Genomic DNA, 126,423 nt, shown 5'->3' with positions numbered 1-126,423 from the left:
ACCTCCATTATTTGGTAATAATGGAGCCAATCTCGCTGTACTGAGAGAATTCTCCTCAATTTGATTCAGTGTTGGACTCAGCAAACCACACAGCTTTTAAAAGTGAACTATCAATTTCACATTTCCAGCTTTGGAATCTGTTGCACTCCTGATGACATAATGAGGATTGCGACAGCATGTGAATGCCTAACCCCCCCCCCAGCCCACCAACACGTGCATGTTTTCTTCACATTTACCTGGCAGCAGCTGGAGTAGTGGAATGTCAGGAATGGTAGGGCCTAAGGTCCAAGCATCCTTGGAAGTTTAATTTTCCCAGGGCATCTGAGTATTTAGGAAGCTTGGGGGAGAAGAGGGAGGTGCGCTGGTTCAAATCATTATGAAATCCAAAGTAGAACTCGCAGGACATACCGTGCTTGCTTTGTAATGTTCCTGAGAGCATTATGTGCTAGCCAAACTCATGTTCAAAGGCCTGCATCTATGAACTTCAGCAATATCGCTAATGGAAGCAAGATGGCTCTGTGTACAACAATGTTGTAATTTATGAAGTGCAGTGTTTGCTGTTCTTTCAAATCCTGTACAGTGGTGCCCCGCAAGACGAATGCCTCGCAAGACGGAAAACTCGCTAGACGAAAGAGTTTTCCGTTTTGGAGGTACTTCGCAAAACGAATCTCCTATGGGCTTGCTTTGCAAGACGAAAATGTCTTGCGAGTTCCTGCGGGGGGCTTTTCATTCCCCCCCTTTTTCTAAGCCGCTAAGCCGCTTATCAGCTGATCCGATAAGCCGCTAAAAGCCGCTAATAGCGCTAATCCGCTAATCCGTCAATGGGCTTGCTTCGCAAGACGAAAAAACCGCTAGACGAGGAGAATCACAGAACAGATTCTTTTCGTCTTGCGAGGCACCACTGTATTTGGGGAGAAGATCTAAGAAGGGGCAAACTCTCTTGTTTCACTTTTAGGGTGGAGGGCCCCCCTGCAGATTTTAGAGGGGCGCTGAACAGAGTTCTTCAAGTTTTCTTGTTATGACAGTCACCATTTTAGATTTTGAAGAAAGCCCCATTCTGAAGGGATTTTGGTGGTGATGGGGAACAGTGCTCCTTTTATTACAGCAGTCAGTCCCCTCCCATGCGCTTCCAAACAGCTTCTGTTGCTGTTCTGTTGCCACTGTCAACAGAACAGAGCATTAAGCACTCTGGTGTGGGTTAAACCACAGAGCCTAGGGCTTGCCGATCAGAAGGTTGGTGGTTCGCATCCCCGCAATGGGGTGAGCTCCCGTTGCTTGGTCCCTGCTCCTGCCAACCTAGCAGTTTGAAAGCATGTCAAAGTGCAAGTAGATAAATAGGTACCACTCCGGCGGGAAGGTAAACAGCGTTTCTGTGCACTGCTCTGGTTTGCCAGAAGCGGCTTAGTCATGCTGGCCACATGACCCGGAAGCTGTACGCCGGCTCCCTCGGCCAGTAAAGCGAGATGAGCGCCGCAACCCTAGAGTCGGCCACGACTGGACCTAATGGTCAGGGGTCCCTTTACCTTTAAGGAGGCTGGGACTTTCAGCCTCAGCAACTGATCCATGGGGCAAGACCTACTGGGCATGAGCTGCTGAGCTCGTTAGGCCTGACATTCCGCCAATTCTGTACAAATTGTACTCTTGCTAATAAAGAGTTAACTCCGGCTTGCACAGTGTGATTTACTGCCAGTTCTTTCCTCAAAGGAGGTAATGCTACCAGTGACCAGGAAGCTGTACGCCGGCTCCCTCGGCCAATAAAGTGAGATGAGCGCCGCAACCCCAGAGTCGGCCGCGACTGGACCTAACAGTCAGAGGTCCCTTTACCTTTACCTTTAAATTTCAGCAGCCCCCTGAAATTTGCCCCCAGCTCCCCATTTACCCTTTCCATGTTTTACGAATAGGACTACGAACAGAGGGGAGGGCATTCTTGCTTGCCAGCAAATTTGGGGTGAAGAAAGTGTTGCAATTATCTATCCCAACATGTTTGGATTTTGATTCATCATTAGCTAGAGGCCAGCTACGCACATGAGTCACGCTTCTCAAAGCCTCATACTTGATTCCATGCAGTATCGTCCGCACACCAAGGGCTGTTTAATTTAAGTTAATTAACTGTAATTTTATCCTACTTTCCAGACAAATAGTGTCTCCTACAGCGGCTCACATCAATGCAAAAAATGAGAGACAGGCCCTGCCTTCGGGTTAACAAGTAGAAAAAAAGGACAAGTTATATCCAGGTATTATCATGCAGCTGGGGCACGGCTGATCTTTGCTGGGATAAAGGTGCTGCAACTGACCCAGTGTTCAAAACACTGGTAGCATTACCTCCTGTTAGGAAAGAACTGGCAGGAAATCACACTGTGCAAGTTGGAGTTAACTCTTTATTAGCAAGAGTACGATTTGTACAGAATTGGCGGAATGTCAGGCCTAAGGAGCTCAGCAGCTCATGTCCAGTAGGTCTTGCCCCATGGATCAGTTGCTGAGACTGAAAGTCCCAGCCTCCTTAAAGGTAAAGGGACCCCTGACCATTAGGTCCAGTCGTGACCGACTCTGGGGTTGCGGCGCTCATCTCGCTTTACTGGCCGAGGGAGCCGGCGTACAGCTTCCGGGTCATGTGGCCAGCATGACTAAGCCGCTTCTGGCGAATCAGAGCAGCGCACGGAAACGCCGTTTACCTTCCTGCCGGAGTGGTACCTATTTATCTACTTGTACTTTGACGTGCTTTTGAACTGCTAGGTTGGGAGGAGCAGGGACCGAGCAACGGGAGCTCACCCCGTCGCGGGGATTTGAACCGCTGACCTTTTGATCGGCAAGTTCTAGGCTCTGTGGTTTAACCCGCAGCGCCACCCGCGTCCATCCCAGCCTCCTTACAGCCGTCTTAAGTACCCTGCTCCCCAGGTTTCCCCTAGCAATCAGAGACTATACCTGCGTGAAGCTAACTTCTCTGCCCTGTTCGCTCTGTAGTGTATTGTTTTGTTTGTGATTCCCCTTGCGTACTTACAAGAATATGTCATTACTGTGCCTCAGTATTTCTTTGGGCCATGCTGTCCCTAGCACCCAAAATATTTTTATTCTTCTAGTAAAAATATTTAGCAACAACCATTATAAAAACGGCTTAGACAACTTGCTGAGCCAGAATACCAACCGTGCCCAAACATGCACTGGCAGCTTCAGAGCTCCTTAGCTTGTACGTCTATCCATGCAGCCTCTATAAAGATCAGCATAGTAAGGGTGGGGCTTGCCACAGCACGCTCGTTTTGCCCAGTGGTAGCATCGTACATGTTCTACGGGAAGCCAGCACAACTAAAGATCTCGTGGGCTAGAAGTGAATGTACGCTTGGGAATGAGCATCCAAAACACTTCAGTAAACACGGCTTCTTTCTCAATAATACAAAGAGACCCAGCTGAATGGAGTGTTCATATGTACACCTTTAAAGCCCATTCAAAGCCCATTCTTTCCCTCAAAGAATTCTGGGGACTGTTGTTTTCCCTCTCACAGAGTTACAGTTCCCAGCAAGCCTTAAGCCACTGTGCCCAGACCTCTCTGAGGGTGTACAAAGCCCAAGTTTTGTATGAAAAGAAGAATTAACGAACAATTCCACTGCCAAATACTACTTCCAGTGAGCTAAGTCCTTTGTGCCTGAGGTGTATAAAGGTTTTTTGTTAGATTGTCTCATATATACCATCCAACGTTCCTCAGATGAAAACAGGGATGTCCTATTCCCTTCTTCTTCTTCTTCTTCTTCTTCTTCTTCTTCTTCTTCTTCTTCTTCTTCTTCTCCTTCACTCTTCTGATTGGGTTGCTCCAGCCACTCTGGGTGGCTTCCAACCTATGTAAAAACATAATAAAACATTAAACATTAACAAACTTCCCTATACAGGGCTGCCTTCAGATCTCCCAAACACATCATTGAGACTGGAGGCAAGTCTCCCTTCAGTAGAAGTACGGACTTGGCAAAGAACTCTTAACTTCTGGCACCACCTAAACTCAAATCCCCCTGGTTTACTATCCCTAGTACTTCAAGACTCCCATAACAGTGCCTGGCTTAAATCCGTCTATCAAAAACTTCACTCTTGTGGCCTATCCCCACAACACCTACTCACTATGGGCCCTACTAAAGCAAATAGTCTAATTGGTCAACATCTAAAAGATATTGAGCATCAGAACAACCTGGCCACTATAAGGAAATTCTGGATGAAGGTGATAGACTATATGGGACTAGCAGAAATGACTGGCAGAATCGAGACCGGGGAAAAGAGACGGCGGAAGAAGATTGGAAGAAATTTAAGAACTACCTTAAGAAATACTGTAAAATTTATGAATTTTAGAATAATGTGGCTTTTAAAATTAAATGGAGTACAGATGTAAAGATTAAGTGAAAGGAAAGTAAGGATGATAATTAGATAAAATCAAGGGTGAGGACTTGCTGAATTAAATTTTTGAAATGGGAATGCAGAAAGGGGAGGTATGAGGAGGTCGGTGAAATAAGTTTTAAGAAAATAAGGTATTGAAATTATACTTGTTCTTTTTTATGTTACTTTTGTTTGTGTGTGTGTGTATTGTTATGTTTGTTATAATTTGTAAAATCTTAATAAATATTTATAAAAAAATAAATATATAAGGAAATTCTGCCCTTGGTATGTTCATTTTCCACCTCTCTATTTTGATTCTCTGGCCCCATATCTGCACAAACTTATTATCCCAAAAACAGACGTGCTTTTACACTTGAAAGACTGGATGTTTTGCCATCTGCGGTACTTGAGGGTCGATTCCAAAAGATCCCACCTGAGAAACGTCTTTGCCCCTGTGGAGATGGTAGCCACGAAACACGTCCTCCTGTCATGTACTCTCTACAAAGACCTGAGGAACGAGATCGTCACCCCACTCGTACCAACTATCCCAGGGCGCTCAACCACTGCCACAATGTCCTTTCTTCTATCAGATCAAAATGAGCAGATAACAGCAAAGGTTGCTAGGTTCATAGCAGGGGCAATCAGAATAAGGGCCACTAACTGACGGCTGATTCAGGACTTAAAATTGTGCTCTTATATCAAATTTCCTTTTTTGCATATGCTGTAATGTTTTACTGCTGCTATGGCAATTGGCTAATGTGAATAAAGTTTTATCTTATTTTGTTGTTTAGTCGTTTAGTCGTGTCCGACTCTTCGTGACCCCATGGACCAGAGCACGCCAGGTACTCCTGTTTTCCAATGCCTCGTGAGAGATTTTACTTTCTTGGGCTCCATGATCACTGCAGATGGTGACAGTAGCCGCGAAATTAAAAGATGTCTGCTTTTTGGGAGAAAAGCAATGACAAACCTAGACAGCATCTTAAAAAGCAGAGACATCACCTTGCCAACAAAAGTCCGTATAGTTAAAGCTATGGTTTTCCCAGTAGTGATGTATGGAAGTGAGAGCTGGACCATAAAGAAGGCTGATCGCCGAATAATTGATGCTTTTGAATTGTGGTGCTGGAGGAGACTCTTGAGAGTCCCATGGACTGCAAGAAGATCAAACCTATCCATTCTGGAGGAAATCAGCCCTGAGTGCTCACTGGAAGGACAGATCGTGAAGCTGAGACTCCCTGGAAAAGACCCTGATGTTGGGAAAGATGGAGGGCGCAAGGAGAAGGGGACGACAGAGGACAAGATGGTTGGATCTTATTTTATCAGATGTCTAAAGATTGTCTAGTTACTTATCTCCTTGGCTCGGGGGTCGCATAACTGTACCCTCCAACATTTCTCCAGTGAAAATAGGGATGTCCTACCATGCTCTCCAACATACCTTCTGGGCTGAAATCAGGGCTGGTGCTGGTGCTACTTCCCCACTGCTGGCAGCCTCGCCTAGGTGCTGCCTATCACCAAGCCACAGCCGTTCCCCTCTTGCCCCATTGGATGGGTGGTACTGCATGTTGTCACTGCGCTCCCCGCTGCTCCTGCCCATCCCAGAAAAGGAGGTGGGTCAAACATTGTACCCACCCATATCCACAAAATAGGAGATAGGTAGCCATGTTGGTCTGCCATAGTCAAAATAAAAAAATTCCTTCCAGTAGCACCTTAAAGACCAACGCTCGGGGGTTCAACATACCTTCTGGGCTGAAATCAGGGCTGGTGCTGGTGCTACTTCCCCACTGCTGGCAGCCTCGCCTAGGTGCTGCCTATCACCAAGCCACAGCCGTTCCCCTCTTGCCCCATTGGATGGGTGGTACTGCATGTTGTCACTGCGCTCCCCGCTGCTCCTGCCCATCCCAGAAAAGGAGATCCAGGTATCTTAGTTGAGCCACAAAATAGGAGAGTGACATAGTACCCCATTCCAGATTAAGGCAGAAGACTGGGGCTGCATACACACCACAAATGTAAAGCACATTTAAAGCACATTCCCTAATGGGAACTGTAGTTTGTTATATCAACCAATCCTTTATTAGGCATAGCAAAGCACACATTATAAAACAAACACCGTATACAAATTGTGGAAAATATGAATTCAGCATAACAATTTGCATAAATAATACAGTATAACACTACAACATCACCGACCAATCAAGAACCACTAAATCTCTCTATAATGGCTCAGTCTTTCCACATGGACAGCACTCAAAAATTTAGCCACTATTAAAGTAATTTGTTAAGGGTGTTGGGAATTTTATTTATGGATTTTTAAAATTTAACTTAGATACCAGATCACGGGGCAGTTTACAGCATAAAAATACAAAATGGGAACACAAAATACATAACAACCCCCCCAAAAAAACCCAATAACTCCCCTGTATAGCTCTGTGAGGGGTAAACTACCGTTCTCAAGATTCTTGTGTTTGCATGTGTGTACTCACACTTCAAATGACGCCAGAAACCACTATAGGCCTATTTGATATTGACATGTAAAATAACTTTGCAAGTCCGCAATAGTTACAAAGCTGTGTAAATGTTCAATAGTCCACCCGACCCTACACATATTCATGTTGTAGAACAGCAACAGTGGGCAGGGCGGGGTGGAGAAGGCAAAGCACTGCCCTAAACGATTTCTTCCCTCCTCCTCCTCCTCCTTCACGTGTTTCTCCCTCCTTTTCCTAGACTCCCAAGTGGAGCCAGCCTGGAGCAGAAGGAGTGTTAGCCAGCCCCCCACACTGATTTAAATGACAGTTCAAAAGGGTGGTGAGGAGAAAACCAATTTGTCCTCTTTACAAAGCATTCCCGGCTTTTGAGCATCTGGATCATAACACTGATCTCCAGCTGCTGTGTGCTTTCAAAGCAAAAACACACACAAACATATATAAAGTAACAACCCAAAGTACCCAGCTAGGCATATTATCTATGCTCTTGTGCTCATGTTCTGCTTACTAGTTTCCCACAGGCATCTGGCTGGCCACTGTAGATGGGCCCTTGGCCTGATCCAGCGGGGCTCTTCGTACGTTCCTATATTCTTGTGTGTGTGTTGGGATGTAGTCCTCAACATTCATTTTTTGAGCCACTACATGGATGTGCCACAGCAGGAATTTTATTTGCTTTGAAGATTGCAAACATCTGCTGTTTTGCTGAGAACTTCCCCTTCTTTTAAAGAGACTGTCTTCCTCCAAAACTCATAAGGACAGGTAATTAACTAGCTCAGCTGGAAGAAACCACCTTTGACCCTCAACTTGTTACTTGTCAATATATATCCTTTAAAGAATATATATGACCCTTTATAGAATCATATGGCAACGTACCTTGAAGATTACAAAGGTTCCAGGAGCTTACCCAGGGCTCGTGTTTCCTTTTGGAAATGAGGTGCTTTAGGATATATGGTTTATTTACACACATATAACCTGAGCCTATGATGGAAGGGTTCACAGTATTAACCCCCCAAGAGTCTTCTTTCTCCCATAGCCACAGCATTGGATTCAAGCACACATCAAACACCATACTCAGACTCTTTGCTTCTAGTTTACATCGTACACACTCTTTCTACTCTGGCTTTTTCTGTTGAGGGCCCCCCACCCATTTGCTATCTTACACCAAGCTCCTTAATCCCCCCTAATGGCTTAACACCCAGGCTATCACCTCACAGGAAGCTAGATTGTAGCACATGCTGGATCCAGGGATTGAATAATAATCATAATAATTTTATTTATACCCCACCCATCTGGCTGGGTTTCCTCAGCCACCCTGGGCAGCTTACAGCACATAAAAAATAGTAAAACATTAGACATTAAAAATTTCCCAATACAGAGTTGCCTTCAGATGTCTTCTAAAAGTCAGATAGTTCTTTATTTCCTTAACATCTGATGGGAGGGTGTTCCAAAGGGTGGGCACCACTACCAAGAAGGCCCTCTGCCTGGTTCCCTGTAAGCTCACTTCTCGCAGTCAGGGAACTGTCAGAAGGCCCTCTGCACTGGACCTCAATGTCCAGGCTGAACAATGGGGGTGGAGATGCTCCTTCAGGTATACTGGACCGAGGTTGTTTAGGGCTTTAAAGGTCAGCACCAACACTTTGAATTGTGCTCGGAACATACTGGGAGCCAATGTAGGTCTTTCAAGACCGGTGTTATGTGGCCTCGGTGGCCGCTCCCAGTCACCAGTCTGGCTGCCGCGTTCTGGATTAGTTGTAGTTTCCGGGTCACCTTCAAAGGTAGCCCCACACAGAGCGCATTACAGTAGTCCAAGCGTGAGATAACTAGAGCATGCACCACTCTGGCGAGACAGTTTGCGGGCAGGTAGGGTCTCAGCCTGCGTACCAGGTGGAGCTGGTAAACAGCTGCCCTGGACACGGCATATATATATATATATAGAGAGAGAGAGAGAGAGAGAGAGACTCTATATATATAGAGAGAGACTATATATATAAATAGTCTCTAAGACGCTACTGGAAAAATATACACACACACACACACACACACACATATATATATATATATACACATATACACATATATACATACATATATACATATATAGGCAGAAAGGGAGACAGAGAGAAGACATGAAACACAGGACAAAACTGTATCAATACAGGAAGAAATATTTTACATGGAAAAACAGGACCACCCTGTATTATACAGGACAGGCGGCAACCCTAGACTGACAACTCAGAGATTCCCCAGCGCAGCGCTTCTCGTGCGCAGACACCAACTCGCGCGGAAAGGCGCACGGCGATGACGCACGAGCCGCTACCCGGAAACCCAAACCTCGGCGCAAGCGCAGAGGGTGAGCTAAAGCAAAACATTCCCCCCCTATTCCCTGTTGGTGTTCAGAGCTCGTTCCGGCCGCGGCCGAGGGCGTCTGCGCTTGCGCGGCAGCGACGCGGCGTCGGGGGCGGGTCCAGCCCTGACGGCAAGCCTGAGGGCGGGCGGCGCAGGAGCGAGCCGGGTCGGGCCGTGGCGCTGGCCTGCGGGTCTCGCGAGAGCTGCTGCTCCTCCGCCTCCCCCCCCCCGCTCCCACCTCCGCCACTTCCACCGCGACGGCTCCAGAAGGTGACCGGCTGCGAGACGGCGCGGGCGGGCCGGCGGCAGAGCGGTGGCGCGGGCGACCATGGAGCCTCCGCCGCCTCCTCTGGCTACCGCTGCCGCGGAGGTGAAGGGCGGCGGGTGCGAGGGGGACCCCGAAGGGCTGGCCAGGGTGTGCGACCTGCTTCTCCTCAGCGGCGAGGCGCCGCCGCCGCCGCCGCCTCCTCACGGGCAGCAGCCGCCTCAGCCGCCGCCGGCCAAGCGGAGCTGGACCCGGCGTCGTCGGAGGCAGCAGCCGCAACCGCCGGGCGGGGAAAGCGGCGTCGGCGGCCACAGCAGCAGCAGCGAGAGCAGCGAGGAAGAGGAGGACGACGACGACGAGGAGGAGGAGGAGGAGGAAGATGAGGAGGAGGAAGAGGAAGACGACGAGGACGACGACGAGGAAGAGGAGGACGAGGAGGAAGTGTCTGAGGTGGGTCGGGTGGGGGGGATAGCCGGGGGGGTCACCTCTGCCTCTTGTCCCCCCCCCCGAATAGGTCTCCGGGGCGGGGAGAGGGGAGCCTCTCCAAACCAACCAACCGCCCCCCCCCCCCGCCTCTGATCTGGTTTCATAACCTTGTTGTTTTTTTTTGCCCGGGTGGAAGGAGAGCGCAGCCAGGCGGAGGCATCTGCCCCGTTGGGCTTCTTCAGCCCTGCTGCCTGCCTGCCTCCCTCCCTGAGGAGGATCGTGGAATTGTGAAGTTGGAAGGGGCTCCCCCAGGGTCATCTAGCCCAACCCCCTGCAATGCAGGAGTCTTTTTGCTCAGTGTAGGGACCGAAGCCGCCAGTCTACTTGACAGTCAGGAAGTTCATGTTGCCTGTGGGGGGGGGAGAGTGAGAGAGCATGAGTGGGGGTCCCATCTGGACTCTGGGGGTGAAATGGGGCCCGGGCGGCCTGGATCCGCTCTGCACCCCAAAGCTGGCAGCAGGGCTTGGAGCCGCCGCCGCCGCCACTCTCCCCAAAACAAATGTCCCGGCAGAAGCTGCGCTGCGCTGTGGCAAGCTTCAAACCACAGCTGTCATCACCCCCGGTGGGAGTCTTTCAGGCTGCAGTGATCTTGGAAGTGCTTCTTCAGGACAAGGCCCTGCTGGGATCTGTTGGGTTTTTGCTCCATGGGAATGGTTGCAGCCACTTGCACATGTCTCTTGCTTTCTCCTGGAGTGGGTCAGTAAATTGAGCGGCCTCTGCTATGGGCTGGGGGAAAGGAAAAGGGGTCTTTGAGCTAGAAACATGCATAAGGCTCTTGGAGGCAACGTGAGAGAGGCCTGCTTGCTTGGTGTGTTAGATGTTTTCTCTATCAGTTTTTATTTCGAAAGCTAGTTTCTTATCTGCTGCCTTCTAAATTAAGGCAGTTTCTGCATGTGCTGTAGAGGGAAGCAAGGGGCAGATGGGGCTCTTCAACTCATCTAGGAGAAGGAAAATTCTTATCCTAAAGCTCTGCTGCCTGGAGGAATATCTTCAGAAGAAGAAAAGGCTAAGGAGTAAACCGTACACAAATCCAGAGTGGAGACCCTAAGACAGTTGGATGGTGCCTTGTACGCTCCCTGTCAGCAACTCCAGCAACCAAGCTGGTGCCAAACGTATTGCTCCGCTTTCCTTTGGACCACATCAATGAGAACGAGAGGGTGGGTCATCTGGCTAGCCCAGGACACACTGCTCAGGCATGCACCCTGGGGAGCTGCTAAAGCAACATTTAACATCACCCCTGGTGGTGCACTCCATTGTCTGAGACTGATGGGTGCCAACAAAGACATAGGCGTCTCAGACTATTCTCAAGCGCTGTCTTTTGTATTTGCGTGGCATGCGCTTCTGTGTCAACTACAACTCCCATCATCCCTGACTGCTGTCTGTGATGCCTGGGGCTGATGTGAGTTGTAGCTCAACAACATCTGAAGAGTCACCGGTTCCTATCCCTGCCTTAGGTGCTGGTTGTTCAGCCCCTGTTGCCTTCTGTCTTAAGCTTGGCGGTTTGCTTTTTTATGAGATTAATTTCCTAGTATGAATCCATATAGTTCCAGGCTTACAGCATGATTCTAGCCCAGTTGGTTCAGATTGCAGATAATTCCAGGTAAGTGTGGTTGCAATGGCTCCATATTTTAAAACTCAAATGGAGGTAATTCTTATCTGTAGGCATTTCCTCTGTTTTGACCAATTGATGCGTGCTTGATTGGTGTGCTACAAAACCCATAACTGCTTAATATACTTAAAAGTTTGATGTCTCTGAAGTTGTGAGTCTCCCACCAATTTGATTTTTATATGTGCAATTGACTCTTGAGCAATATAAAGAAGTGCATAAAAACATACATATAATTTAAATATATGAAAGCAGCATGCTGGTGGGAATATATTGTGTTGAGCATCATTAGATTTTTTAAAACCAAGGTGTGGCTATTTATATAATAGAAACAGGCCATGTATAATTTAGCATAGATTTGTTCATATGATTCATGCACAGTTAATACAATGAAGTTCTTCCCTCACTGGCTAGCTCATTCCCTGAAGAAGAAAGCCTTTAAAGCATATCCCACTTAAATCAGTGAGCGTGAAGAATATACCATATTCTATATGTGGATGATACTTGGCTCCTTTCCATAGAATAGCAAGGAAACCAGAGTTCCTATGTATATTAATGGATGTGGACAGGTACAGTTGACTCGCATCTTGCACACATATAACTTGCGTGATCACAGCTTTACACTTGGCGGCCAGCTGGTTGTGACTGCACAAATTAAACACCGAGAGCTTAAAAGCACTTTCCCGGCACTGAAAGCACCTTTAAGCTCTCTGCCTTGCTTACCGGGCTCTGGAAAGGTTCTGTGTGGACCCTGTGAGGTTCCCAGAGCCCATCGTTGGGGGTGATGCCAGCTTGGCACACCAACTCCAAAATGGTGGGGATGGTTGTGCAGGGGCAGTTCTAGGATTATTCTGGCTAAACGTAATTTTGACTTTACACACAATCCCTGGAACCTCACCCCCAACGCTGGTTATGAAATAAATATTGAGATTAGACTAAAAAAGGCAGGAAAGGGAACATAGGTTAAGATTTAAGATTGATTACAGGGCAGTATTGTCAGCTTCCAAGGAAATCAATTTCCTAACCTATCAGAATCTTGCTGACATGGATTTGACGGAATTGTAGATTTTGGTGGATAGGACAGAGGAATGTGGGCCACCGTTTAATTTTTGTGTGAAGAGTGCAGTCAAGAAAGCTAATTCCCAATGGGAATTGTGGGAAGAAGACAGTATCTATGATATGGAAAGCCCACGCTTCTTAGGGATATACTGTATAGTTCAGTACTGACCCGTTTCTGTCTGACATAAACAATAGTTTTCCAACCACTCACATCTGCGGAAGCATTCATGGCCTAAAAGAAAAACAGACCAGCTTTAGCAGAGTTTCCCTGCTTGGTCACCTGGAAGCAATTCTTACTCTCCCCAATGGCTAGGTGAGAGGCTGCTACAAGGTTGGTAGTGATATTTTGTGCAATAATCCACCATCAAGTGGTTCTACAGTACATCATAGGAGGTAGGCTGCTTTGTTCTACATCCAATGCAGTTTTAAAGAAGTTTTTGGGCAGCCACATTAATTCTTTTCATACATGTGCATCTCAGTTTTCCTCCATGTAACTTGGAGCAGCATTTCAGTCTCTTGACAGGTTGTGAAGTAGGTTTGAGTGAGAGAGTGCTCATGGTCAACTCAGTGCCATTGGCAGAGAAGCTATAATGTATTCCCAAGTCAGTATACCTGTGTGATGAATGAGACGGCATGATGTCAGCTGCATGTTTTTGTCCTCAACCCCATTGAAATTTGCACTTGGTGAATACTTCAGTATTCAGCTGCTGGGAAGGCCACAATATATCTATGCTGTATTGCTTTGTTAGAATTTTAAGGTAGGAAGCATTTGGCATTAATGCATGGTTTTCTTAAATCTGTGCAACTGTAGCGTTTGTATTGAAAAAAACATTCTGTATGGCCTTAAAATAGCTCTGTTTGTTTTAGCTAGGTTTCTTTTGCTCTTGATTCCCTTTTAGAAACTTGAGAGGAGAAAAATCCTACCCTGTAGGTGTTTGTTTTAAGCACAGGACACCTACTGCGGTGTACTATTCATCTATTTTGCAAATAAGTTCTACAGGATAGATACGAGTTCTGTGGACTAAACTTAAAACCAGGTGCTATTAAATGTTCTGAAACATTATTAAAACTGGTAGTAATTTATCTCCAGCATCTTCCAAAACCAAAGAGAAACAGTTTACATTTCTATCAAGCTATTGCTGGCAGTAGTTCCAAATGAAAACACAGTTAAAACTATTTTGTTACACTGTGAGTATCAGTCTATACAGAATGATCTAAATCTTCTGTCGTATTCATTTCACATGGATGGTATATTTATCATCTCCCAGTCAGGCTCCTGGGAGATTTTCATCTATGAGAATCTTAAGTGTGCAGGAGCTTCCTTCCTAGTGTGATGACTTATATTAGATGCACAGCACTTCTGATGTGGCCTTGGACGACTGCATCAACAAACCTATGATTTCTCTGGTGTTCATATACAATGGTGTCTCACAGAAGTCGTTCAGGCTCCTCTCCTCCTCCAACTTTTCTGCATTTATCCTGCATTCTTTTACAAGGTGCATCCAAATGCAAAGGAAAAATTGATGTTTATGGAATCACTATTATAATGCTTGTGGTCATGACGGCCCATATTTTGATCACTGGTTGCAGTTGAGGTGTTGCTCCATGTGGCCACCATTGCTGCAATTCTGGAATTTTTTGAGGGTGGCAATTGAAATGCCAAGAAATCTTCACTGCAGGTTGAGGGAAGAACCACTAGGATATTTTGATTATTGTCTTTTTAGTTTCTTTTCTTTGCTTAGACTCTCTTACGTTTTCCACTGCCTGAACTGTACTTATAGCCAAACGTGGCAGTTTGGGACATGCATATATTATTCTTACAAATAATATATACTTTAGACACTCTTCATCTTGGGATCTACTATCATTTTTTTTCTGTGGAGCCTAGAGACCAGGAGCCTAACTTGTTTACTCACATTTTCTATGGTCTGTAAACCTTACCAGCAGCACTGACTCTTATTGTTCCTGTGATCTAATTGTTCCTGATTATTATGCTGCCTGTTTCTCCCTCCTGCTGCCAGTTAGCTGTCATACTCTGTTGGCTCCTGCCTGTGCACAGGAAATGCCATCAGGATGCAAGGGTCTTGGGACTTGTCGTTCTTGAGAGAGCATGTGACATAGGGTAGCATACTACTCTCTTTCTCACTTTCACAAATAACACGTTCTGAAGTGACAAGTTTTTGTCGCAATATCTGCTCTAGACCTATGTCAAAATATAGATTGATCATTCCGTTGTGTGAGGACTAGACTACCTAATTCCTTTTGACATTTTTTTTGGAGGAAGGTCAACCACAGTGTAGAAGTGACAGCTGCCTGGTGGAAACTGGGAAAATCCAGCATATTTGTTTAACTGTAATTTTATTGCTTACCTAAAATTTCTTAACTACTCTTCATTGGAAAGATTTCAGGGTGGCATATAAAAGTGTTAAAACAATACAGTGGTACCTCGGGTTACAGACGCTTTAGGTTACAGACTCCGCTAACCCAGAAATAGTACCTTGGGTTAAGAACTTCGCTTCAGGATGAGAACAGAAATCGTGCTGCGGCGGCGTGGCAGCAGCAGGAGGCCCCATTAGCTAAAGTGGTGCTTCAAGTTAAGAACAGTTTCAGGTTAAGAACGGACCTCCGGAACAAATTAAGTACTTAACCCGAGGTACCACTGTATGTACAACAGAAATGCAGGATTGTGGAAAAACCAAATCAAAAGGCAACCTAGCAATCACTAGTACAAGTAAGAAAGTATTAATTTGGTGTCAGAAAGGTGGTAATGTCAACACATGATGTGTCTCCTTAGGGAGGGCAGTTTGGAGATGGGCAGCACAGAGCAAGCTATTACTAAAGCAGCTACTCCAGCTGTGTTGCTCCTCCCTCCAAGTGTATTTTCATGGAAAAATTATTTTCTGCTTCTTGGTAGTTTAAATATTCTAGGGGGCAAACCACCCATCCAGAACAGAGCTCAGATTGCAGCAAAGATGGGCCTTGTTTAACAGCCCTCTTTATCCCTCATCCCAAAATGAATCTGCTGTTCAGCTGCATGCATAAGCTTTGCGCACCATGGTTTTGCAAGCACCCTTAGGAAGTGGTACATCCAAGTCAACCAAGAAGCTGGACAGAGTACTGGACTTGTGTCTTTTATAAATCTGCCATTTCTTTGGTTTAATAACTGCTTCTTGTTAGATTTTCTGGCACCAATCATATCTAGACATCTCTTTATAGATAAAGGAAAATACATTTGCGTGAACTTCCCTCAAGCCGATGTGGCTATTATTAGCCACATTTTCCCTCCCCATGAAAATTGTTCTTATATATACTATCGAAATAATAATACAGTTGTACCTCTGCTTATGTATCCCTCGGGATATGTAAACTTTGGGATGCGAACTTGGCAAACCTGGAAGTATTTTTCCGGGTTTCACCGCATGTGCATGCACAGAAGTGCTCTACACGCCATACACAGAAGTGGTCCTCCAGTTGCAAATTCCTCGGGATGCGGCCAGACCTCTGGAACGGAACCCATTCACAACCGGAGGTACCACTGTACATCATGTCCAAGGCATCTTACAGCAATAAATATACAAACCAATAAATACTATACTTTATATGTAGATAGTATCAGAAACAAAGCAGATAAAAGAAGCAATTGAACAACAAAGCAGCTAAAAAACCCTGAAAGATATAATCTATCACTCAGCATTGGAAGGCACATTAACTTAGGTGAACAGCTTATTTGAACAAAGAAGGTTTTACATGCTGACAGAATTACCTCAAAGAAGGGGTCAGATGGGCCTCTAAAGGAAGGAAGCAGTATTAGAAACTCAGATATATGAGCTAGATGCCAAATGGCACCTTAAACCTAGGTTTCAGTCACCACAATGGAATATCTATTCACCATGGGGTTGGACTAGATGAAACTCAGGTCCCTTCCAACGCTACATTTCTACAATCCTATGATTCTATGACCTCAACTACATTGCTTGACTGTAGCTTGCTTTTACAACAGTTCACTTGTCCCATTATTCAAGAAGGAGAAACACACACAGTGGAAAGGGAAATGGTATTAACTGTTGACTAAGGCAGAGGTTTTTAAACTGTGGTCTGTGAATTCCATTTGGGTGGCTTGTGGAAAGGCTGCAGCACGGTCAAATGTATCTGTAGTCAGCCCTGCACTTACTTTCCTTGATATGATGTTGGAGGACTGAATTATCAAAAGGTTAACAAGGCCCTAGACCCCACGGTTTTCATAATGCAGTGCTGGTTATGATGATGATGGGGAAAACATGTTTTATTTTTCAAATATTTGTACAAGATGGGATTTTCATCACTTGCTGCCCTCAAAAGCAAAACTGTGATGACTGCTGGACCCAATCCAAGGCTAAAGAGACACTTTTGCTGTGCCCAAGTCAGCTGACTCGTCAGAGATGTCAGTCGCATTTGGACCTTCGGCAGTAGCAACACGCGCCGGTGGAATTTCAAACACTGGAAGGAAGTGTGTTATAGACCTTGGGTGTATGTAGCTATCAATAAAGTCCCCCCTCCCCCCTATATCCCTGTGAGATATGTCCTACTAACTGGTTTGGATTAGCAGTTGATCAGTAGTGTTATGGACCAGCTGAAGTTTCCAAATGATTTTCAAGAGCAGTTCCATGTAGTATGTTGTCATAACGCTGTCAAGATGTAACTAAGGTTGATTGTCAGCTTAGCCTCAAGGAATGGGCACAGTGCATGCATCAGCATAAGCTGTGCAAACCTACCCCTGGCCATCACTGACATCTGTGCATCTAGGCTCGCCTGTGGGTCCAAGAGTATACCCACAATACAATGGGAATTTTACGCTATCTAGCAAGGTTGAATCCTATCCCCTGCTTTAAATTTTACTGCCCTGGAGCACCTCTGTCTTGTGGAACACAGAACTTTACTATTTCTTGCCGTTATATTGCAGGAACAGCTGGATCTGACCTTTGAACCGCAAGTTGCAACTTGTCAATGATATACCTTCAGGTTTCAGACTAACTCTGTCCACCCATGTTGGCCATTGGATTATTGCTGGGCGTCAAAGAGGACTTCCTTTTTCAGTTGAGTCTTGCCGGAGCAGCAAGGTCTTCCTGAGTTTTAGTGTTTTCCTAGTTATTGGTCAGTCCTGATTTTATGCAAGAATCTCAACTAAAGCATCCATGACAGATGGCTATCCAACCTCTGTTTAAAAATCTCCAAGGAAGGAGAGTCCATCACCTTCCAAGGGAGTCTGTTCTGCTATCAGATCTTGCCATCAGAATGTTTTTCCTGATGTTTAGTTCAAATCTCCTTTCTTATTGGTTTGGGTCCTAACCTCCAGAGCAGGAGAATCTCCTTTCTTATTGGTTTGGGTCCTAACCTCCAGAGCAGGAGAAAACAAGCCTGCTCCATCTTCCATGTGATAGCTCTTGAAGATGCTTATCATATCTCCTCTCAGTCTCCTCTTTTTCAGGCTAAACATGCCCAGCTCCCTCAACCATTCGTCATAAGGCTTGGCTTCCAGATCCTTGATCATCAGCTTGTCAATATCCTTCTTAAATTGTGGTGTGCAGAACTGGACACAGGACTCCAGGTGTGATCTGACCAAGGCAGAATACATTGGGACTATTAAGACACTATACTTCTCTTGATGCAGCCTAGAATAGCATTATCTTCTTCTGCTGCTGCTGCATCACACTGCTAACTCTTTTTAAGCTTGTTGTCTTTTCACATGTACCAGTGGCAAGCCGGATGTTCCCTATCTTATATTGGTGCTGCTGGTTCTTTCTCCCTAAGTATCAAACATTATATTTGTCTCTATTGAAAATGATTTTGTTAGTTTTGGTCAAGTTCTCCAATCTGTTATGGTCAACTTGAATCCTGATTCCTTCTGGTAGCGATAGCTGCCCCTCCCACTTTGGTGTCACCTGCAGATTCAGTGAGCATCTCCTCAATTCCCTCGTCCAAGTTATTTACAAAGACGTTGAGCAACAATGAGCCCAGGACATAACCCTGCAGCACCCCATCTGACCCCTTTTCCCAGGATGATGAAGAACCATTAGTGAGCACTTGTTGAGTTTGGTCAGTCAACACAATGCATTGCTCTTCATGGTTCCTATTGTTATTCAAACTGGGTTCTAGTGTGGTTCCCCTCCAAAGGAAAAGGAGAATGGATCAAACTACCCTATGTATAATCTATGCTGTGCCTCTTATTTAGGTTAATAAGTTATAAGCCTTGTGTAGCTTTATCTCTCAAACTGGAATAAATTCAGTCTGAAAAAGTTTCAAGGGGTAGGATCACATTTATAGTTTAAGGCACTTGCAATGTTTTGTAGCCAAGGGAACAGGATTTTCTTGGTTCTCTCTGTTAGACCTAATGCACACTATTTTAGTAATTCACTGGGCAAACGAACTATTAATGAAACATAAAAGCACAGTTATTTGCATGTTCCAAAGTCTTCATGACCAAATACCACATGTACTGCCTGTCAGAAGTTCTAAATAATTTTCTCACTTTCTTAGAGGTGACATTGCCACCTACTTGCCCCATCCTCTTACACTCCTATTGAATAACAAAGTTTCCTTTGACCTTAGCCTGAGATAATTTCAGTAGTGATATTGATGCTGCTTTTTTATTTTAGAGATCTTAGTTTGTTTTGCTTTAATATCCTCCTTACTCCATTATGTGGGAAATATCACACTGAATATCTGTCTCTAGCATGACCAGTTATTTCTTATTGTCTGTCATCCATATACTATATTTCACCGTGTATAAGGACGGGATGCGGGTGGCACTGTGGTCTAAACCACAGAGCCTAGGGCTTGCCGATCAGAAGGTCGGCGGTTCAAATCTGCGCAACGGGGTGAGCTCCCGTTGTTCAGTCCCAGCTCCTGCCCACCTAGCAGTTCGAAAGCACATCAAAGTGGAAGTAGATAAATAGGTACCGCTCCGGCGGGAAGGTAAATGGCGTTTCCGTGCGCTGCTCTGGTTCGCCAGAAGCGGCGTAGTCATGCTAGCCACATGACCTGGAAGCTGTCTGTGGACAAACAGCGGCTCCCACGGCCAGTAAAGCGAGATGAGCGTGCAACCCCAGAGTCGTCTGCGACTGGACCTAATGGTCAGGGATACCTTTACCTTTACCTTATCGTGTATAAGATGATGCTTTTTAATTTTTTAAAAAAAATGTTAAAAATTGTGGGTTGTCTTATACACGGATATTGCAGAGGGTGGACGGGCGATTGGTTGCACCTGCGAATAGGAGATTGTCAGCAGTGATTTGATGGGTGATTGGTGACTGCTGGCGAATGGCTGCTGCGGCAATTGGGGGTGGGCGTTTGGTTGCTGCGATAAGGCGGGTGAGCGGCACCCCCCCCAACCTTGGCAATCTCTCCCCCATTTTTACATGTTATACATGGAAAAATACGGTATATATATTTTTTTAAACCACTGCTTGATAGCATTAACTTTTGTGTTCTTTGTTTCACAATTATTTATAGAAGAATTTAGGCAGCAATCTTATTCATACTTACTTCCAGCTAAGACCTATTTACCTCATTGGGTACAAGTATAGCATTACCCTGTTAATCACTTTTATTTTTCTGCATCACACTACGAAAAACCTTCATTTGGGACCAATAGGCATGGGATAACACTGATTTAAAACTTGAAAGTATGAAACTTGCAGAGCAGTTCTGTACTAATATCACGCAGGGGAGGGGAGAGATTTATCACTCATCTCTTCCCCCACACCGCCATCGTCCCATTCTGAAGCCAGCTGAAGTGAGATCACACTAGTTATCTTCCATACCCTAGCAACAAAGAGATAAAATATGTGATGAAGCCATGGCCTTCATTGATCAGTATCCTGAATGGAAGAGATTTTGAAAGGTAAATAAATGTGCATAGGGTTGCTGACTGGCCACCCCAGCAACCCTTTTGTGCTTGAGACAGTGGTTTGGCAGCAGAGTAGGTTTTCCCAGTAGTGATGTATGGAAGTGAGAGCTGGACCATAAAGAAGGCTGATCACCGAAGAATTGATGCTTTTGAATTATGGTGCTGGAGGAGACTCTGGAGAGTCCCATGGACTGCAGGAAGATCAAACCTCTCCATTCTGAAGGAAATCAGCCCTGAGGGCTCACTGGAAGGACAGATCCTGAAGCTGAGGCTCCAAGACTTTGGCCACCTCATGAGAAGAGAAGACTCCCTGGAAAAGACCCTGATGCTGGGAAAGATGGAGGGCACAAGGAGAAGGGGACGACAGAAGACGAGATGGTTGGACAGTGTTCTCGAAGCTACCAGCATGAGTTTGACCAAGCTGCGAGAGGCAGTGGAAGACGGGAGTGCCTGGCGTGCTCTGGTCCATGGGGTCACGAAGAGTCGGACACAACTAAACAACAACAACATAGTAGGTGTAGTTTTCCTGATTGCACCAGCTTCATGGCAGCAACACTTACCTGTCATGGAGCTTGCAAGGGTACAGACAACTGCCCTGAAGGAAGTAGGTTACTAATCCCATAAAGAAACAGCCAGGAGAATCCTGGTCCTTGCTGTTGGTTGGACAGTTCAATCAACACACCATTGTTCACTTACAGCAAACAAGGTGGGGGAAACAAGACAGTCCCAGCAGTTAAATTTTGCAATGTGTCTTTTCCTCTTGCTTACCTGTGTTGGGTGCCTTCTCCAGGTACTCATAGTTGTGGGAATGGAGTTTGGTGTTGGGTGTGTGCCTGGGGTCCTGAGGCGTGTATCCAGTGGGGTTCTCAGCTCAGGAACATTAGCCATGTGGGCTATGGAAACCTTCTGTTTTGTGCACAACGCCCTTTCCTCATAGTTTTACATCGCCAAAGTTCCCACTTGTAAACTCGAAGTGTGAACTACATGAGGCCAGGGAATTAAAACCCATTCCGTAAACTCTTATCATCTGAGTTGTGGTCTTCCTTTTTGAGGTTTATATATTGATGGTGATGTGTTTTGATTGGGTGCTGAATTGCACTACATCCTATGCTCTGTTGTGGCAACTATTGATGCGAGCGGCTGTTTTAATTCTCCCCTTTCATTTAAGTTGATGGCAGCAACTTATTGGTGCCAGGTTCTGGTGTAAAGTTGCACTGTTTACAGGAACATGGTGTGATTGAAGGGGCATAGGGAATGATGTAACTGTACTTCTCTGTTGCCCATGAGTGCAACTCTTCCGCTGGCATATCTTTGCTGGGGAATTGTTCTGCAGATGTAAGATCCTACATTTTTCGTTGCAGTGGCGTCTCTGGCACTCTGTGACTGTAAAGGAGGCGTTCAGCAAATCCTGTTGCTTCTCAGCTGACATATATTCAGCATAAGATTGCGCCTTTTTCTTCCATGTAATATTTCAGATAAGTTCCAAATAAAGACTTGCTGGTGGTCTTCTGGCAAAGCTACTTATTGGCAAAGGCTGTAAATAAAGAAAAAACAATATATGTCAATCATAATATCTTTGCTAACCAAATCAAACTCTAGATAAAGCAGTCAAATAAAATACCAAAGTGTTATATGTTCTTCTAGGGTCAGATTCTTCTACTACCTGAGTGTTGTTGTTATCTTAAAGAACTAAAAGTTCATTTTTGTTTACTTAAAGACTGCTTACTCTTCACTTACTGTATGATATCTAGAGTTGTAAAATTTCCAGAAATTTTGAAACCATGGGAATCCCCATCCTCCCATTCTATGGGTAAAGATGGATTTTGGGGAAAATATTTTAAAAGTGCAGATTTTTTTAAAAAAGTATTTTACATATCAACAGCTACTTTTTTTACTTTAGGAGCATAAGATGTATTATGTTTACCACAGGTATAATGTCTGGCATATTAAAAGTACAGGTTATTCAGACAACAATTACAGGCTGCTGAACTTTAAGGAATCTAGCAACTATTTGCTTGTGGCCGTGAATAAGGAGTAGGCAAAAAAAATAAAATAAAAATAGAAACCACGAATATTGTAAAACCATTTATTTTTTTATTCTGAAAATTATTATGTCTTCTCTAATCCCCCACAGTGTCAAGCAGACATAAAAGGAGATGAGAAAAAGAGGGGAAATAAGTTTCAGTGAACACAACATGAAATTTAATCAGTCTCTTTTTCTACACTATCATTATCTGTTTCTGTTTCTTTGTATTTGCTATCATGTTTATCATGGCCTTCTAAAGTCTGAAGGTTTGCCCAAACTGAAACAAGCTTCTACCATTTCATATGTCAGCCCCCCCCCCCCCAATTGGGTGTCTTTCTACACACACACAAAATCGCTGTGAAAAATACATTGAATTTTGCATAGCTCGCTGTTGCCATCTAGTGTCATGTTTACAACACATTTAAGACGTTTTATTTGCAGCTGTGCCACTGAGTACAGAGGCTATGTTGTGCAGAGGTTTTGCCATCATTTTGCAGGAGGGATATCCTTGGTAGAATTCCAGACTGCATTCCTTGGCTGAATACCTGAAGATGTTCTTCTGTTCTCTGCAACGTATGAAAATACCTTTCGAACACCAAACCCTAACTGTGCTTCTTGGTTTGTAATCCATTCAAATGCAGAAGCAGTGCTATGCTCATTTACGTTTCTGCATTTGAAACTTGGATCCACCACCTTTGCAGCAGCAAAGATTGGCTGGCAACAAAATTATGTTGCTCTGTCCTTTTACCCCACTTTCCGTCAAGATGACAGAAAACTCTGTAGTGGACGCTTGGTTGCGAATGTGATCCATGCGGGAGGCACGTTTGCAACCTGCAGTGGCGCGTCTGCGCACGGGTGGGTCTTATGTGCAGAGTGCGATTTAGTGTTTCTGCGCATGCGCAAGCGCCGAAACGCGGAAGTAACCCATTCCGGTACTTCAGGGTTTGGTGTGGTGGGCAACCCGAAAACGTGCAACCTGAAGCATCTGTAACCCGAGGTATGACTGTATTTGTAACTATTGAGGTTCAGCTTATTGGGCTGGATTCCAGTTCATAATCAGTCATGAAGCTCCTTTAGTTGCTCAATGCCATCTGCTGTCTTTAAGCCTTTCCTACCTTTCACTGGACGCGGGTCTAAACCACTGTGCCTAGGGCTTGCCAATCGGAAGGTTGGCGGTTCGAATCCCCATGACGGGGTGAGCTCCCGTTGCTCAGTCCCTGCTCCTGCCAACCTAGCAGTTCGAAAGCACATCAAAGTTAAAGTAGATAAATAGGTACCGCTCCGGCAGGAAGGTAAATGGCGTTTCCGTGCGCTGCTCTGGTTCGCCAGAAGCGGCTTAGTCATGCTGGCCACATGACCCAGAAAAACTGTCTGCGAACAAACGTCGGCTCCTTTGGCCAGTAAAGCGAGATGAGCGCCGCAACCCCAAAGTCGTTCGCGACTGGACTCAACTGTCAGGGGTCCTTTACCTTTATCTTTTTACCTTTCACTGGTATGGGAGGATAAAAGCAGGGGGGGCGTTGTGGGGGAGAGCCAATGAGTATCACTCAGAGCTTCTTGGAGGTAGGATGTTGTAAATAATGTTGTAAATAAATAGTTCCCTTTATTCCGTTTGGCTTGTCAGCATTCTGTGCCCATTGAACATGAACATTTACTCTTTAAACTTTTGTCCTTGGCAAACCTCAGTTCATAGAATCATAGAATCATAGAGTTGGAAGAGACCACAAGGGCCATCGAGTCCAACCCCCTGCCAAGCAGGAAACACCATCAGAGCACTCCTGACATATGGTTGTCAAGCCTCTGCTTAAAGACCTCCAAAGAAGGAGACTCCACCACACTCCTTGGCAGCAAATTCCACTGTCGAACAGCTCTTACTGTCAGGAAGTTCTTCCTAATGTTTAGGTGGAATCTTCTTTCTTGTAGTTTGGATCCATTGCTCTGTGTCCACTTCTCTGGAGCAACAGAAAATAACCTTTCTCCCTCCTCTATGTGACATCCTTTTATATATTTGAACATGGCAGTTCCTACCGCTCCTCTCAAAGCATGCTGATATATTCCTCCAGTTACACAACCTTTCTCCTTCTTGAGGCCCCAAATGTTGTTGGACTACAATGACCATCATTTCCAACCATTGACCATGCTGGCTGGAGCTGATGGGAGTTGTAGTCCAACATCATCTGTGGACCCAAGATTCGGAAAACTTGCTGTAGTAACATGGTGCTGGCATTTTGGCCATATAAGTAAAGGCATCTGAAGATGTGATATCATTTTTAGTATACATGCTGATGATGACATCATTGTATAGAGAAAATATTTAGGAAGTCCCCCCAGCTTTTCTCCCTGACCCCACCCCTGTACTTTCTTTAAAGAGTTAATAAGAGAGAGCCAAGACTGCTTTGATTGGAGTAATAAATAGCATCTATTTATTTAGTGAATGAAGTCAATATATTCCATTGCTTTGGAGCTAGAGAAATAAAAATAGCAAATGCGATTCTTAGTTTGGTTCCATGCTGACCTTGAACCACAGGCATAGGCAAACTCGGCCCTCCAGATGTTTTGAGACCACAACTCCCATCATTCCTGACCACTGGTTTGTTAGCTAGGGATGATGGGAGTTGTAGTCCCCAAACATCTGGAGGGGCGAGTTTGCCTATGCCTGTTGTATTAATAATTTCAGCACTAATAATTTCACAAGTGCTGTTGAACCCCATATGATGCTCAAGCTTGACAAAATACAGTGGTACCTTGGGTTACGTTAGCTTCGGGTAATGTAATTTTGGGTTGCGAACACGGCAAACCCAGAAGTATATACTTCCAGGTTCGCCCCATGAGCATGCGCAGAAGTGCTCTTCGTGCATGCGCAGAAGCGTTCTATTGCGTGTGCGCAGAAGTGGCACCTCTGGATACGGACTTTTCGGGGTAAGTACGAACCCCCGGATTGAATTAAGTTTGTATCTGGAGGCTCCACTGTAAAGTAAAAGGTAAAAATGACACTTATGTCTTGAGTAAAAAAATAATGGTTCACCCGGCTTTGTTGGTCTTTCACAGAAACACTGAAACCATGGATAAAATTGCTTTCTCTTCCGGAATGGTTACAACTTCAGGTTTTATTCTCAAAACAAACATGTAAATAAAGCATTTAACTAAAATAGTGGAGGGAAGCTGACATCAGAAGTGACATGTTTCTGCCAATCCTTTGCCATGCTGTTCTCCCGTTTTATTTTATTTTTAATTTAAAATTACACATTAAGATTTGGGGTGAATGCCTTGGTCCATTCAGTTCAACTCCCTGTCCTAAGATGGAAGCCTTTCCTTGTCCTACAGTGAAGGTTTCCTTGCCATTCTAGGCAGTTAGTAGCTATTGAATTCCTCCTGTAGTTAATAAATCAATGTGTTCTTCCTTTTAGTGGAGATTTATACGGAAAGGGAAAGAGGAAAGAGCCCCCTGATCCTTAAAATATCTGAGTAGATAATGTATAGCGACCATAGTGCTGCCAAGGGGTGGGGGCAGTGGCACAGCTGCAAGACTGGGGTAGTGTAATAGTAGCTGTAGTGAGAAGAATGCGGTGAGAACCAACTTTCATTGCCAAGCAATTTGTAATACTAAGATAGCTGACATCTTGGATGTGTAGCAAATAGTTGCTGGAAACTGCAGGAGGGGAGAAGGCCCTGGTGCTCATCTCCTGCTTGCAAGTTTCCCATCAGGATGGCCATTGTGAGAACAGAACGCTGGACTGGGCCATTTGCCTGGCCCAGAATTCTTAAGGGATGAAGTCCCATGATGCATTTTGCTTTAAACATAATTGATGTGGGGTTGGGTATGGGGAGAGAGAGATGTGTGTAGTTGCTGGTTTTGGCATCCACACTGGCTTTAATGTAGTTGCCATTTTCTTTTGCACACAGTACAGTCATACCTCGGGTTGAATATGCTTCAGGTTGAGCGCTTTCAAGTTACACTCCGCGGTGACCCGGAAGTAACGGAACATGTTACTTTCAGCTTTCGCTGCTCGCACATGTGCAGATGCTCAAAATGACGTCATGCGCAGAAGCGGCAAAACGCGACCCGTGCAGATGCGCAGTCGTGTGTTACATTCTACTCAGGATGCGAACGGGGCTCCGGAACGGATCCCGTTTGTATCCACAGGTACCACTGTATGTACAAAGTATGTTGGATTTAATATCTGACAGACTTCAGGGTTCTCTGTATCGTTTGTTGGAAGCATGTAATTACCTGGCTCCAGTTATGACCTGGAAAAAACTCCAACAACGTTGTGTTGAACTCCCCCATCCCACCCCCAATTTCCAGCATAACCTGCAGTCTATAGTAATTTTGAAACTGTTTGCAGCAGCGACGGAAGGAACATAGTAGAAAAGCTTACAACTCATTCTTAATCATAATCATTTTATTTATTTTATTTAAAGTATTGTTATCCCACAATTCAGCCAAAACAAAGAGAAGATTTCAGAGGTCATCTATAACAGCCTCTGTTCTCAGGTTTGCAGTCTAAAAAAATGAATGGAATGGAATATTTTCAAGGAGAGGGAGGGGCGCCAACTTGCGCCCAAGACTGGGAGGCGATGGCACATGTCACGCATGTGTGACATTATGTATGCTGCGTCATGTGTGTGTGTAACGTCATGTGCGTGTAGCACACAGCATCATATAATCAGGAGGAGGCTGAGCGCAGAGCCCAGCGTGGTGCGGCTTCAGTGGCCAGCGGCTCCTCTTTCGCGTTTATGTGGAGCCAGTCACTGAACCTGTATCGCTCTTGGCTCCATGCTCAGCCTCCTTTGCCCACCTCAGCCCCATAGGGTTGGTGCACCTGAGGAGAGGAAGCAGCCCCCTACAGTTGGGGACTAGAGTCAGTAAAGTCTTCCTGTTTGTCCTGTATATGCTTCAGTTGCACAAGGAACAGGCATAAGAATATTTTGTACATGTATGGTGGACCTGTGAAAAAATCAAAAGCTTCTGGAACATAGTATATGACGAGCTTAAAAAAATGTTTAAGTATAGCTTTATAAAAAATACAGAAACTTTTCTACTAGGGATAACGGATGCAGGTATAGCAAGAGAAGATCAGAAAATATTCCTCTATGCTACAGGAGCGGCAAGGATCCTAATTGCTAAAAACTGGAAAAAAGAGATTGTGCCAACAAAAATGGAATGGCAAGACAAACTGTTAGAGTATATTGAACTGGCTAGATTAACAGAGGCAATTAGAGATCACACTAGACAAGAGTTTCAAAAAGCACGGGGGGAAATGCAGAGAATGCTTCACAAAACAGTGCCGTAAAATTCATACCTGGACTTGTTTCGATTAATGTCTGCAGGAGACTTTGTGGATATTTAAGTTATAATTAGAAAAGAAGAATGGAAGAAATTTAAAATCTATCTTAAGGACTATTATAAACTTGATGAATGTTAAAACGCCGAGGTTTTGAGAAAGAAAGGGTTACAGCGATATAAGATTAGATTGAAGGAAAGATTAGGAAGATATATCTTTGATAGAATTATTTAGAAGTTGCTGAAAAACTTTGGACATTGGGATGCAGAAAGGGGAGGTATGGGGGAGTCAGAGAAACAAGGTTTATGAAAAAAAGGTCATGAAACTATACGTGTTTGTATGTCTTTTTATATGTTTGTATTGTTTTAAAAATTCTGTAAAACCAATAAAAAAATTATAAAAAAAAGAAAAAAAGAAAAATCTTAATAATTATTCATAAAGGAAACAGCTTATAAAAAGTAAATAAGGATGCCAGAAACAGGATAAAGGAAGTCTTTTATTTGGTTGTTTGTATTGTTGTAAATTATGCTTGTTGTTTGTTATGTTTGTGTCTGATGGGGTGGATTTCTGTGTTGGGGGGTGGGGGGTTTGTGTTATGTTGTAAATAAAATTTCCAATAAAAAAATATTTTTTGAAAAAAAGAATATTTCGTTCTGAGATGGAAAAGCCAGGCAGTCCATTCTGCTTTCTTCTTCTTCTCTTGCTTTGTTCTGGTGCTATGTGAGCTTCTTCTAGCATGAGAGCTTTGCACTCTTAGATGTACAGTGAGAATGTAGCAAGGGAAGGTAGGTCTCATTACTTAATGACTCCCTGTGTCTTTATGTCCATGCAGCCTCGTAACAGCTGGCTTGTTTGGTCTTGCAAGGTGGTGCCTGAGGCCCACTGGTTACATCACCCTATCTTGTTCTGCCTATTCCAGTCTGGTATGGTGTCTGTTGCATCCTTTTTGCATAAATTTATGTAAGATTTGCTGGGTTTATATGTGCTACTTGGTCTCGTCTTCTTAGGGCCATTTTGTACAATATGTAGCAGTAAACCCAGGTTTCCCTGCAGAATGTACACCTAAAATAGCAAACCATGGTTTCAGGGCTGTGCCTCAGGTCTGCACTCTTCAGGTGCTCTCCTTTCCTTTCCAGGTTGGGTAAATGACAGTTCGCCATTTACATTTGTTTTCACAAACCACAGTTGGCCTGCAATGCAGAACTGGAAGCCATAGCTTTATGGCTTCTAGTTCAGTGTTAGAGACCAACTATGGTTTGTTCAAACCAAGAGGGTGAGGGAGGGAATAAAGAATATGTAAGCCTGAGCCATGCTCCTGATGACTAAACCATGGTTTTGCTGTTATTTGTGAAGTCAGAAAATTCTTTCTTGACTATTTCACACCATGTGAACTTGTTTAATATATCAGTCTTGCACTTAATGAGGAACATAGGAATCTCCCTAGTGCTGAGTCATACCATTGAACCATTTGTTGTATACAGCAGCTTTCCAGAGTTTCAGATTAGGGTCTCCCCTCGCCATACCTGGAGATGTTTGGGATTGAACCTGTAATATTCAACGTGCAAATCAGTTGCCTTACTGCTGAGCTCTCCTGTCCATTGCTGGTACTTCCCACAATCCTTGGGAAGTGACAAAGCAGATAGATTCCTGTGCTTATTGTCCATATATTTATATATATAGAGAGAGAGAGTAGGAGACTGAACACAGGGGAAGATCTCTCTGCCCTTCAGCTGCCTTAAAAGGGCTAGTCAACATTAAAGCAGAAGGACACTGAGGTGTATGCACAAGCATGATTGCAGTGGGAAGTTGAAATACTCACGGCTCCACAAATTTAGTTTTCCAGCCAAAACTTGTGGATGCCAGAACCTTCCCTTCCCCTTCCCTTTGGCTTCCCTTCCCCTTCCCTTTGGCTTCCCTTCCCCTTCCCTTTGGCTTCACACTGCACCCGTGAACAGTATCAGGGACGCTGCCTCCCCATACTACCAAGTGTGAAGCTGGAGAAGTAAGAAATGTGGATCATCTCCATGTTTGTTCAACTGTGTGGATGATGCCTTTACTTCAGGTCCGAGCTTGAGTAAGTTGTTGCGGTGTGGAGTCAGGGGAAGTTGGAACACTGGCTATCTAGCATCCAGTCAACTACCCCCAGATTCTTTCCATAGAGCCAAAGAGAGAGGTTAGAGTTTATTTTTGTGTTAAGCAGGTAGGCTATCTGAGCTCTCCAGTGCTTTGTGCTTGATGCCAGAGTGGGCAGTCCCAAGTTGGACCCTATATTGGCACTGGATGGGCGGGCATTCTGAGTGCCCCCACCACCAAAGCTGTCATTCTCAAGGGCAAGGATTTTCTTTGTAACTGACCTGTGCTCCTAGATTCAGTACTGCAGGGGTGTTGCACTTCCCCTCCCTAGCCCTGAGCGAAAGTAGAAGGCTGGGACTCCTCATCACACTTACTCCAATGGATCGCTTGCCATGGTGAAAGTGACTAGGGGGGCGCTTTCCTTGAACTTTTTTCCTGTCTCAATTTGCATATGCAGCAGCCTTAGTGCTGCCCTGTGTTAAATACAAGGTGGTATATAGATCACCGTCCAGTTATTCACTGTTCCTGGTTTATTTCTTTTCAAGGCAAGAGGAGAAGAGCTGTGTTGTTTGCCACTTGACGTTCACCTGATGCAATTGCTGCTTGCCCCAGGGGTGCAGGCAAGTTTCATATGGCAAGGCTGCATTAGGCTACTGATAAGTTGGCATGTAAAAACAAGTTGCAAGCAACTCACAAATAGAGCATGTGCCATGAGCATCTAAGGTCCAGGTTTTTTTTTGTAATCCTTAAAATTACTGCTTTGGGAAGTGTGATGGAGAAGGCTTTGTGCCTGAGACTCAGGTTGTCCTGCCAGCTAGGGGTTGACCATAAGGCAAAACATGGATAATCGTTAAGACCTGGTATAAATTAGGACCCTATCTCTGGAACTTTGAGACATCACTTGTTAGTGACCATGGACAGAATCTGGGGAGGGAAGGGTTCATGCTTTAACTTGACATGAGGTACCTATCTCACTGTGTTTTTCCTCAATGCAATATCTCATATTCTCCTCCCTACTTTGGAGAATGAGTGGTCAAAATGTCCTATAAATAGAAATGATGGATTATATTCAACTTTTACTCAGAGCAGGCCCATTAGAAGTAATGGACCCAAGTAAATCGTTAATTTCAATAGGTCTACTCTGAGAGGGACTAACATTGGCTACAACCCAATAATTCTCTGTGGAATCCAGTGAAATGTTTATTAGAACCGCATCTCTTTCACAGCAGCAAATATTTCCCCCTTCTTTTCCCACAGAAATTGATCACGTCCTCCAATACATGTAAATATTGGACAGAAGAGTGTTTAAAATGATGTTGCAACTATCATGTCAATCCTAATTAGCAAGTGTTGGCAGCAAACCACCCTTTAAACTCTCATTGATGCAATTAGTATTCTTGACAAATATGTGCCCTTTAAATCGCTTCCAGAAGATAAGGGTTGCAGAAGTTAATTAGATGTGTTTTTAGGCATGCAACCCTACTTCAAATCCAGAAAATGGCCATTCAGACAGTATGGAAATCATTATGAATTTGGTTATTCTGTTTCCTAATTCTGTTTTTCATAATCGTAGAATGCTGTTAATGGAGCCTTGTATATAAGGCTACGGATTACAGTTGCTCATCTCATCTCTTCTTCTCTCTGCCCCCTGCCCCCTGCCCCCCAGTAGTCTATCCTTTTCCAAGTTTCTTTTCTTCTCTTCCTGAGACTGGAAATGCCCAGGTTCTGTCTGCCTCAGATTTTAAGCCTGGGATAACCCAAATAAACATGCATTGGATTGCAATCTAGGTCTAGAAGGAAGAGTTGCCTCACAGCTTTCAGAATGCAGCCTTGCCTTAGACAGCGCTGTGTTCAGTCAATGTGTTGTAACTGTTGCAATGCTAGAGGCTGTAGGCAGCAGGAAGGAACTTTTCATACAGCCTCCAGAATGTAGCCTTGCTTGACACTTGTTTTGGCATTCTGGAGGTGAGCCTTGGGACTGTTTCGTTCCTCTTTTCAGGGACAGCCTCTTAACCTTTACGTGCTCTTAGCTGTTAGGACAGCATGGAGAAGGCTCACTTTGGGATATTCTTGCATGGTACTGGCAATGAAGGGACGCAGCTGGCGCTGTGGGTTAAACCACAGAGCCTAGGACTTGTCGATCAGAAGGTCGGTGGTTCGAATCCCCGCGACCGGGTGAGCTCCCGTTGCTCGGTCCCTGCTCCTGCCAACCTAGCAGTTTGAAAGCACGTCAGAGTGCAAGTAGATAAATAGGTACCGCTCTGGCGGGAAGGTAAACGGCGTTTCCATGTGCTGCTCTGGTTCACCAGAAGCGGCTTAGTCATGCTGGTCACATGACCTGGAAGCTGTACGCCGGCTCCCTTGCCCAATAAAGCGAGATGAGCGCTGCAACCCCAGAGTCGGCCACGACTGGACCTAATGGTCAGGGGTCCCTGTACCTTACTGGCAATGAACTAAAGTGCCTATTTATGCTAAGTCTGAGTTGGAAATCAAGGGTCCTTCAACACTACCGGGACTGACTTTGTATAAATACCATATTTTTTGCTCTATAAGACTCACTTTTTTCCTCCTAAAAAGTATGGGGAAATGTGTGTGCGTCTTATGGAGCGAATGCAGGCTGCGCAGCTATCCCAGAAGCCAGAACAGCAAGAGGGATTGCTGCTTTCACTGCGCAGCGATCCCTCTTGCTGTTCTAGCTTCTGAGATTCAGAATATTTTTTTCTTGTTTTCCTCCTCCAAAAACTAGGTGTGTCTTGTGGTCTGGTGCGTCTTATAGAGCGAAAAATATGGTAATCTCTCTTCTCTTGTGTCTTCCCCCCTCTTTTCAGAACTTGTAAAAATGGATTTTTCCTGATTCAGAATTTATGTCGTACTTTATGGCATCAATCAGAAATACCTCAATACTGTACAAACTTCCCAATAAAACAATAGTGAAATATTATAAGGAAAAGAAGAAGCTAGTTTTCACCTTTATGCCATATATAGATAAGTGTGGTACTAATATCTCATGTGCATTCTGGAATGGCAGTAGATTGACCAGATGCCTCTTAAATAGATCCCTCAGGAAATATACTGTATTAGTTTTTTTAGTCCCTTAGCGAAGTGCATGTACTTTGTCTTCATAAGCCCTTATTACTAGATGATGCAACTGAGTTTTGCTTTTTCGTACTGTAGAATAATGCATTGCCTGGGCACAGAATTTTAAACTTTTCCACTGCAGAGTACATAAAGCTCTGAGATTACTTAGGTTTGTTGCAGAGAGGCGGTGTTTGTATTATTCTGTAGGTCAGCTTGTGTTAGGTATGAAATAATCTTAGGAAGGGAGCTTTCCCATGTAAACACGTGAATATTCATGTTTTAGAAGACTCAGGCATTTTCTGTCGTTTGCTGTAATGGATGAGCAGAGTATTGGAAATTTGTCACAGATATTTATTAAGCACAGATTCATTCAGTGTCCGGTATTCTAACAGAGCTAAGCAGAACAGCATGCAGGATTCTTGGGTGCAGGTGAATTGCAATTAAGTTTTAAAAAATGGTAAACCAGGATGGTTTGGTTTTTTAAAAAGAAGAAGAAGAGTTGGCTTTCTATTTCCAATTCAAACGCACGTCCAGAAAAGGATATTGCAAAATAAGAAAAATCTATTTGTGTTTGCTTTGTGTGCTTCCAGAAAAGAGCAGCTGTGTCTTTAAAAAAAGATATCCAGTGAGTCACCCCTGCTCTGTTGGTAGATCCCTGGTTTGCCAGCAGTAAAGCTGCTTGAGGGGTATAATAGAACATTCCATTTCCTGTTCCCTTGCTGACACAGAGGAGTGTTCCTACTGGCAGTGATCTAATCATAGTGCAGTAAGAATCATGGCAGTTTGATAAAACATGGTGGAGACAGCGGCTGAAATGGAAGCGTATGTTTTAGAAGACATTCTTGAGGTAGGGCTTGCTTTTTTTGCATATTGCAGGGTGCATTTGAAAGCCGATAATTTTAAAAAGTCCCTTTCAGGCGACGCTGTGCTTTAAGGCAAGTCACAGAGTCCTTGTTACGTGTGTGATGTGCTAAGATTAACTTGCAGTGCAGCTAGATCAGTCGAGAATGGAACATTCAGTGTTTATAAATTGTGGATATGGAATATGCAGTGGGGGGAGAGGGGGGGAGGGAGGGAGAAAGAGGAGTCCGGGATTTCACATTACGCCTGCCTGCTTGTGACCTTTAGATTAACTCGTTAGAAGGTGGGGCTGCACATCGGCAGATAATCATGTTAGATTCTGAGTCCGACATACTTAATTATTTGGAAGAAAACATATGTTTTATGTTTCAGTTTTGAGGGAGCAGAATTGTTTTTAACGTTAGTGCTGACATCGATTCAACTGCAACAGAAAATTAATTACCAAGTAAAATACACGGCCACATCTTGACTGCCGTTTTAAAGGTGAAGTGCTGTTTAGCAGTGTCTTTACTTAGTAGGTGATGGCCTATGCACTGTGCAGTGACTGCAGACTTGCAAGTTATTACTTAAATATGACAGCTTGGCCGGGTGGTCTGGCAGGTTTTTTTTTAAATAAATATGTCTATAGCATGCCGACTAATAGAATTCTCAGTTACAATAATGCTGAGCTGGGAGGAGGCAGTGCAGGAGATAAAGGCCTACTGCGCATTATAAAGTGCTGCATGATCAATGAACATTTTCTGGAGTCTGTGTGAGAGAGAGAGTGAGAGAGAGAGATGGGAATTGAGCGAGTGTGTGTTTTGTGGTTGGGGATGACACTGCAGCAGCAGTTTTATGCCTCTGTGATCTGGAGAATGAAAGCTGCTTCTGTAATATATTTTTTTTAAACTAATCTGAATTTTTTACTCAATCTGAATCTGTAAAATAGTCCACCCCACCCCACAGTTGTCAGACACCAATGACTGAATGCCTCTCTGACTCAAGCAAGACTTTTTAGAAGTTCGCTTCTAAAGGTGCTACGGAATCTTCAGCGTGCTACGGAATACTTTTTAGCAATGCATGTACTTGATGAAATCGTGGAAAATGAAAGTAGGAAAGCATTTTTGTATGCAGTTTCCCTTTTACAATTAAGTGCCCTCTGCATGGCTAGCAATTCTCTTGTAGTTGTACATGCCGTCTACAGTTTCCAAAACAGCAGCTGATTTTTCCATGTTTCTAAAATGTTTGTAAGCATCATAGCTGTGCATCTACTGTTGTGGTAGATTGAAGCAACTACGTTATGAAACTGCTTCCCAGTTTACAATTCATTTAAAGATTTAGGTACCAAATATAGGACATCTTCAAAGTACTTGCTCTTGGATTATCACTACATCTTGGGTTGGCATTGTAATTTTTATTTTCTAAAAATATTCCACAAGACACTTGAAGCAGATTTAGGTATTTAACCCACAACAATACAATAACTGTGTGAGAATTAGAATCAAGCAGTAAAGTAAAACAATCAGAAAAAATCCTTAACCAGATAATCAGTAAAGGCAGTCTGAATCTCCCTCCATGGGGAGGGAGAAGTGTATACAGGTGAAAAACATCAGCGACTGTCAGATGTCTTGTGGGAAAAGCATGGGTGACAGAGCAATTATAGCAAGAATCCATCCCCTGTAGTTCTCTCCTAGCTTAGTAACTGTTGGTTGACTTGCATTTATGAAGATTTATATTTATATTTTTAGTCAGCTTGCGTTTTTAAGCTTGTCTTTTTTTGTAACGTTCCATGGGTTTAATTGTGTGTAACGAGTAGGAGGTACTTCCATTAATTGTGTTGCTCTGTTAATGTAAGTTAGATGAATGTAATTTTGGTCCTTCCTGGTTTTGGGTGCACACCAGAAGCAGGAAATCAGCCAGGGAGGAGGTTAAGAGTATTAGACAAAGAGGTGTAAGATGTATTAAAAGACAATAGGGTGATTGCAGAAAAGCTGAATGAATTATTTGTGAATCTCTTCACTGAGGAAGATGTAAGGCTGATGAACTGAGTCAAACACAGTTGATGAGATGAAGTTTTGGGGCTTATCAACAAATTAAAAGTTAACAGCTCACTAGATTGCATTCAGCAGAGAGTTCAGAAAGAACTAGAGTTTAAAATTGATGGTCTTCTAACAAAAAGTGGATTCCCTGTCAGAGAATTTTAAAAATAGTCGTCATTTTTAAAGGATCCAGGAAATTGCAGGCCAGGTTAACATTGAATATGGTTAAACTGGTGGAAAGCATTATTATTGAATTGAAAGGTAGAAACAGGTCATCTTTTAAACCTAGTAACTGGTTAAGTAACAGGAAGTGGAAAATAGTGATAGATTGTGAGTTTTCACAATAGATGGGAGTAAGTAGTACGATCCTCCATGTGTCTATGCAGGGAGCTATGCTTTTGACTTGTTTGTAAATGATCTGGCATGATGGGCAAGCAGTGAACCAGGATGACACCAAATGATGTCACAAGCACTCTGCAGAGAGCTCCAAAATGATCTCCCCAAATCGGATGAAAACTGGCAAAGGAGGATCAGTGTCAGTAAGTGTGAAGAAATGCACATTGGGGCAAAAAAATTCCAAACTTCACATATACACTGGTGGGGTATGAATTGGCAGCGTTGAGCCAGGAAGGGCATCTTGGGGTCATGAGCTTACTGAAAACCATAACCCAGCATGCAGCAGCCATGGAAAAAGGCAAATTTCATGCTGCGGATTATCGTGAAAGAAGTTGAAAATAAAACTGCTTGTATTGTAATGCCCATATAGAAATCTGTAGTGCAGCCACACTTAGAATACTGTGTACAATTCTGGTTGCTCACCACAAAAAAAGATATTGTCAATGCTGAGAAGGACAGCTGAAATGAGTTGGAACATCTTACTATGAGTTAAGGTTAAAGCATTTGGGACTTAGTTTAGTGGGGGGAAAGGTAAGTTGGGCATGACAGAGGTTTCAGCACATGCTAGAAACGTGGGCAGTATCCTGCTGGCTATTTTAGATATAGGAAAAAGACTGCATTTTATATTGATTTTAGGTTGTTTTATTTGCCATTGTTCTCTTTTGTACATCAGCAATTTTTAAAATGTTGAGTGGTTTATACTTTTCTTAGAATAAATCGGATAATAAAACTACTATAAATGGTGTGGAGAAGGTTGACAGAGAAGGCTTTTTGTCTTAGTGGCATGGGTGCCTTTCATCAGCTTTGACTGGTGGCCCAGCTGCGCCCCTATCTGAACAGGGGTAGCCTAACTTCTGTTGCTTATGCTTCGGTAACCTCTAGGTTAGATGACTGCAATGTTTTATATGTGGGGCTCAGTGCTGGATTTACATATAAGCTAAACAAGCCCCCAAAAAAATTTAAAGGAAAAAAACCCTGGATACTTCTTAATTGTATTTCAGTTCAACAATTACTTTGATAAAATACATATTTTGTTATGTACAAATGGCTTTAGATACCTAGTAGGTCCATAAATTACCATAAAGCATATATTCAACACAAAAAACAGTGACAATTTGTTGTTGGCAAAGGACAGCTGGACATACAAAGGGCCCCATTACCTTCAGTAGCTTAGGGCCTCATCAAACCTAGATCCGGCCCTGGTGGGGCTGCCTCTGAAGATTGTTTGGAAACTTCAGCTGGTGCAGAATTCGGCAACCAGGATGCTCACTGGGGTAAGACGGTTTGAGCATATTACATTGATCCTGGCCCAACTTCACTGGCTGCCAATTAATTTCCAGGCCCAATTCAAAGGGCTGGTTTTGACCTATAAAGCCTTAAACAGCTCAGGATCACAATGCCTCATGGACCACCACTCCCCATATGAACCAACTTGGCTGAGGCCATTCTTCATATGCCGCCATGAGAGGTCCAGAGGGTGGCAACACGAGAACGGGCCTTTTCTACAGTGGCTTCTCGATTGTGGAAAGCGCTCTCCCAGGGAGGCTTACCTGATGCCTTCAGTTTACATCTTTAGGCGCTAGGCAAGATTGTTTCTTCAGCCAGGCCTTTGGCTGATTGACATCCAATGCCCATTTAAATGTGTTTGTAGGAGGGAGGGTGTTACGTGTTTGTTCTGTTCTTGTTCTTGTTTTTATTAGGTATTTTGTGTTTCTACAGTGGTGCCCCGCAAGACAAATGCCTCGCAAGACGGAAAACCCGCTAGATGAAAGGGTTTTCCATTTTGGAGGTGCTTCGCAAAACGAATCTCCTATGGGCTTGCTTCGCAAGACGACAATGTCTTGCGAGTTCCTGCTGGTTTTTTTTCCTCCCCCCCCTTTCTAAGCCGCTAAGCCGCTTATCAGCTGATCCGATCAGCAGATAAGCTGCTAAAAGCCGCTAATAGTGCTAATCCGCTAATCCGTCAATGGGCTTGCTTCGCAAGATGAAAAAACCGCTAGACGAAGAGAATCACAGAACGGATTCTTTTTGTCTTGCGAGGCACCACTGTATTTTGTATTTTTATGGGGTGAACTGCCCTAAGATCTTTGGATGAAAGGCGGTGTACAAGTTTTACTACTGCTGCTGCTAGTACTACTACTACTTGAGTAATCCACTCAGTGCTTTGCCTAAGGTTGAAGACAGACCTGCTGCATGCCATCCTAAGACTGTGACTAGATGCAGATTCCATGACTTCAAAGTTGGCCAAAAGCAGTTAATGATAGCCGCTGGATAAGATGACTGTAAAAGGGGAATGGTTTGTTGATGTAAGGCAGGGGTCAGCAAACTTTTTCAACGGGGCTGGTCCACTGTCCCTCAGACCTTGGGGGGGCGGACTATATTTTTGGGGGGGCGGGGAGAACGAATTCCTATGCTCCACAACTAACCCAGAGATGCATTTTAAATAAAAGCACACATCCTACTCATGTAAAAACACCAGGCAGGCCCCACAAATAACCCAGAGATACATTTTAAATAAAAGGACACAGTCTACTCATGTAAAAACACACTGATATCTGGACCATCCATGGGCCGGATTTAGAAGACGATTGGGCCGGATCCAGCCCCCGGGCCTTAGTTTGCCTACCCCTGATGTAAGGTAAAGTTGATCAATAGCTAGTAGCTATGGCTGCCGTGGGACACGGGTGGCGCTGTGGGTTAAACCACAGAGCCTAGGACTTGCCGATCAGAAGGTCGTCGGTTCGAATCCCCGCAGTGGGGTGAGCTCCCATTGCTCAGTCCCTGTTCCTGCCAACCTAGCAGTTCGAAAACACGACAAAGTGCAAGTAGATAAATAGGCACCACTCCGGCGGGAAGGTAAACAGCATTTCCGTGCACTGCTCTGGTTCGCCAGAAGCGGCTTAGTCATGCTGGCCACATGACCTGGAAGCTGTACGCCGGCTCCCTCGCCAATAAAGCGAGATGAGCGCTGCAACCCCAGAGTCGGTCACGACTGGACCTAATGGTCAGGGGTCCCTTTACCTTTATGGCTGCTGTAGGCAACCTACAGTTTCAGAAGAAGTATGCCTCTGGAGTGACAGTAGCTGGAGAGCAGCAGTGGGAGGAGGCTACTTGTGGACTTAGCAGAGGCATGTGGTTGGCCAAAGTATATGAAACAGGATACTGTTCTAGATGGACTTCTGGTCCGATCTGGCATGTTGAAGTGCTTATGTATTTTCTACCACTAGCTACATCTCCTTGTTTTGCAGTGGAGGTTGCTCCTGAAGGTCTGTTTTGATTAAGACAAAACCTTTCTTGCTCCTTTGCCTTGCTGGAATGTGAAAGTTCTTTCTAGAGGGGAAGCACATAACTGAACACACTAAACCTTGTAGTCAAAACAAGCCGTTCTGCCCTAATGTTAGAAATGCAAGAAGGAAGCATGAGGGAGTTGGTTATTTTATTTGGGGATTATTTATGCCCACAGAAATTTGTCCTGATACACAAACAAAGCAGACAGTTGTACAGAGGGGCCTTTCTGTAAGGCAAGTTGCATTTAGAACACTTAATAAAAAATTATTATCTTGGGAGCATCCCCTTTGATAGGGAGTTTGGTAGAGGGATTCTTTACTGATTTTGGATTTTTCAGCTGGCTTCTGAAGTACAGTCAAGTAAACGAGCATGTGAATGCTTAATTTTTCATTCATATTAATTGTATTTGAATTCTCATGAAATGTAATAACAAAAGCACCAATCTAGCCTTGCAAGTGTCTACAACATTTAGTAGGCCTACATTGCCTTTTTACTAGACAAATTGCCTCATAATTTTATTTTATTTTTGATACACTGATTGTGTCTTTTAAGACAAACAACCAGTTATTGCTTGCTATAAGTGACTATTATAAGCTTGGTTTTTTTTCTTAATGTACAGACCATTGTGTTAGTTAGAAAGAACAATACTCTTAGTGGGTTGACCTCTAGTGCTAAAATATTAAGTATACAGTTCTTCATTGTCACATCTTTGTATATTATAGAAGTGGTTTGGAGATAAGGGTTGTATCCAGAGCCAGTCCTCCTCAGGGTAGACCCATTGAATTAATTCAGTCTGATTGGATACAACCATAATATGTTATGAAAAATCGCTTCCTTGAGTGGGTGCATCAGCAGAAAAAGACATGTTTTAGTGTAAGTTGTACGAGTCAGGTACACTCTTCAAATTACAGTGGTGCCTCGCAAGACGAAAAGAATCCGTTCTGTGATTCTCTTCGTCTAGCGGTTTTTTCGTCTTGCGAAGCAAGCCCATTGATGGATTAGCGGATTAGCGCTATTAGCGGCTTTTAGTGGCTTATCTGCTGATCGGATCAGCTGATAAGTGGCTTAGCGGCTTAGAAAAAGGCGGGGAAAAGGAAAAAAACCCAGCAGGAACTCGCAAGACATTGTCGTCTTGCGAAGCAAGCCCATAGGAAATTCGTTTTGCGAAGCACCTCCAAAACGGAAAACTCTTTCGTCTAGCGAGTTTTCCATCTTGCGAGGCATTCGTCTTGCGGGGCACCACTGTAGTTAAAACAGTTTTTTCTTGTACGAAACGAAAAAACATTTTAGAGTTAGTCTACCTAATACTAAGTATACACATTTTGTACTACTGGACTAGGATACAATCAGTGTGAGCTAATATAAAATTATTCTAACCTTTGTCTATGTGAATCTAAATGATATTTGAAATAAAACGACTACTTTATTCTGATGGTGCATTCTTGGACACTGAGCCCCTAGTGGGCATTGCCCCAGGCTCTTTTTTTGATGCTAAATCCATGCTGTGCAATGTATGCTGTGAATCTTATGCATATTTGTTCAGAAGTGAAGTCCAACACTTCAGTGGGACTTTCTGCCAGGTAAATGTGCATACTGCAGATAACTCAGTCTGATGAATTTTGTAAACTCAAGCTTTATCTAAGTTGATAAATGTGATAAACACATGAAAAAGCTTATATACTTTTATTCTTTGATTCATTTCACAGCTTTTGAGAGGTTCCCCCCCATAAAGTATTTATTTTATATAAGCATGCATATTTAACACATAAATTATTTTCAGGTTCAAAATCCAAACTGCTGTGCATGTGTGGGTTTTGATATTTAGATGCCTGTTTTAATTTCCTGACCAAGAAATGTTATTACTAAAATGACATAATTGTCAGTTTCTCAGTGCAGAGTCCCTGAATGACTAACATTTTTTTGTTGGATGAGAATTCGTAGACGAGAGTCTATTTATCATATGCAGTCTTTCCAAGATGGATTGTTGAAACTCTCTGGCCATGTGGTTTGGAAAAGCTGTACTCTGGATTTTATAATGAAACTATTTTTAGCGTATGGGATTATTCATTTAGCGTGCTGATAATGGTGAAGATAGTTCATGATTGGATTTCTCCTTTGCCGGCTTGCATGACACATGATATGTATGGTACAGTCATGCTTTCACAAGCAGATGCCACTTTACTCTAAATGCCTGCTGAGAAAATCCATAATTTGGTAAGCTGTTGAGCAAGTTTTACATGAATTATTGGTTGATAATATTGGCCTAAAAAAAGTTATTTTAAAGCAGTGAGTTGAAAGGATTTTAACTGTTTAAAAAGTGTTTAAAAGGATCTGTGGCAGGTATCCTGATTCATAGAACACTTCTTAAATTCCAGCTGTTCCTGAGTAAAAGCTTGGACTTTTCACCATGTGATTCTAAAACTGCAATTCATATTATATTCAGAAGCGAGCACTATTAAGCTCACTAGTGCTTACTTCCAAGTAAACATGGATAGGATCTGTAATATATGTTGAACATTTGGATAACAATATCTTTTATTAAGCCAGCTGAAGTACAGTCTATACATTTATGTTTGAAAGCTAAACAATCTTGCAAATAAGTTATATTACTTTGAATGAATTTTCTTCAAAAATCTTAAATCACTAACCTAATCTAGGAGTCTCATCAAAGTAGGGAAGAAGTATAGAGACTGTATTTTATTTTTTATTTGATATATTTAGTACCTCACAGATCATACCAGGAATCTGAAGTATTAGAATTGAAGATGTTTTTCTTAGTGATTTGCAGACTGAAAGAGAGAACTGAATTCTACTCCATCCCCCAGCACTAATTTTTAAGCTGGAACCCCTGTTTCTTCCAATTGATTAGTGCAGATAAAATAAGTGAACAAATGTTCTCATGCACCTTGTGAATGTGAGCTAATCAGCACAAACAATAGTAAACTTTAAAGCCTGCCTGTGCCTTATCCGTATCTCCTCATTTCACTCAAGTCAGAGAAGAAGGGAGGATCACTCTCATGAGCAGGGAGGAATGGTCACTGTTTGTGATTGCGACCATGGCATTTGTGGAATCCTTACTGGAATGTAACTTTGGCTTAAATGGTATTGCTCAAGTAATGGCTGGTCCACTTGGTATTGCCTCGTATTGTTAATGCCAATTCTATTCTTAAAAAACACATTTATCAGACCATTAATCTAACTATAACAATACCTCTATAATGCACGCCCCCCCTCTAATTTATAAAACAGTATTTTGGAAGTCTATGCAAGTAACTCACTCATTATAACAATGGAAAGGAAATCCTTGTGATCTAGGCCAATCATCTAAAGTTGTCTTAGGGCTGGGTTCTTCCTCCAACCCCAGTCTTTTAAATGGGTTTCACTCTCCTCCTCCTCCTCCTCCTCCTCCTCCTCCTCTTCCTCCTCCTCCTCCTTCTCCTTTTCCTTTTAGGATGTACCTTTCTGATGACTGTGCCCTGGTGTGACTCACCTTACAAGGCCAGTGGTTTAGACCTATGGAAACAAATTACCTTTAGGCCCCAGAAGGATGCTGGGTACATGATACAAAATTAGAACATATTTGTCTGCACACCTTTTTAATTGTAAAATTTGCATTAGGTGTTGCCAGGGGGTTGGGACAGTTAGGAAGATCCTTGCTAATCAGAAGGGGTCCTCCTTAAGTCCCTGCTGTCATCTTCTAGTGAGGAAATATGGTGCCGTCAGAGCTGGACAAAACACTTCCCTCTATTACACAGTTCAGGGCTTACTGTTGTGTTAGTGAGAGCTATTATTCCAGCCACATTTATTTATACAATATATAAAGAACTCTTTGTTTTCTCAACTGTCATTTTGGATTTTGTCATGAGAATCAAATTTGTGTAGCATAATTTGGGGGAGTTATGGGGGTTTGTAAATTGCATGCTGCATTCAACAACCCTACACTGGCTTTTTATAGCAGCCTATGGGTTTTCGTTAACAATCCCAATAAAACTTACATGCTGCCCTCACAGTTGTAGAAATTTGAGTGCTGAGGCACAAATTTCTTTGTAGATTTTAGTGCTAAAGCAGTTGTTAACAGTGCACACTTCTTCGTATTAAGATTTACTTGAATAATCTGTTTATGCGGAATCTGTCAGAATCTGACAACAATCAAAGGTTCCTGAGAATTCCAGCTAGCTATTATATTTTCAGCTTTAAATACATGTAAGAATGTTGGTGGCTTTTGAAAAAAGAATGGGAGCTTTTCTGCTTAGGGATAGTTTGTATGACTAGGTGCTCCCGTCCCAAGTCACATTTTTTCACTTACATTCATTTCATTAATCATTGCCAAAAGAAAAGTGAGGTGCATATTTTACAAAAGCAGCAGTAGTGAATAAAGCTTGACATTTGTATGCATTCTGAGAAATAAATTGTTTTGCATTAGTTAGTAATTGTTTAAAAATTTCGTACCAAATTGTAAAATCTTAAGACGTATATACACAATGTGATATTTGCAGAATGTTGCTTAATGAACATATATTTGGGTTCAAAATGTGGTGTGTTTGGTGCAGAATTTGATTTGTGTTTACTTGGGTCACAGAATATCCTGTATTAAAGGAAATAAACTTGTATAGATGAGGGATGATTTCACTATACTTTGCTCATTAAAATTGTTTCTTACCCATACTTCATGATAAGGTCCTATTTACAACCGTATAATCCAGTAACAAAGGAGTTCAACGAAACAAACAAGTCAAAGAATGCACAAATGAAGGTAGTCCTACAGAAATCACATACATTTTACCGGCCCAGAAAAATAAATTGTGCCTAATTTTGCATGCAAAGCTATTTACCTGAAACCACACTCAGTTGTCTCACACCTCATGTCATGTGTGGGTCACATTAAAAGGTAAAGCCTGCCTGCCAACTTGAAATCACACCACCCCAGCAAAGAAAATGGGCTTTGCAATAGCAGGCAGCTGCTTCCGTTGCCTGCAAGGTTTGAAATCAAACTGGGGGCAAAGGAACATTTTGTTTGCAATTCAGGCTGGTCTGTAAAAGAAAACACTTGAACTGATGCCATGGTGATGTCAGGTCATGGAGACCTGCCACTCTCTCTGTGTGACTCATGGAAGTTTGGGGGGGGGGGTCAGGATCTGGTCTACTGGCTGCATCCAGTTCCCTACTCCTGTCCTAAACAGTTGATTCTGCACTATGGATTAGGAGGCAGGCTTTGTTCAGCCGGGCTGAATACAAGGCTCTTCCATGTGACTGCCATTTTTTTTTAAAGCAACAAGGTCATAAGCAATCCCATACAATATGTTCATAGTGCTCACTTAGAAGCACAGAAAGGGTGGGTAAGCAGTCTTGGTCATCCCACGTAGCAACCAGGGCTACCTCCTAGAATCTGTACAAGAGGCTATTTCCTTTCTAGTCTTAATTGGGCGTTGCCCTAAAGGGTGGTGGTGGTAAGGGAAAGCTTTTAGGAAATGACGCATGGAGCTGCAGACAAGATAGCTGCTATATATTGCCCTGCCGCATGTCCCGCCGTTCTTAATTTAAAGCTGTATTTGTTTGCACAGCAGTTGCAGCATAAGACTAAATGCCAACTTTTAGCCTTGTGGAGAGGGATAGCTGCCTCCAGGGGCATGAAAGAATGAAGAACAAGCCTCCTTGCAGCTTTTGAAGCACTAGCCGATCCCATGTGAAGAGGGCAGTACTAAGAGAGTATAAACCACAGACCCTAGGGCTTGCTGATCAGAAGGTCGGCGGTTTGAATCCCCACGACGGGGTGAGCTCCCGCTGCTCTGTCCCTGCTCCTGCCAACCTAGCAGTTTGAAAGCACGTCAAAGTGCAAGTAGATAAAGAGGTACCGCTCCAGCGGGAAGGTAACCGGCGTTTCCATGCGCTGCTCTGCTTCGCCAGAAGTGGCTTAGTCATGCTGGCAACATGACCCAGAAGCTGTATGCCGGCTCCCCTGCCAATAAAGGGAGATGAGCGCCGCAACCCCAGAGTCGTTCGCAACTGGACCTAACGGTCAGGGGTTCCTTTACCTTTACCTTTACTGAGAGAGAAGGTACGCATTCTTCCTTCTCCTAAGAGAGAGCAGCCAGGCTACAAGAGAGGTTATAGCCCTGTACAGTTTAAAACAGGTATGGTTATAAAGGCTTCACGTGAGACCTCATTGTTGCTGCTATTCCCGACTTTGGGTTAAGCGCACTACTGCTGTATGGGGATTGCCACAGGAGAGTCCACAGAGCACAAGCCGGGCTGTTGCCCCATTCACAGTTGCTTGCAGCCTGATCTACCTTGTATTTCAACTTTTTATATTTACACTGTTAAGAGGAAGCTACTGTTAAGCACCTTATATCTCCTGTTGTGCGGTGTGAAGTGATTTGGCCTTTTATGTGATTTCTCCCCCGAGTGAGGAAGCAGGTCCAACTAAGCTAGTACATACAGTGCCGTTGAAATGTGGTTTTTATTTATGTCCTTGTTTTGTAGCTGCACAGAGAAAAAACACTTTAGGCACCCCTGCCATCCCTTTTTCCTGGTCCTTCTTTTATGAAGATGAAAGCAGGGATCCTTTTTATTTTATTTTAAACAGCTTACCAAGAAAATGACCTTGATCTTTGAGGCTGTCATCCTTTCTGCACAGGAAGCCTTTATTTGGCAATGAGATTCTGTTCTAACGCACAGAGGCAACGAGAGTGACAGTACTTGCTGTCGTAACTGAGCATTCAGCTTGGAGCAGACCTTGAAATCTCCCAGGTGATGTTTTCTAAGCCTAGGTAACTAGGTCTCTAACAGGATCTGGACGTTAGACCTTATCTCACCATTACTTGCCACATCTGAAATACATTCCACTTGTAGATGGAATACGGAAGTTAAATTTGATAGTCTGGTTAATAGTGTCTGCTGTATCTATTTGTTACGGGAACTTTTTGGTGGATTGTGAGGCAAGCCTGCCAGGATTCTTCCCTCACCCCATGTCCCCAAACTGCAAAACTCTACCTGCTATTCCAGTGCACCTTCAATACTAGCAAATGTATTATGACATAAGCTTTCATGTACAGGAGTATTTGTTGTTGTTTAGTCGTGACCGACTCCTCGTGATCCCATGGACCAGAGCACGCCAGGCACTCCTGTCTTCCACTGCCTCCTGCACTTTAGTCAAACTCATGTTCGTAGCTTCGAGAACACTATCCAACCATCTCGTCCTCGGTCGTCCCCTTCTCCTTGTGCCCGCCATCTTTCCCAACATCAGGGTCTTTTCCAGGGAGTCTTCTTTTCTCATGAGGTGGCCAAAGTCTTGGAGCCTCAGCTTCAGGATTTGTCCTTGCCAGTGAGCACTCAGGGCTGATTTCCTTCAGAATGGATAGGTTTGGGACTCTCAAGAGTCTCCTCCAGCACCATAATTCAAAAGCATCAATTTACTGCACCAAATACTACTTTCTGTCGGCAGTAAGGGTGATGTGGAAGGAGCACTTAAACCCTAGACTTGGGACCTCTCTCTCTTTTTCCTGCAGTGGAGGAGGGGGTTCCATGAATTGGTTGTCTCCTCCCAATTGCTGCCCTAGGAGGGAAGATGCAAATGAGCAGGGCTCACCTGAGGGGCACAGACAACCTCTCCCCAGTTCACTTTCTGCCCATCTCAACCTTATGTGTTTGGCTTGACTGGCTGTCAGCTTCGGCCCTGTATACCTGAAGGAGCACAGGGTCCTAAGCAGCGTAGGGTTTCAGGTGAGCAGCAGCACTTCAAAGCATGCTTGGAAATGGTCCAGAAACCTTTCAAAACTGACTAGGTATGTTCCTGCCAACCAGACTCAGTATTTTGAACAAACTGCAGCTTAGGAAGTCTTCAAAGGCTGCCCCGGCCACAGCACACATTGCAGCAGTAAATCCTAGATGTTGCCAGAGCCTACAGCCGTGGCCATAGTATCTTTGAAAGAGAGGCTACAGCTGGCACACTGGCCATAAACTGCTGAAAGGCACTCCTTGCCAAGGTGACTACTTGGTCCTCTGGTGATGCAACTTGATCTCGGAGTACTGCCAGGCAGTGATCTGGATTCTTTATAGGGAGTGCAGTTTCATCTGGGTCAGGTTGATCACCATCTCCCTGGATGGGCAGATCAGCTACCCACAGAGTCTCCATCTTCTCAACTTGTGAGTTTCAGTTTATTGGCCCTCATTCAGCCCATTACTGAGTCCAGGTAGTTGCTCAGCATTTTGACTGCCTCACCTGACTCCTGAAAGAAAGCTGAGTGTTTGGGGAAGCTTTTAATGTTTGATGGATTACTGTATTTTAATATTTTGTTGGAAGCCGCCCAGAGTGGCTGGGGAAGCCCAGCCAGATGGGCTGTGTGTGTGTGTGTATTTGTTGTTGTTTAGTCGTTTAGTCGTGTCCGACTCTTCGTGACCCCCTGGACCAGAGCACGCCAGGCACTCCTGTCTTCCACTGCCTCCCGCAGTTTGGTCAAACTCATGCTGGTAGCTTCGAGACCACTGTCCAACCATCTCATCCTCTGTCGTCCCCTTCTGTGTGTGTGTGTGTGTAAATATTATTATTTGCACTTCACTCCAAATCCTTGAATAATCTCTCCCAGCAGTTTCATGGAGATGTTGCATACTAGGGGTAATATCTAATGCCTTCCTTCACTTAGGATAAGGATTTATGCTTCCACAACAGAACTTTGCCCCTCCTCTCCCCATATGTACCCTATAGCCTCCCAAAATCTGCTCAAGAAAACCCCTAGGACAGATTTAGTGGGCGTGCAGGGGGAGTTCTGCTGCACAAGGGAAAATCCAAGCGCTGGTGGAATGAGATGGAACTGGCGCTGATGGAACTTAGCTCTGTTTCTGAAAGAAGCATAATCGATGTTTATTAACCTATAAAATAAGCGATTTCTACTTGAATGGTAATACGTCCAATTTATACAGAAGTGAATATTTTAAGTAGAGTATTCCAAGGCTGAGATTATTTTACTGATTTTATTCATTTAGGAACCACATCCCGTAAATAACTTTTGGATGTTTTAACAATGAAAAGCATAAATAAAAACAATTCAGGTCCAGTGCAGATTCAGACTGCGATAAATGTCTCCACTTAAAAAGCTTTTTGGTAAGGGAAAGTCTGCAAAAGGCACCGAAAGGGTAGGAAAGATGGCTCCTGTATTGGAAGGGAGTACTGTAGGTGCCACCATATTAAAGGCCTGGTTCCTACATTGTGCAGAAGGGACCTCCTGATGAAACAATATCTGTAAAATGAGCTTGAATTGTATAATATGAGAGAAGGGGAAAAACACGTTTCTATCTGCTTCCTCCACTCCATATATAATTTACAATCTTTCATCATAGTTTGCATTAGTTGTCTTTCAAAAAGCCAGAAATGCTTTATCTTATCGTAAAGATGTCCCCAACTCATTTCAGATGCCCTTTCCAGCTCTACAGCATCTTCTTTGTGATGGGGCAGCCAGAACTCCACACAGTTGTGGTTATGCCAGAAATTTGTACAAGAGCTTTACAATATTAGCAGTTGGGTGTTCATTCCCAATCCCTGGCATGAAATTTGCCCTTTCCCATGGCTGCTGTACATGGGACAGTATGTACTGTACATGGGCTGCTGTACATGGGCTATCCACCATGACCATCCTATCTTTTTTCCTGCTTAATAACTGCATGTTCAGACCCCTTCAATGGATATGTGAAGTTAGGGTTTGTTAGTGTGTGTTGACTTCTGTATGTGTCCCTACTCTACATGGTAAACCCATTTGGACTTCATTGCTCCTTATTGTGTAAATAAGCTAGTAAACAATGCAGAAGATGAGATGAGCCCTGCAGTTATTCAATTAGTCTTAATCTAAGACACTTTGATGAGATCATGGCTCACAATGACTAAGGTAAAGGTAAAGATAAAGATAAAGGGACCCCTGACCATTAGGTCCAGTCGTGGATGACTCTGGGGTTGCGGTGCTCATCTCGCTTTATTGGCCGAGGGAGCCGGCGTACAGCTTCCGGGTCATGTGGCCAGCATGACTAAGCCACTTCTTGCGAACCAGAGCAGCGCATGGAAACGCCGTTTACCTTCCCGCTGGAGTGGTACCTATTTATCTACTTGCACTTTGAGGTGCTTTTGAACTGCTAGGTTGGCAGGAGCAGGGACCAAGCAACGGGAGCTCACCCCGTCGCGGGGATTCGAACCGCCGACCTTCTGATCGGCCACTCCTAGGCTCTGTGGTTTAACCCCCAGCGCCACCCACGTCCCTCACAATGACTAAAGTCCCTTACTAATGGGAAGCTTTTGTCAGGCTAGAGATGGAGTGGTGTGTCAGCCGGGGGTGCAGAAGTAGCTGTGCATGGTGTTTCTAGGTAGGAGTGCAAAAGAAACCAATAAATTTAGAGACAAATAAAATAAGTATTGTGGTTAACTTGGTTGTTTTCATAAATATTGCTCAGTCGGTTGGAGCGTGGTTCCGATAACGCCACGGTTGTATGCTTGATCCCTGTAAGGGACAACTGCATATTCCTGCGTTGCAGAGGGCTGGACCAGATGGTGCTCAGGGTCTCTATGAAATAAGGCCAGTGTTTTGGAAGCAATTCTGTATGAATGCCTTGTATTCCCATTTATTCTCACACTGTAATATAGCCAATTGGATATTGAAGGGCATCATCAGCGTCTTTTGATTTTTGTCACAGCATTGCAAATGGAGTATGCGTTAAAACGTTTTCCTTCCTTTTAGGTGGAGTCCTTTATTTTGGATCAGGATGACCTGGAAAATCCAATGCTGGAGACAGCTTCAAAATTGCTGCTGTCGAGTACTGCTGATGGTGCTGATCTAAGAACAGTAGATCCAGAAACCCAAGCTAGGTTAGAAGCTTTATTAGAAGCTGCCGGTAAATATTCTTATTCTTATTATTTATTATTAGTTTAATTCGAGTTCAGGATTTTTACATACATCATATTATCTCCTTCCAATTTTAAATTTCCCGTACATTTTTTTCCTCCCCCCCCCCTTCCATTGGAAGGGTTCAAACTATTATCCTTAGCCACGGGCATAGTGTCTTTAGTTTCCACTGGATGTCTTTTGTTCCAGTAGTTTTTATCCATTGAAGATAGGGGTTCCATCTGTTTGTTATCGTGGTGGACTTGACCTTCCACATTGTTTCCTGTGACATGACTGCGACAATGTCCGACTGAATAAGTTCAAACAAATAACTATTCCATAGTTGTTGTTTTTATTATTATTATTATTATTATTATTATTATTATTATTATTATTATTACTACTATACCGCTTTTTATTGGTAGATCCCAGGGTGATTCGCAACAGAAAAAATACAAAATGAGAATGCAAAATACATAATAAAACAAACCAATAACCCCCTCCCACAAACACACTTTAAAAGCCATAGAATGTTAATCAGCTGAATGCCTGGTTGAAGAGAAACGTTTTCCCCTGGCGCCTAAAGATGTAATGAAGGCTGCAGGCAAGCCTCCCTGGGGAGAGGATTCCACAAACGGGGAGCCACTAACAGAAAAGGCCTGCCAAAAACTATTGATCTTAATTTAGATACTTCCTTACATTTGCCAGTGCCTTTTTGATTTTTTAGGTTTTTAGCAAAGCACAAACTTGTTTTTTACCCGCTTAACATTTGCACAAACTGTTTTATGTTGTTTTATGAGCGGGTTCTATTCATTTTATTGCTAATGCTGGTTTTATTTTCTGCCTGTACCTTGGTTGACAGACTTTCTTGTTATATCTTAAATGTTAAGTTTACTGATTTGATATTTGCTTTGGAAATGTATTTTAAATTTAAAAACAGTGTATAAAAACAGAGGTTGTAGGAACACAATAAACACAACCTGTCAGTTTCTTTCTCATTAGGGCTATACATATTTGGTTGTGTGGAGATTCTGATTTCTGATTCAAAAGTCAGAATCGAGGATTGGTAGCAATCAGTAGTAACCTGAAATAAGAAACTATAAACTCATTGAAGCCAGGAAGAATGTACTAGTAACTTTTAATATCCTCAAAAGATTGATCTCCGGTGAATTTTCACATTACATTTCCACCGCTGAAAGTTTGTTGGCCTTTCCCGATACAGTGGTGCCTCGCAAGACGAAATTAATCCGTTCCGCGAGTCTCTTCGTCTTGCGGTTTTTTCGTCTTGCGAAGCACGGCTTTTAGTGGCTATTAACGGCTTAGCGGCTTTAAGAAAAAGGAAACAAACTCACAAGAACTCGCAAGACGTTTCGTCTTGCGAAGCAAGCCCATAGGGAAATTCGTCTTGCGGAACGACTCAAAAAACGGAAAACTCTTTCGTCTTGCGCGTTTTTCATCTTGCGAGGCATTCGTCTTGCGAGGTACCACTGTATGATAAAACTAGTATTTTGCTAGTATTTTGTATGGGCTCAAATGGTCTTTGTTCTTCTCTTTCCCATCCAAAAACTTCTTATCCACTGGCTTGTTGATCTTGGAACAAAAGGAATAGGTAAATTATCCACAGCCGATGGAAAAGCCTTTGCAGATCCCGAGGTGCTTCGCAGATTGACGTCTTCGGTCAGCTGTGCGTTAGATGAGGCTGCTGCTGCGCTCACCCGAATGAGAGCTGAAAGTACAGCAAATTCAGGGCAGATGGACAAGTGAGTGTTTGCTTCACAGAGCCTGTTCTAACAGTCTTGACAGCTGTTCCTTGTGTTTCTGCGATGGCTGAAACGAAAGTGTCTGCTAAATTACCCATATTATTAATACAAATATTATTTCCTACTTGGTCCATTTGGCACTAGGGATCTCAAGGAAGAGAAAGCAGTGCACTTTGGAATAACCTTGGAACCCCCAGAAGAAGGGGTGCACAAATTTTGGCATGTCTTCATAGTCAGGCATTGTTTGGGGTCACCATCAAGGTCCACTCTGAGTCCTCTGGCACATATCTTTCATGGCTTCTGCATTCTGCAAAACCCAGCATGAAGAGAGAGAACAATCCTTTCTCTTCCCCAAGTTCTCTGCATGTGCCACAGGACTCGGCAGCAAAGGCAGGATTAATATTTCATACCAGGCATAGTGAAATACCTCTCTCTCTCTCTCTCTCTCTCCAAGTACTCTGCAAATTGCTGAGAATTGAGGGAGGAAGATGTTTGTACATTTGGGGTAGAGGTACCGTAAATACTCGAGTATAAGTCGAAGCACCTAATTTTAGCACAAAAAATTGGCAAAACTTACTGACTCGAGTATAAGCCGGTTCGGTGGTGGCGGCAGTGGAGGAGGAGGAAGGAGCAGCCCAAAAGGGATCCTTTCGGGCCACTCATCCCTCTGCCGCCTCTGCCACTCGCAGCGCCTCTCCCAACCGTGGCTCCTGTGCCTGCCCTTGCGAGAGGCGGGCGGCGGTGGCAGGACCAGTGGTGAGAAAGGGCTCCTTTCGGGCTGCTCATCCCTCCACCGCCGCCGCCGCCCGTCTCACTCAAGTATGAGACGAGGGGGGCTTTTTCAGCATAAAAAATGTGCTGAAAAAGTCGGCTTATACTCGAGTATATACGGTATGTGAAGATTGCTACTGTCAGCCCTATCCACAGGCCTAAAACTGTTAACATGATAGAATTGCTCTCTCTCTCTCTGTGTGTGTGTACGTGTATATACATATATATCACTGCACATGCAGGACCTATTTCTGCTATTTTAAAATTTCTTTTGTTGAAGATTCCAAGACTGTAGCCAATAGTATTGGTCTAGTTATTGTGAATATTTTTCAAGACGTTCATTCAAGCTTTTCCTTTGTCTTCCTGTGTACTAGACCTTTTTCTCCGAAAAGATAATGTAAGACTTTGTTTTGCTAAAGTGTTTTGTCTTGTCTTGAAAGATCCAGTGGATGAGTGCTGCATAAAAACCCCGACTTGGACTTCATTTTCCTGTCTTGTGTACAGTTTATGATTTGCCTCTTCAGTGCCTGCAAAATCTGTTTCGGACAAAAATATTTAAAGTTCAGATTGTGTTTTGAAACAATTCCTGCAGGAAGCCTTTAAGGAAAGGGTCTGAGCTAAGCTAGGTTTAAACAGTTAACAGTTGGAAGGGCCCTAGCTCCATGGTGGAGCAAGGTACCAGGTTTGGTTCAATCTCAGGCATCTTCAGGTAGAGCCTGGAATGTCCCCTGACTGAAGCCTTGGAGACAATACTGAGCTAGATGGAGCAAGGGTCTGTCTCAGTGTAAGAGAGCTTCCTGTGTTCCTTCCTAATGTGGCATATGTTTGAATACGTATTACCTAAATTAGAAGAGGTTGGCCAAAATACTTGCATTATAGTGTTTTTAGTAAGTAGCTTTTATATTCTAAGCCTCATGTGTCCCCCCCCCCCCATATTTTCACCATTACCGTGTTTTTTGCTCTATAGGATGCACCCGACCATAGGACGCACCTTGTTTTAGAGGGGGAGAACAAGAAAAAAAAATTCTCCCCCTCTCTGCTCAGTGCCCCTTCAGTGAAGCGGCAGGAGAAACGGAGCCCCTTCCATTCACCCATTCACCCATTCATTCCATTCACCCAAAGCCTCTACCTTGGAAGCCTGGAGAGTGAGAGGGGTTGGTGCGCACTGACCCCTCTCGCTCTCCAGGCATCAGTGAAGGCAACCCGAAGCGTCTGGAGCGCAGCGGGAGTTCCCTCTGGACTCTGCAGGCTTCAGGTTCCTTTCAACCTGCTCTTTGGGGCTGGCGGGGGGAAGCGCTACTTTCCCCCACCGTCAGCCCCAAAGAGCAGGTCGGGAAACAGCGCAAAGGCTGCGCGCAGCCTTGCCACTGCCCCACGAGCTTGTGGGGCTGGCGGTGGGGAGAAGTGCTGCTTCCCCCCGGCCAGCCTCAAAGATCCCTGAAGAGTTCCCTCTGGACTCTGCAGGCTTCTGGTTCCGTTTTGCTGAAGCCGGGAGAGCAAGACTCGGTGCGTGCCGACCCCTCTCGCTCTCCAGGCTTCAGCGAAAGCAACGCGAAGCCTCTGGAGCACGGAGGGAGTGCTCCCTCTGCGCTTCGGAGGCTTCACGTTGCTATCACTGAAGCCAAGGAGCCTGCATTCGCTCCATAGGATGCACACACATTTCCCCTTAATTTTTGGAGGGGGAAAAGTGTGTCCTATAGAGTGAAAAATACGGTAATAAGTTTGTGTGGATTGTTTAGTTCACCAGCAGATTTACCTTTTGTGTAAATGACTATGTTAGATTATGAGAGGTAAGAGATGATTGGAGTTCTAATTGAAAGCTACTGGAGGGCAGCAGATTGAGTAAAGTTGACCTGCAACCATAGCCAGACAGTGTACTTTTTTAGCTCCATATTTTTCCCCAAGTGGCCTAATTCATGACATGCAGCCATTCCTGATATCCAGTTCCTTGAGCCCAAGGACAGTTCCTAGCACTTTAGTTATATTGCTAATTTTGGAGGAACCATGGGCAAGTACTGTGATGACCACCATGTATCCTATAGTAATCCTCACCTTTGCTTTTTAAGGCTTACCTGTTGTATTTCAGTGTATCCAGGCGGCTTGCCAGGTCCGTATTTGATGGGGACCCAGTGCTGCCACTTCAAAGCACTAGTGTATAACCATAATTTCCTCTTTCTCTTTATAGCCGCAGCTTGGCAGAAGCTTGTTCAGAAGGTGATGTAAATGCTGTGCGAAAATTGCTAATTGAAGGGCGAAGTGTGAATGAGCACACTGAAGAAGGGGAAAGTCTTCTTTGTTTGGCTTGCTCAGCTGGATATTATGAACTTGCTCAGGTTTGTACCTTATGCTCTATTTTGGCAGAAAATGCAGAGCACTGGCATTTGACTTTTCTGGATTCATAACCCATCTTGAACGGGGAGGTGGGCATTTTTAATTTTTACACTTAAGATCCTTAAGTTCACTGGTGTTTAGAGCAGGGATAGCCAACTTCTGAATTGTTCTATTTGTTGCTATATTTGTTGTTGTTGTTGTTTAGTCGTTTAGTCGTGTCCGACTCTTCATGACCCCATGGACCAGAGCACGCCAGGCACTTCTGTCTTCCACTGCCTCCTGCAGTTTGGTCAAACTCATGCTGGTAGCTTTGATTACACTGTCCAACCATCTCGTCCTCTGTCGTCCCCTTCTCCTTGTGCCCTCAATCTTTCCCAACATCAGGGTCTTTTCCAGGGAGTCTTCTCTTCTCATGAGGTGGCCAAAGTATTGGAGCCTCAGCTTCAGGATCTGTCCTTCCAGTGAGCGCTCAGGGCTGACTTCCTTCAGAATGGAGAGGTTTGATCTTCTTGCAGTCCATGGGACTCTCAAGAGTCTCCTCCAGCACCATAATTCAGAAGCATCAATTCTTGGGCGATCAGCCTTCTTTATGGTCCAGCTCTCACTTCCATATATCACTACTGAGAAAACCATAGCTTTAACTATACGGACCTTTGTTGGCAAGGTGATGTCTCTTGTTGCTATATACCCCCCTCCAATTATTGTTTTGAAGGCTGGAGCATTCCAATTTCTCTGCATATACTTATGAATAGGGATCTGCTAACAGGTCATCTGGACTTCGTGGGTATAGATTTTGTGCACTCAGATGCTGGGATGTCATTGATTGGGGGACAGGACAGGAAAACTCATGTGCATTGTGGAATCTTTAAGGAGTATATTGGCAGCAATTCTTTGCTGTTCCCAAATGCGTACAAGATGGCAATAAAATAACTTCTGGCAAATACATGCAGAATTTCAATTCTGATTTTCCTTTCGAATCAAACAGCAAAACTCTTTCCTCACACCCTAAATTAGATGTCGGAGAGCCTCCATAAAATAATAAAAGTTGCTTTGAGCACCAAATCCAGACTACAGTCTACCAGTTGACCACCCTGTGTTCTTCAGCTGCCTGTTACAGAATACATAATCCAAAAGGGTCACCTACATTTAGAATAGGTTAGACCTGGAATTATATTGGATTTGTGGGCTGGATGTTTGTTATATTACGATTTCTGGCTTTTTTTGATTAACTGTGTTCGTTTTGCTTTCATTTTGTAAACTGATTTGAGCTGATTTTAAGATTAAAGGGGGCTAAAATTTAAGTGAGATGAGAATTAAATGAGATGCCCTCAGTTAATTTGAACATGAGGAAAGTGTAGATTTCCCTGCACCCCAGAATACAAACTCTTCCACCTTAATAATTAGTCTTTGCTTGATGTTTCAGACTTCAATAACATTTCAGCCACCTGCCCTGCAACCTTGCAATCGGTCCTTGAGCTCCAGGGACAAACTGGAGGCCACTGCGATTGCTTCCCACGAATCTGCAGCGTGGGAGGGAAGAGACCTTGTTTGTATCCTAGGGCTGCTTAGTGCCGGTATTGGCAAAGACATAACAACGTGCTCAAGGTTACTTGTGTGATAGCACACTACGTGGCAGATTGAAGGAATCATTTTCTCACAATTATCTGTATTTTTCAAAATTCTTTCCTTTATTTATTTAAAGTCCTATTTTTAAAAAAATTACCCTCTGCCTCCATTTAGTTCCTTCTTCCATCCTAAGGAGGTAGACTTCATTTTTAACATTATCATTTCATTTTAATGTTGTTTTCTATTTTCTTTACAGTTACATTTTCAAATGGTTGTCATTCCTTTTTCAGTCCTTTTTGTAAAATTATTCTTTTTCTGATTAGTTCTGCCAGTTTCCAGTTAAGTTTCCTCCCCCTGCCCCAAAAATTCTCCAAAGAAAAGTTTTGTTGCTTAGCAGTTATAGCCCACACTCTTCACTACTTCATGCTGTCTGCTGTGAGCTGTCTGGCACCGAATGCCTTCATAAGGACTCAACAGTGATGGTTAATCTTCAGGTGAACGCTGACCTATTTATACTGATTGCAGCTCTATCTGCCACTTTGATGCCTTTGGCAGGAATTGGCAGTCCTAGTTGATCTTCGGCTGCCGGTGGCGTTATGGGCAGCTTCCCGTTTAGCACTATTAATAGCGACAAAACACACTTACAAAGGACACGTTTTGGAGGTTTTTTTGAAACTGTGGTTCGGGAAAATAAAAATTGAGGGAGCCCAATGAAGGTTGGTAGACAGTGAAATGTTTTAAGGGTGTGTGTAATTGTATGTGTGTGGAATTTTGCCACCAAATTGTCAAGGCTGCTACAAAATATATGTGAGCTCTGGGCTTGCCGTCGCTGCAGCAAGGCATGTGGAAAGTATTTTACAGTGTGCACAGTGCTGAAGAGACCTACAGTGGTACCTTGGTTTACAACCGTAATCCGTTCTGGAGGTCCAGTTGTAAACCAAAACAGGTTGTAACCCAAGGTGTGCTTTCGCCAATGGGGCGTCCAAAAGAAAATTGGTTATAATCCAAAAAAAGGGACACACACTTCCGGGTTTGACATGGTTGTAATCCAAAACGGCTGTAATCCAAAACAGTTGCAAACCAAGGTACCACTGTATATTGTCCTTAAATACATATCTGCTTCCTAGTCAAATGCAAAGTCTGTATGAAAATGCTTTGTTTTGATGATGACCTGTATCAGAAATGGAGATTTCATGACCTTGATCAACCTTGATCAACTTCAGAGGCCTACCTTCACATCCCCAGTTTGCAGAGTAGACTGCAGATTCCTTTGGTTTAACAACTGCAGTCTCTTCATCCTAGAGTCTTCTCTAAGATTCTGATGGCTCCAACTGCTGTAGGTTGGTTCCTAATCTACTCTTTTTCTGTGAAGAAATTTCTAAAGGACATTGCTTTGACCATCTTTGCTTGAGTAGAGTCACTGTTTCCTATCTCTGTCTCTTCTTCACCTCTACCAGAATGATGATCTTGTGTCAAGACTTTCCATTTCACGTGAAATGGAGTTTTGCACACACGGGCAAACATTACCCCTAGGACTCCTAGGATTCCAGGTTCAGTCACAGTCCATTGAACTCAATCACTTGAAGGATCAATATGACACTTGAACCCAGGAATTCCAGTAGAGAAACCCTCAAATGAGGTGATCACAACAGATGTCAACCAAGTGAATGGAGTGCTCACTGCAAAAGCACTTGGGCTGTTAGATCCCCCCCCCCAAAAAAAGAGAAGAATATTAACATTCTGGAGCGTTCATAATGTTACCTTTCCCTTTAGCCAGTTCATCTTCTGTAACCCAAGGGAAGTTCATTAGTTTTTGCTGATATTGTCCAAGGTTGCTTCAGTCTTTCCTACGTTTTTCACTAATTTGGTCTGCTCCTTAACCTTTTTTTTCCTTTCTTTGAAACAGTGGGGTGCTTTGCCAACTATGACTGGGGTTTGAGGTGAGAGGCCCCATTTCCTCTGGATACAGAAAATGGGGGGCTGTTTTCATTGCCCTGATCGACAAGCTTATCCGAGGACTTGGTGCCATTTGCCTTGATAAGAACAGAATTTCACAGAAAAGTCCCAATAATTTCTGGGTTTTGTGGGCCTTTTTTGCAGTTGAAAAATCCGCTTCAGTGTTGGGGTCATAGCTGCAAAACGCAATAGAAGTATTTTGCCTTGTCAGAAAGCATTACCCTGAATAGGATTAGTTTTCATATTAGATATATAGCACAGAATATAGGTGTAGTCACTGCTTCTCTGCCCTTGCAACGCCCAGTCATATGTATGCATATAAGGGCAAGGTTTGCAAAGCTTATAGGGGATCAAATTTGAATTTTTGTGTGGCAAAAATAAAAAGGAACAAATTCAGTCATCGCTGAATTAGCCATAGAATGGGATGAGAAAGAAATTGGAAATTGGAGAGGAAATCGTGGGATTGCTTGTCTAGATCTTTCTGGAGGTGGGGGCAACCACCACTGTACTTTAATAATGTTGTCATTCCTGCGATGCAAACACTGCAGCAGCTGCTCCTTCTGCCCTGGGAAACAGTTTGTGTAACGTAATGTAGCCAAAACACTGCATAATTGAAGCACAAACATGCTAATATACCTTCTTGTTGTTTAGTCATGTCCGACTCTTTGTGACCCCATGGACCAGAGCACTCCAGGCACTCCTGTCTTCCACTGCCTCCCGCAGTTTGGTCAAACTCATGCTGGTAGCTTCGAGAACACTGTCCAACCATCTCGTCCTCTGTCGTCCCCTTCTCCTTGTGCCCGCCATCTTTCCCAACATCAGGGTCTTTTCCAGGGAGTCTTCTCTTCTCATGAGGCGGCCAAAGTATTGGAGCCTCAGCTTCAGGATCTGTCCTTCCAGTGAGCACTCAGGGCTGATTTCCTTCAGAATGGAGAGGTTTGATCTTCTTGCAGTCCATGGGACTCTCAAGAGTCTCCTCCAGCACCATAATTCAGAAGCATCAATTCTTCGGCGATCAGCCATCTTTATGGTCCAGCTCTCACTTCCATACATCACTACTGGGAAAACCATAGCTTTTACTATACAGACCTTTGTCAGCAAGGTCTCTGCTTTTTAAGATGCTGTCTAGGTTTGTCATCGCTTTTCTCCCAAGAAGCAGGAGTCTTTTAATTTCATGTCTGCTATCACCATCTGTAGTCATCATGGAACCCATATATACCTACTGTACATTTTATGTTTGAAGGTTCTTGCATAGATTATTTTACAAGACACAGTAAGCACCCAAGAATGGCACCTAACTGAACCAGTCCCTTCTACCTCACCAGCTTTTTGTTCTCTCCGTCAACAGGTTCTCCTGGCAATGCATGCAAATGTTGAAGACAGAGGCATCAAAGGAGATGTAACACCTTTAATGGCTGCTGCTAATGGAGGACATGTCAAAATGGTCAAATTGCTGCTAGCTCATGGCGCTGACGTGAACGCACAGTCTTCAACAGGTAATGAACGTGTTACAATTAAATGTAAACGGAACGTGTCGCAACCTGGAAGCTGTACCGCATTTCTTAAATGAAGGAGTTCAGTATTTTGCTGGCTATTCAATATTATACCAGTTGGGGGAATTTCCTCAGTGCTAACTTATCTCCAATCTGAAGAATTTTGGCAGTGATTGGTTGGCACTAGAGTGCAGGCAACAGAGACGTTGCCACACTGGAGCAAGGAGGTGTTTCAAAAAGAAGTGAGTGCAGAGAAAGGGGAAGGGAATTTAATGCACTGTTCTCCCTCATCTGGGTCAAGAAGACATTATTTTTAAGTTTGGCAGAAAACAATGCAAAACAACTAGGTGAAGTTGGGATGTAAAGAGTGTACAGGGATGCTATGCTAGCAGTTTCTCTGGAGAGCTGGCAACTTTGGTTCCGATGCTGGCAACTTTTCAATTTCAATTCATTGCCCTCCCCTTTTTTGTTGTTGCAAAAACTGCACACACAAAAAACAGACATTGTATGATCACATCAGGGTACACACTGGCCCCGTTTGCACTAATTTAATCTGTGGCTCAATGTGAATGAGCAACAAGCTAGGGTAAGGTTACCAGATTTTTTTCAAAGAACTTTTTTTTTTTGGAAAAGAGGAAAAAAATAGTATTTTTAAAAAGGGGTTTTAAAAAATAAATAAATTAAGAAGTAATATCTTCTCTTCTGTGGTCTTCCCTGTCACGCGGCCTTCCTCTCTTGGAGCGCTAGCTGCCATGGAGTAGTCTCAGGTCAGGCCTGGGCTCGGCCATGTGTCCTTGCCTTCCTGGTGCTCTCCTAACCTTCCTCCTCAGCTGCGCAACAAGGTCGGGGCTCCCTCTTTTTTCTCCTTCCTCTTCCTCTCTCTCCCTTCTCCTTCTCCTCTCCTCCTCTATGCCTCGGCTCTGGGGTTTTCCTGGCCTGGGAGCGCTGCTGGGCAGTCAGCCGCACTCAATTTGGGTCGTGGGGTGTGTGTGTGACAGTGGTTCCCCTAGTTGATGCGCTAGATGTCCCCGGTTCCCCCTTGGCAGTGGCAGCGGAAGCTCTGGCTGGCTCTGGCCGGCTTCAGGAGCTGCTCGCTGCTGTGGTGCCCACCATTTTGCCTCGCCAGAAGTCCCCATATGATGTGTCTTGTGCCCTTGAAGTAATCACGCAACATTCATTCCCTTCTACTAAATCTACAACACTTAAAATATAAATCCAGGGACATTAAATGAAATCCGGGGACATTCCAGGGATGGATTTTGTCCGGGGACAGATTTGTAAATCTCGGGACTGTCCCCAGGAAACGGGGATGTCTGTTTTGAATAAACATCCACAAAGTTAATAGTTGAATATATGATAGATAAGGCAACAATATGTACAATTTTATAATATGCAGAGGATAATCTGCAAAGAAATCAGGGAGGGGAGCTGAGGGAAGTCCTTGTAGGGGGAGAGGGAGGGAGGAAAAAGGGGGGAAATAGTGTAATTGATTACCGTATTTTTTGCTCTATAAGACGCACCAGACCATAAGATGCACCTAGTTTTTGGAGGAGGAAAACAGGGAAAAAAATATTCTGAATCTCAGAAGCCAGAACAACAAGAGGGATCGCTGCGCAGCGAAAGCAGCGATCCCTGTTGCTGTTCTGGCTTCTGGGATAGCTGCGCAGCCTGCATTCGCTCCATAGGACGCACACACATTTCCCCTTACTTTTTAGGAGGGAAAAAGTGAGTCTTATAGAGCAAAAAATACGGTATTTGGATTGATAATTTGTTCTGTTGAAATTGTTTGATAAAAATATATTTTTTTAAAAAAGGAAACGGGGACGTCTGGTAACCATAAGCTAGGGGCTACTGCTCAAAAGTTCCTGAGTTGCTCATTGCCCATTCCTGCTGCCATGCCAGGGAGGTAACAAACCAATATGTGGGAAGTGAGCAGCCAAGCCTTTCAGATGCATATTCTTGCTAGTTAGCATGAGGAGGGGCTGTATTTCTGATAGACAGATACTCAGGCCACGGAAACACAATTGTTAGGGAGGGCTCAGTGTCGTGTCATTTCCCCTCCTCTCCTGGAGAAGGAGGAGCAGAGAGTACTTTCTGTTCTTCTTTCTTCATCTGACCAGTGATGGATGCAGACATGCCTCTGCTTGCTGCAGCTCCAGGCACATGCCTGAAGCTGATTATACTGTAGACATAAGTATGTTGCCTGCATAGCTTTCACTGCTACTGCTGCTGTGAACCGCTGCATGAATACAAAGTAAGTAAATCTTATTTTAAAATTTACTTTACCTGTCGTGGTCTGATTCTTCATTAAGCGGGGAAGAAGGGGGAAGCCAGCTTTCTTCGTTAGGTGAACTCGCTGGAAAAGAGGCTTTGCAGCCCAATTCCTGTGCTTCTAATTTTGCTGCCAAGGATGGGATTTTGAAACGCTGTTTAACCCACACATGTGGGGGCATGGAGGGATAAATTGCAATGAATTTCCTCTCCTACCCATTAAAACTCATCCCACACAGTCATGGCTTTACGTCATTTGCAGACTAACCTTGAAAAGAAGCCAAAAACAAACTTTGAGCAAACCAGCTCAAACGGCTTCATATAGTTTACATACAGTGAGTTAACAGTGACCTCCAGATTCACATTCTTTATCTGAAAATGTAAAGTGCTTCACATTATTTTTCTTAATAAGTGATGTGTGCATTCACTTCATTTCACACCAATTAGTTTCCTTCCTGCTGTCTTTCTGTCATATGAGAAATAGTGAAATGTCTCTAGTTATCTTTTTTTTCTAGCTTAACTTACAATTGAAACCACTTATTGCACTATTTGTTGTTACCCTTTGTTTCAACCAGTTGCGTTTCATGTTACGGTTCCCTTTAGTCTGTTTTTCTCAAGCTTTCTTGAGAGGGTGTCTTGTGGGACTAGGTTAAAGGCCTTCAACTTGCTTTCTTTTTCAAAGAAGAAAACTTGGTTGCATTGGTACAACTTACTCCATATTTTCCCAAAGATAGAAGCCATATTTTCCTTCTGTGTAGCCTTCTCCAGTTATCTGGAAGGTACTCTCTAATTCTTCTTAGCCCTCTATGAGTTTTCATTTCTGATAACTAGTTCTTTTTCCAGCAAACACTTCCAAAAATTTTGGGTTGAATAAAAAAAACTGGGACTGAGGCAAGATGTGCTTGGCAAGATTTGGGACACTTTACCACCAGGCACGCCCAAACTCGGCCCTCCGGATGTTTTGGGACTACAACTCCCATCATCCCTAGCTAACAGGGCCAGTGATCAGGGATGATGGGAACTGTAGTCCCAAAACATCTGGAGGGCCGAGTTTGGGGATGCCTGCTACCACTTTACTCTTAAGAGAAATGACCATGAAAACAAGCGTCGGTTTATTATCATTACTGGGACACATTTACTACTCACTTCTCTGAGAGCTCAGGGTGGCTTAAAACAGAATTATCAATAATAAAATCCTTATAATACAGTAACAATAAAACTTCGTCTCATTTATACATCAGTCAGACCTTCACAATAATATACAGTGTCCAACGCCTGCTTGAAAACAACAATTTTGCAGTATCTTACATTGCAGTATCTTACAAAAGGCTGTGCCACTGTCAAGAAGATTTTGGGCTGCCAGCGTGGGATCTGAACCTGGGCCGCCTTGACTATTCTCAATTCATGTTGAGAATGACAGAAATTCAGGATTGTCCCTGTGGCAAGGGCTTCATTGCTTATACAGTGGTGCCCCGCAAGACGAATGCCTCGCAAGACGGAAAACTCGCTAGACGAAAGAGTTTTCCGTTTTGGAGGTGCTTCGCAAAACGAATCTCCTATGGGCTTGCTTCGCAAGACGAAAATGTCTTGCGAGTTCCTGCGGGGGTTTTTTTCCTCCCCCCCTTTTTCTAAGCCGCTAAGCCGCTTATCAGCTGATCCGATAAGCTGATAAGCCGCTAAAAGCCGCTAATAGCGCTAATAGCGCTAATCCTCTAATCCGTCAATGGGCTTGTTTCGCAAGACAAAAAAACCGCTAGACGAAGAGAATCACAGAACGGATTCTTTTCGTCTTGCGAGGCACCACTGTAATTAGTACCCTGAAACTCACAGGAGAGCCAGTGCTGCCACCAATGAATTAATGATCTATTGTTGCTTTTTTCAATCCGGAATTCTTGGGTCACGTAAAAGTTACCTCCGGATAACACACTTGTTGTATGGTGGTGTTTTTTTGCAAAAAGGCCAATCAAACACTCAGCTTTTATATTGCAGTTTAAAGGGTTCAAAGTGCTTCACATACCTCCTCTCTCTTGGCGGCAGTCTTATTATTATTTCCTTATCTCAGATGAGGTCTGAGGGAGAGTGGACTTTCTCTGGACCGCTAATGAGCGGAAAGATTGGAATTTAGGAGTTCCAATCTCATAGCTCAGCTTCTTGGCTGCAAGACCACCTGTTTTCTCACGAAAGCTCCATGGAGTATAGGTGCAGGTGGCTAGCTCTAATACGAATTTGGGGGATAAGAGAGGATTATCCAAACTGACTTCAATGTATTTTCTTTTCTGAAATTAGGGAACACAGCACTCACGTATGCCTGTGCTGGAGGCTATGTAGATGTGGTCAAGGCCCTGTTGGAGTCGGGTGCTAGTATTGAGGACCATAACGAAAATGGCCACACTCCTCTCATGGAAGCTGGGAGCGCTGGGCATGTGGAAGTTGCCAGAGTTCTGCTGGAAAACGGAGCTGGAATCAATACGCATTCCAATGAATTTAAGGAAAGTGCACTAACACTGGCTTGCTATAAAGGTACAGTATCTCAACTAAAGCCTTTCATTGATAAAAACTGACATCACTCTTCTGCGGGGCTTGCAAAGCCCCTCAGTCAACTTACGTTATTAGGATTGAATTTGGAGATCTTAATTCTCATTTGCTTCTGCACTTTTGGTTCAAACTAATAAAGAGAGAGAGAATGTAAATGGTTTTAATTTCTGACCTAAACCATCGGAATCCAGCCCTACCTTTGTTCAATGTTCAGCAGTTTTCATTACTCCCCAGCCCCCCTCCAAAAAAAACCACACCTACTTAAATTACACATGTTCAGTACTGGAACATGCTGCAAAATAACAGGGGCTGTTGTATTGAACATTGTGTAGTGTTCAGTAGTCATGCTATACTTTTGTTCTTTTCTGCTAAGGAGAGAGGTGCAGGTCTTTCCAGAGCTGAAAACAGGTTGAAGCAGTGGAGGACTTTCAAAAGCAGATTATTAACATTAAAATTATTAATATTTCAATTTTAAGCTGTGAAATATAGTGCCCCATGGAAAGAAAACCGCCAAAGATTTGAGGCTATAAAAAAACCCTATTTTCTGCAAGATTCACAAAGGAAGAAACTTTGAAGCTTTGTGTTCCTTTGTCATTTTCTTAGTTTTTTTCAATGAAGTCATCCTGTTAGTGCAAGGACTTACACCTGCGGAATGGAGTGCCCTCTCATCTCCCTGTGCACAGCCTAATCCAGGCATAGGCAAATTCCGGCCCTCCAGATGTTTGGGACTACAATTCCCATCATCCCTGACCACTGGTCCTGTTAGCTAGGGATGATGGGGATTGTAGTCACAAACATCTGGAGGGCCGGAGTTTGCCTATGCCTGGCCTAATCTGTTCTGGTGGAGCGCCCAACCCTTCAGGGCAGATTTTCTTTAGGAGAGGAAGAAGAAGTCCTGTTGCAGAAGCCCTAGCACTGATAGGACGACATTGTTGGATACAATCTTTTTCACTTTTCCAGGTTTTGTTCCTGGTTTCACTTTTGAGATTTGAAAGCTATTTTTATTGCAGCATTTCAGTGAGTGTCAATATGGACAAAGCCACTGTTTTGGGTATTGTTCATCCACCTTCCCTTGATTTTAGTAGTTTCAAGAGCAAATAGAAATTAACATTTTAGAGAGATTTTGTTTGGATTTGTATTCTGCTGTTTCTCCACGGCTTATAGCAGGGGCGGCCAACTCCCAAGAGACTGCGGTCTACTTTCAGAATTAAAATCTGGCAGTTATCTGCCCCCGTTTTTTTAGGGGTCTGTTTTGGGGGTGGGAGGAAGGCAATGGGAGTTTGGGGTTAAGTCACTCACAAAAACATCACTATGGATTAAAACAGCCACAAGGAGGGATCTCCGTCTTCCCTTCCTGAGTTCTAATAACAATGGAGGGCAGGAGAAGAGTCAGATTTAACAGTGCACAGGAAAGGGAGCCAGAGATCGACTGTGATCTACCAAAACATTGCAGGTTTCTACTAACACATCGCGATCGCCCTGTTGGACACCCCTGGTTTATAGCAATATGAACACTTTCTCTCCCCCGCCCCCACAAAAAAAGAAAAGTGTTGCACCGCTAAAGAGAAAACAATATCTTTCCGAAATCATCATTGGATACCAATAAACCTTTGCTGCGTTTTGTTTTATTAAAATGTGTGTTTGTCTGTGTTTCAGGCCATTTAGAAATGGTGAGATTTCTGCTGGAAGCAGGTGCAGACCAGGAGCATAAAACAGATGAAATGCACACTGCATTAATGGAGGCATGCATGGTAAGAATCATAGAATCACAGAATCATAGAGTTGGAAGAGACACAAGGGCCATCGAGTCCAACCCCCTGCCAAGCAGGAAACACCATCAGAGCACTCCTGACATATGGTTGTCAAGCCTCTGCTTAAAGACCTCCAAAGTAGGAGACTCCACCACACTCCTTGGCAGCAAATTCCACTGTCAAACAGCTCTTACTGTCAGGAAGTTCTTCCTAATGTGGAATCTTCTTTCTTGTAGTTTGGATCCATTGCTCCGTGTCCGCTTCTCTGGAGCAGCAGAAAACAACCTTTCTCCCTCCTCTATGTGACATCCTTTTATATATTTGAACATGGCTATCATATGACCCCTTAACCTCCTCTTCTCCAGGCTAAACATGCCCAGCTCCCTTAGCCGTTCCTCATAAGGCATCGTTTCCAGGCCTTTGACCATTTTGGTTGCCCTCCTCTGGACACGTTCCAGTTTGTCAGTGTCCTTCTTGAATTGTGGTGCCCAGAACTGGACACAGTACTCCAGGTGAGGTCTGACCAGAGCAGAATACAGTGGCACTATTACTTCCCTTGATCTAGATGCTATACTCCTATTGATGAGGCCCAGAATTGCATTGGCTTTTTTAGCTGCCGCGTCACACTGTTGGCTCATGTCAAGTTTGTGGTCAACCAAGACTCCTAGATCCTTTTCACATTTACTGCTCTCAAGCCAGGTGTCACCCATCTTGTATTTGTGCCTCTCATTTTTTTTGCCCAAGTGCAATACTTTACATTTCTCCCTGTTAAAATTCATAAGAAGTACAGTAGAAATCGGCCTGCTTTTGTGCCTCGATTTTTGATATAAAGCTGCTTCTCCCGAAATTGATAGGAGGGGAAGACTTGACCTCACGCTGTTCACCAGACAGACAGACGTGTATTTTATCTGATGACATACAACCTATGTTGATCTTGTCTGAAGGCAGAAATTTTGCTAGTGAGGCATTCCTCTTCCACAGCACGAGTCATTTGTGGGACTCAAACTCTTACTGGCTGGGTAGAGATGTGCTGCCTAGGTTCTGTTCCCAAGTAATTTTTGCACTTGTTAGACAAGGCAATATTACAATACATGTACATCAGATCATGACTCGGGATGCGTAACACATAACACGTGAAAAAACAATCCCCAGAAAGAACTATGAATATGAAATATAACTACAGCGGGGAGTCTAATCTTAAAATTCATGAGCTAAATTCTCACTGTGCGTGAAACTCAAAACTTAGCAGGAGACCAGTCAGTTTTGCTTTAAAACAGTAAGAAATAAATAAATGTTGATATGTATACTAGGGGCTGCCACCCCTGCTCATTCCACTTACCAGCCCCACCAAACCCTCCACCCTTTTGCCACCTTCTTCCCCTCAACCTGACCAACTCCTTTCCCTTTATACTTTCCCCCCTTCTCCCCTATCCCTTCACAGCTCAGAGAAACCTCCAATCCGTTTTAAAGGAGGGTGGGAAGCGCTTCAGAGAATGGTTTGGCAAACCGCTCTCTGAAGCTCCTCCCACAGTCTTTTAAAGACTGGTCCAACAAAGTTTTAACGGGGTGGGGGGTCATTTTAGAAAGCAATTACGCAAACTGCTCTCTGAAGCTCCCCCCTCCTTTATGCTTTTAAAATTGCTTGCTTTTTTATTTAACTGCTTTTGTGATTCGCCTCCCCCTTTAAGAACTGCAGGAATTGAAAGACGCATTGGCTGGCTTCACAGTTTTTCCAATATTGTGATTTTTGCATAGTGTGCATGCAGACACCCCCCCAAGGATTCGCAATATATCACCAGGTCAAAAATTATGAAAACGATATCATAATATGGGCTTCTAACCGGTTCTTGACAAAATAATAATAATAATAATAATAATAATAATAATAATAATAATAATAATAATAATAATTTATTTATATCCCACCCTCCCCAGCCAAAGCCGGGCTCAGAGCGGCTAACAACAAAAAAAGTAACACAGCATTCTAAAATCAATTCATTCTAAAATCTATTCAAAATCAAATCAATGGCAACCATTGGGCTAGAGTTCTGTGAGGATTACCAAAGGCTGTGCCTTGGCCAAAGGCCTGGTGGAACAGCTCTGTCTTGCGGGCCCTGCAGAAAGATGTCAAGTCCTGCAGGGCCCTTGTCTCTTGTGACAGTGTTCCATCAGATCGGGGCCACGGCCAAAAAGGCCCTGGCTCTGGTTGAGGCCAGCCTAACCTCCCAGTGGCCCAGGACCTCCAAGATGTTTTTGTTTGAAGACCGTAAGGTCCTCCGTGGGGCATACAAGGAGAGGCGGTCCCATAGGTACGAGGGTCCTAGGCTGCATAGGGCTTTAAAGGTCAAAACCAGCACCTTAAACCTGATCCTGTACTCCACTGGGAGCCAGTGCAGCTGGCATAGCACCGGGTGAAAGTGATCCCACGGCGAGGACCCTGTAAGGAGTCTCACCGCTGTATTCTGTACCCGCTGGAGTTTCTGGGTCAGTCTCGAGGGCTCTACTGCCCAGGCTTGCACCCCAGAGAGGTCACTTTCCTGCAGCTAACACGGCCATTTGACTTCACTCCCAGAGGTGCACTCCATTGTCTCTTGAGACAGATGGATGCCAGCAACAGTTTTCGAAAACCTGAACCTGCCGCTGTCTGCCAACTGTGCTCTGCAAAGCTTTGTATAACTGCCTCACTTAGTGGTGTGAAGTAAGTTAGTGTGAGTGAAGGAGTTCTTCATCCAGAGCTCGCGTAGTTAACCTTTTATTTATTTGTCTGTTTTTGCTTTCTAGGATGGGCATGTGGAAGTTGCAAGGCTGCTCCTTGATAGTGGTGCCCAAGTGAACATGCCTGCTGATTCCTTCGAGTCTCCATTAACTCTGGCAGCCTGTGGTGGACACGTAGAGCTGGCTGCCTTATTAATAGAGCGAGGGGCTAACCTGGAAGAGGTGAACGATGAAGGCTACACGCCATTGATGGAAGCAGCCCGAGAGGGTCACGAGGAGATGGTGGCATTACTCCTAGGTCAAGGTAACTGTAACAGTATACAGTGGTACCTCTGGTTGCGAACGGGATCCGTTCCAGAGGCCCATTCACAACCTGAAAAGAATGCAACCCGCGTCTGCGCATGTGCGGGTCGTGATTCACAGCTTATGTGTGTGACGTCATTTCTCGCGTCTGCACATGCGCGAGTGGTGAAACCCGGAAGTAACCCTTTCCGGTACTTCTGGGTCGCCGCGGGAGGCAACCTGAAAAAATGTACAGTGGTATCTCAGGTTACATACGCTTCAGGTTACACACTCCGCTAACCCAGAAATAGTGCTTCAGGTTAAGAACTTTGCTTCGGGATAAGAACAGAAATCGTGATCCGGCGACGCGGCGGCAGCAGCAGGCCCCATTAGCTAAAGTGGTGCTTTAGGTTAAGAACAGTTTCAGGTTAAGAACAGACCTCCGGAACGAATTAAATACTTAACCTGAGGTACCACTGTATCATGAAGCAAATGTAACATGAGGTATGACTGTAACAAGTACGCTAATAGCGGCACTGAAAACTTCTGAATGTCCTGAACTGTATATTTTAGGAAGCAACTTTTCAAGTCTGAATTGTTCTGCCCATTTTTCCTATTTAACTTGTACTGCACATTCTATAAAAGCTCCCTTTTCAAAATGTAGCATGTTGACTCCAGGGAATGCCAACCTTCCTATGAGTTCTGTTAATACCTTACATGTCAATCACAGCAGAAAATACATTCCTTAGAAGGTCACCTTAGAAAGTCTGTATTCTCTTAATAGGTGCATTTGGCAGACTCATATACTGGAGTACAGTGGTACCTTGGGTTACAAACACCTCATGTTACAAACACTTCGGGTTACAGACTCTGCTAACCCAGAAGTAGTACCTCAGGTTAAGAACTTTACCTCAGGATGGGAACAGAAATCGCGCGGCGGCAGCAGTGGGAGGCCCCATTAGCTAAAGTGGTACCTCAGGTTAAGAACGGTTTCAGGTTAAGAACGGACCTCCGGAACGAATTAAGTACATAGCCAGAGGTACCACTATAATTGTAAAGAATCATGTAATTGTAAAGATCATGAGATCTTGAAAAACTACCAGTCAATAACCTGAGGAAAATTTATCTTAATTGATTTAGTAATTCATCTTGCAAAAGACTTGATATCCGTGTACAAATATTGTCTCTCTTTCTGTGCTGTTTTCTAAGCTTAATTTCCATTGGTATGTTTCTTTCTGGAAGGAGCCAACATCAATGCCCAGACAGAAGAGACCCAAGAAACTGCCTTAACTTTAGCGTGCTGTGGAGGCTTTCTGGAAGTGGCTGATTTTCTTATCAAAGCGGGAGCTGATATAGAGCTTGGCTGCTCAACGCCTTTGATGGAAGCTGCTCAGGAGGGTCACTTGGAGCTAGTTAAATACTTATTAGCTGCAGGTATGGAATTGTTCCCTTTGCACACATTTCTTCATGTTTATAATTGAAAACTTATTCTTAAAGCAGTACTGTCACGGGGCTGCTGCGTGTGTTTTAGTAGTCAATGCAAATCCAAGCACCCTAATACAGTGGTGCCCCGCAAGACGAATGCCTCGCAAGACGGAAAACTCGCTAGACGAAAGAGTTTTCCGTTTTGGAGGTGCTTCGCAAAACGAATCTCCTATGGGCTTGCTTCGCAAGATGAAAATGTCTTGCGAGTTCCTGCGGTTTTTCCCCCCTTGCCCCCCCCTTTTCTAAGCCGCTAAGCCGCTTATCAGCTGATCCGATAAGCCGATAAGCCGCTAAAAGCCGCTAATAGCACTAATCCGCTAATCCGTCAATGGGCTTGCTTCGCAAGACGAAAAAGCCGCTAGACGCAGAGAATCACAGAACGGATTCTTTTCGTCTTGCGAGGCACCACTGTACTTGGCTATTTTGAAATGTGATGAAATGTCTTGCTGGAGGGTGAGGCACTTGCATATTTTCTAAGCTTATTGTACTTGTTTCAGGAGCCAACGTGCATGCAACAACAGCAACAGGAGACACAGCGCTGACATACGCCTGTGAGAATGGCCATACCGATGTAGCAGATGTGTTGCTTCAAGCAGACGCTGATCTGGTAAGCTGCCAGTAGAAGCTTTGAGCTTTTCTTACATTGTGTAAGGACCCTATTGGACTTGGTTATATTGGTCCATCCCAACCCTCACTTCTCCCAAGTATTGGCAAATAACAAAGTATAATTAAACGGATTAGAGGAAAGTTGCTCTGGAAGGGTGGGGAGAGGAATGAATGAAGATTGCCATCTATTTCCTTCTAGTTCCTTCCTTTGGTGGGGAGCCTCCACTGGTTCCCAGTTGCTTCCTTGAATAGAAGGAGGCCTTCCATTTGTGAAGGGGCAAATCTTGATCTAACCCAGCAAATTTAGTTTTGAAAGTGTAGAAATTTTCCATTGCAGTTAACGGATTATTAAACACTGCACTTTCAAATTTGAGCATAACTATTAGGTAAAACAACTCTGAAAAATAGAGGTTGCATGACAAACATTTTAAAAACAACAACAACTAGGAATTTCTGATTTCCAAGTTGGATTCTATTTCTCCTTTCCCCCAGGAACATGAATCTGAAGGGGGAAGAACACCTTTAATGAAAGCTGCAAGAGCCGGTCATGTCTGTACTGTTCAGTTCTTAATTAGCAAGGGTAAGTTTGAATAATGTTTCACCTTTTTAAGGATTTTCAGGTGTTTGTTTAATAGCCCAGCAGTTCACAGAATCACAATTGAGCAAAGTATAATTTCATAGATTTGAGTCTTCCAGAAATTAAGGGTGAAATTAATTTCTTTCACTTGCCTGTGATTCAGTTGAGGAAGAAAAATTGTCGTATATGCTCATGCTTTTTCTTCTGTGTCAGACTTGCGTCTCCTTCAGTTACTTACATGACCCAGTGTGGCCTTGAATAATGGAAAAGAGTTCAAATTCCACTTAGCCTTGAAGCTTAGTGGGTAGATAGATCACTATTCATAGGGTGGTTGTGAGAATAAAATGGAATAAGCTTCTTGGTTATGTGATTTGGGTGCAAATGTGATGAACATATTGCAACACAGTGTGCAATTCCAAAGAAATGTACAACTTTTAATCAGCCTTGATAGTAAATAGTCATGGTATAGGAGCCGCCACAGACGGATATGGTTTTTTCGGGGATAGGGATGAGATTGGAATCCAGCCCCTTATAGGAGGAGATCAGTGGGAAGGGTCTAACCTTAGAAGCAAAGGTGTGATTTAGAATACAAATTACTCTTCATCTTCTTTCTATGCTTTATGCCAGGAGCAAATGTGAATAGGACCACAGCTAACAATGACCATACAGTATTGTCTCTTGCCTGTGCTGGAGGCCACCTGTCGGTTGTGGAGTTGCTGTTAGCTCATGGAGCTGATCCTACGCACAGACTGAAGGTATGCAGTGTTTTACTTTCCATATTTTGTAGTGTGTGTGTTTGTGTTTTAGGGCAATAAACCAGTGTAACAGTGTGTGGTGCTGTGGTCTAAACCCCAGAGCCTAGGACTTGCTGATCAGAACATCGGCGGTTCGAATCCCCGCAACAGGGTGAGCTCCCGTTGCTCGGTCCCTGCTCCTGCCAACCTAGCAGTTCAAAAGCACGTCAAAGTGCAAGTAGATAAATAGTTACCGCTCCAGCGGGGAGGTAAACGGTGTTTCCTTGCACTGCTCTGGTTCGCCAGAAGTGGCTTAGTCCTGCTGGCCACATGACTTGGAAGCTGTATGCCAGCTTCCTCGGCCAGTAAAGTGAGATGAGCGCCGCAACCCCAGAGTCGGCCACGACTAGACCTAATGGTCAGGGGTCCCTTTACCTTTAACAGTGGGGAATATAGCAAAATGACTTGATCATACAGTTTGGGTATTTTTCATCTACAAATGGGTTTTGCATCAAGGTTCCCTCTATTTTATATTGGGGGGGATCTGTAAGAAACATAGGAAAAAAATTGGCTGTTATGCTATTTTTATATTCATCTCTGAATTCAACTTCCTAGTAAACTTTCTGTCCACTATATCATTTACAGGCAGCCTGGGAATCTTGCTTAAAGAAGCCAAAAACTGATTAAAGCGTGGGCAGGAGCCAAAATAAATTCGTTAAATACTAGTTAAATTTACTCTTTTAAACATTAAGAGTAATTAAAAACAATTTAAATGTTTTGTAAAATGTTAGATATCATGTAACATACCGTTTTTTGGGTTTTTTTAGAATTCAAAACCAAAATACATCTTTCAGTGTGGCTCCTTATTTTAACCCATGATTTCTTTCCAGGATGGTTCAACCATGCTAATAGAAGCCGCTAAGGGTGGTCATACCAGTGTGGTTTGTTACCTGTTGGACTACCCTAACAATCTGCTTTCTGCTCCTCCGCCCGAGTCCACCCAGCTGACTCCTCCATCTCACGATTTAAATAGGGTAAGTTTTAAAGCGGCAGCATGCTTGCCCCCTTTTAAAATGTTTTAGGGTCAATTTCTTAATGATGAATTTATTGCCTCTCTTCTGAAAAGTAAGTGTTGTAGTCATCAGATACTGTAGAAGTCCCGGTAATCTTCAGTGAGAAACTGCTAAAATTCAAAGGAAATACTGCCGTCTTTTGTTAGATGTAGTTTAATCCTTGCCTTCCAGATCTGCAAGAAAACTATTACAGAGGACTCTTTGCTTGGAAAGAATATTTTGCTTATCACTTGGTTGGGCTTACTTGTGCCTCTAGTGGACCAAGACAGGAGCATCTTTTACAGGAAATAGGCTGGCCCCTCTTCAGCTTTTGCTCCTTCAACAAAACAGTCACATTCTCCTTTGGCTCCTCTTAATCCTTCACCTTGGCTTGGCAATTTACTTCTTCTGTGATTCAGTCTTTTTACGGGTCTTTTTCTGTATTTTCTAAAAATAAAAAAAGATTAGAATCCTTCCTTTCCCTCCTTTCCACGGACTGGCTTCTAGGACAAGCAGCCCGTCTACAATTTTTTTCATGTTTGGGCAAAGCAGTGAATGATCTCCCCATCCCAGGGAGCATTGGATCGTCCTCCATAGGGTGGGGGCAGTATACTGAGACCTACCGCCCCACAGGCTTTAATTTTCAGCCCTTACGGAGGCAGCTTCAGCTGGGGTGGATTCCTGGAGACATGTCCAGGCAGCACTCGTCAAGATATGGGCCATTCCCTGCCCAGACTCCCAAGCCACAAAAGCATCCCACCAACGCTCCCAAGCAGGCCAGATTAGGCCTTTTGGGGCCAATGGCTTCCCCATAACAGTTGCGTGTAGCATTCCTTTCACTACTGGAGCTCATATCCTCCCTTATATGGAGAGATGGCAGCCTTGGCCCCACAGAAAGCCCCAATGGATGATAATGGAGCCTAGCAGCTCAGAAAGGCCTCATGCAAAACATGCACTTTCAAGGGTCTACTATTACCACAGTGGACAGGCAGGAAAGGAGGACGAGCAGGTTACAGACAGCAAGACAGAATGAAGGAATACAGGCCAAAACAACAACAATCCTGGAACAAAACATGTTTTTCTCCGAAGGGACAGCAGGGGACAGGTTCAGCACCTCCAACCTTCACCAAGAACCCTCAAAACCACCAAAGGCTCCATCAGCGATAAAGTGTGTGTGTGTGTGTGTGTGTGTGTGTGTGTGTGTGTGTGTGTGGCTTTCAAGCATTCATACATAGTTGGCACCACTCAACGATGGATCAGTGGCTTCTGCATATCATCTACGGTTGCTGCAAAGAATTCAGTTATCCCATCACTCACTTTGCCTCACCCTCCAAATGCCAGATTGGTGTGTGTGTGTGTGTGTGTGTACAGCATCTCATCAACATGGCAGCAATAGATCCAGTACCCTCAGAAGAACACTCATCAGGTGTCTACTCAGACTTCTTTGTAGTTCCCAAGAAAGACCATAAAGCCTAGAAGGCAATACTTGATCAGAAGGATCTCAACTGCTGGGTGATCGGAATTTTCTGGATGGAATCCCTAGCCTCCATCAAGCAGTCTCTTCATCTCAACAACTTCATGACATCCATAGACTTACAGGATGCATACCTGCATATCCTATTAATCCCAAGTACCACAAGTATCTCCAGTTCTTCATAGACCTGCACCATTACCAATTCATAGCCCTTCTGTTTGGATTGGCCTCATTTTCAAGAGTCTTCATGAAGATAATGGTTGCCCTGGTAGCTCACCTCCACCAACAGGGCAACCACAACTACCAGTACTTCGACAACCTCCTCATCCATTCTCCAACCATGAGCCAGGTAGCCCGCCATCTTCAGGGCATTTTGAAGATCCTTCAAACTCACAGATTCATCATCAGCCAGGAAGAGCCATTTCCTCCATATGTAGTTCCTTATACATCTTTGTGCACTGATAAATGCCACCTGTCTCCTGAAAGGATCATCAAGATCAAGGCAGCAGCCATGTTCCTTATATCTTCCAAAAGGATGGGCACCACGTTATTGGTTTGTATCCTGGGCCTATGCATGTCAGCCTCACAAGTCTCCCAGTGGACCAAACTTCAAGTGAGACACTCCAGTGGTTCTTTCTACCACAGCAGTGGTTGATCAGTCACATGATCTCAGTCCCTGCCTAAGAGAGACCATGTGCTGTTGGAGCAGGGATAGCAACCTCTGAAAAGGAACCCAATTCAGAGATTCCCCAAAGACAACCATAACATCAGACACTGCCAGCCTGCAGGGCTGTGGAGCACATTGTGAGAGGCAACTGGTCTAGGTGGACTGGACACCTGTTGAGTCACAGCACAGCATCAACTGACTTGAACTTTAGCATGGCTGGCCACTTAGCACAGCTGGCCACTTAGCACTTCTTCCACAGCATGCCTCTGTCTCACATCTTAATCAGAACGGACAACACAAGTGTTTGCTCCTATGTCAACGGGGAAGGCTGGACCAAAGCAGCGGATTGGTAACAGGAAACAACATTATACCTGCTCTGGGTTTGAGAACTCCCTTCTCAGCGGAACACATGTCATGGATGTCCAACACGCAAGCTGACTGGTTGAACCACACCAGACTGAACCCAGGGAAATGGACACTACACAATGCATTGTTTCGACAATTTCAGTAAGTCCTTGGTCCATTAGATATAGACCTCTTAGCCTTCAAGGTGAACCACCAGCTTCCTTACCACTACTCAAGGTTCAAGGATCCAGGAGTGGAAGCCTGGGTCTTGGGATCTCTACTATGCCTTCCTGCCATTAATGATTCTGCCCAGAGTTCTTTGCAAACTACAGGGGGGGGGGGAAAGGCACAGCTAATCCTGGTGGCTCCCTATTGGGATCTTGACCCTGGCAGTGAACAACCCCCCCCCAACGGACACTTCTAACCAGACCAGACTTCATTTCACAGGGACCAGTACTGTATCTGGACTCAGCTTAGCAATACCTAACTGCCTGGCATTTGAATGGCAATGTCTGAAGAACTAGGAGCTCTTACTGATTTCCACAATTGTTCACTCCTGACACCCCTTCACCCACATCTACCAGATGATGTGGAGGGCCTTCCTTAAATGGCCCAGGCCCAGGCAAGTTTTGATGGAAACCACCTCCATCCCTGACTTATTGGTGTTCCTACAGGAAGGCCTTCAACAAGGGCTCAAAACTTATACGCCTAAACAACAAGTGGTGGCCATTTCTTCTGTAATATTAGTAATAATAATTTTGCTATTTATATACCACCTATCTGACTAGGTTGCCCCAGCCACTCTGGGCTGCTTCCAACAAAATATTAAAAACATTCTATTCTGGCATGGTCATATATGCCCGCTCTGACCACTCACTAGTAAAACACTTGCTCCATGCCCCTCCAGTTATTCACTGTTTTCCTTCCTGGGATCTTCACAAGGTGCTCTCAGCTCTCCAATGACCAGCTTTTGAGCCACTGAAACAAGTACCATTAAAGATCCTTTCTTTTCATGTCCTGTTCCTGGTTCCATCATCACAGCCCACAGAGTCTTCAAGATCAATTCCCTTTCGGTAGCAAGGCATCTCAGTGTCTTCCATAGTGACAGAGTGATTCTCCAGTTGGGTACCACCTTCCTTCCCAAGGGGCTGTTTCATTTTCCGTAAGAAGTCATCTTGCCCACTTTCTGCCCAAATCCATCACACAACTTGGAGAAGGCTTGGTGTTCCCTCGATGTTTGCCCAACACTGAAGGTATATATTGCCCATACAAAGGACATACAACAAACTTCCTCCCTCTTTGTCTCATTTCACCGCTTCTTCCTGGAGCAGAGGGTGACACCAACTATGCTTCCCAGATGGATAAAAGCGTCCATTTCACTGTCCTACAAAGCACAGAAACTGCCTGTTCCCAAACAACCGACCGCCCATTCCATGAGAGCAATGGCAACTTCTGCTGCTTTTTCTACAAATGCCTCCTTGTTAGAAATATGCCGAGCAGTGACCTGAGCGTCCCCAAGCACGTTCACCAGGCACTTTTAAGTTGGATGCATTTGCTTCCTCTGAAGTGGCATTTGTTGAGGGTCTTACAGCAGGCTCTCCCACCGTAATAACTTGTTGCAATTGAAACCCACCCTAGCTGGGTGATCTTTTGTACGTCCCAACCCAGTGATGCTACGCTAGCAAGCGAAATAGTACCATTGTACCTACCTGAAGGGTAGATCTGCTAGTCTAGTGTAACAGCTCTGGGGCCACGCTTTTGCATGGTCCGTAACACCTCTTCCCACCTCTATTTGCACAGTTAGCTTTCAGTTAATGGTTTGTTGTGAGAAATAGGTTAACGCTATTCCGAGTTTCAGTTCTGGACTGTTGATGCTTGTTGAGTATGCGAAACTGAAGAGGGGCCAGCCTATTTTTTTGTAAAAGCTACTCCTGCCTTCGTCCGCTAGAGGCACAATAAGACCCAACCCAGTGATACTACATTGGACAAGCAGATCTACCTTTCAGGTAGGCATAGTGGTACTTTTTACCCAGTTAACTCTCTTGAGATGTGTATGTGGACAATTTTGTGACTTCACACTTGTCTTAAAGCAATTTTCATTACACTAGGAAAGCTACTTCTGTTAGTACAAATCAAAGCATAAGCCATCTGAAGCTGTAACTGTTGGTGCTGAGTCTATTGTATGAATTGTGAGATGTTTACATATGCCGCTTCGTTGGAACAGTTTGTTTTGGTCATGTAGGACAACAAAGGATGTAATCTTAGTGTCCCCTGTTCTAGGCTCCTCGTGTACCAGTGCAGGCACTTCCCATGGTCGTCCCTCCCCAAGAGCCTGACAAACCCCCTGCCAACGTTGCCACCACCCTTCCCATCAGAAATAAAGGTCAGTTGTAGCTCTACAGATTATCAGTAAAATACGTTTTGTAGGTGTAATGTTAGGATTGCTTTCAATTCTTCAACATCTCTCTAGTTTCTCTAGTGGGTATTTGTGGAAAACAAAATTATTAAGGGATGTTTTCCAGGAAATCTGTCTTTATGTATAAGTCAGCTAAATTGCTGGATTGGGTTTTCACATTAATAAGGAGACATTTTTCATGGTGGAGCAACTGAGAGATAATGGTGGTGTTACAATTGTTCTGGCAGAATTTCTGGCTAGCACTAGACCGATAAATTTTGATATGCGTGCACTTTGAATGCTGTCATTAAAATAAATAATTTTTAACACATTTATCCTTTTTAAGATACACTTCTCTGTAAAGGATTGTTAATAACTCTCCTATATTTGGGAGAAAGGAGTCAACAACTTATTTAGAAACTGGGGGGTTTGCATTCAGATGAGGGGATGTTGCCTTCTATCTTACTCATACTGTGTTTTTGTTTGTCTATTAAAATAAAAGCGTAACTCTGTCCCTGGAGATGCATCTGCATCTGCAGCTAAATCACTTTAATGTTGCTCAAATTGGTTAAAAAAACACACCGATGAAAAGAGTTGTACAGTGGTGCCCCGCAAGACGAATGCCTCGCAAGACGAAAAACCCGCTAGACGAAAGGGTTTTCCGTTTTTCGATGCGCTTCGCAAAACGAATTTCCTTATGGGCTTGCTTCGCAAGACGAAAACGTCTTGCGAGTCTTGCGATTTTTTGCGCTCCCCCCCTTTTTCTAAGCCGCTAATAGCCTTTTAGCCGCTAAGCCTTTAATAGCCGCTAAGCCGTTAATAGGGTTGCTTCGCAAGATGAAAAAACCGCTAGATGAAGAGACTTGCAGAATGGATTATTTTCGTCTTGTGAGGCACCACTGTAATCTAGCAGTTGTTATTCTGCAATGATGAGATTATTTGCTTTTCAGTTCAGGAAACTCATATTGGTGGCATGTGCAAAGCCACTTCTTATGTACAACATGGAAGTGTACTCACTGCAGGCTTTTTTAATGATTTCCGTTTTCAAAGATTGGGCACTGTGCACAAGCCCTCAAATGTTAAAAGGTAAAGGGACCCCTGACCATTAGGTCCAGTCGCAGACGACTCTGGGGTTGCGGCGCTCATCTCGCTTTATTGGCTGAGGGAGCCGGCGTACAGCTTCCGGGTCATGTGGCCAGCATGACTAAGCCGCTTCTGGCAAACCAGAGCAGCGCACGGAAATGCCGTTTACCTTCCCACCGGAGTGGTACCTATTTATCTACTTGCACTTTGACATGCTTTCGAACTGCTAGGTTGGCAGGAGCAGGGACCGAGCAACGGGAGCTCACCCCGTCACGGGGATTCGAAGCGCTGACCTTCTGATTGGCAAGCCCTAGGCTCTGTGGTTTAACCCACAGCGCCACTCGCGCTAACAAGCTAACATTTTCTGTAAGGTACCAATATAGTGTTTAAACTTCATAGAGGCATTCAAAGAATGTGTTTTTGCATTAAACGATGCACACACCAGCCCCACTTCCAGCATCCCTTCCCGCTTGACCTCTATCCTTCCCACATTGAGTATGGTGATCTGAATGGGAATTCTTCACACATTTGGTTTGAACATGCTTAGTATCTCACCGCTGCCGAGAACCTCAGTCCTGCAGGTTTCCAGATCGGGAGGAAGATTCTAAGCACTTTCAGTCAAATGTCCATAGTGTCTTCCTTCATCCCTCCCCAATCAATGCGGGAAGGTTGGGGGTATAGTGTGGATATGGGAATGGGGTCATATGGACTGCACCCTACAATTTAAGCGCACGTGTGTTCTTTGAATCACAATTAGGTTGCAAAACACTTGACTGCATTTTTTGTACCCTTTTTCTCTGAAGTGCACAGCTATTGTACAATAATCTGTACCTGAAGCGACTAAGCTCTTTTGGTTTACAATCTTAATCCCTCAATAAAATGCTCAGAAGAAAAATAGGTATGTCTCTTTTCCCCATAGAGACAGTTCACCTTTTGTGGATTCCGCAATGTGTTTGTGCTTTCTTGATCAGTAAGTCTGTAATGAGAATGCTGTTCACATGCACTTCCATTTGGTTCTGAGGGGGTTTCTCTTTCACACAGCCACTTCCAAACAAAAGTCCAGCAACCATTTGCAACCAAACAGCCCAGATGTACAAGGTTACATCGCCAATCAGTCTCCAGAGAGTATTGTTGAGGAGGCTCAGGGCAAGCTGACAGAGTTGGAGCAAAGGATAAAAGAGGCCATAGAGAAGAATGCCCAACTGCAGTCTTTGGAACTGGCACATGCCGACCAGCTGACCAAGGAGAAGATTGAGGAGCTGAACAAAACGAGAGAGGAGCAAATTCAGAAGAAGCAAAAGATCTTGGAGGAGCTGCAGAAAGTAGAGCGGGAACTGCAGCTGAAAACCCAGCAGCAACTGAAAAAGCAATACCTGGAGGTTAAAGCGCAGAGAATTCAACTTCAGCAGCAGCAGCAGCAGCAACAGTCGTGTCAGCACTTAGGACTTCTGACTCCCGTTGGCGTAGGAGAGCAGCTGACCGAGGGAGACTATGCACGGTTGCAACAGGTGGACCCGTACTTGCTCAAAGACGATCCCCAGCAAACGGCGGCCCAGATGGGCTTCGCTCCAATCCAGCCCCTTGCAATGCCTCAAGCTTTGCCTCTTTCTGCGGGTTCCTTACCTCCAGGGTCTATTGCAAATCTTACAGAACTGCAAGGTGTCATAGTTGGACAGCCAGTACTGGGCCAAGCACAACTTACAGGGCTGGGGCAAGGAATTCTGACAGACGCACAGCAGGGGTTAATGGTAGCCAGCCCTGCCCAGACCCTCAATGACACGCTGGATGACATCATGGCAGGTGTGTATAACTTGTTACATACAAGTGCAATGTCGTATGCTTAAAAAAAAAAAAAGCAGTTGAGGCATGCCAACATTTTTATTTTCTTTCAGCTTTACAAAGCCTGGGTTGTTTTGGCCCCTTATTTTAGAATTACCTGAAATAGAAGTGAAACCAACATTCACATTTAAGTTTGCTTTTGGCGAGTTACGTTGTCCATTTTAGTCCCAAGCTACGGAAGTCAGAGGTTTTTGCCTTGATAAAGGATGCTGTGTTCCTTGCCCGCTCCCATGAATTAATTTTTCTTTTTAATTACAGCCCATTCATGTTTCTGAAATACATGAAAAATACTTTGAATTGACTTGGAATTATAGAAGAACATTACTTTGGGAAGGAGGACTTGGATAAGAAATTTAATTTTCTTCTTTTTTTACTTCCACAGTAATGTTCTGAAGAGATCATAGCCAAGATCGATCTAGCCATATTAATGCCCTCCTTCCAGAGCTCTGTGGCTGCAACAGAGTTCTCCATTCCCTTCCATCCCCATTGCATAAACAGAGCTAAACAAGGAAGGCCTTTTCTGCATGGACCTCCATTTGTGCAAATTGACTCTGGGTTTAAACCAGCATTCCTTGGTTAACCTGAGTTCATGGTTGTTTTGGTTTAGCAGAATAGGTGTTGCCAGTTCAGATTCATCTGGCCAATCACAGCCAGACGACGTCTTTTGGTCAACCCTTTGAACATGCGAGAAGCAGAAAGATAGCAGTAGTGAAAATAGGGTCATCACCGTAACCTGGCTTTTTAAAGATGATCTGTGCTGCCATTTGTAAATTTTACCGATTTACAAGTATTGAAGCTTCACCCTTCAGTCCAAAGAGTTTACTGTGCAAGTCAAGCTTGCATCTGCCACAGGCCCTTCATTTCATTTCAGCAGCCTTAGCCGGCTTTATTACATGTATCTAGAAGAGCTTCATTTGGGTCATTTGGCAAATCCACCCAAAGAATTCTGACACACATCTGGCTCTTGGATTATTTGCCCTTAATATTCCAACTGGTCCGTGACTTGGCCAGAAATCTGTTTTTTGGTTGTTGTTTTTTGAAAAGTATAGGAGTGAGTTGGAATTTCATTTACACAAAGAAGTTGTTTAGCACCCTTTCAGAAGCTTTGTGGTGATACTAATAGAATATTGATATGTAGACAGCTTGTTTCTTGATACCAGTCTTATTGAATCTGAGTTTGAGCAGTTTGTGGTCTTCTTGCCCCGTGCTCTCATAGTTATAGCCATGTACTGATACATAAAGATGTTAACCTTAATTATAGGATAAAAGGTATGAGAGACCACAACATGGTAATTTACTTGCTCAAAAAATTCATATTCTGCTGGCAGTTAAGATTTGTTTCAGTGTGTACAGTGGCGTAGCGTGGGTTGTCAGCACCCGGGGCAAGGCAAGCAATTTGCGCCCCCTAACCCGTGGATTTGCGCCCCCTAACCCTAACCCCCAGATGTTGCGCCCAGTACAGCCGCCCCCCCTGCACCCCCCACGCTACGCCACTGCTAAGGGGACAAGGAACACGCGTGGGGTGGGTGGAGAAGGATGTGGCTAATAATGCAGGAGGGGGGTCTAAGGGGAAAAGGAGCTCGCATGGGGTGGGTGGAGAAGGAGGTTTTCGGAGAGCTGAGCGGGGAGGGGGGAGGGAAAGAGCACTGTTGCTTTAAAGGAGCCAACCGGACAGCAGCCACTTACAGCAGTGTAAGCAGCTCCTTTCCACTCCCGCTTTGCTCCTTCTCTCCCTCTTTGCTGCTTTACACAGCTAATGGCAAATCCCCTGCAACCCAAGTCCTGCTCAGCGGATCAGCTGAGACGCTGGGAGAATTGTAATTTCCCCCTCTCCCTCATCCCGTGCCCTCCTGTCCCCAGCAGCCTTTTAAAAAACTTTTTTACTGGTTTTCACTGCGCTCGTGGCTCAGAGCCCTCCTGTTCCCTGCCGTCCCTCTGCAGCCTCATTGCTCCGTTTAGAGAGCGCACGGACCTTTGCAAGCTGAGGCTGCAGCAGCTGTTGCTGGCTACGCGGCGCTTTTTCCGGGTCCCTATGGCTCCCGTCTGTCCCTCCTCGCGTGTAAGCGGCTGCTGCCCGCTTTGCTGGCATGGCTCTCCTTCCCTCCCTCCTCCTCAGCTCCACCCCCTCCTCCTGGCTGTAAAGCAAGCATGAGTGCTCGCTCCACCTCCTCCTCCTCCCGGCTTTGCTGCTGCTGCTGCTGCTGCTGCTGCGCGGCTCTTTTCCTCCACCGACGGCGCGCTGCGCCTTGGAGAGGTTCCCGCTTCCTCGAGGGGGGCCGGCCAAACGCGCCCCCCAAAATGTTGCGCCCGGTGCGGCCGGCACCCCTGGCACCCCCCACGCTACGCCACTGAGTGTGTATCAATGTTTTCTAAGACAATTAAAATAAAGATAATGTGAGCTCTGACTCTGAATTTGCTATTTCTTGTTCGACAACAAATTCTCAAGGTTTTGATTTCCCCCTGGATATTTTTTTGGGGTGAGAGAAGCTTCCTAAAGATATTTAATACAGTTGACTTAATTCAAAGACTGGTTCACATGTCATCCTAAACCATGACTTCTCTGGGAGCAGGACTCGGGCAGGTCCCCCCCCCCCCCCGCTTTCCCTGAATCCCTTTACGTCATTTGTACCCAGAAATCATGGTTTGTAACAAATTATCGTATTTACTTGAATGTAATGTGCACCTTTTTTGGCGAAATCACATCGCAAAAGTTAGGATGTGCATAAGATACGATGGCGCTTTAGATTCGATTGCAACCTTGAAAAACACGGCTGACATAGCAAATACTTTTTGGGTTTCAAGGTTGTGAAAATTGAGGTGTGCATTAGATTCGATGGCGCATTAGATTCGCATAAGTACAGTATAGTTAGCTTAAACTAGCTTCAGAAAGCATGATTTGAAGTCAGATTGTTCTGAAACTGATATGAGTTTAAACAAGAGGCTCTGGTCCAGATGCCACAACAATCAAAGTGTTAGGAAAGGTGAAAGTAAAGCAGTTATAGTCCTCCTGGCCATGCAGAAAGTGTAGGAGCCCAAGACTCACAAGAATTCCAACATATGGTTGTCTCACCAAAGCATGACTTTGTACGACATGCAAACTGGGCCAGTGCCTTCTATCCTAGGTCAAATATTTTGAGCATAGTTCCCTGAGTTAAGGAATCCCTATAGTTCTTCTCACTAAATACTCTGATCCATACATAATTGTAACTTTGTGGTTTTTGTTTTTCAGACTGTTGGGTAGAAGCAGAGATATTTTAAGAGGGATTGGGTGGCTGTTGGGTTCTAGCAATCCAGTCCCAGATAGCCATTTTTTAAATGTCAAACCTCTGTTCTATCAAAATAAAAAAATTCCTTCCAGTAGCACCTTAAAGACCAACTAAGTTAGTTCTTGGTATGAGCTTTCGTGTGCATGCACACTTCTTCAGATACACAGATACACTGTGTATCTGAAGAAGTGTGCATGCACACGAAAGCTCATACCAAGAACTAACTTAGTTGGTCTTTAAGGTGCTACTGGAAGGAATTTTTTTATTTTGACTATGGCAGACCAACACGGTTACCTATCTGTAACTCTGTTCTATCAAACCTTCCATTTCTCAGCAACTCTTATCCGACATAGCAGTACATTCCAAACAAGAATTAAATTGGTACAGACTAAATTTTTGACTGCTCTCATTAGGGCCAAATGCTGTCATCTGCCCCCATACAGCTGACTCTTCTGGGCTACGTTTTTACCCCAATGAAAGAAAGGCAAGAGCGTGGCATGTTTTGGAGATTGATTCAGCCTAAGGAATACCGCTTTTCACATCTAATTAGACCATTTTGAGAAACTTTCAGAAGTTCTGGCTAATCATACTTCTAATAAGCACAATTGTTTTCTCCAATAGCAGTGAGCGGAAGAGCGTCTGCGGTGTCCAACACCCCTACCCACAGCATCGCGACGTCTGTCTCCCAACCTCAGACACCAGCTCCAAGCCCTATCATTTCTCCCTCAGCCATGCTACCGGTCTACCCTGCCATAGATATTGATGCGCAGGTAAGCCAGAAATAAGCCATAGATTCCCATACTCACCCCTCCTCCAGTTTTAAGAAGTTTAAAGCTGCTTCTTGTGGTTTTGAACGACGCACACTTGCCTGTTAACATCTGAATATCATGAGCTACGATTTGAACCTAACCATGGTTAGAGAAAACAATCCTGGTTTGTTAGATAAACCTCCTAATACACATGAAGATGGGAGAACAGGAACCCAGTGTTTACCACAGGGTGTCCTTGTTGCATCACATCAAATCACAGCTTGTGATATAGGACCTGGACTGCGCATGTACATTTACTCAGTTCTGAATTGTGCTTTTGTGTTTTGTTTTTGACATGGAGACATTAGGAACATTTTTGGGAAGTATGACTTCCGATTCAAATTATTTATTTATTTATTTATTTATTTATATTTGTTAATTTATTATTTTTTGTATTTGTATTTATTATTTGTATCCCGCCCATCTGGCTGGGTTTCCCCAGCCACTCTGGGCGGCTTCCAACAAAGACCAAAAAATACATTAAAATGTCACACATTAAAAACTTCCCTGAATTGGTGATTCTTTATCAGAGACTGAATTAGATGGCTTTCCTAAATTGCACTGTGTTTATTACAAAGCCGCTTTAGAAGCAGAGCGTCTCGTCCAAAGGCTCTACAGGCAATAATATTTCACATTTAATAGTGTTTGTTGTTGTAGTAGCTAAATGATGTACATTTCCTCCACAAAGTACAAGGAAAGCCATTAACGTGTTGAAACGGCATTTGTCTTCCAGACTGAAAGCAACCACGACACTGCGTTGACCCTTGCATGTGCTGGTGGACATGAGGAGCTGGTGCAAACGCTCCTGGAGCGGGGAGCTAATATTGAACACAGGGACAAAAAAGGTACATGCCTGCTGATAAATTAATGGTATAAACAGAGTTTTTTGTAGATGACAGATTTACTTATGCTGGTTTTGACCTTTAAAGCCCTATGCGGCCTAGGACCCTTGTACTTACAGGACTGCCTCTCCTGGTATGTCCCGCAGAGGACCCTAAGGTCCATGAATAATAATAGCTTAAAGGTCCCGGGCCCTATGGAAGCCAGACTATCCTCCACCAGGGCCAGGGCTTTTTCAGTAATGGCTCCGACCTGGTGGAATGCTCTGTCCCACGAGACTAGGGCACTGCAGGACTTGATCTCTTTCCGCAGGGCCTGTAAGACGGAGCTATTCCGCCTGGCCTTCAATTTGAATTAGCCTGATCCTCTTTTCCCTTTCCTCTTCTATGAAGAAACCCTTTCTGGGACCCCACATTTAAATTCTTATTCACACACCTTCTTGCTGGCCCTAGTAGGACCAACTTGGCCACTTAGCCCTGGTGATCATTCAGTGTCTACTGACTGGGGTCCCCCCCCACCCAAAAAAATGACCCCTGAATTTCTGAATTTTATTGATATTGATGCTGCATTTTATGTTGTATTCTATGCTGTTTTATGCTGTTTTTAAGTTGCATTTTAATCAGTGTTTTATATTTGCTGTTAGCCTCCCTGAGCCTGGTTTTTAAACTGGGAAGGGCGGGGTACAAATAAAAAATTATGATTATTTATAATTATATTCCCGTGGAAGGAGATCCTTCTCCAACTAATGTGTGTTTCTGCTGTAGATAACATTTTCCACCTGCAAAATTAATTTTATTCCAGGTGCCCTGTATTAGGGTTGTTGTTGTTATTTTGGTTTCCTGTTAAAATTCGTTGTTTTCTTAGAAATGGGTGCAAGTCAAATATCCTTGAGCGGTGCCTATTTTCCCCTTTCAGGATTTACCCCCCTTATTTTGGCTGCTACAGCTGGTCATGTCGGTGTTGTTGAGATCTTGTTGGATAACGGTGCAGATATTGAAGCTCAGTCTGAGAGAACCAAGGACACACCATTATCTTTAGCTTGTTCTGGAGGAAGACAGGAGGTGAAGTAAACAGTACCTATTGTTGCGTACTAACTGAAAGCCTTTCACTGTGATTAACGCTTGTCATATAACTCTAATCCTTGATTCTGAACACACTCCACAAAAGCTTGTTCAGCTGACTCCAGTTAGAATTTACAGAATTCTAATCAATTTAAAAATAGGTGTTTCTGATCATCTCATCACTGCTGTACCAAAGGGGAGGGAGAGCACATGAACTCCAGGCTCGTGAAGGCTAATGTTAAACATGTGTCTCCCAAACTGTTTCTTCCAAACTGAGGTGCAGTATTAAAATGCCAGCTCAGCCCTGGACACGTAATATTTAACAGGAGTATTTTTTTTGTTAACCATATTTTATAACCAGTGTAATCTACTGTTTTATGTTGTTTATTTGATTGTGCAAATTACAATGGTTCTTGTTTTCAGCAACTTGGTGTGTTGTTGTAAGTTACCTAAAGACCACCCGCTAGTAGATGTCTTCTTTTTCATCATCATTATCATCATTATTATTACTGCTATTAGCATCTTTTTAATACTGTAACTGTGATTTAAGATATCTAAGGTAGAACCGGGTTAGGAGTTTGTCAAGTCTTCTCTGTTTACTCAGATTTTCCTTGGTACCCCAAAGGGCCAGAAAACAACGAGGGCATTTACTAGGTAAAATGGTGGTAGTTATCCAAAGAATTTTATGACTAGCTCCATGTATATAGAATCATAGAACTTCAGAGTTGGATGGGACCCCGAGCGTCATCTAATCCAACAAGTGACACTACTTATTTCAAAAAGGGTTCTCTGCTCCCATTTACCTTATGGAACATGTATTTAGGAAGCTTCTTCTGTGTTTCTATGTTAATAAACGATATCTAATTTAGGCACCAGTTGTATATGAAGTGCCATTACAGCCCCAAGTCAATGTATAATCATCTTGCGTGGTTAAAGCAGATCTTATAAGTGTTCATACCATGGCTTCGCGTCACTAGCGTGGTACATAGCCATACCTTCTCTCTGAGCCACGTGAGCAGAATTGTGTGTTCTGCCTGGGGTAACACAGAGATGGCAATAAGCCTCCATTTCCACGCTGTTGCCTGAGGGGCCTCTGACTGCAGTTCTGTGTTCAGGAAGGGAGTGATATTCACTTCTCGAAGGTAACTATTTGTATTTTTACAACAATTCAGGTGGTGGAGCTTCTGTTAGCTAGAGGAGCAAATAAAGAGCACAGAAATGTTTCTGACTACACCCCTTTAAGCTTAGCTGCTTCTGGTGGTTATGTGAACATCATCAAAATACTGTTGAATGCTGGTGCAGAGATCAATTCAAGGCAAGTTCCCTTTTTAAGCTCCTGTTTATTTCATGCTGCTCTTGTTTCTTGTTACGTTCTTCCATTCTACCCTAGGTTCACAACAGGGTTCCAGGAGGACCCTTCTCATACCGAGAGAAGCTTTAGACTGGGCTCTTGATCCAGAGAAAAGGAAGCAGAGCAAATTACGGATGGCATCTATGCCCAGACCAGGTGCCCTGATGGCCCTGTTCCTGCAGTATAATTTAGTGGACTTCTGGTGTCTGTTGAATCCTATTGAGATAGAGTTCTCTTTTTCTCTCCAGCAGCTATGTATCCTGTAGCAGAATCGATTCCTTGTTATGCTCCCTCTACACTATCTAACAATGTCAAAGCATCTTCTATGAGTCTTATTTTGATTTCATATGACAGCCCACTATTTACCATTTTACAGCTCAATGATGAACCGTGAACGGATCCTGCTTGGAGATTGAATCCTCTCCTTCTACAGTGAAGAGAAATAGTTGATAGTCTGAAGCAATGGATAGGAGAGGTTTTTGTGCATAGCAATCCTATCCAGTTTCCTGAGCCTTTGCTTTGGGAAACTCTAAAAGCAGTCATCTGGGGAGAATTCATCAGTGGAAACTGTTACTTAAAGAAAGGAAGGAACAAAACATGCACCTTACTGATCAAAGACATAGCTGAACTGGAAACTTAAAATATAAATGTACAGAGAGCAATCTGCTGTATAACAAATCCAAAGAGGAACTGAATTAAAAGCTCTTGAAATGATTATGATACTGGCTTGTAAATCTGATTATTGGCTTGTAAATTTACAAAACGTGTTTAAACTAATAGGTGTTAACCATAACTAATTACACTTAGAGGTACAGTGGACCCTCCGGATATTAACTTAATTCATTCTGGGGGTCCGTACATACCCCAAAAAGTCCTCATCTAGATGCGCTGCTTCTGTGCATGGCGCGATAGAGCGCTTCTGCGCATGCGCAGAAACGTGGAGGTATACACTTCCGGGTTTGCTGTGTTCACAACCCGAAAGTGATGTTACCTGAAGGTAACATAACCCGAGGGTCCACCATATATGGCCTCTGTAGCTCCCATTTAGAGGTCTACAGGCACCTATAGGTTCATATGTACATGGACTTCCATATTACAGAAATAGGTATATGCAAATTAAAAATTCACCATGCCATATAAAGTTAAAATGTAACGCATGTTCATTTCTTTCCAGAACTGGTAGCAAGCTGGGCATTTCTCCATTAATGTTGGCAGCCATGAATGGTCATACTGCTGCTGTTAAGCTGCTGTTGGACATGGGTTCTGATATTAATGCACAGATAGAGACCAATAGGAATACTGCCCTGACACTGGCCTGTTTCCAAGGAAGAACCGAAGTGGTTAGCCTTCTCCTCGATAGAAAAGCTAATGTTGAGCACAGAGCTAAGGTAGGAAGATCTTGGTTTAAAAGTCTTCAACTTAAATTTGTTAGTACTTCTATTACTTTTCACACTCAAGATGTTTGTCTGCTCAGCCTAGAATGTACACAGCCGTTCTATGTCCACCATCAGGGTAAACAAATTTTATTCGCTTCATTGGAGTGTTGACTTTATATTGTTCCTCACTGCCTTGCAAGTAACTTTGCAAAAGCTGGGATATATGCTTATTAAATACAGGGGGGGGGAAATCATCATGCTTTTTTATTTATTACATTTATATCCTGCCCTTCTGGCAAGGCACCCAAAGAGGTTTACAGTGGTACCTCGGGTTAAGTACTTAATTTGTTCCGGAGATCCGTTCTTAACCGGAAACTGTTCTTAACCTGAGGTACCACTTTAGCTAATGGGGCCTCCCGCTGCCACCGCACGATTTCTGTTCCCATCCTGAGGTAAAGTTCTTAACCCAAGGTACTATTTCTAGGTTAGCGGAGTCTGTAACCTGAAGCGTATGTAATCTGAAGCGTGTGTAACCCAAGGTACCACTGTACTAGGCAAAATCCTAACATGGAAAAATGGGACAGAATATTTTCAGGCAAATTTTGGGAGTTGATGCTGGCTCTAGCTCCCTGACCTGTGTTTATTCTCTTAAGCCTTTCCTCAAGGCCCACAGACCTGCCTTAAGCAGCCCAAGGGAAGGCGGGGTTGCCGCAATAGTTATCTCATATTGTTGATGGCCCTTTCTGGGGTTGGTATCCATCCATCCATCCATCCGAGGAGCACATGTGGTTTGTAGTCCTTTGCTTCTCTTTTAAATCATCACTATGGAGATGAAACAGGTTTGATGTGGATGAGGGGGTGAGTTTTAAAATGTAAGTAAAAGGAGGGAGTTCTTTATTCCCAACACATTCTATTTGGTGAGAAGTGGAATGGGTATAAAGTGATGGATCTGTTGGATCTCTCTTCATTCAGCTGTTAATAGTTGAATATTCCATACAGTAGAGTGCCTGATAATAAACATACCTGAAGAAGTATACCTGAAGGAGCGTCTGCAACCCCGTCGTTCTGCCCGGACACTGAGGTCCAGCGCTGAGGGCCTTCTGGCGGTTCCCTCGCTGCAAGAAGCCAAGTTACAGGGAACCAGGCACAGGGCCTTCTCGGTAGTGGCACCCGCCCTGTGGAACACCCTCCCACCACATGTCAAAAAGAAAAACAACTACCAGACTTTTAGAAGACATCGGAAGGCAGCCCTGTTTAGGGAAGCTTTTAATGTTTAATAGGTTATTGTATTTTAATATTTTGTTGGAAGCCTCCCAGAGTGGCTGGGGAAGCTCAGTTGCATGGGTGGGGTATAAATAATAAATTATTATATTATTATTATTGTGCGTTAACAGTGGTCACTGATAACCTATAAGCCAGAAATGATTGTTGCCTTCTTGTAGCTATAGATTTTCACACATTTCTAATGTATTCTTAACCTAGACCGGTCTGACACCCTTAATGGAAGCTGCCTCTGGTGGATATGCGGAAGTAGGCAGAGTTCTTCTAGACAAAGGTGCAGATGTAAACGCTCCGCCAGTCCCTTCTTCAAGAGACACAGCTCTGACCATTGCAGCAGACAAAGGGCATTACAAGTTCTGTGAGCTGCTTATTAGCAGGTACCATATTTGATACGATTTGAAGGGGAGGATCAAGAGGCCTAGGTTACAAAGAATGTCGCTGGCTCTAGGATCCTGATATGCTATCTATGGGTGTTTACTAATAATGAGTTTCGTTGAGCCCACACAGAAGTTGCACTTATAAGAGTAGAAGAGTTGGTCTGATGAGAAAGTTTTGATTGGTGAATTTTCAGGAAACAACTGTGTGTGCTTTAGCTTGTGGGTCTTCATTGAAGTTCTGGCATAAATGTTCCATTCCTGAGCAGCAATTCCATAATTGCAATTCCAGAGGCACTACTATAGAGCAAAGCAGGAAATTCTAGTTCTGATGTGGCACTACAAGTCCTCCTATGTTAGCTGCACGATGACAGCATTACATTTTTATTATATAGGAAGAAAATAGCATCTGTTAAGATAGAAGGTGTGCAGATGCCAGGAGTTCATGTTTCAGAAATGAACTATTTCAGAGTTGTTTAGAAATGGTTTTATGAAGAGCAGGTGATGTTTTCTAGAAGTGTTGTCCCTCTAACTTCCACCACCTTTCTAAAGCCAGTAGCAGTAACCAGCCCTTCAGTTCAATTTTGTGTGTTTTTTTAAAATGGTAAAATATGCATTCAGTATTTTGATCAGGCTTTTTGATCTTTTTTTGTAGGGGAGCTCACATCGATGTCCGGAACAAAAAAGGAAATACTCCATTATGGCTTGCTGCAAATGGTGGTCATTTAGATGTTGTCCAGTTGCTAGTGCAAGCTGGAGCAGATGTAGATGCTGCTGATAACAGAAAGATAACCCCGCTGATGGCAGCCTTTCGAAAGGTAGAGTGAAAGCTTTTGCTTTTAACCCCCTTGATAAAAAAGAACTAATTTGTTGCAGTATGAATTTGGAAATTGAACTGCATCACCCACACAGTGCATGGCAGAAATTTAATAAATGGACTGCTATGTTTCCCATAGCGTACAGTTTTCAGGGGGGAGACTTACATAACCATTGCAAAAAAAACCCAACATCATATTGGCAGTGTGTACAATATTTCAATTGAATAAGCTGCCTTCTCTGCTTTTCTGTATCTCAGAGTATTTTCAAATGCCTTGCTTTATTAAAGAAAATGGGAGTTTTTCTTTCCCTAGCTTCACAGATTGGCAATTTTTGTATGCTTCTGAAGCTCCTGCTGCTTTGGGGAATTGAGGTTGCTGCAGTTACTCTTTTCACTGAATTATCTTTTATAGTTTAGTTATTTCACTTAAATGCATTTAAATGTGCAGCCTGCCTTCATGTGAAAGGGACTAATGCTGGAGACCTTCATTCCTAGGGTCATGTGAAAGTTGTACGCTACCTGGTAAAAGAAGTCAACCAGTTCCCATCAGATTCAGAATGTATGAGATACATAGCAACAGTTACTGACAAGGTAAGAATAATGTGCTGCTTAAGTTACTCAGTAAAACTTTGGTAAAACCAGTGTTTCCCAGTAAGCTGATGAATACATCATAATTGCTAATTAAAACCTTGCATATCTCGACCCTGAACAGCATTGGACAGACTACCGCATTTTTTGCTTTATAAGACTCACTTTTTCCCTCCTAAAAAGTAAGGGGAAATGTGTGTGCGTCTTATGGAGCGAATGCAGGCTGCGCAGCTATCCCAGAAGCCAGAACAGCAAGAGGGATTGCTGTTTTCACCGCTTAGTAACCCCTCTTGCTGTTCTGGCTTCTGAGATTCAGAATATCTTTTTTCTTGTTTTCCTCCTCCAAAAACTAGGTGCGTCTTGTGGTCTAGTGCGTCTTATAGAGCGAAAAATACGGTATTTTTCTCTGACTTTACACTCCCAATTCAGTTGTATGGCTTCATTGAAGAGCACACTATTCTTTGTTTTAGTGTGTTTAAATATTTAACCTTCCTAATCCCAAAGTATGTTACACAATTAAATACCACAGGAGGGGGGGGGGGGATAAAATGCAGACCAAAGTTACCATTATTAAATTTCTGTGCCACCCTTCATCCTAGGATTCCAGGAAAGTTTACAATATAAAAATGCAAAAATACAAAACAATAACACCCACCCCACACCCTCACGTAGTTTAAAAGGTCATCAATAATTTAATTAGCCAAAGGTTGCAAAGCTCCTCTCCCTTCCCACTTTTTCTTATTATACTCATATCTGGTCTCTGCATAAGAAGTCCTTTCCTTGGTTCCAGTCTTTTCCCCCAACCAAACTTTTTTTTTTCAAAACTAGAGCACTTCTGAATCCTGTTTTGCCATTTGGAATCTCTTGACTCCCACTCTGGAGAATTCTGTCCCTGCGGCATTTGCCATTCCACACAACCTTCCGAAAGCAATTCCAACCCTTTCGCTTTTACTGGCAGAATAAAATCCCTCTCACAATGTTCTCTGTTGTTTGTCTCCTCTCCAGCCATCTTTCCATTCTTACACAAGGAGAAACAGCATATCCACAGTCATTAGCAGTTCAGCCCCTTTGATGCCACAGGAGCCTTCCAATCCATTCCTTTCATTTCTGCACTCTTGCCTGTTTGTTAAGCAGCTTCCCTTCCTTTGCAGGCCACAATGAGCCCCTCATGCTCCCTGTCAGTTCCCTTCTTGCAGTGTTTGAGGCTGGTACATCCATTATTTGTTCAACTGCTTGTGCCAGTTCAGAAATGATGTTCTTTTTTACATTGTCATCGCAGGAAATGCTGAAGAAGTGCCACCTCTGTATAGAATCAATTGTTCAAGCCAAAGACAGGCAGGCTGCTGAAGCAAACAAGAATGCAAGCATTCTTTTAGAGGAGTTGGATTTGGAGAAGGTAAGTAACGCTGCAAGTTCAGATTTCCACTTTAGAACACTTTATAGGCTGGCTTTCTGTAGTTACTCAAGGCAGGGCATGCAAGAATAGGGGGGAAAATAGTCATCAAAAAACACTCCTTATGGTGGAGTTGAGGAATCCCCCTACTGTAGGGTTACCAGACATCCCCGTTTCCCAGGGACAGTCCCCGGATTTGCGAATAAGTCCCCAGACAAATTCCATCCCTGGAATGTCCCCGGATTTCATCTAATGTCCCAGGAAGCGCAGCAGTGGCAGTCTCAGCAGCCCAGAGCAGTTGGTTCTGGCTGGCTTCAGGAGCTGCTTGGAAGTCCCCATATGATGGTGGTGCAGGGGCTCTAAGATGCAGCTTCCAGGCTGCCTCCACCTTCCCTGACCCCAGCAGTTAAGCTGTGAAGGGAGGTTTCATGCTGCCTATCGGAGCAGCCACCTAACTCCTACTTGCGTGCAAGCAGGAGCGGGGCGGGGGTATCTCAGCTGTCAAGGGAGGCTTCACGCTGCCTATCAGAGCTTGTGTGCAAGCAGGAGGGGGCAGGGATCTCTCAGTTAGGCAAGGGGAAGCCTCCCTTCCCAGCTGAGGGATCCCTGCCCCCTCCTGCTTGCACGCAAGTAGGAATGGAATTGGGGCTGCTCCGATGGGAAGGGAGGCATTGCGCTGCCCCAGCCTAGCCGCTGCCGGGGCTCTCAGCCCTCCTCCCCCGTCTTTCATGCCTGATCCACACCACGCACCGCTTCCCCACCGCCACCGAAGAACCAACAACTCAGGGGCTGCCCAGGCTCATGGAGAAAGGAGATAGAAGCCTCGGAGGAAGGGGAAACCTGGTGGTTGAGGTCAAGGCAGCGGCCGCCCCTGTGCCACTGCCATCGCTGCAGCATCAACGTCCCGAACGTGTAGTATTTATTTAATTAAAGTGTCCCTGGATTCATTGGAAAAAATCTGGTAACCGAGGACTTCCGGGGTGGCGCCATCAGTAATGGCCGCTTCCCTCTGATTTGGAGGGACAGAGCTCCGCGGAAATTGGAGCTCTGTCCCTCCAAATCTCCAGAGCTCCCTGAAAAGGAAAAGTTGCCAAAATGTTTAATTCCCAGCTGAAATAATCGCCCTGAATACACTGCGGGGCCAGAGGTTCAACCTCCTCCATGAGTGGAAAGCCTTTATGTTCAAACTTGAGAGGCTCTTCCAATAGAATCACAGAACTGTAGAGTTGGAAGGGACCACGAGGGTCATCTAGTCCAACCCCCTGCAATGCAGAAATCTTTTGCCCAATGTGGGTCTCGAGAACCCACAACCTTCAGATTAAAAGTCTCGTGCTTTACCACTCGAGCAATCCCAGCTTCTGTGGCTCAAAGTTGGCTCATTGATAGACAGTTTGCCCGCAAAATTAGATTCAAGGCCATATGATTTCCCGTCTGCTGGCTTCCGGTTGGTCTGAATGCAGGATGATCAAATTAGCCACTTGATCTTGGGCCTGTGACAGTGAGCTTTGGCAAGTTTCTCTTCCCACTACCTCAGCCTTCCCACAGTGTGGAGAACTAATTTAGAACTCTTGGAAGGCAAGGTATTCTTATAGGTAATCAGCTGAGACTGATGCACAGCATCCAGTCTCTTCCTAATGCTAAGCTGTACAGCCTTATCTGCCCAAGGTGCAGTTTCTTTTTGGCAGTTTCCTTTCATCGCTGTTGAATGAAATTGACTTGCAGCTACGGGAAGAAAGCAGAAGGCTGGCATTAGCTGCTAAAAGAGAGAAAAGGAAGGAGAAGAGAAGGAAGAAAAAGGAAGAGCAAAGGAGGAAGCTGGAAGAAATAGAGGCAAAAAACAAAGAGAATTTTGAACTGCAAGCTGCTCAAGAAAAGGAAAAACTAAAAGCTGAAGGTAGGTATTTGATTTGTACCCCATGGGCTCAGAGCAGGTGTCAGCAGTTGTCTAAAAAACACAAAAGATGGCTGTTCTTCCATTTTCAGCATCTCTCCTCTGAAACACAACTAAATGTTAAATCATTAAATCCTGTCAGCTTGAATATATTCAACTGGAAATGATTACAAATTATTGAAGAAAATAGGAGATTGTCATAGATCAGTGTTAAAATCATGGGATAAAGATAAATGGCAGTCAGTTTCATAGTTTCTCTGCAAATGGTTTTTCCTTTCAACCGTCATAATAAGCATTTCACTAGGGGTGGGTTTTTTGTTTGTTGGTTTTGCAAAGGACTACCACTCTTGGGTGGCGCTGTGGGCTAAAGTCAGCGCCTAGGGCTTGCCAATCGAAAGGTCGGCGGTTCGAATCCCCGCGGCGGGGTGCGCTCCCGCTGCTCGGTCCCAGCGCCTGCCAACCTAGCAGTTCGAAAGCACCCCCGGGTGCAAGTAGATAAATAGGTACCGCTTACCAGCGGGAAGGTAAACGGCGTTCCGTGTGCTGCGCTGGCTCGCCAGATGCAGCTTTGTCACGCTGGCCACGTGACCCGGAAGTGTCTCCGGACAGCGCTGGCCCCCGGCCAATAGATGTGAGATGGGCGCACAAACCCCAGAGTCGGTCAATACTGGCCCGTTCGGGCAGGGGTACCTTTACCTTTACCTTTACCACTCTTGACACGTGCAGTGGCGGAAACATTGCCTTTCATGAGCTTTTGGATAAACCACCTGGGATGGGATCCAATTACCGTATTTTTTGCTCCATAAGATGCACTTTTTTCTCTTAAAATCTAAGAGGAAATGCCTGTGCGTCTTATGGAGCGAATGTGTGGTCCCTGGGGCTGGGGGGGGGGACCTGGGCTTCCCCCACCGCTAGCCCCCCGACCTGCTCTTTGGGTCGAGCAGCTCTGGGGTAGCTTGCGAAGCCTCCGCAGGGCAGCAGGGAGCCTTCATCCCGCTGCCCCGGGGAGGCTTCGCGCGGCTATCCCTGGCTTTTGCGGGAGGTGGGGGAAGGGACAGAGCGAGGCTCTCTCACTTCCCCCACCTCCCGCAAAAGCCCCCAAGAGCCGCATTTTTTTTTCTTGAATTCCCCCCCCCCCCAAAAAAGTAGGTGCGCCTTATGGAGCGAAAAATACGGTAGCTGCTTAGGTTCACACAAAGAGATTGAGTTCCCATTGGGGCATTCGGCTACCTTGTGAGCAGCTGATCCTCCAAATCATCTGTCTAATTCTGATCGAACCTCTCTCTAAACAGCAGTTTGCCGCAAGGCACTCCGAGTTGTTGCTTGAAGTAAAATAAGTGTGGAGACTCCTTGAACTTGTGGAAGTTGTTTCATGATTCTTTGGATCCTGGTTTTGAAGAGGTTGCATACAAAGGCCAATAGGCAGAACATGATAGGCATTTCTTCAGTCCTAATTATAGTTTGTTCTCAACTTGCATATTAGTAAATAAGCATTTATTATAAAAACAAGAGACTCGTGGCATAGTAAATACACCATTTATTATGTCACAGATTCATCAGATGGACAAAATAATGTCCTGAGTTACCATAATAAATTTGTGCCATGAGACTCTTTGGGTTGTTATTGTTTGCTGAAAGCAACTAACATGGCTACGCCTCTGGAAAGTATCCCTTACAGCAGGCATGGGCAAACTCAGCCCTCCAGATGTTTTGAGACTACAATTCCCATCATCCCTGACCACTGGTCCTGTTAGGTAAGGATGATGGGAGTTGTAGTCCCAAAACATCTGGAGGGCCGAGTTTGCCTATGCCTGCCTTAGAGCATATCAAAGTAGGAATCAGCCTTTCTCAATTGCAAATACTTAACTAAAATTGCTTATGTGAATACATTGTGGCTTATTCCAATATGTCATCATCCACCTATGCAAATAATCATTTGTGCCCATGTAAGCATGTTTCTAATGAGAGTATTTGGAATGCCCTTATCCCAGGCCATTCAGATATGACTGTTCGCTTGTAAACCTTTTCCATAGGTTGTTCTGAGAGCTTAATCTTTCCAAACCCTCTTCATGTGGAAAGGCAATAAAGTTATCTTATCAATCAGTCCCTAAACCCAGGTGTTCCAGTTCCTTGGATATTTGTAAATTACAATTGTAAATTAATTTAAACTGCTTTTAGAAATTTTGTGTGTGTGTGTTAGGCCATATGCACAAGGTAAATAGGTTTGAAATACGAAGGATGTTTGTGGTGTATAAGTGACTTGCATTGATCTTCATGGGCCAGTCGCATAGTAAAAACCTGTTCAGGCAAGATGATTACTGTGGACTTTAGTCAATTCTTCTTCTCGTTCTCAATTAGATGAGCCAGGGATCCTAACAGAACCACCCAGTGCTACCACAACAACCACCATAGGTATATCTGCAACATGGACAACTTTGGCAGGTTCCCATGGCAAAAGAAACAATACTGTCACTACGAGCAGCTCTAAGAGGAAAAGCAGGAGAAACAAAATTGGCCAAGATACTGTTCAGATCATCTTTGATGATCAGCTCCCCATCTCCTATTCTCAACCAGAGAAAATAAATGGCGAATCCAAAAGCAGCAGTACCAGTGAAAGTGGTGATAGTGACAACATGAGGATTTCCAGCTGTAGTGATGAAAGCAGCAATAGTAACAGCAGCCACAAGAGTGACAGTCTTTCTTCCACAGCAGTCACTAATGCTCAGAGCAACAAGAAGCAGCCATCGGTGATGGTCACTTTCCCAAAAGAAGAGCGAAAAGCAGTTTCTGGGAAATCTTCAGTCAAGTAAGCTACTTTAGCTTTTGCAGACACACACAAACAAGTTGTTATCTCATCTCTTGGGATGTTCTCAATGCTTCCATCTTCTTCCCCCAGTGTTACTTCATGGACCAGAACTGTGAAATTATTATTTACCGTATTTTTCGCTCTATAAGACGCACTTTTTCCCTCCTAAAAGTAACGGGAAATGTGTGTGCGTCTTATGGAGCGAATGCAGGCTGTGCAGCTATCCCAGAAGCCAGAACAGCAAGAGGGATCGCTGCGCAGCGATTCCCTCTCACTGTTCTAGCTTCTGGCTTAGCCCCTCAGTCTCTTCCCCCACCTCCCGGAAGAGCCCCCAAGAGCCGTGCTCCCTTTAAAGAGCCGCGTGGAGCATGTGTGTGGCTCTTGGGAGCTTTTCCCCAAGGAGGGAGAAGGGCAGCCCGTCAGTGATGGGCTGCCCTTCTCCCTCCTCGGGGAAAAGCCTGCAAGAGCCACACACACGCTCCAAGTGGCTCGTGAAAGGGAGCGCTGAGCAGAGCCTGGGATGCATACAGCCTCTGCTCAGCGCTCCCTTTAAATAATATGTTTTTCTTGCATTTCCCCTCTAAAAACTAGGTGCATCTTATGGCCAGGTGCGTCTTATGGAGTGAAAAATGTACTTTTTATTTTGTTGAAAACTCTTTGCTGCCTTTCTTCCAACTTTGGTAACTCAAAGTGGTTTATCAGAATTATTAAGAACAAACGAGAATATACGATGCCAGTAGAACTGGCCATGAAGCAGCACATAAAATAGCATAATCAATAGCTATTTGAGCAGCCAAACTAATTTGGCTTAGTTCTGAATTGCTTAATTGAAGACCATAGTAACAGAAGGCCAAAATCATAGGTGGGAGCTTTTCAAGATCCTATCCCCACAGCAGAATCCCAGAAACACTGCTGAAAATCGGGCTACATTCAAACATTGAAATCAAGTGAGTCCTGTGACAGTTTTTGCATCCTAGACTATCCAAGTGCATGCACCTTTTCCCCTTTAAGATTTTACTTCTGCCTTCAGACGGCCATATCTGCTGATGAAGAGGGAAAGGCCCAATTTTGAGTTAGATTGTGATGAAGGTAGCGTTCAGTTGCATTCCGCTGCTTGTGTTTTTACATATGAATGGACTTTGATTATCAGTTGCTAGGTGCATTTCAAGCTATGGTTTGCATGAAATGCAAGTGGAAAACTTTTTTTTTCTTATGTCTTGCTAGTGTAGATTGCTTTGGCGCTGTTCTTCGTCTGCCTCATTCCCCCCCCCCCAACTGTGAATCTTGGAATACTAAGATTCTTCCTCATTTATTGTATTTTTCGCTCTATTAGACGCACTTTTCCCCTCCTAAAAAGTAAGGGGAAATGTGTGTGCGTCTTATGGAGCGAATGCAGGCTGCACAGCTTTCGCTGAAGCCAGGAGAGCAAGAGGGATCGGTGCCCACTGATCCCTCTTGCTCTCCTGGCTTCGCTTCGCTTCGCTGGAGACCCGCTGCGCAGCTTTCCCTCTCTGCGCAGCGCCCCTTCGGTGAAGTGGCAGGAGAAACGGAGCCCCTTCCATTTCTCCTCCCGCTTTGCTGGAGAGGCACTGAGCAGAGAGGGAGAGAACATTTTTTTTCTTGTTCTCCTCCTCTAAAACTAGGTGCATCTTATGGTCGGGTGCATCTTATAGAGCAAAAAATACGGTATATCCAAATGTCTTTTATTCTAAACAGGCTTACAAACAAAACCAAGCAAACAAAAGCCAAGTGTACTTTGTGTATGATTGATCAGTTTACTTTTTAGCATGGTGTTAAATTTAATATTCTAATACTAAAGATGTTATTAAAGGGCTAAACAAGAGTCTCTGCATTTGTCTTTTACGTTTTTCTCATGAGAGTTACGTTAACAAGCACTCTTTTTCCTCCCCCTCCCCTCCCCCTTTCCTCTGAAAGGTTGTCAGAAGTTATTAGCGAAGTAACTGGCAATTCCTTATCTACTTGCACAAAACCTTCTCCATCGCCACTGTCTTCTCCTAATGGAAAATTGACCTTAGCTAGCCCTAAACGTGGTCAGAAGCGAGAGGAAGGATGGAAGGAGGTTGTAAGAAGGTAAGTCCAAATCCGTGATGGTGGTAATTGCCAGTGATTCTCTACCTCATCCACCCACCCATCTCTAGTCCCTGCTTTGAATATTTTACTTTAAACCATGCTTTGCATTGCTGGCAAAATTAGTCATGGTATGGCAGTTTCATTCCTTGGTCGTCAAAGTCTGTAACATCCAAGAGATAGTATCAGAGCCTGTTTTCGGTGCCAGCACCTGAGAAGCAGGATATGAATACATTCCCCATGCTAGTGTCTTCCTGTTTTCTTTTTCTCCTCTCTCTCCAGCTTTTTGTGTAGACTTGGGACACTTTCACAGCTACAACTATTAGCATAGTGCTTCAGTGCTTTGTTTCAGCCAAAGCTTTCAAACCACAGTCTCCAAAGGCCGTGTACAGTAGACCCTCAGTACAGTGGTGCCCCGCAAGACGAACGCCTCGCAAGACAGAAAACCCGCTAGACGAAAGGGTTTTCCGTTTTGGAGGCGCTTCGCAAAACGAATTTCCCTATGGGCTTCCTTCGCAAGACGAAAGCCCATAGGGAAATCTCCAGGACAGCGGGGAAGCGCAGCGCTTCTTCCCCACTGTCCTCGGACCTCCTCCGAAGGCTGGCGATGGGGCGGAAAGCCCTTCTCCCCGCGCCAGCCTTCGGAAGGCTCCTCCGAAGGCTGGCGGTGGGGCGGAAAGCCCTTCTCCCCGCGCCAGCCTTCGGAAGGCTCCTCCGAAGGCTGGCGGTGGGGCGGAAAGCCCTTCTCCCCGCGCCAGCCTTCGGAAGGCTCCTCCGACGGCTGGCGGTGGGGCGGAAAGCCCTTCTCCCCGCGCCAGCCTTCGGAAGGCTCCTCCGAAGGCTGGCGGTGGGGCGGAAAGCCCTTCTCCCCGCGCCAGCCTTTGGAAGGCTCCTCCGAAGGCTGGCGGTGGGGCGGAAAGCCCTTCTCCCCGCGCCAGCCTTCGGATGGCTGTCCTGAAGACTTGCGGTGGGAGGAGGGTTTTCCTTCCCACCGCCAACATTCAGAATGCTGTTCTGAATGTTGGCGGTGGGGAGGAAAAACCCTCCTCCCACCGCAAGCCCCGGGAACAGAGGAGAAGCGCTGCGCCCCTTCCCCTCTGTTCCCGTACCTGTCCTGAAGGCTTGCGGTGGGGAGAAGGGCTTCTCCGCACCGCCAGCCTGGCAAGCGGTTTCCATAGGAACGCATTAATTGATTTTCAATGCATTCCTATGGGAAACCGTGCTTCGCAAGACGAAAAACTCGCAAGAAGAAAAAACTTGCGGAACGAATTAATTTCGTCTTGCGAGGCACCACTGTATATGAATTAAATTCATTCCAGGGGTCCGTACTTAATCTGAAAAGTCCATAACTGGAGGTGCTGCTTCTGCGCACACGCATGGTGTGATTGAGTGCTTCTGTGCGCATGCACACAGCAAAACCCGGAAGTATACACTTACAGGTTTGCTGTGTTCGCAACCCGAAAGGTACGTATCCAGAGTGGTATGTAACTCGAGGGTCCACTGTATTAGCTTTTCTGTTTTTACATTTGAAAGGTGGAGGAACAGGAGAATGTTTCATAAGAATGCTTTTTTTCTTCACTAAATATCTATAGGGTGAATTCCATTGATGTCTTTCTTGTGCAATGGGGCTTTCACTTTCTTTCGCCCCCCCAAGCCCCCAGAGCAGATTTAGTGGGGTGCAGGGGACTAAAGGGGAGAGGAGAGAAAGAAGAAGCCCAGTTGCTCAAGCAGACACCTGCCTGTGCTACGTTGGATCGCATCCATAGCCAGCCTTTGGGCCTCTGATTTCAGGCATGGCACACATGTTACAAAGCTTACACGCCGCTGGCGCATCTCATTGCATCATACATACTTGCTTCCGACCGTTCGCTCCCAAACTTTTAAGTTTGATGCAAGTATACTATACTAAATCGGTTCTACCCGATTGCCGTAATTTTCTCTGTCTCTTAGATCAAAGAAGGTTTCTGTTCCATCAACTGTCATTTCCAGAGTAATTGGAAGAGGTGGTTGCAACATCAACGCTATCCGAGAGTTTACTGGCGCGCATATAGACATTGATAAGCAGAAAGACAAAACGGGGGACAGAATCATAACAATAAGGTAAATTCCTATCCAGGCACCGTTTACCTTAAGTTACTGAATTGGTTTGGAGGACACCGTATTTAATTTGCCATTCAGTTTCTATAGGAAGCAGATTTCAAACTAATTTCTGTTAGATGGACATTTATTTATTTATTTTATACAATTTATGCACTGCTTCAATTTATATACTGCTTGATTACTTTAAAAAACAACAACCACCCAACAACTTCAAAGTGGTAAACATACATGGGACTTGTATGAATCAGAATGTTTCTGTGATTTCTTACCCCCCGGCAGGGTTGGTCCTGTTCAGAACTCCAGCCAGCCATTCATACCCTCTTCCAAGATACTATACTCAGTTACCCAAGCAGGCCCATTTATGCTCCCCACCCACTTAGTCCGCTTTTTCCTATTCCACCTGTTTTGTAGCTCCTGGAGGCCACTGAGCATGCTCAGTCCTCCTCAAGCTTTTTAATTTATTTATTTTTTAACTCAGATATATGCTGACACCCCACTTTTGTTTCTCAGAGGCTGCGTTGCATCTGAAACATTAACATTTTAAAAATGGAATCAGTCCGGCCTGCACCAAACCACCTAACCTTGCTGTCCGAGGGAACGGTTGTGTATTCAACCATTGCATCATAAAACAGTTAAATGTCATTCATGCGAAGGTTTTTACACTTGTATGCATTTTTCTAAAAAGGGGAAATATTTCTTCTTAAGCTTATCCACGAATGAAGAAATGGTCTTCATGCATTTATTTCCGAAGGGTGCATTTACCATATTTTTCGCTCTATAAGACGCACTTTTCCCCCTTTAAAAATTAAGGGGAAATGTGTGTGTGTCCTATGGAGCGAATGCAGGCTCCTTGGCTTCAGCGATAGCAATGCGAAGCCTCCGAAGTGCAATGGGAGAGCTCCCCCCGCACTCCGGAGGCTTCGCGTTGCTTTCGCTGATGCCCCCGGAGCGCAGCGGGAACCCCCGCTGTGCTCCGGAGGCTTCTGGCAGCTATCCGCAAGCCTTCGGAGCGCAGCAGGAGTTTCCGCTGCGCTCTGAAGGCTTGCGGATAGCCGCCTGAGGCCTGGAGAGTGAAGGGGTCGTTGCACACCGATCCCTCTTGCTCTCCAGGCTTCGCTTCGCTGAAGAGGCGCTGGACAGTTTTCCCTTTCTGCGCTGCGCCCCTTCAGCGAAGTAGGAGAAATGGAAGGGGCTCCGTTTCTCCTACCGCTTCGCTGAAGGGGCGCTGAGCAGAGGGGGAGATTTTTTTCCCCCTGTTCTCCCCCTCCTATGGTCCGGTGCGTCCTATAGAGTGAAAAATACAGTAGACCTGAAGGAGAGCTCAAGTCAGTAGAGCATGACTCTTAATTCCAGGGTTGTGGGTTGGACCCCCATGTTGGCCAAGAGATTGCAGGGGTTGGGGTGGACTAGATGCCGCTCAGGGTCCCTTCCAATTCTACAATTCTATGATTCTCTTGCAGGGGAGGCACGGAATCAACAAGACAAGCAACACAGCTCATCAACGCTCTGATCAAGGATCCCGACAAAGAAATCGACGAACTCATTCCAAAGAACCGCCTGAGAAGCTCTGTGGCCTATCCCAAAACAGGGGCGCACGCCAGCCCCACCACTACTCACAATTCCGTCGCTGGGAGCAAGGTGACCACTGTCGCAATCTCCTCGTCGTCTCAGATGGCCACAGCGCTTTCTGTGCCTGTCCTCCCTTCAGCACCGGCGCATAAAGCAGTCAAGAACCCAGTGAATAACGTGCGGCCTGGGTTTCCAGTTTCTCTGCCGCTGGCCTACCCTCCTCCCCAGTTTGCACACGCCTTGCTGGCCGCTCAGACTTTCCAGCAGATCCGTCCGCCGAGGTTACCCATGACCCACTTTGGAGGGACATTCCCGCCCGCTCAGTCCACCTGGGGTCCTTTCCCCGTTCGGCCTCTCAGCCCCGCAAAAGCTACTAACTCACCTAAGCCTCACACGGTGCCTCGCCATAACAATCAGAACAGCAGCGGTTCTCAGGTGAATTCGGCGGGTTCGTCGGCTCCCAGCCCAACAGCCACCACAAGTCCGGCCGTGTCTGCTGTGCCTGTTCCTCCTGCAAATGGCAGCCCCAGCTCCCCTTCCGTCCGAAGGCAGCTCTTTGTCACCGTGGTCAAGACATCCAGCACCACCACCACCACCATTGCAACCACGGCCAGCAACAACAGCACAACGCCCACCAACGCCACCTACCCTTTTCCTACTGCCAAAGAGCACCACCTTGTGTCGTCCGCTTCCTCCCCTTCACCGCCAGCCCAGCCAGCCCGGGTTTCCAGAAGCAGCCCTTCAGAATGTGTCGCGGGTTCTCCCAGCAAAGGGGTGCCCTCCTCGGACCAGGAAGTCAGTAGCCCCCCAGCAGCGGAAGCAGCAAATCTGACCAGCAACAGGCAGGCGAATAGCGGCTCTGCTGGGATTCCATCGGAGCATCTTGCTCAGTCGCAGACACTCGGGTCTGTTTCCCAGGAAGCAAGGCCACCTTTGCAGCAGCCTCAGGTTCCATCACAAGATCCGCGAATGGCCGTGCCTCCAAACTTAGCAACTGCGAGTTCCGCTGCCCCGGTAGCTGCGCCTGCTAGTACGCCAGCGAACTATCTCTTGCCTCAGGCATCGGCGGGATCTGCTCAGCCGTCTCCGCCAGCTAAAATGGAAAGCCCCGCGATCAGGCTGCCATCCCATGGGGCAAACCCCGTGCACAAGAATTCCGCTCCCGTTCAGAGTTCTTCGGTTGCCGTCCTCAATATCAGCCACATCAAAAGACCCCACAGTGTTCCTTCTTCAGTGCAACTTCCTTCTACCTTAAGTACGCAAAGTGTCTCTCAGAATCCTGTCCATCCGGCAAACAAGCCCATGGCTCCAAATTTCAGCGCTGCTTTGCCGTTTGGGCCCTTCAGCACACTGTTTGAGAACGGCCCGGCCTCTGCTCACGCCTTCTGGGGTGGATCTGTCTTGTCGTCTCAGGCAGCGCCGGAATCCATTCTGTCTGGGAAGTCTTCATTTCTGCCAAACTCTGATCCATTGCACCAGTTAGATACTTCCAAAGCCCCAGGTTTTAGGCCCCCACTTCAGAGACCAGCTCAGAGTCCCTCAGGTGAATATTTCTTTATATTCCGCAAGGATAAAGTGATCTTCGGGTCTGATTGCTCCATCTGTGTGTGTGCAGTTGGGCGGGGTGGTGGTGGTGGGGTGGGTTGCCCCAACATTCATTTAACCCTTGAACCTCGCCTGCTGTTTTGCTGTCCATTCATTGTCTTGGTTTCATTGGTGAATTTGGTCACATCGCTGCTGACTCTAGTCCAGTTATGAACAAGCTAAATAGCACCAGTCCCAATACTGATCCTTGGAATATTTCCATGCTTCCTTTTTCTCTTTCCACTACCAGTTACTAATCCATAGGAAAACCACGATGTTCTAAATCAGTGGTGTCAAAACTTTTTTCAGAGGGCCAGATTTGATGAAGTGAAGGGCCGTGAGGGCCGACCAAATTGCTAAATTGCTGACCTTTTTTCAGGACTGAAGTTGTTGAGTTTTTTAAAAGGAAATAAACTGCCACAGGGGCCGGATTAAACCAACCAGCAGGCCAGATTAGGCCTTTTTCTCTTTCCATTACCAGCTACTAATCCATAGGAAAACCACGATGTTCCAAATTTATTTAGGGGCCTTTGGTAAGGGATTTTGTCAAAAGCTTTTTGAAAATCCAGGTATATAATGTTGACTGGATCACATCTATTCATATGCTTGTTAACATTCTCAAAGTAAGAGATTGGCATGGTAGAACTTCCCTTTATACAAGGCATGCTGTGATTCTTCCCTAGAAAGGCTTGTTGTTCTGTAAGCTTCATGCATCTATGGTTTTTTAAATAATGATTTATTTCCCCCAATTTAACCAAAACAGTTGCTAGGTTAACCGACATAGAATTTTGGATGCCAACTGGAGCAGGCGACTTGTTTGCAGTTTGTCAGTTTCCCCTAGAACTTGCCTTGTCACTTCTTTTTGATTCAGTTCTTCAGATGCGAGATTTTGATCCGGACATGGGTAATCCCACTGAGGATCATCTGCAGTGAAAATAGATGGAGGAGTGAATTGGGAGATTGTACAAGCATTCTTTGCATCTTACAAGAATAGATTCAGGTTGTGCAGCCTCCTATCTATACTCCTCCATGGCCAGAATGCAGTTGCCACATTCCAGCATAGTCCCATCTCTTGGTTGAAAGACGGGGTGAGCTCTGTAGACCAGAGTAGCCCAGTTTGGTGGTGGTGGGGTGGGGGGGAAGAAGCCCTGGTCACCTGGAGACCCTTGAGGTTCCCATCTTCTTCTGACACTTGGTTTCCCCTGCACCCCCACTTTTCCCCAACCCTTTAAAATCATCCCTTCCCTCTCCACCCACTTCCGAAGTCAAATATGCATTTTTATTTTTGTAGGGAATCTGGGATGGAATTCTCAGAGTCAGCTGCTCTGCACGTAGCTGGCAGGCTTGGCATAGAAAATCTATCTCCACTTCTTCCGACTGGACAGCAAGGGCACATCAGTCCAACGACTTGGCTGCTGAGTGGTTCTCTCTCCTGTAGCCCAGCTGGAAACAGGAGCACCACTTTCTCTACTGCCCTTTCCCCCTAAGTCTGCCATGCAAACATTATGGCAGATGCCTTGATTTTGGCTTGCATAACCTATTTTCTCTAAAACATAGGCAGTTTTTATACTTTATAGAGCAACTCGATACTGGCAAAAGAGGCTTCAGTGTAGAATGAATGGGGAAAACAAACGGAAATGGATGTGAATTAAAAATGAGAACAAAATTATAACCCATTGGTGCTATGCTTCATGAGAGGATAAGGCAGATGTTTTATTTGTTTGAAAGTATGCTGGAGGTGTAATTTCCAAAGAGATGATTTTAAATGTGGGTTACTGAGCATCTTGTCTAATTTCAAATAGAATCACTGATCCATTAAGATATATCTGAATGGTCAAACCATAAGTATTATAAGGAAGCACATAGTCTCAGGAATCAGTGCCATAAAAACATCTGTTACAGAAAAGCAGTCTGGAACAAATTAGTTTTCCAGGCTCCATAGAAGAGAATCATAACTATTTTAGTCCGAACTGGAAGCAAACCGTACAAGATGCAAAAGTTAAGTTCCTTCCCTGCACCCCCTGCTTTGAATGCTGCTATTTTCCCAGAAAGTACTGACGTTTTGCACATCATTCTGTAGGTATTGTCAGTATGGATTCACCGTATGGTTCTGTAACACCACCTTCTGCGCACTTGGGTACCTTTGCCTCGAACCTTTCAAGCAGTCAAGTATATGCACCAGGAACAGCCCTTGGGGGAGCACCGGCAGCTGCTAATTTTAACAGACAGCATTTTTCTCCACTGAACCTATTGCCTCCATGTTCCTCTGCATCAAATGGTAAGCTGTTAAAAAAAACACAACCGCACTGTTTTGTTGCTGTAATATAACTCTGGGTGTTCCAACTTGTGAATTGGATGACGCAGGGAAGAGTGGGATGGTTGTTGTTGTTGTTGTTGTTGTTGTTATTAAATTTTGTGTGTATCACCCTTCATCCAAAAATCACAGGGCGGTTCACAACATAAAAATACAACATGAGAACACAAAATGCATAATAAGCAAAAAGACACTAATAACGCCCCCAAACACATTTAAAAGGCCATAGAATTTTAATCAGCCAAAGTCCTGATTGTACAGAAATGTTTTTTCCTGGTGTCTAAATATATGTAATGAAGGTGCCAGACAAGCCTCCTTGGGGAAAGCATTCCGCAAACGGGGAGCCACCACAGAAAAGGCCTGTTCTCATGTTGCCACCCTCCTGACCTCTTGTGAAGAAGGGCCTGAGATGCTCGTTGCAGGGTCTGGGTCAGTTAACAACAACATGGCAGATCTGATGTGCCAACCCAGGCTCATGAATTTCTCTCCAAATAAACCTTGAGCAGTATTTAAGTTCCTGGCTTACTACTCCTGATTTGTTTGTAGGAAACAAACTAGAAACATCACAACAAGCCAGACTCTGCCTTGTTCTCAAGCAGCAGGAGTAGAGCAGAGAGAACGTTTCGTCAGTATGTACAGCACACTGAGCATTCACATTAAACCACAGTTCATTTTTAACTGTGGCTTAATATAACTTGCAAAAAGGATCGTTATATCCTAAGCAATCACTTTTTAATATATTGCGTTCTGATAACTCTGACAGTGATTTTTGCAACTAACAAAGATTCACTCCGTTGTACGTTGATTATAGAAAGCCAGTTATAAAAGGTTTAAACTACTGGCTCAATGTGGCATGATGTGGCTAACCTCTAGTAGGCTTTTTGTAGCTAATGCTATTTTGAATACTTCAGTCATGAAATTTCCTGAGCCTGCAGTGCTACTTCTGCTGAGACTGGTGTAGAGAGAGTATTTTTGAATGCCGTCATATTGCCTTTAAATACTAGGACGGATGTCTGTAACCCGTTCAAATATTTGTTTTCCTCCAGAACCACCTGCTCAGCCGGTGTCTGCTGGAGTTCGAGCACCATCTCCAACCCCTTCCTCTGTTTCCCTGGGGTCAGAAAAACCCAGCAATGTCTCTCAGGACAGAAAGGTCCCTGTCCCAATTGGAACAGAGCGTTCTGCGCGTATCAGACAAACTGGAACGTCTACACCCTCTGTTATAGGGAGCAACTTGGCCACTCCAGTGGGGCACAGTGGTATATGGTCTTTTGAAGGGATAGGAGGAAACCAAGCTGGTATGTATTGCCCATGAACAGGCATACTTGTTTATCTTCTGATTTTCTGTTAGAGGAGAAGCTAAGACAAATGATTAGGTAAAGGTAAAGGTACCCCGACCGTTAGGTCCAGTCGCGGACAACTCTGGGGTTGCGCACTCATCTCGCTCTGTAGGCCGAGGGAGCCGGTGTTTGTCCGCAGACAGCCGGGTCATATGGCCAGCATGACTAAGCCGCTTCTGGCGAACCAGAGCAGGAACGGAAACGCCGTTTACCTTCCCGCCGGAGCGGCTCCTATTTATCTACTTGCACTTGACGTGCTTTTGAACTGCTAGGTTGGCAGGAGCTGGGACCCAACAACAGGAGCTCACCCCATCGCGGGGATTCAAACCGCCGACCTTCCGATCGGCAAGCCCTGGGCTCAATGGTTTAGACCACAGCGCCACCCTCGTCCTAATTGTCCTAAAAAGACAATTGATTAAGACAACTTTAAATGCAGAAATAACATTCCCACTACAAATGGAAGCCTTGACAAATCTGCAGAGCAGCATTGCTCATGAACTGACTAATTTAAAGTTCACAAATGATTTAATCCTGCTTTAAGAACATAATTTCTTTTTAGTCTCACCATGAAGCTGCCACTAAGTATATCTTACCTTACCAATGACCAATCTGACTCTGGACTTCTTGTTTAGATGGTTCTGCCAAGTGTTCCGGACGCTGACTGCTGCTACTGAATAATTTAGGTTAAAGCGTGCTACTAACGGATAATCCCCACTTCTTTCTTGCCAGATAAAGTAGATTGGTGTCACAGTGGAATGGGGAACCATATGATCCACAGACCAATGTCTGATCCAGGTGTATTCTCGCAACATCAAACAATGCAGAGAGACAGCACAGGAATTGTAACTCCTTCCGGTACATTCCATCAGCATGTCCCTGCTGGATACATGGACTTCCCTAAAGTTGGGGTAACGATCCAATTGTTGTTGTTTTTTTGCTAGAAACTCAGACATAGAAGCTATCTAATATGCATACCCTATTTAAAAGCTACATCATACATTGCTTTTTTTATCGGAGCCTGCATTACCTTTGTCATTCCTTTTTAATAGTTTTGGGTGGGCCTTGTATTATAAACCTCTTTATAGCCAGGGTGAGCAAATATCAATTTGCCTGACCGTTCCTAGTTACTTCCTTAAATTGACCAGGAGCAGCACTAGAGGTTCCTGGCAGCCACATTTGGGTCACCTTTACACACACAGAACTATTAATTCAAAATTATTACCGTATTTTTAGCTCCATAAGACTCACTTTTCGCCTCCTAAAAAGTAAGGGGAAATGCGTCTTATGGAGCGAATGCAGGCTGCGCAGCTATCACAGAAGCCAAAAAAGCAAGAGGGATTGCTGCTTTCGCTGTGCAGCGATCCCTCTTGCTGTTCTGGCTTCTGAGATTCAGAATATTTTTTTTCTTGTTTTCCTCCTCCAAAAACTAGGTGTGTCTTGTGGTCTGATGCGCCCTATAGAGCGAAAAATACAGTGCCGTATTTTCGCTCCATAAGACACACTTTTTCCCTCCTAAAAAGCAAGGGGAAATGTGTGTGCGTCTTATGGAGCGAATGCAGGGGGGGCAGGCAGGAAAAGCCCCCAAGAGCCACACACAATCTCCGCGTGGCTCTTGGGGGCTTTTCCCCAGGAGGGAGAAGGGACTGACGCGGCCAGTCAGTCCCTTCTCCCTCCTCGTAGAAAAGCCCGCAGGAGCTGCACATTCCTTAAAGGGTGTGCGGCTCCTGTGGGCTTTTGCAGGAGGTGGGGGTATTGCCATAGCCGCGGGCAGCCCCTCCAGCTGGGAGAGGCTGCGTGTGGTTATTGCTTCTTTAGTCGAGCGTAGGCTCTCCCGGCTGGATCCATCACGCTCACTGTCTTGGCTTCTCCCGGCTGAAGAGGTTGCACAAGGTTTCTTGATTTCCCCCTTTAAAAACTAGGTGCGCCTTATGGTGCGAAAAATACGGCAATTCAAAATCATTTCGCAGAGAAGTTGTGAAACAAATTTATTTGGCAGATTATGTTGCTTTTATAATTGGGATGAAAACGCACACACTTTTCGAAATTTGAGAGGTGAAATGATGTTTATCGTGACTGTGGAAATATAAAGCATATAACTAGCTCTTTTCCCCCTTACAGGGCATGCCTTTCTCAGTGTATGGGAACGCAATGATTCCTCCTGTCGCACCCATTGCAGATGGTACTGGGGGGCCTATATTCAATGGACCTCATGCTGCTGACCCATCTTGGAACTCACTTATAAAGATGGTTTCAAATTCCACAGAGAATAATGGCCCTCAGACGGTAAGCTCAGGGGTCGCATAGTCAAATGTGCTGATAACTTTCAAACTACAACATTACTATTCCGCCTCCTTTTCCAAGTTAAAAGTGTTGATTGGCTAGCGGGGGGTGGGAGGTGGGTTTAGGTTTAACAGGAGAATTCCTGGATGCCGAGATCCAAGTTAGGGGCAAGTATTCTTTGGTGGAAGAACCCCAGCAGAGATTTAAAATGGCAAAATACGCAGCAAAGTAAAGTGTGGAAATGTAGGCTGTTAGACCTTTAAAATACGCCTTTGTGAGTTCCAAAACTTCCCTTTTCCCCCGGTGTAAGAAAAGACCTCACGTTTGGCAATTTAAAAATGGGTTTACTTACAAACTCTTCAATTGTCTGTTTCATGTACTTTTCCATACATTAGTCAGAAAAAGATGCACAGGCAGTAAAACTTGGTCTAGTTCCAAAGTTAAGGAAGTTCCTAAATTATTGGTATAGGAACTCAAGAGAAGCTTGTTGGAGCCATGTGGCTGGAGGCTCAGAGCTCCTCAGAGTTCACATGTAGACAGAAGGGGAACAATAGGCTTGACTACCTTCCTCCCAAGGTGAGGAGAAATGACCTAGCCAAGCCTGGCAGAACAGCTTACTCTATGGCATTAACCCCTTCAGCCTGTTGGTGGAATGAGACTGACTATTCCACATATGTCTGACCATGACCCTGCCACATATTTAGTTGGCCCAATACCCAACATGGCATTGTTACTAATTCCATAACAGATGTGTGACCCTAGTACTGAGTTGTGGATGAGTTTTTTGAGCAGAGGTGGCATTTAAATTGCCACCTGTCTCTGCAGTCAGAGGCAATATGCTTAATACTGGTTGCTGGGAATCACAAGTTGGGAACATGCTGTTGCCCGCAGGTCCTGCTTGCAGAGTTCCCTTTGGCATCTACGGGACCGCCTCTCCTGGTATGCCCCACGGAGGACCTTAAGGTCCATAAATAGCAACACCCTAGAGGTCCCTGGCCCTAAGGAAGTTAGATTAGCCTCAACCAGAGCCAGGGCCTTTTCAACTCTGGTTCCGGCCTGGTGGAACGCTCTGCCTCATGAGACCAGGGCCCTGCAGGATCTGATTTCTTTCCGCAGGGCCTGGCCTTTGGCTTAAAATCAGTTTGATTCCTTCTCCCTCTTTCTTTTTCCTTTCTCCTCCTGTGAAGAGGCTGCATCCTAATGTTTTAATGTTGTCTTTTAATCTTGTTTTTTAAATTGTATTTCAATCAACTTGTTTTTATTATTGGTTGTTAGCTGCCCTGAGCCCGGTCTTGGCTGGGGAGGGCGGGGTATAAATAAATAAATTATTATTATTATTATTATTATTATTATTATTATTATTATTATTATCTGTTTAACTAGTGTGAGAACAGGATGGTGGACTTAGGTGGCCTGAGTTGGCGGCGCTCTTCATATGTTATCACTGCACTGACATCCTGATGGTGCATTAAAACAGCTCAGTTTTGTGCTGTTTGCTAATCTGATCATGGTAACAGCCGAGTTCCCGTGGAATTTTGGCCTCTCTCTTCTTGCAGAAAATGATGTTGAAGAAGAAAAGAAAGGAAAAGCAGAAAAGCAGAAAAATTGAGTTTTGCAGGACAGTGAAGCCCCATCGTCTAAGTCCTAGCACTCCACACTCCTTTAGCCAGCACAAGCCTTTAGCCAGCATGTTCCCCGAGTTGTAACAAGTTTTACATCCCACTTTTGCTTTTAATAATAATAATAATAATAATAATAATAATAATAATAATAATAATAATAATAATAATTTATTATTTATACCCCGCCCATCTGGCTGGGCCTCCCCAGCCACTCTGGGCGGCTTCCATAAAAACCAAAAATACAGTAAAATGTCACACGTTAAAAACTTCCCTGAACAGGGCTGCCTTAAGATGTCTCCTGAATGTCAGATAGTTGTTTATCGCTTTGACATCTGCTGGAAGGGCGTTCCACAGGGCGGGCGCCACTACCGAGAAGGCCCTCTGCCTGGTTCCCTGTAGCTTTGCTTCTCGCAGTGAGGGAACCGCCAGAAGGCCCTCGGCGCTGGACCTCAGCGTCCGGGCAGACTGATGGGGGTGGAGACGCTCCTTCAGGTATACTTCCTTCATTTGCGTTGGAAATGAAGGAAGTGATAAGTGCATGTGACATATAGTGGTGACAATATTATTATAATCGTCATGACTACCACTGCTATTAGTACGGCTGCTGCCAGTGTGGTGTAGTGGTTAGGAGCGGTGGACTCGTAATCTGGTGAACCGGGTTCGCGTCTCCGCTCCTCCACATGCAGTTGCTGGGTGACCTTGGGCCAGTCACACTTCTTTGAAGTCTCTCAGCCCCACTCACCTCACAGAGTGTTTGTTGTGGGGGAGGAAGGGAAAGGAGAATGTTAGCCGCTTTGAGACTCCCTAGGGTAGTGATAAAGCGGGATAACAAATCCAAACTCCTCCTCCTCCTCCTCCTCCTCCTCCTCCTCCTCCTCCTCCTCCTCCTCTTCTTCTTCTTCTTCTTCTTCTTCTTCTTCTTCTTCTTCTTCTTCTTCATTCCACTAAATGCCGAAATAGGCTTCTGAGCAGGTTAACAAGTATAGTTGTACGCACGCTAAGATGATTTCACACATGGTTAAAAATAAAAGTAAATTGAGATACGCACAGTAGTTTGTCCTTGAAATACAGAGCCAGGCAGTATAAAACCCCATTGCAATACATTTCTATACCTATATGAAACAGCTGGTTCTGCATAGCTTAACCTCGCTGCTGCTGCTGCTCTTCTTCTTCAGGTATGGACTGGAACGTGGACACCCCATATGAACAGTGTGCATATGAACCAGCTGGGTTGAGCGGGGGAGGTCTCTTCGGATCGCCCGGAGATTTCATTTCGGCTTGGAGGAGAATGCAAATGACAGCATCGTTTTCCTCGTCTCTCAGATCATTCTTCTGATAGGTTGGACTGATGTAGGCTTTTGCAGAGGGAGCGTACTAACTGACCCTTTTCTGTGAACATTGTGACTGCCCATTCCCTGCCGTCATATGGTTCCACTTAGCCTCTCTTAGTTTCATTTTTCTTTCCCCTTTGATTATTATTAATTTTTGGGACATAACTTTCTGTTGAAGCTGTTCTTTGGCTGGTTGGTTTTTAGTACTGTAAGCTGCTTCTGGGCATACACAGAAATTTAGCAAAATTATGTAAACTTGATCCCGAAGTTTTAGAATGGCAAATAAATGTACAATTGTTTACATAACAGAAATGGCTACGCAGAAAGTAAATTTTTTCAGTATGTCAGGCTCTACTTAATGTGACAGATGTATCTACATATACAGCAGTCTGGATGTTTCCTTCATACATTAAACTATTAATAAGCATAACTTTTTTTTCTACTTGTGTAATTTTAAATACAGCATAAAATTGGGCATTATTTGTGGGGTGCCCCACAGTTTTATACTACGGAATTTGACATCGATTCAGTATTATTTTGTTTAATTTTGTAACAGAAATATGAGGAATTAGTTCCCCCGCTCCTTTACAGACATTGATCAACACAACACACGAACACAAATCTCTCATCTCCTGTTAGGCGCTTTCTAAGCTATTTTTTTTCCTTCCTCAATAAGCTTCGCTGATCTTTTAAGTGATTTTGCAGCTCTGCAGAGATCTCCTCTAACTCTAAAGGTGGGTTTGTAAAGCCTGGTGAAGGATGCCCTAAGGTGTGTTTGAGCAAAGTCCTCCATTGCTTTCTCTTGTCATTCATCGTTGTTGCCATATGTCCTTTTACAGATAGCTCACCCTGAAGGAGGAGGTACATAGATTGGGTGTGCTCCTTGATCCCATTGCTGTCACTCGAGGCCCAAGTGGTCAACTGCAGCCTGGCCCCAGTGGTCCGTGCTTTGATAACACAGGCTGGATTACTGCATAATGTATTATGTGTGGGAATGGCCCTGCAAACTGTGCAGAAGCCACGCCAGTTGGGAAGGAACTCTATAAGCTGCCTATGTGCTAGCAAGCCCAATTCAAGGTGCTGGTGCTTACCTATAGAGCCCTAAACCACTCGGATCCCAGATTTCAGAACAAGCGTCTCTTTGCATATCAACTTTCCTGTGTATTCAGATTGTCAGAGGAGAGGTCCTTCCCTGTGTTCCATCTATAGGAGGACGACACTATGCATGCACAAAAGAGAGGGCCTTCTCGGTGGTGGCACCCTGACTTTGAAATTCTCCTGCAAGGGGTGGTAGCACCGACACAGTATTCTTTCTGGTTCAAACGATTCTATTTGCCCAGGCATTTAAAATGCTTGCTTTCAGCTGGCTGAATAGTTCTTTTCCTCTCGATTTTGTTGCTTTTTCCTTTAATTTATGTCTTAATATTGCGTTGCGGATTTTAAATTCTTAATGCGTCCTGCCCCTAAAATCTATTTTGGATTCAAGTGAGTTTCATTAGTTCTTTAAATAAATACAGTGAAGCGAGCAGCCATGTATTCAACAACTTGCTGGGTAGCCAAAAGCAACCAGGGATTCCATGCAGGTGAGTAAGGAGACTGGTGGACAAGGGACAGCTCTTTCTATTCCTCCCTCCACCTGTCCGCTTGGTTTCTGTGCTAGCCACAGAGGAAGGAAATCCCCTTCCTTCACCACAGTGTAGAGGTCAATCGAACTGGTGAAGGAGGGCTGGACATTTCCGACTTCCCCTGCATGTAAATACAGGCTCGGGGCAGATTGAGTGGACGAGACCCCAGGCTACTGTACTCTTAGCAGGCTAGTGAAACGTTTTGCAGGCTAGCAATTTTTGAAGACTTGATGAGGATCATCTGCTAATAGAACTTCACTATCGGGCGTGTCCCAAATACAAGCATTCTTCAGAAGACCTTGGGCTACTAGGCCAAGAAAACGATCTATTCTGAAATGAAACGGCTTCATTGCTCAGTTGTATTGATTTGCAAGATTCCAATCTAAGATGAATAACGTGGCCATCTTTAGTTACTTGCCTCACCTAGAAAGCTGGATGGCATGAAAGCATCAGCGTTCCAATTAAGAAAGAAGCTGTTTAGCTCTAGAGGAGATTTTAGAAGTGCCTGCGGCAACTGGTGACGCCCAATTATCTTAACAGAAGACCCTACATATAACTGATATGTCTGTGAATGTGTGATGTGTATTTTAAAATTTATAAACTGATCTATTAACCATGTTTAGTATTGCATGTTAGGATACAAACAGTCCATTGTCTCTTTCCTTTGCTAGTTTGAAGAAAGTGAACTGAAAGTCTGTTTTAATGTTACACTGGCACTCAGATTAGCTCTTTCTCACACAGAGCTAGTGGCTCTAACTCAAGATTTGGATGAATGGAAATCTCAGATTACCTAGACCAGCTCAATTTCTCAGCCACAAAACTCGAGCTCTAAAATGCTTGCTTCACCTGTAAAGCCAGCAAGAATAATTCTTTTCCCAAAGAACCCTGCAGCCTTCTGATTGCAACTTAAAAGATGTTGAGAGGCTTGTGGATAAATACCAGTTCATCTGTGTACATGCCCTCTGTTGGTGCTCTTAAAATAAAATAAAAAATAACCTTTCCATTGTCATGTACTATTCCTACTGATATGTCTGAAATTGGTTGAAGCAAAATGAATGCCTAACCTAACCAAACAGCCGCTGGTGGAAAGGAGAGGGAGAGAAACTAATTTTCAGCACTTTACTATGTAGGAGGGGGGAGTAACGCTATTCAAGTATTTTATATAACACCACTCCCCTTTAATGTATGTAAAATGCCTCTCCACAACTAACTAGGATTATTTTTGCTCACGTGAAATAATCCTTCAGCTTGGAGTAGATGCTCAGTATTTATTACAACAAAACTATATTGTCAGAATCAGCTGAGCTTAATTTCTTAGGATGTGGTTTCTTATTAAAGCTATCTGTATTTTATTGACTTGAAAGCAAAACTGTTAATAGGAGAACAACACCCCGTGTCTTGTTTCCTGGATGAGGCTTGTTGAACAAAATATTTGGGGTGGGGGGGGTGATAGAAGTCTGTATTAGCAACATTTTTGGAACACTTTTTTATATTTCAAATGTAATGCGTACTTGACCAATAAAAACAAGGAACATCCTCTTCTGAGACCTTCTAGGTCTTCTCTATTTTTTAAAACATATTCATTTATAACATACAAGAACCGTGTACAAGCAGAATTTCCCCCCGTGTGATTTAGGGCTGATGTGGTGTATTTTTAATTTGTTTTGGTGTATGAAAGAGGCGCCCCACATTCACTCCTTAAAATCTCAGCACACTAATTGTGGTTGAACTTGCTTCATAAACCCACCCAGGCACTTTAAAATCCTAATGTGCTGAAGTACATTTCAGACCACATGTGGTATCTAACCTTCTGTTTTCTCTGTACCTAAGGGACTTCACTGGTTGAGTTTTTAGCTTTCTCCATTTTGAATGGCAGACGTAAACATACCACAAAATGCAGAGGCTGAGAGCCTGCTGTTCAAGAAACACAAGTCAAAACCTCCCTTGGACTCTTGGAAGGAGTTGCACAGTTCTTTCAATCCAAGTCCACGACCATGTTCTTACAGTTTCTACTTCTGCGTTTCCCATGTTAACCTGTTATTAACTGCTGCTCCACACAATTCATAGCAGGAGAGAACCACGTGAAGTAATACTATTTATACAGACTAAAGTGTTCCGATTGCCTACATTATATGAGAACAATCTCACGAAAGTTGTATAACACATACTGGCATTCCACATGCGGTCAATGGCATCCTTCCTGCACATCTCAGGATTGGTACTGGCAGAAGCTGAGGAGCAGGCGCATTGCGATTCCTGAGGTCCCATCATTTGCCTCCCCTGCCCAACTGACTGGTGACAGGTACTTAAGATTTCCCCCCCAGCGCCAGTCAGCAAGACACTGGGAGTATTGCAATATCAACATGCCAAAATGGGAAGCTTTAGCTTCCTCGACTCTGCTTGCTGAGATGGGAGGAAAGGCTGAAAAGTCATATCTCGGGTTACAGACGCTTCAGGTTGCGTTTTTTTTTTTTTGTTTTTTTTTTGGATTACAGACCTGCCGAAACCCGGAAGTACTGGAACGAATTACTTCCGGGTTTCAGCAGTTGCGCATGCGCAGAAGCGCTAAATCGTGCTTTTTGCATGTGCAGAATAATAATAAATTTTATTTATACCCCACCCTCCCCAGCCAAGGCCAGGCTCAGGACGGCTAACAACCAATAATAAAAACAAGTTGATTGAAATACAACTTAAAAACAAGGTTAAATACAACATTAAAATATTAAAATGCAGCCTCTTCACAGGAGGAGAAAGGAAAAAAGAAAGGGGGAGGGAATCAAATTGACTCCAAGCAAAAGGCCAGGCAGAACAACTTTGTCTTACAGGCCCTGCGGAAAGAAATCAGATCCCGCAGGGGCCTGGTCTTATGAGACAGAGCGTTCCACCAGGCCGGAGCCAGAGTTGAGAAGGCCCTGGCTCTGGTTGAGGCTAATCTAACTTCCTTAGGGCCAGGGACCACTAGGGTGTTGCTATTTATGGACCTTAAGGTCCTCCGTGGGGCATACCGGAAGAGGGTCCCGTAAGTACGAGGGTCATAGGTCGTGAAGGGTTTTAAATGTCAAAACCAGCACCGAAGAACCAAATCGCAATCCGTGTGTGCACAGATGCAGTGCTGCGGTTTGCGAACGTGCCTCCCGCACAGATCACATTCACAACCCGAGCATCCACTGTACAGTGGTGCCTCGCAAGATGAAAAGAATCCGTTCTGTGATTCTCTTCGTCTAGCGGTTTTTTCGTCTTGCGAAGCAAGCCCATTGAAGGATTAGCGCTATTAGCGGCTTATCTGCTGATCGGATCAGCTGATAAGCGGCTTAGCGGCTTAGAAAAAGGGGGGGAAGGAAAAAAAACCAGCAGGAACTCGCAAGACATTGTCGTCTTGCGAAGCAAGCCCATAGGAAATTCGTTTTGCGAAGCACCTCCAAAACGGAAAACTCTTTCGTCTAGCGAGTTTTCCGTCTTGCGAGGCATTCGTCTTGCGGGGCACCACTGTATTTTGAGAGCTGGGTAGTTTGTCCACCTTTGGTCGCCACCCTGCACTCAGCTCTCGCCTGTGGTTCCTAGAAACTGTCCGTATGTGACAGCAGCCACACCCTGGGAACGGCTTCAGCCAGCCAGCTAAACCCGGTGAGGTTAGTTGATGGCTCTTAAACCCTTGGTGAGTTAGGGACTTCCCCCGCATGCAAAGACAGGCTCCGGTGGATTGAGCGAATGAGGCCAAACGTCGGTCTGGCGGTCAAGCAGGCAGTTTCGTGCTGCAGAGGGAAGTGAGGGGCAGGTGGGGCTGGTCAGTCTGGGGTGGTGGCCTGTCTAGGAAGAGGAAAAAACTGATCCCCAACCTCTGCTGGTTTGCGGGATATCAAAAGCCTAAGGAGTAAACCCAACAGAAATCTGGCGTCCCTAAGATGGTTGGATGGCGTCTTGCATCCTTCTGGCAAATTTAGCAGCCAAGCTGGTGTCAAACCTGTTGCTCTGCTTTCCTTTGGACCACATCAGGGAGGCCGAGAGGGGGCTAGTCTTATCTGGGCCCCCCAGGATTTTCAGACACGCTGCCCAGGCTTGTGACCCAGGTATATCACATCAGAGCTGCCAACACAACAGTTTGACTTCACCCCTGGAAATACACTCTGTTGTCTCTCAAAACAGATGCCAGCAACAATTCCACCTTGGGCACACAGTGAGCTGAGGCTGAGAGAATAACACTCCATATTGGATTTGTGATGATATTTGAAACAGCAGCTTCCCAAGTTCATTTCAGTTATACTGGTGCAAGAAGCAAGGAGGTGGTTGCAAACCAGCAACAAAGGGTGGTTCACTGGAAAAAGCCCCGTATTTTTCGCTCTATAAGACGCACTTTTCCCCTCCTAAAAAGTAAGGGGAAATGTGTGTGCGTCTTATGGAGCGAATGCAGGTGGGAGGCTCTGCTCAGTGCTCCCTTTAAAGAATATTTTTTCCCTTGCATTCCCCCTTTAAAAACTATGTGCGTCTTATGGTCAGGTGTACTGAGTCATAGTCATAGTCACAGTGATGCTTTTGTTATTGAAATTACAGAGCTATGAGAAATTGAAGACCAAAGTACGAGATTGGCTCCATTATTATCAAATAATGGAGGTGTATAAACAAGACAGGAAAATCGGCTTCCAGGTGGAGAAATCAAAATTAGAAATAGAATTGTTAGAACCCAATGTTAAGAATCTGTCTAGAATGTATAACTTGTTGCTGAAATGGAATACACAAGATGAAACAGTTAAATCAGCTATGATTAAGTGGGCACAGAACATTGGTCATAATATTATGTTTGCTGATTGGGAACAGTTGTGGACCACCGGTTTGAAATTTACGGCATGTAATGCCTTAAAGGAAAATATTATGAAAATGATTTATAGGTGGTACATGACCCCAGTCAAGCTAGCAAAAATTTACCATTTGCCTGATAATAAGTGTTGGAAATGTAAAGAAACTGAAGGTACTTTTTATCACCTTTGGTGGACGTGCCCAAAGATTAAGGCTTTCTGGGAAATGATATATAATGAAATGAAAAAGGTACTTAAATGTACCTTCCCTAAGAAACCAGAGGCCTTTCTCTTGGGCATTGTCGGCCAAATGGTGCCAAAGAAAGATAGAACTTTTTTTTATGTACGCCACCACAGCAGCAAGAATACTCATCGCAAAGCATTGGAAAACTCAAGATCTACCCACTCTGGAAGAATGGCAGATGAAGGTGATAGACTGTATGGGACTGGCGGAAATGACCGGCAGAATCCGTGACCAGGGGAAAGAGACGGCGGAAGAAGATTGGAAGAAATTCAAAGTTTATCTTAAGAAACATTGTAAAATCAATGAGTGCTATAATCTGGGACGCGAGTAAAGCTGTTATGAGAGGGTTTCTGATACAACAGAACTCTATTAAGAAAAAACTCCGGAATGGTAAAAAGGACAAGATCTTGGAGAGGATAAGAGACGGAGAGAAAAAGTTGAGATTAAACCCAAAATCAAAAGAGGTTTTAAGAGAAATAAAATTCCATCAAGCACAATACGCGAAACTGATAAACCAAGAAGTTGAATGGAAAATTAAACAGATGAAGCAAAGATCATTTGAATCGGCAAATAAATGTGGGAAGCTGCTGGCATGGCAGCTGAAAAAGAGACAAAAATTGAACTTTGTTACCAATCTTGAGGTTGAAGGAGAATGTATTCAGAAACCAGAAGAAATTAGAAAGTGTTTCCAGAGATACTTCAAAAAATTGTTTACCCAAGGACACCAAGTAGAGACCGAGATAAACCAATTTTTAAAAAGTTATGGCCTGCAAAAACTAACACAAGATAAACAAACAGCCCTGAACTATAAAATAACACAACAGGAAATTGAAAGCGCCATTCAGAATATGCAATTAGGCAAATCCCCAGGTCCAGATGGACTTACCTCCAAATATTATAAGACATTGAAGGAATATTTGGTCCAGCCACTAATGGAGGTATGTAATCAAATTATGGAAGGGAAGGGGGCACCAGAATCGTGGAAAGAGGCATTCATCACTTTGATACCAAAATTGGAATCTGAAAAGACTCAACTTAAGAACTACCGTCCCATCTCACTCCTAAACGTGGATTACAAAATTTTTGCTGATATTTTGGCAAATAGACTGAAAAAAGTTTTAAACGAAGTAATACATAAAGACCAAGCAGGCTTTCTCCCTGGCAGGCATTTGTCTGACAACACCAGGAATATTGTTGACGTTTTGGAGTTATTACAGACAAATTTGAACACAAAAGCAGTTTTGATTTTTATAGATGCAGAGAAGGCCTTTGATAATATATCTTGGAAATTCATGAAGAAAAATTTGGAAGGGATGGGTGTGGGAAGGGCGTTCCAAAATGGTACTGAAGCAATTTATTCAGAACAAAAAGCTAAATTGATAGTAAACAATGTGGTGACAGAGGAGTTTAAAATTGAAAAAGGGACACGACAGGGATGCCCCCTATCACCCTTGTTATTTATTTCTGTCCTGGAGGTGCTGCTGAACTTGATTAGGAAGGACCAGCAGGTGGAAGGAATACAGGTCGGAGAAAAACAATATAAATTGAAGGCCTTTGCAGACAATTTGGTTTTGACAGTACAGGAGCCAGAAACTAGTACAAAAAGAGCTTTAGAGCTAATCTCTGAATTTGGTCGGGTGGCGGGATTCAAGTTGAACAAACAAAAAACTAAGGTTTTGGCAAAAAACATGACACCTTCAGAAATAGATGGGTTTCAGAAGGAAACAGAATTAAACGTGGTAACAAAAGTGAAATACCTGGGGGTTAACTTGACCGGGAGAAACTTGAATTTGTTTAAAGACAATTATGAAAAATGTTGGTCTGAAATTAAAAGGGACTTAGAAACTTGGTCAAGATAGAAACTTTCCTTGTCGGGAAGGATTGCAGCAGTTAAAATGAATGTATTGCCAAGAATGTTATTTTTGTTTCAAACCCTCCAGATCGTGGACAGAGTGGAGTGTTTTGGAAAGTGGCAGAAGGACATCACGAAGTTTGTCTGGCAGGGCAAAAAGCCCCGAATAAAATTTAAGATACTAACAGATGCAAAGGAAAGAGGGGGATTTGCCCTGCCGGACTTAAGATTGTACTATGAAGCTGCATCCTTCTGCTGGATGAAGGATTGGTTTCTGTTAGAAAACACTGGTGTCCTAGACCTGGAAGGGCACAGCAATGCTTTTGGGTGGCATGCATATTTGTGGTACGACAAGGTAAAGCTTCATAAATTGTTTAAAAACCATATTGTCAGGAAAGCTCTATTTATTGTCTGGACTAAATATAAGGACTTATTTGAAAATAAGACCCCGAGGTGGTTATCACCGACGGAGGCTAAGGCCATTAAACTACGTAACATGGAGAGTGGCTGGGCAAAATACTGTGAGTTAATAGAAAGAGTTGGTGATACTTGGAGGTTGCAGAGTTTCGAAAAATTGAAGGGAAAGGTGCGAGACTGGTTTCATTATGCCCAAATTCTAGAGGTCTTTAAAAAGGATAAAAAAATTGGTTTCCAGGTGGAAAAATCAAAACTAGAGACAGAACTACTTGAACCTAAGACGAAAGTGCTTTCAAGAATGTATAACTTGTTGCTTAAATGGAATACTCAAGATGAGACAGTTAAATCAGCTATGATAAAATGGGCACAAGACATTGGGTACATTATGTCTGAAGACTGGGAAAGGTTATGGACCACCGGTATGAAATTCACGGCATGCAGTGCCTTAAAAGAAAACATCATGAAAATGGTATACAGGTGGTACATGACCCCAGTTAAACTTGCAAAGATATACCATTTGTCTGACAATAAATGTTGGAAATGTAAGGAGGCTGAAGGAACATTTTTTCACCTCTGGTGGACATGCCCGAGGGTGAAGGCTTTTTGGGAAATGATTTATAATGAGTTGAAAAAGGTGCTTAAGTACACCTTTCATAAGAAACCAGAGGCCTTCCTCCTGGGCATTGTGGGCCAGAGAGTGTCAAAGAAAGATAGAACTTTCTTTTTATATGCAACTCCAGCAGCAAGAATCCTTATAGCCAAACATTGGAAGGCACAGGAGTTACCCACGCTGGAAGAGTGGCATTCACAGCTGATGGATTACATGGAATTAGCCGAAATGACCGGCAGAATCCGAGATCTGGGAGAAGAGGCAGTGGAAGAGGACTGGAAAAAATTTAAGGACTATTTACAAAAACACTATAAGTTATATGAATGTTGAGAATTTGCTAAGTTCTTGGGAAAAACATGCTTCAGTATTGAGATTTGTAAATGATGGAAATTAAGTCATGATTTTGAAAAGTATAAATTACAGATTATATAATTTAATGAAAGCACAAAAACACATAAAATAAGGTATCAATTTGCTGTTTATTCCCATTGTAAAGAAAGCAGGGGATGGAAGATGTGGGGAAGTCCGTTGATTATGAAAATAGATCTGGAAAAGTGAATTTTCTTTTATAATTTCTTCTTTTTTCTGTAAAATCGCTTTTGTTGTGTTATTGACGATGTATTCTGACCTTGGGAAAAAAGCAATAAAAAAAATTATTAAAAAATAAAATAAAATCAATGAGTGCTAAAATGTCGAGGTTTTAGGGAAAAAAGGGGATTACAGCTGTAAAAGATTAAGTAAAAGAAAAGAATGAGGGT

The 126,423-nt window shown here is 44.2% G+C and overlaps 1 protein-coding gene across 5 annotated transcripts; it reads left to right on the top strand.

Moving 5' to 3' along the window:
• The first annotated feature begins 9,435 nt into the window (after positions 1–9,435).
• ANKRD17 (ankyrin repeat domain 17) lies at positions 9,436–116,557 on the top strand. Of its 5 annotated transcripts, none has more exons than XM_081165999.1 (34): positions 9,436–9,888; positions 50,215–50,368; positions 51,962–52,118; positions 55,075–55,222; positions 60,091–60,238; positions 64,793–65,026; positions 66,698–66,792; positions 69,574–69,811; positions 71,032–71,223; positions 71,772–71,881; positions 72,373–72,460; positions 73,085–73,212; positions 74,082–74,225; positions 79,010–79,112; positions 81,249–82,007; positions 85,937–86,082; positions 86,855–86,966; positions 87,877–88,022; positions 89,195–89,337; positions 90,548–90,761; positions 92,232–92,407; positions 93,060–93,222; positions 93,717–93,812; positions 95,089–95,205; positions 96,925–97,096; positions 99,452–99,899; positions 101,835–101,990; positions 103,938–104,087; positions 105,548–107,199; positions 109,321–109,518; positions 110,601–110,852; positions 111,624–111,802; positions 113,013–113,177; positions 115,972–116,557. In XM_081165999.1, the coding sequence occupies exons 1-34, from the start codon at positions 9,502–9,504 to the stop codon at positions 116,029–116,031; spliced, it is 7,830 nt and encodes a 2,609-aa protein (XP_081022125.1). In that variant the 5' UTR covers positions 9,436–9,501; the 3' UTR covers positions 116,032–116,557. The 5 variants fall into 5 exon arrangements, with proteins under 5 accessions (XP_081022125.1, XP_081022127.1, XP_081022124.1 ...); XM_081166001.1 differs by having other exon boundaries at positions 85,934–86,082; positions 99,803–99,899; XM_081165998.1 differs by having other exon boundaries at positions 9,437–9,888; positions 85,934–86,082.
• The last annotated feature ends 9,866 nt before the right edge of the window (positions 116,558–126,423 follow it).

Source organism: Podarcis bocagei, assembly GCF_964188305.1.
Source record: "Podarcis bocagei genome assembly, chromosome: 13".
Taxonomy (NCBI): domain Eukaryota; kingdom Metazoa; phylum Chordata; class Lepidosauria; order Squamata; family Lacertidae; genus Podarcis; species Podarcis bocagei.
The sequence above is the reverse complement of the archived record's forward strand: the minus strand, read 5'-3'. Positions and strand labels throughout refer to the sequence as shown.

What these genes read in the sequence shown, in the direction of transcription:
- ANKRD17 (XM_081165998.1), top strand. Translation starts at nt 9,502, where the DNA reads ATGGAGCCTCCGCCGCCTCCTCTGGCTACCGCTGCCGCGGAGGTGAAG. An exon ending in CATCTCACGATTTAAATAGG is followed by an intron (nt 74,226 to 79,009) that starts GTAAGTTTTAAA and finishes CCCCTGTTCTAG; the next exon opens with GCTCCTCGTGTACCAGTGCA. An exon ending in AGAATAATGGCCCTCAGACG is followed by an intron (nt 113,178 to 115,971) that starts GTAAGCTCAGGG and finishes CTTCTTCTTCAG; the next exon opens with GTATGGACTGGAACGTGGAC.